This window comes from Anser cygnoides, chromosome 3, assembly GCF_040182565.1.
Source record: "Anser cygnoides isolate HZ-2024a breed goose chromosome 3, Taihu_goose_T2T_genome, whole genome shotgun sequence".
In the NCBI taxonomy this organism is placed as follows: domain Eukaryota; kingdom Metazoa; phylum Chordata; class Aves; order Anseriformes; family Anatidae; genus Anser; species Anser cygnoides.
The window spans coordinates 24,405,309-24,528,696 of record NC_089875.1 but is presented as its reverse complement, the minus strand read 5'-3'; the positions used below and the strand labels follow the sequence as shown (position 1 = coordinate 24,528,696).

General features: G+C 39.1%; 2 protein-coding genes and 1 long non-coding RNA gene across 5 annotated transcripts; 2 read left to right on the top strand and 1 right to left on the bottom strand.

Annotated features, from left to right (window-relative positions):
- Positions 1-6,564: 6,564 nt before the first annotated feature.
- On the bottom strand, positions 6,565-57,095 carry CNIH3 (cornichon family AMPA receptor auxiliary protein 3). Its single transcript, XM_048057704.2, has 6 exons — positions 56,676-57,095; positions 32,584-32,652; positions 29,851-29,898; positions 15,299-15,411; positions 13,000-13,143; positions 6,565-10,803 (listed from the first exon to the last, which is right to left on the bottom strand). The coding sequence occupies exons 1-6, from the start codon at positions 56,754-56,756 to the stop codon at positions 10,776-10,778; spliced, it is 483 nt and encodes a 160-aa protein (XP_047913661.1). The 5' UTR covers positions 56,757-57,095; the 3' UTR covers positions 6,565-10,775.
- A 101-nt stretch (positions 57,096-57,196) lies between these two features.
- On the top strand, positions 57,197-60,677 carry LOC125182042 (uncharacterized). The gene is made up of 3 exons (XR_007160936.2): positions 57,197-57,386; positions 57,484-57,696; positions 60,027-60,677. It is a non-coding gene; the product is annotated as an uncharacterized lncRNA (long non-coding RNA).
- Positions 60,678-90,563: 29,886 nt separating this feature from the next.
- Positions 90,564-122,055, top strand: WDR26 (WD repeat domain 26). 3 transcript variants are annotated; one of them, XM_066993698.1, is made up of 15 exons: positions 91,592-91,859; positions 92,885-92,984; positions 93,117-93,173; positions 99,910-100,046; positions 100,652-100,749; positions 101,557-101,713; positions 103,254-103,310; positions 105,948-106,086; positions 110,152-110,292; positions 111,670-111,789; positions 112,613-112,758; positions 113,295-113,373; positions 113,956-114,085; positions 117,871-118,056; positions 118,648-119,423. In XM_066993698.1, exons 2-15 carry the CDS (start codon positions 92,904-92,906, stop codon positions 118,722-118,724), a joined length of 1,605 nt encoding a protein of 534 aa, XP_066849799.1. In that variant the 5' UTR covers positions 91,592-91,859; positions 92,885-92,903; the 3' UTR covers positions 118,725-119,423. The 3 variants fall into 3 exon arrangements, with proteins under 3 accessions (XP_047913663.2, XP_066849797.1, XP_066849799.1); XM_048057706.2 differs by lacking the exons at positions 91,592-91,859; positions 103,254-103,310; positions 118,648-119,423 and adding exons at positions 90,564-91,435; positions 119,443-122,055; XM_066993696.1 differs by lacking the exons at positions 91,592-91,859; positions 103,254-103,310 and adding an exon at positions 90,871-91,435 and having other exon boundaries at positions 118,648-119,422.
- Positions 122,056-123,388: the final 1,333 nt, after the last annotated feature.

Here is a 123,388-nt window from a genome sequence, read left to right as displayed (position 1 = left end):
GTAGAAGATCATTAGACCACACATTATTTTGAGCATGACACAACCTTTGTCTAACACGGGGAAGAAGAGCTCTGCACAGCAGCAGCACAGCCGCCGTGGTTTCTGCACTGTGCATGCCTTTCTGTTGAAAAGTTTCATCTCTTGTATGTCCCAAACTACATTTGGGCTATTGTTATAGATACAAAGCAACCAGTAAGAAGTCTCTCCTTCAACACTAATTACAGTCCATCCTTAGACAGCTGAACACAGATAACAATATTTACAGATAAAGAGTAGAAAAGATACACGAATAATATATAATTATAAAGAACCACCAAGAGTCAACTCTGTCCTTATTACCTGGCAAAGTGCCTTCTCCTCAATTTTTCACGAATCCCCTCTCAGTTTCAAGTTGTCAGTTATATCTGTATCTTTCTCTCAGGTGCTCTGATACAGCCTGTGGTTTATCTGAGAAGGTTCAGTCCCTGTAGTTGTGACAGTGGTTAACACAGTGGCAAAATGGTCTCCTAAAAGACAGACTATTCTCAACTTTTATTTATTTATTTATTTATTTTCTTCCTTAAAGTGAAAACTTAAGCACAGAATGCACAGCATTTATTAACTGTGTTTTTAAGCTTCTTCAGGTTAGGATATTAATGGAACTAATTCCCCATATGCTCTACCATACTCTATCAGTTTTTCTTGTCAGAAATGACTGACAACTTGAATTACTCTTCAATAGCTCACCGAAAGCTCTGCAAATATTTTTAAAGTAACTTAAATTCTGTTTTCTGTGCCTGGTAAAACAGTTGTATTCATCTAGCCCTGTGCCTTGAGCTATGTAGCTGTATTTTAATTAACCAATACTCATTTTTTCCCTGTACAGGGATAAATGTAGAGTCTCCAAATGCTCTTCCTTCACATTCCATAACATGCCCCATACCCTCAGGGAATGATCTCCTTCTCCATCTGCTGTTACATGGAGGTTAGCATTGTGCTTCATTTTGTCATTTGGTGCTACTGTTCACTGGAAATGATAGTTCTATCCAAAATCGTATCCTTTTTGTTTATAGTTATTTAATAAATATATAGTCAAAGCCCTTTATTTTATTGTTTTACTCAACTTTTCAAAGAACTACATTTTATCTCCTAAATAGGAAAATAATACATTACTACTACCATGCAACTTCAAAGAAGGTTAAAGTGGTGCAATATCACACTTCTTTAAAGTTACACCCAAGATATAACAAAGGTTTAGTTTTAGGAAGACTAGGAAAGCAAATACCATAGTAACTGAAATAATGCAGGCTTTTGGACTACTATCTTTTAGTCAACTGAAATTGATACCTCACTGCAGTTCAGTGCCAATTAAAATATGAACAGGAACATGCAGAGCAGCAGCAGAAGTATATAACTCTTGAATGGCCCTCATTAGAGCCACTGCTTTCTCATGTATCAATGAATGTAAAGACTAAAGGTCAGTTTTGCATAAAGGAACCTTTGTAGTTAAAAGCTGAATGTATCATATGAAATCCATAAAATATTCTAGACCAGTGTGTGCCTACTCTATTTCTCACAAATCATTGTACATTTTTTTCTCTTCTCATTAAGCTGCCTTTGATAATGACAGAACCAAACGCAGAGTAAGGGATTGCAGACCTGGGCTCAATATGAGGAAATATTTTTACAGCAGATGACCTAATTGGGGAACTAATTTTCAGCTTTAATGTTGATGGATCAGGATATATTTTCATGGTTTAAAAAAAAATAAATAGGAGCTTTATTAAGCCATATAAACATCAAGAATTGTTCATTTGCAATTTGTGTTAGGAATAAAGACACCAAACCTGTAAAAAGAATAAAGTAATTCTATGTCAGTCCAGGCAAAGAGGAAATAATAGGAGAAAAGCATATGAATCCTTTTGAACAATAAATGTTGGCTCAGTGGTACTCATAAGGACCTAATTAGAGATAATTAAAAAAAAGGAAATTTGCAATGTCAAGGCTCCTGCTCAAGAAACCAATAAATGGTAACATCAGATAGCCATGGCTGCACAGAAGCATGAAATCCCCATAGAGGCAACTACTTCCACTGCTCAGTACCTTCAATTCTCTAAAATTCAGGATACATTGAAGTCAATGTCAAAAAATAAAATAAAAATAAAAAGTCCCCAGTGCACATTTGTGGCAGAGATGGGCCTCATTCTCTTATCTGAGTTGTTTTTTTCCCGAAGTTGTTTCCATGTACAGATTTCTCCCTGCTAGGGGAAGACCTTGTAAACTCGTTGTGCCTGCACATTTTCTGTAGTGCTTCTGAGCTGTTAAATCTGAAATCAGAAATGCACTCCTGAAAGGCTGGGAATTCTGTTATAATTTTTGTGTTATTTCAGGTATTCAGAAGCTATGCAACATCAGCTACTTCCATAGAGAGCTAATGAGACTCATTAAGCTTAATAAAAACAAGTCAAATGTTAAGTCACTGTAGAATACTCATCCATTTGCTTCAGTTTATGAATAAGTCTGAAAGGAACAGGCTGCTACAATAAAAATAATAAATATAACTACCAGCAGTTTTCCAGAGAAGAAAACATAGCAAAGCAGGCTAGGCTTAGAAACTTTGATTAAAAGGTGAAAGGAAACCAACTGAAGAACAACTTTACATCTTATCTTTAACATCATATAGTGTGGAATTTATAAGTAAACTTAATTAAAGAACAGATACAGAATGATCAGACTTCAGTCATGACAGCAACAAGTTCCTGTGGTGCTTATAAATTCAGGTGTTTTTTTGTTTGTTTTGTTTGTTTTTTGTTTTTGTTTGTTTGTTTTCCTATCAAAACAGAAACTCCTGTAAGGCTTCAGCTAGGGAGAGAAAATGATTTATTTCCTTTTTTAATGCCCAAGCAATTTGTGTAAGGTGAAACAGTCACAGTGAGAGCATTTTACACCATGTAGATAATTAACCCATATCAAACCCTGACAAGATGGTACAAGGTATTATCTTACATAGATATCAGCCAAAAAACCTTAGCCAAATAGGCCTGCACGCATGTATGTGTTTGTTTCCATAAAACGTTACACAGCGGCATTTTACCTCATTTTACCATTGATCCGACTCTGAGACAAACCAATGCATATAATTCCTATTTTGACTCACCAGTACCTGGCAGGGGTCCTACCTACTTATGCTATATGAGGTGGTGACCTTTATCTCTTCCCTCATCTTCGAAAAGCATTGCACACCAGAGGTCACGGCAGCAGATGCTACTTGAGTGGCATGCCCTACTCATGAGGTCTCATAAAGTGATAACGAGACAGATGTCCCCTCTGGCTGCCCATCTCCACCAGTCCAGCACCATACCCAGTCTAGTCCACATGAATATACATGTTGCTTGCATTCGCTGTCTGCAGAGCAGGGTGGGGCTAATCTTTCTGTCCAACTTCCACATGAAAGATCCTTCAAATAGCCCCCTTAAAATGCCCTCAGCACTGCACAAAATGAAACCAGCTTCACGATGAAATTTGAGCTGCAAGAAACACCAATTTCCTTTTCCATGAACAAGCAGATTTAAGGTCCTGCTGCAGCAAGTGAAAATGACGGTCTTTCTTGTGCATACAAGCAAGCTTACTGTAACATGGCTTCAAACATTGGCCAAAATTTTACTTGCCTACTTTTTAACATAGTTTATATAATACAAGGAAAAATGATACTGAAGAAAGAGGTGATTACTAAAGCCGCAGGGACCTTAAAATTTCTCTCCCTCTCTTAACTCAGAAAGTTCTGCAGTCTTCTCTGTTTGGACGATATCCACAGAGACAGCTTCACTGAACCTAGATCGGCCACTGAATGTCACGTTAAAAACAGGGCACAGGAAAAATATGAGAAAAAAGCTATGATCATAAGTATACATTATTTAAAATGCTGTGTAGCTATGCTGTACATCTAATTAAAGCACAATATATCAAGACAGTGATATCTACTAATCATAAGAGAAAGTGTGAGAGAAAGATTTCTCAGCTGTCTCTTACGAGTTTTTTTTTTAACTCTTCTGGATGACAGTGAAAAAAGAATATTGTGGTTTCTACATACATGAGATTACTTATTTATATGCTAACAGTTTCTTCCAAGAATAAGGGCAGGGAATCTCTTACCACTTTTATTGAAGGGAATATCATCATAAATTTATGACCAATTTTTTTTTTTTATGACCTGCAATAAGACCTAGAAATTACCTTTAAATAGCAAGGCAATCTAGATATTTGCTTAAGAATCTATGCTTGCTGTATTTTGTATTTGCATTTGTATTTGTGTGTATGATACATTCATATTGGTTATATATTGAGAGTCAGGTAAGGTCTGAAAATGTGTTAAATATCTTTTAGAAAGAAACGTGGATTTAAAATTCTTATTTCAAAAGAAATGAACATACATATTGCTAAAGCTGCTATTAACAGCACAATTTGCACCTCCAATAACTTTACATTGTCAATAACTGAAAGAAACGGAGCAACTGCTTAAAAAAACTAGGGTCAAACTTTGCATTCCTATTAACTGCAGCACCCTGGTTATTTTCTGTCTTGTAATTTATATTGTTTTATACACCAAGCAAAATAAAAGTACTACATTACAGGTGGAGCAGAAATTCTGGTTTGTTTGGTACTATATATTGCTTTGCACAGGTGAGAGCACAGCAGGACAGTCAGATTTCTTCAGATCTGTCAGGACACTGGTGATATTAGGGATACTTCATGGGAAGAAAAGGAGCAACATCTATTCAGGTTTTGGATAAAATTAGTGGGTTTGGTTCTTAATTCTTCATTCAATTTCCATAATGTATGACCTATATATGTTACTAGAAAAATGATTTTTAAAATATTTGATTTGCCCCAGAGCTTCACTGAGAGTTTGACTACCTAGAAACTCACAAAACTGAGCCACAAAAGTACATTTTCTGTTACATGAGACCACCAATTTAAAGGTAAGAATATAACTACTTTAATTGTCTAAGCACAAAATATTTCTAGAACTGTGGTTTATTAAATTGCAGTACAATATCATCTGCAGCAAAGAGCTTCATTCTTAGGTTGAGATGTACCAGTGAAATAAGTCATTTATAGCATGCTCCCAGGTTATCTGGGAGAAGAAAAGAAAATGCTGTATTTTAGAGCAGAATTTTTCCTCCTTCCCACCTACAACAGCATTCCTGTGATGAATAAAAATAAATCAGAACAATGTGTTCATGAGTAATGAATGATCAAAAAACTCACCAGAGCAGGAATATGGATTGAGATCACTGATGTAAAGCTCAGTGCTACATGGATGGGAGTCTAATATTCGTTGCTTCCTTTTGGTGTGTTATTTCAACCTTCTGATCTCCTGTTCTGTTTATAGTAATCCAAGCCTTATCTAAAAAATAGCATTTTTTTCTATCCAATTATTTCTATCCAATAGCATTTTTGATTAACTAAGCTTATTGTTGCTTTCTTTTTTCTTCTTCAATTTTTCATTTCCATTGTCATCTTGGTGGGAATTGCACAGTGTTAAGTGGGACTCAAATGAAGAGGCAAAATTTCCATTAACTTCTGTGAAGCCAGATTTTCACTAAATTGGTCTAACTTTCTGTGACAGTCTGGCACTGAAACATTACACTTCTCCCTCTGATGTGTATGTTCCTCTTTCATTAATGTAATTTAGGTAAATTAATGTGATGTCAAGATCTAAAGGACAGGTTCTCTACTGGCAAAACTCTAGAGACTTTCTAGTGTGGATGTATTTCCCATGTAGCTCTAGAGCAATTTATGGGCATTATCCGAAGTCCATTAGAAGCAATGGAAAATCTCCAGTAAATTTAAGGATTTTGGACCATGCCCTGTACAATTATTCTTATTATTACAAAAATACCTGTATGGAGAAAGGAAAACAATAGAGTGCTAATACTTATACCAATGAATGAGAGATCATGACCCAACAGCAGTGTCAGATCATAACAACCTCCATGCAGTTTCTGTAGAAAGGTGTAGGTTGAAGAATTTTTTATTCCACTTCCAGTGCCTTGGTGTAAAATTAAGAGTATGGTCCAAGGAAACAGATGGAAAAACATTTATGACAGCTTAAGTGCTGTTAATTATTTGTAGGCGAAGCGTTCTGCTATCAGCATTGACTTGCTCTATTTGAAACCAAAACAGTCACAGCAGCAGTGGTTTTATCCAGCATCGCTGTAACTATCTGACTATAAATAGGACAGGTAGAAGCACAGATCAACACTTCACCAACAGGGCTGCCTTTCAAGCATCTACCCTTTGGCAAGCAGCTCGTTCAGATTTCATCCACTCACATTTTGTTTTTCCCCTACCCTTTTCCTTTACATGTATTCAAAAGTCATGGAAAAAAATAGAGTATTATATGTATGGAAAGATTTCACAAGCTAGGTGTTCTACAGATGGTACAAATGAAGACAGTGAGTAATCATTTAAATGTGCACTTAACCGCACACCTGTTCAAGGGAGCACAGGGAAATGACATGTTTTCTTATGATCTTTGTGTGGTTTGCCTGTATCACCAGAGCATGTGAGAGAAGAAAATTGCTGCTCCTAAGCAATGGCATTTACCTTTCCAGGAGAAGAGACGGGAAGTGATCAGGCTTGGGAAGGAAATCCGTAGCCTCCACCCACCAAGAAGGAGGAACTGGAGACAAGAGGGATAGCAGAGATTATTTCTCCCCTAAAAGCATGACGCTGGGAAGAGACCACTTTGTGTATGAAAATTGCAACATTTTTTTCTGTTGTTTGCTACTGTCTCCACTTCCCTGCAGCTCTACTTCCCTGGTTTTGGTCAAAGTGCGCTCAGCTTGTGTTTAGCCAGCAAGATAGCCAGGTATTAAGAGGGCAACCCATATCTTTTCTCTCTTAATTTTCCTTCCTCTATTCATGCTTATCTTATAATACATATGGCAAGCCTATCAGCTAAAATGACAAATCTGGTCTTGAAAATATCTACTACACATGGATATAACTGTTGAGAGGCGAGACCCCACAGAAGCAACACAGAAGAATATAGGGTAAATTTCTGGACGTTTTACAACACTTCCTATTACAGAAAAGAGCTATTTAATTTAAAAACAAACACTTTTTTTTTTTTTTTGTACCTGTTGATAAATCCAGGGAGACAGTCCTGTCATTGTAAGAAAATGATTAATCTAGATACCACTGTGAATACAATATTGAAGTTACCTGTCACAACAGCAGCACCGCCACATACTGATTTCGTGCCGTACTGCAGCCAAGTGCTGTTGGTCTGTTGGGGTAATCCAGCAAGATACTGCAACCTGTCTGGGCAACAACACCGAGCAACGAACACACTGAGGGCTGTATCTTACTCTGTTGTCTATGAGGCCCACAGTATTAGCAACTTCTTGATACTGTCAGACACCTTGGACACTTACTATTCTGGAGTTCTGGGTTGGAGATAACTGCTTTACATTGACCACATACTCTAATTAATGTTTTTGCCACTTTCATATGTTATCTCTACTCAGGAGGAGCTTCACTAAATTCCAGGAAAGGGAAAGTATCCTCATATCAGACAATTTTTCCATTGATTTAAATTAAAATTTTTCTTTAAGAGAAACAAAATGTTATTAAGATCAGGGGGATTACTTTTTTTGAATAAGGATTTTTGGTAAAAAATGAGAAAGTTAGCTTTCATTGTCTTTTCATAGTAAGGACGAGATGGGGTAAGATATTCAGAATTCTCTGAACAGCTTTCATTATCCACTCTCAAGAAAAATTAATTTGACTGGAGAGACAGCAGAGAAATCTTATAAAGAAGACAGGGAGAATGGAGAGCTTTTCTATGGGAGGATGGAAGAAGAGACAGCTCACTTCTAACCAGAGGCTGAAAAGGACTGCTCTCCCTGCGTATCAGAGTGTTAAATGTCATGAGATAAGGGGTATTTAGACTAATGTTGGCTCAAAAGCAAATGGAATGAATTATGCAAGAAGAAGTGTCAATCTGGAAATGAAGAAAAACTTGCTATTATGAGAGCAGGCGAGATCCTGGAATCGCTGACAGCAGTAGTGGGATCAAACCAACTGTTCTGCTTTCAAGTGGTGTTTGAGAAGTACATTGATGAGGTTGCCTGAAACAGAGAACTTGTTCTGAGTGACCTAGCACGTCCATTCAAGCAGCATGTCTTTGCAGTCACCTGAAGCCACATTCAGAAGACCTGTGAATGTAAGTGCCTCTTTGTGTACAAAGTCAAGGATTAGATGGCAATGCCAGTTGCAAAAACTCACAGAGCCCTGTAGACAATCAACTGATCTGCTAGTGATCTAGTTCACGCCTAAAGCTCAGGTTTTGAAAATTGTCTTTTCCTGCAAAACTGGATCATAATTTCACCCATTCAGCCTCACAAAAACATACCAGGACTTTTCATGAAACTGACTTTAAAGCATATATCTAGAATGTAGAAAACCTGAATTCATTTTTTTCTACCTCTGATGCATTCTGGAAAGATTCAGTCACCTACTCAGATTTGAGAGCTTTATAAGGTAGCAAGGTGCTTAGAAGTTATCACTGTGATGCTGATTTTCTCTTGTGAAGTTAGCTCCTATACTTCTGCAGAACGAGGTGCTTTAAGTTATAGTATGTACAAAAGAAATTCAGTTAAAGACAAACTACAGCTTTTGATCAGTTTTGCATTAATTATATCATGGCGACAGAACTTTATCAGAGTTAGCTCTGTAATGACCCAGCAAAGTTTCTTAGATCAAGCACACTCCAAGCAAACACAGCCATACTGATTGCAAGGTCAATGTGATTTCAAGAGCATACTTAGCCACTTCTGTAGTGTGTGCAATCCAAACTTATGAACCATCAAGCCCAAATTAGCTTCCTAAGTAACCTGAATTGGCAGCCTTGTTGTGTGCTTCCCAGAAGTGGGAATAGTAAGTTGTAGGAAGTTAAACTGCATACAGAAAGATTTATTGGCTATGTCTGTACTGATAAATTAAAGAATGTCTGTGCTTGGAACAACTTGATCTTCTAAATATTGTTAGAATAACCCCAGTATACTTTTTGCACAAGCCAGTTAGCACTATTCCAAGCAATGCCCAGGAGTTGGCATGGGCCACAAGCAGACAGTTTTAATTCACCAACTGTACTTTGCAGGCTGAAAGGATTTAATTTTGTTAACATAGTCTGATCACACCAACAAAAACCTTGTCACTGTATGCATGCAGTAGCTCCAGCTCTGTTTTGACCTTGCCAGACATGAGATTACTGCATTCAGCTACTGCTTCTCCACCATGCTCTAAAACAGGGTTTGTTAGCACAGGGATGGCGCTGAATGTGGGACTGGACCTCTCCTTCTGAAATCTCATGCCCAAAGTCCAAAAGAACAATCTGTTGGCTCTCAATAGGCAGAACAAATTTGGGAGGGTGAACAATGAGCTAGTGCTAACAAGACCGTCTGTAACCAAGCTGTTTCCATACAGATGGGCCTCTTCGCACACTCTGCATCTCTGCTAGTAACGTCTTATTACCTCATTGACAATGCAAGACCCAAGTTGTTTCTGTGCGTGTAGTGGTACTAGTCTTACTAGTCTTAGCAGCAGTTCTGGACATATAATGCTTCTGACCTGTTAAATTAAACAGATAAACCTAAAATATGAATAGATTGTGTTTATATAGATGTGCATTTGTATATACATATATATGAAGATATACAGCACATATACAGACAATTAAACAGAAATTATATGGTAAAATAATGAAAAAAACTTTTAAATTATAAAAAAGAACAACTTCCAATACCCACCTAATATGAGATAAAAACATTTTGTGCCTTAGTTTTAGCTTAAATTTGACAGCAGAAATAAAGCTGCACAATAGAATTACAGCCCATGATCGCCTGGTCCAGCATTTTGTTATCCAGCGTTCTAAAGAAGATAACGTTTATGTTACAATCCTCTTTAACATATGCAGCTTTTACCAGTCTTTTTTGCAGTCAGAGGAATACTACTCTGGTAAGTGCTTGATGTGCTTAGGTCAATCCCAATGTATTTACACGTATTACTGTGCTATTGATGCATCATAAATGAAATACAGAAATATACTGGACATTTATCTACAGGAATAGCATAACATTAAAAAACAGAACACTGTAATTTCTAAACTCTTCTGTTATTTTTGTTATGGGTGAAAAAAAAAGAACACCTGAAAACAATTTCCCAAGATCCAATATCCCTGTTTGACTAATGTCACAAGAACCTCCCTGCAGAATGGTCACACATCTTATCTGAACTCGTCAATGCTCATTTTCAGAACGTATTGTGTAGCTGTTCTTGCTGTGTATGATGATCTTGCCCTCTGCTTCCTCAGAACAGAAAAGTCATTAAAAGCAAAAACAATAACAACAAAAAAACTTTGCTTCCTGGAAGACAATAGGGGCTACAGTTTATGATGACTGCATTTAGCTGAGTAGCATTATCCCTGAAGAGGCGAATAGTTCTGTAACTCAGCCCACCTTGTTGCATTTTTTGGTTTTGCTTGGGTTTTGAAAGCCATTTACTGCAACACACTGAGAAACAAAAGATAAACACAGTTAACTCAGCCATTCTTCATGGTACTCTGCTTCTGCTGGATCTCTCTTTCACATACTTTGTTTACTTCTTGGGTTCAAAGTCTTCCTCTCTTTACTTTTTTTTCCTTTTTTTTTCTCATGCATCACTTGGCTCACTCACCCTTGTACCTTCACAGCCTTTGTTGTTTTCAGTCTTCAACGATGATGTTTCAGTTAAGAGCTCACCAAAGTGTAGATCATGCTGAATGTAAAAGAAAGACACAATATGAAAGTATCCTTTTGAGGCATACAGAGCACTTTGATTTTTATAACTCTTTACTGTCTGTTCCTCAGGTCTGACTGTAATGGCCTATGCCTTCCTTTGCATTACTTCCATCTCTCTAAAGCATCTTAATTATGGTGCATTCAAGATGGGTATCAAAAAGCACTCAAGAAATAACAAATTCATTAGTGACATCCTACTGCACCACCAGCTGTGTTTGAGCTTATTAAAGTGTGGTCTGATGTCTGAATTTGAACAGTGGAGAAACAAAACCATTTTGCTTTAGCACATTTGATCTTTAAAACTTCAACCAGCAACTCTCAGCAGGGCAGGTATGGTTTCCCATGAAACTAGACTGTTTTCTTTCCTTTGGAAAAATTCTACGCAGTAGAACAAACAAAATGCAGACAGTAACTGGAGTGGATCTGTATCTATTAAGGGCAACTTTGAAAAGTGAAGAAATCATATTGTTTTTACTGCAGTTCTAATTTTCATAATACTCAGGAAAGCACAGCAAAAGTGATTATAATTAATACTATTTTATTTAGGACCAGGCGGTGAACTTTGGCTTACGTGGCCACATTTTAGAATGAAGGGAAGCACGTCTCAGTACAACAATTTAGTCCCAGCAGAAATGCTAGATGACACCACACAGCTGTCTTTGATAGAGTCTTTTAGCCTACAGAACATGGGGTTAAAATGTTTCTTTCTCTATTTGTGCCTCGCCATCTCCTCTTGCCTCTGCAATGAAGTCTGGCAGGTGAAGACACTCAGCCCAAACACACAGAGCTCCTGGATGCAAAGTTCCTGCTTAGATTCTAATGCCCCATCCACCTCAGTTAGGCACCTACCAGATTCTGTGGGTCTGGTCCCTTCTACCTCCTTTTTTCCCCTCCCAGATATGCACACACACACACATACATGTGCACATGTGGCCAGAAAACTTTGTTGTCAGTGGTATTTAGAAGTAACATTGAGAAACATCAACCTGCAGCAATGACTCCTGAAGGTAAGATGAACAACAAAACAAATAACATACCAGTGATCAAAGGAGAAGTGACATTTATCTTTTTCTACCAGTGTACAAACCTACCTTATAGAAGGACTACTGCATGCAGTTCCGGCTTGAAGAGGTGTTCTATGCAAATACATTATTAAAGGAGTAGAAAAAAGGCATCTTAAAAACAACACCTCCATCTAAACTGTGTTATCCTTTGTTGTCAAGTAGTTTTATGGTGTGATTACAGGGGTGACTAAAAGCACAGGAATTCTGCCAAAGGTCTTAAATATGTTCCTCACATATTCTTCCACTGGACATTTGCAACTGTGCATTAAGGACATCTGACAACTAAAAGGGGCAGTGGAATGACTGGGGTGCAAATCTCCAAGAATGTCCTTCATAGAGGGTTTTGTAGCACACACAGGCTTAACCTCATCATGAAAGGGAGGTCTGTAGGAATGACTGCAAGCATGGTGCATCCAGCATGCCTACTCACCATCTACCTACTCATTTGCTTACTGTCTTGAGCATCACTACGCAGGCAGCCTGTGAACTGCCTGTGAGAATATGCCTGGTGAACCTCTCCTGTCAGACTCAGCGCAGTCTGGAAGGCATGCTTCCAGCCTGAACAGCCTGTGATGCTGCAATGGGAGATAGTTTTCAGGTACTGCATTCAGACTGGCTTATAGAGACTGTGGGAAACACATCAGTAAATGCTCTGTAATGTGCTAAATTCTATGCTAGCAAGTTGTGCCAGTGCACTGGTTAGCACCGGGGGACATCATACTCTTTTGAAGCATAAGAAAAAGAAAAATCACAACAGAGAAATTGATCCTAAAACTGTACATTATAATATTTATTTGATATAATGTCATATCACAACACGTATTCTTTCACACATCCTAAGAGACTATGCAGAAGAGCAAATTTTTTTTCCCTTGGGTTGGTCCTTGGGCCTGGCTCAGGCTTGAGATAAATGCTTAATATTCTGTACTGAACTGTTCACAGATTTAAGTATGTGTTGCTGTAAGCGGGTATGCTTTCCTGAATCAAGATCAGAAGCAGTTTTGTAGAACTAAGGAAACAAGCCCATTTTTTTCATCCATTCCTAAATGCAATTTCACATGTCAAATGAAAAGCAGCCGCTATTTCCTTAGCGAAATGACCAGACTTACCAGTAAAGATAGTAGAAGAAAGAAAGGAGATAGAAAGCTAGCTTACACCAGGCCTCTTTCTGACAGTAACTCAAGGTATCTGCATTCATGACTGCGGGTGGATCATACGCTAGTTCTGAACTATCTGCTGGGCAACGAAAATACCTGAAAGAGAAGGAGAAGACATCTGAAATGACTCTGTAACATGCTGAATTAAATATGTCCTGAATTAAATATGTCACTGTTCTGATCACCATCTCAGAAGAAAACAGTCTTCCAAGATACAGGAGGAATTTTCCTCTCTTTTTCAAGCCCCTGTTTCTGGACAGTGTTAAAATCAGGATGCTAGTCTAAGCAGGCTGTTCTTGCAGAACAAGTGATTCATGAATGCAGACTTTCTATACTCTGTTAATTTTTTAGATTGAAACATTCCCCCTGCCTATATAGTTCTTTCTAGCTTACTCACTAAAAACTTACATATTGAGTGACAATATGTAGCAGTCTGTGATCACAGCATGGAGGAAGAATTACTGGGCTTTAACTGCATCTACACAACTGATTTCAGATATGATGAAAGGTGACAACCTCAACCAATTTACAGCTCAGTTTCTCCAAATCTGAAAAGGAAAAAGGCAATGTGGAGTAACATAAGAGTTGGCTGACTAGTGTTTTCTACACATAGCACTGCTTAAAAATATATTATCTAAATAAATTTTATTGCAAAATGTTTTACTTCTTACATAGGAGACACTTTTAGTTATTCTCAGTAATGACTGGATGATTGAGAAAATCATGAAATCATGATGAAAGGGTTTTGTTGTTGTTGTTGCTTTTTTTTTTTTTTTTTTTTTTGCAAGGGAGCTTCTGTCTCAGTTACCTTGCAGCAAAAAGCAAAAGCAAACCACAAAAAGAAAAGCCTGAACACAGTAAATGAACTGCTTTAAGATTTGCACAAATCAGATGAAATATTGTTATTTCTATTGCTTTGAAATGGTAATTAACTACTGAAAATTTCTGGGATTGCTTACAGATGGATAAACAGATATATGAACAGATAGATATAAAATCCCCATACAAGTCACCAGCTGCAAATTTTGAAATCAAAAGTTCTCCTAATAATCTTGCCTTCCTCCTTTCTTCCTTTCTAATATTTGTCTCATCCACTTACAGTCTCTAATAACACTGCAAAGCTTTTACACCACAGGTGAAATCTTTACTTAATTATCTTCATTGGAATGAAGGTATTACACAATTATCTTCCCACGGTTTTGTGTAGAAATTTACACAATGAACCCAAAACTGTCTGTGGCTAAAACAGCAAAAAAATGATGTGGTAATTATAGCAATACATATGGAGAACCACAGAAGTATATCCAAAGAAGCATATCCATTATTTCAAGTCTGACCATTTCCAGCTTGTACATAACTCTTTTTTTTTAATTTTCAAAACAATATTATTGTCACACTTCTATTGTTAACCTTTGAAAAACACCATAAAACACTATTATTGCACCTAACAAAACAGCATTCATAGCTTCCCCCCATTAAACTTCCTGAGAACTTATGCTGTCACTCTAACTTCAGGATGATACACTCTACCATATGATGGTGTATTACTACCAAGTTTTGCAGAAAACAATGTAAAAAAGCTACTACTTTTCAGTTCCTAGCTAAGGTACTAGTACTGGCTTCTTTACAAAATTATTCTTCAAGCTACTTCACAACAGTAGTTGCTTCAAGAGTCTCTTAGCAAGACTTCTCATGCAGAACATACATTCTCTACTGTAGAGCAAGAAGCAACTTACTTTACAACGCAAAAACATGTAAGGGTATCAGAGAAGATGAGAAGCAAAATTCTCTCAACTTTCCCAGTCTCTGTACCATGAACCCAGTGGAAAGGTTTCCTTGCCAGGGCTGAATGAATAGGTACAAGATCTTTTGGACATGAACTGTCTTACAGCTCCTAGCCTGTGAAGCATTTAGTGCCTCACTGAGTTCAACTTCCAGACTCCAGCTCATTTCAGGTCAAGTTTTTATTTGGTTGTGGTGATGGCATCCTGACACCACTGAGATCATCTAAGTGGCTATTTAAATGTGGCTATTTAAAGCCACATTAATGTATTACGACTTTTCCCATCTAATCATGCACAAAAAAGTATATATTATTTTTTTTCCCTGGAAACTTAAATTTTAGCTGCTTTTAGACAAACACTTTTAGGCCTTTCTCTTATCACTGCAATTCATAGTTCATACAACCTTCATGGGGGATGAATTGGCAAATAAGGCTAACAAGCAGTCAGCATATAAAGGGTGGGCTTACCTCCAGAAGTGATAAAAAAGCAGAGGAACATTTAACCCCAGTGTGAGCCATTCTTGGGCACATAAAAACATTATGCAGAAAAGGCTATGGATAGAGTATTCCGGCAACACCAGCTAAAAGGAACAGAAATAACAGATGTCAGTAAAACATCTTTGTGATTTTAGTCGTTAGTTTTGCGGAAGACAAACCATCTCTGCAAACCTCCAGCGTGTCTGTCCCCAGACATACCTCAGTTGACAGACAGCGTAGCTAAGAGCAATAAGCATGAGACACAGTGACAGGCTTGTCCTGGTTCTAATCCTGACTGTACACCAGGGGCTTGTTGAGAGGCACGGGACAAATCTTTTGCTGTCTTACTGGGTGCTCCACATTTCTGTTTACAAAATATACGTTATATTACTGCCTACCTCACAGAAGCATTGTGAGACTAAGTGAGAACATTTCTATAAAAAAGGTCTTAAAGATATAAGTTTTATTACTGATGCATTTGAAAAGAAAATAATTAACCCATTATTGAAGCTTCACATCTACATTGCAGGAGTATCCTTGGTAAAATAGAAGGCTACTTCTACCTTTCTGATGTGTTATATACACCTTAAAGATATAAAATCCATTACGAGGTTAGGGTTGTGAGCTAAAACTCACTAAGACAGGAAACTCACTTCCTTGGTAAATCCATGGCTCCCCACAATACTTGTTTCAAACCAAGATGATTCTTTCTATTAAAAGAGAAAGTGAGTGGGCAGCTGGCAGAAACAGAAATTCATGTGATGTTGATTCAGAGTAGTTATTTCTAAAGGCATCTTACTTTTTTCACTCTTTTCCCCTTTCTTAGCTGGCTTTCTTCTATAGTTTTCTTCCAATGCCTTTTCTCAGAAACCTGTTCTTTTATGTCTTTGTTCAAGTCATGAAAGAGACTAACTTCCAGCATTATATATTTCTCAAAGCTAGACAATCCCATACACAGTTCTTCTGCATCCCTTGATGTGTCTTGAAGCCACATCAGCCAAAGTTACACCACAAAAAGCATTTGAAAGACTTCTTTTGATGTCAATGCATTTTTGTCTGTCAAATGGGTAAAGTAAGCCCTGCTACTAAAAACAACGAAAAGCCCGCTCTACAGCTAGTCCCAGCTCCTACCTACTCCTGTACAGCTGTGCTGCAATTAATTCAATAGTTTTATGACTTCTTCTACCTCACATGGAACAAAATTTTTTCACTTTCATTTACCTTCACTGCTTGAAGTAGTTAACACATTTGGATATCTCTATGTCTATGTCTATGCCTTCCACTTAAGCATTCTCAAAAGCTTATCTTATGGGCATGACAAATCGTGATACAATTACATAGTGTAGATTCCAGATGGCGGTTATTTATCACTGCTGCATTTTTTTTTTCATTTTCAGAATGTGATTTACAACATGACTATAACCTTTACCAAGACAATGATTCATCCTTGCCACAAATTGCAGATAAGAAAGGTCTTAATGTTGGATGTCTACCCACTAAGCATCACAGCACCTAAGAGCCTGTTACATTCGTTATCACACACTTGATTTCTGATTCCAGTACAGCCCACAAACTTAGCAAAAACACAACGCTGGTGTTTGATCGGGGGCTCGCTGGTAATAACAGGGAAGGAAACCCATGGTGGAAATTTATGAGGAGCTTAAAAAACAATGCAAAACAAAACAAAAATTCAGCTGTGAAGCTAGAAAGGAAAGACAGGAAGCAGTGGAGAACAGACTCACTTTCCAGTAACAGTTTCCAGTGTCTATTAAATCTACCTGTACTTTTGACAGAATAACAAATTGGTCATTTTGTCACCCTTGTCTTGGAGTGATATTTTTGCGTGGACATAAATAAATACAGGATCAATGCTGATCACAGTTTCTGAAGAGAAATCATGGAAAAAAACAATCAAACACCAGCCTGCAAGCCAATTATAGTTTATATTCAAGTGATTTAGCCAAGAGACTAAATCTAAAAGTGAGAGAAAGTGAAAGCATAAAGCTTATAAAGACACTAACAGCAAGGCTTGTGAGGAATAGTAAACCGAATAGATGAATAACTACAAAATCAAAAAACACCCAAACCAACAGTGCCTCAGTTCTTGGCTGGAAGGATTATCCTGCAGTTTGACCCAAATGTCCTCTGAAACCAATGGAAACTTTCAGTGAACTTTAGCAAAAACAAGATTTGGCTCCTGGAGGGAAGGAAGTTGGTTTAGAAATAAGCAACAGTCAATCCTTATCATTTCTGCTGAGGTGGTCCATTACAATAGAAATTTATGTGATATGCAGAGCCGTGCAACAGGAATCAAGATTTTTTTATTCATTTCTGGGACAGCATATGAAATTGTCAGATGGTAAATATGTTAGGATATAAACAGTATGATTCTATTTTGAACCAGGAACACTCTGATTCAGATAACAAACTTCTTTCTGACACAGGTCAAGATAAAGTCTGCAGACAGCTACAGAATACAGAGTTGGAGGGGAAACTGGCAAAGAAGCCCAGTTCTCTAAAGCTGCAATTTGGTCACCTTGAGCCCCAAGCTAATGAATGGCTTTACAAATTACAAATTTACAATTACAAATTTATCACTAGAAATTCTGCTGGCTGACATTTACCTGTGGGAAAGCATGGAAAAGCCTGAAAAGGCAGTCAGTTTCCAGACCAAAATTCTGCTACTCACAAACATCTTTCACTATATATAATGTAAGCAAGGAAAAAAAACTACTATACATTTCTATGTATGCTCTGATGTGTATAATTAAGTAAATATTTATATCAGGAAACATTAAAAATCCTTATTCATAATCCATAATTTGCATTTCAAATGTAAAGTCTTAGGTAGATACCATATCATTATCATCCCACCATTAATTGGGGATAAATGTTTTCTCCCTTATTGCTTTCTGGAATTCAGGTGTTCTTCATCCAGCACAATCCTATGATGTGCAATTGAATTAAGAACCATATGGCATATTTGAGGAAAATGGTCTGAAAAAAAACCTGCCATTTAAGGGGAGATGTTTGTAGGAGATGAATGCTTTCTCCAGCCTCAGTTACCTTCAAAACTAAGTTAAAGGCAGTCATATCAAATACAAGCAAACTTTACTGAGTAACTACCAGCATGCCAGTGGTCTTGTTGCCCCTACAGGCAGGACTCAGCCTTGCCCGCCATGCTTCAGGGATTGTCTGGCTTGATTTAGTCATGATTTTTCTTTCCTTCATTTTACTTAGAAGTGTTGGGGAAATGCTTTAATCTACAAGTGCTCTAGTGCTGTAAATCAGCAGCCTTGGCACTAGTTCTGCTTAAAGGATCTTTTCAACGGGTAGTGGTACAGTTCTGGTCTTCTTCCTTCTTGCATTGTAATAGAAATGATAAAATTGGGACAATAAATGAAAGAAAAGTTAATTCACACTGTGAATTGTGGAGAAGTATATTATTATTCACTCGCTTCACTAGTAAATTTCAATTTGCAGCTCTGGAAGAAGGAGGGGTGGGAGCTGCCCAAGTATCTTTAACTAATACCTGCTTGTGTTAGAGGTTAACTGCCAAGTTGCCGTAAAATATCTGCAATTTATAATGTTTATTAAAGGAGAATGAGGCTCTGGGTTCCTATTTTAGATGTGATTATCTACGGAAATTCTTTATTTTGTGTACCTAGTACTAATAATTAAGCCATGAGCTTTATCAAACATGTACTTTCTTACTAGATTTACCAAGATGATCAAGGGACTGGAGCACCTCTCCTGTGAGGAGAGGCTGAGAAAGCTGGGACTGTTCAGCCTGGAGAAGAGGAGACGCAGGGGGAAACTTACCTATGTGTGTAAATACCTGGAGGAAGGGTGCAAAGAAGATAGAGCAAGGCTCTTTTCTGTGGTGCCAGGAATGCCAGGACAAGAGGGAATGGGCACAAACTGGAACACAAGAGGTTCCATCTAAACATCAGGAAGCACTTCTCTACTGTGCAAGTGACAGAGCACTGGCACAGGTTGCCCAGAGAGGCTGTGAGCAATGTTCAAAAGCTGTCTGGACATAGTCCTTGGCAGCCTGCTCTAGGTGTTCCTGCTAGTGCAGGGTGGGGTGGACCAGATGACCTCCAGAGGTCCCTTCTAACCTAAACCATTCTGTGATTCTGTGATTAAAATTCAATATATCCTCATACACAGTAGTACACACATACGTGCACATGTAGGTAGTTTCTAATTCCAAAGAAAATAAGTCAGGCTTTGCTGTGTGTAGACACCAAGGTTTGGCTGAACTAAAGCATGGGAAAATGAAAGCTGAAGCTAACACCTCTCGGCAGCTGCTTTGTGTTTATCGGACTACAGCGTCATCTGAAGATCTCAACTGCATAAGAACATCTCTCAGGAAGCTCAGTCCAAAATCATTTTGTTCAGTTTCCTATTCCCTGAATATATTCTGTTGCTCTTCTACAAAAAAACAATCACATCTTTTCCTGTAAGTACTCTTTCTCCTTATTCTGTTTATTACATATGACTACCTTCTTCCCAAATGCAATTTGCTCTTACAGAACACTATATATCATTTTCTCATGGAATGACTCCTACAGCTTGGCTCACCAGTGAATACGGCACATAAAATACCTCTCAGAAACCAAAACTGGGAAGATATAGCAGCATGAATAGTAATCAGTGCCCTTCACCAGTGCAATTACATTCTCACACTACATAAATTGTAACAAGTGAATCAAACTGCTTTCTCAGTCACTGTTAAGTAACTAAAACATCAAGAACTCATACTCCTGTCAAGCATTTTGTTTAGGTCCAATACCCCTGAATGCAAAACAATAATAATAATTCTCACAGAATCACATTTTTTTTCTCCAAGAACTCTCCATCTATGTAGCCTAGCCTCCATCCTGTGTCCATACATGTACCATTGTACCCATAGATTGGCAACCATTAGACAAAGTAATGCTGCCTTATCACAGTAGTTAGTGCTGCTGCAACCTGCTTCTGCCCAAAGATGCAGCTTCTACAGCTTGTCTCTAGGGTCGTCAGCCTATCATCTTTATCATCAATCTGTTCACTGGAACAAGTTTCCCAGAGAAGCTGTGGATGCCCCCTCTCTGGAAATGTTTAAGGCCAGGTTGGATGAGGCTTTGAGAAAATTTGTCTAGTGGGAGGTGTCCCTGCCCATAGCAGGGGGGTTGGAACTAGAGGATCCTGAAGGGTTCCTTCCAAGTCAAATCATTCTATGAAGTGGATGAAAGAAAAAAGTTTTTCCACTGCGGGGCATGAAGAGCATCAAGGAGTACCAGTCAGTAAGGCAGATCTGCTGTGATCTTAGATGTGATATCTTCACAAACTTTTTTTTTTTTTTTTTAAAGTTAATTCAGAACCTGTAACAGAAGCTGGGTTAGCAATCCTGGATTGTGAATCTCAAATTCTGACAACACTGACATGGAACAGGGTAACAAATTCTTTCTTGCCCTAACTCACTCCTGTGTTTCAGATATAACCACAGAGTAAAGTCCACAACTGGGTTATTCAAGAGCTCATTCCATCTTTACCTGTTCTCCTGAGACTGGTGAGAATAACAATTAGTACCACAGCTGCTCATTAGGATCTAGAAAACCAGCACCTCGTTTCACAGATAGGTCAATGAATGCAGAAATCTCAGTGATCATTAAAATGAAGCTCAGCCACCTGCATAGTACAGGAAGGGCCCTCAGGCTTTCTCCTTGGGGTCTGCCTAAAATTGACAGTTTTGTAAATACTGAAAACTTGCTGTTCACTAAAAGGCTGTTTCCATATCTGGATTTTAAAGGCTGTCAATCTGAGGAAGTAGATTTGATACAGTGCAGAGCTGGTAAAGAAGATTCCTGCCCTGCTATCCTAACAGTTTTATTGGAAACTTCAGCATTTGAATGCAAGGTAGGACATTTAACTCCCACCTGAAACAGTTTCCATTCATATAACAGATGAGACGTAAAATAATTTCACTCTATTTTTAGCTATTGTAGTGTGTGGTTTTTCTTTTGGTAATTGCAAGGAGGCTTTATAGGGTCTGAACCTGACTTAAGTACACAATGAACATTCTGCTAAACATAAATGAATTTTGATTTAACCCCAATTCCTTTAGTTTCATTAAAATGTAAGTATTTATTTTATTGCATACCAAATTAAAGAAAATATGGTCCATTAGGAAGTCAAATTTTGCCAGTATCTTCACCACAGCTCTGAGAGGCAGATACCCTCAGCAGCTGATAATTCTCTTTTAGGCGTACATTACAGACAACTGTTATTCATATACATTTTTGCTGCATCTTCAGTCTTATTCTACCGTTTCTTGTGATGTTCTGATACTGTAAGGGCATATGCTTACATATCCTCCAAAGCAGTACTGGAAAGAAGTTGAATTTTAATGGTTGTCTATTACAGGGTAATACTTTTTTACCACTTTGATGATTAACTAAACTTTTAAGATATGAAATTAACAGCAAAATACAGTTGGTTAATCTGAAGTAGTTTTATATGTAAATATTTTCTTGAGCAATAACATTAAGAGTAAACATGCGTATGGATATATCCAAAGGATATATCAGTTTTCATCAGGCATTGCACTGGCAAATCTTACTTCCTCCCTGGAATAAAAAGGGACTAAAGGCCAAACTATGACTGAGGCTTGCAGTAGGCTTACAACTTTCCTTATCATCCAGTGCTGCTTTGAACACCTGTGCAGGCACAGCAGGATATAGCTTTTCATTATCCCCCATTGAGTGCACAGACATTCTTAGGTAATGATTACTAAAAATACAATTACTATGTTCTAACATTTGAAAAATGCTGAATTCAGGAACTTTAAATTTGACTAAAAATAGTGCTGGCAAAATTCACATAATAAATGAATGACACAATGCACATAATAAATGAATGTCAGTAGTGAATGAATTGCCTGCCAGAAATACTATACTTCCTCTAAGTTCTTAAGTCCTATATATTTCCTTTTCCCAAGTATCACTCTCTATTCTAGTCCTTTAAGATGTCATAAGTGGGATACTTCAACCGAGATTGCAGCAAATAAGTTTATTCATCAAGCTAAAAGCACAAACAAAAAGGAGCCATTCCTACCATGGTATTGCATGCTGACTAGTATTCATACAACAGGAAAAAAACAAAAACAACAAATAAAAACAAACAAACAAAAAAATAGGGGACAATTCTGTGTATGCTGCAAATTTATTGCAAGTTTCTGGGAAAATCATTTGTCCCTCGTATTTCAGGATGCAAACAAAACTCCACCCAGGCTTGCTGATACAAATGTGAATCTCTGTCAACATGTAAACTCCATCCTCTTTTAGGCAAGCTGCAGAAAACAATTAAACCAACATAGAGCTAGTGAATGTGTGTGATATTTCAGTTCAAAGTATTTTATTTGCTTTTCCTATATCGCTACTTCCCCTGCCAAGCTGCATTATTCTTTCCTTTGCCTTTGGAACCTGAGAACAGCCCCACTATTTAATAAACAGTAAATTTTAAGTTTATCTCATGCCTCTTCTAACAAGAGATGCTGTAGCAAAATTGTTTAAAAATAAATCATCCATAAGCCATGATTTCCATAAACTAAAATCTGTTTACTAATACATTTTTAGCTAACTTGAAATTTTGTTTAGAGTGTAAAAAGTTACTCGTTCCTAATGTAAAAATACCTTGTCAATGACTCTGAAGGCCAGAAGAAATCTAACTTTAACATGTAACAGCAATGCAGCACTATCTTCCAAATAAGTACTGAGCACTGAAGTGCACACTTAGCAATTTTCCATCTCTTACACAGATTCTAATGTACTTAAAATATTCCTAGGTCACTTCAAACAAAAGAGATCTTAAGTGAACTTAGTTTTATGAAAGTCGCTGGACTGACAGTCCAAGTCCTCACTGACAGAATCTGCGCAGCATGGCAATCCTACATCCTAACCAATCTGCAGATCTAAATAATGCTTTAGAAGCAACAATAACCTTTATTCCAATGCCTGTGTGCAATCTCTAGAATTTCTTCTGAGGCAGTTTATGAGCTAATAAATAGTAAGCAACAAACATGAAGTCAAACCCTTCCTAAATCCAGAGATATTCACTTTCTGATATAAACCAAATCTGTTTTGAACCACTGGATTGCAGTTCAAGGAAGAGAGAGAGAGAGAGGGGAGATGATGATGATAAAATAATTTTAAGAATACACAGTTTTTACTTAAATCACTTCATATACAGCAATGCCCTCTTGGATACAAGTACAAGCTTCTACATTGCACTGAGTCATAGGGAGACAAAGTATTGAGTATGTATCTGGTCAGTGCAAAATGTTTGCTACATACATAATTCTATATTCATTCTTCAGAAGTTACCCACACTATCTCTTGATTAGGAGATTAGCTCCCAGTCACTCAGTAAGAAGGGTCTCCTAAAAGTTTTCATACTGCCTAGATAATTAATCAAACTCAGCAGTTCCATTGTATTGATGTGGTAAGAAAAGAGAAAGCATTAGATACATCAAGAAATACAATATGCATTCAGAAGACAGTAACAATGATGAAGTCCTTGGTCTCTAATGAAAGCAGACAAAGTTCATGTGCTCCATCACTGCAACAGTCACTGTTAATGGACAAAATGTCACGTGGTGCCATTTTTTGTTCCCTTTGTGATCTTTGTTACAGCAGCAATCATCAGAACTCTGGACACATGAGCCTCTTTGTCCTGTGAGGCACCATACCAGTACTATTTCCACAGCCAAAATACCTTTTGACTAGACAAGTCTGTTTTCCTCTCAGATAACACATGCACATAGTCTTCAAAGACAAAATGCTCACTATTGGTTGGGAGGTGCTGAATATAATGCATAATGTATGCCACAAACCTGGTGTGTAGCTACCCTGCAGAGGCCGTGCAAGTATCTTTTGCTTAAACTGAGTTAATCCTCTAGTGTGGCTATACTAAAATGTTTTTGGTGATTTTTTTCCATCAAGTCTAACCAAATGAGGCATTAAAACATCTTTACTGAAGTTGTTAAAAAAAGAAAAAAAAAAAAAAAGAATACATATATATATATAGTACTATGAAAGGCACAACTATTGCTGCTATTCCCCCCCAAATTTATTTTGTAACAAATTGGCCTATTGCTGTAGCCTCTCATAGATGGATTTGTTGTTTCAAATCCATGAAGGAAGTATGATTCCTTCTTACATACAGATGGTTACACACCACTTTAAAAATCCCATCAAATTTGCTGAATTTATTTATACAGCCTTACATTAAGCATTTTAATGAACCATGCAATAGGCTTACTGAAGTACCCTGCTAATAGCTATCAGCATGGTGACTGGCTAAAAGAATGTAACAGATCTATAAAACCCTAAATCCATGATGAAACAATCAATCAACATATGCAGAAATACACACTATAAATCTGAGACATTATCTCAGGCTTGTTAGTGACCACAAAGCAAAACAATGGAAGAAATGATTAATGTAATAACCAACAAATTTACCAAGAAGAACAGAATATGAACAGTCAATTGAAATCAGCTACTGTGACACCTGACACCCTTCCAAGGGCTACGTCCACTACAGCTCCTGCATGCAAAGAATGTTATGAGCTACTGGTTGGTGAAGGTCTGGAACCTAACAAAGTTCAAGTACAAAAATTATTTCATATAACAATTACTCTAGTGCACATTGGCCAATCTCCTTCGTCCAAACTATGCAGGAAAGATGCCAGCTGAGTAAGGATAAACAAGAAAAGATAGGGCTACTTACTAAAAATGCTGACTTGCCATAATATTTATCTACATGTGAAGCAGAACCTCCATACTCAGAAAATTATGTTTTCACTCATTAAGAAAATACTAAAACCAGATACAAATCTTGTTTCCTCTTAACTGCTCCAGAGAACTCAAAGATTCACAGAACAATTTATTTTTATTTCTTCAAGATCTGAGTATGTGCATTCAATACTGACAAACAGGCATGACACAGACACAGCATCAAGTTTTGTCTTTTTTGACATGCTCCAAGTACAGTTGAATCTATGTCAAGCTCAAGAATCTGATTACTTATGCCTCTGAGTTACTTTTATTTTCATACATATAAGTTATTTGACTTTTTCTTTTAAACAGAATACTTACATATGAAAACATACCTAAATAAATTGTACACAGAGACTCAACTGTTTGGAATTATACATTATGCTCACTAAGTTTTACTTTTTACTTACTGTATCTCAGTCTGAATTGAATGCCTTCTGTAATTGCTCTTTAAGGTAACATTGGTTTGATAAATAACCAAAACCTCTAAATACAGTGAAAGATGATTTTGATATGTACTAGGGAGTATACTATGGAATATAAATTGAAAAAACAGATGCTGGTTGACAGCCAGCTGAACATGAGCCAGCAGTGGGCCCAGGAGGCCAAGAAGGCCAATGGCATCCAGGCCTGCATCAGAAATAGTGTGGTCAGCAGAACAATGGGAATGACCGTCCTCTTGTACGTGGTGCCGGTGAGACTGTACGTCAGTTACTGTGTTCAGTTTTGGGCCCCTCACTGCATGAAGGATATTGGTCTTTTTATGTATAATATTGGTGAAGGATATAGGTCTTTTCCATCCTAAATGATTCTATAATTTTATTTTTGCAGAGCTGTAAAAAACAGAATTGCATCTGGTAAACACCACAACTACTGAGTACACGATACATTTCCACCACTAGTACCCTAGATCCGGCTCTACTGGAAATCATAGTGACAGAGGTACTAGAAGAGACCAAGCATTGGCAGTCATCAGCCTCCTGACTAAAATAGTAGAACTTGCTTCAAAAGGCATTAGGTGAAGAAATTTTTATTTTTAAACACCCAGCTACTGATTTACATTCCACTCTTGTTGTTGCTCATGCTAGTAATGGAGTACTGAACAAGCTGTAAGTTTGGTTATTCAAAAGTTGTTCTTGCATATTTTTTCATCTGCCTATTTTTTTTTATTTATTTTTAGACAGTTCAAGTTCATCGGAAACATCTTTGAGATTAATATCAGCTTGTCTGTCATTAGATTTCTTGATGAATTTGCTCCCTTCCAATCATTCGTTCAGGATGTGTCCACCCCCCCCCCCACAAATGAACTAACAAAGAAAAAAAAACACACCACCACAAAAATAAATATATATAAAAAAAATAAAGGACTGAGCTCTAATACAATATTTTCTTACACTTGCAATTTTACGGATTTCATGATTAACTTAACTAAAATGTTTCCACTACAGTAGGAAAATGAATGAGTCTTTTTTCTACCTCAGTTCCCTCTCAGGTTAGTGCCAGTTTTACTGTTCATAAATCACTTTTATTTTAGTTAATGGTGTTTAAAAAACAAATATTTGCTAATAGTTTGAGAAGGATCAACTACATTGTTCAACAGGGTTTGGCATGAGCAAAGTGAAGTCTGAAATACATTTGCTGGGAATGAAGCAAGTTTAAACTCCTTTGTAAGGATTTATCAGCTTAAGCCAAACATTACCGATGCTGTTGCATATAAGCATAACACTAACCAAAAGTCAATTAAATTTCCCCACAGGTAAAGCAATGCTATTACAATGGTCGATTAATGAAATAGCATTTTAAATATACAAAATTTCTAATTGTCTTTAGTGCTAGAATAAGTACTTCCACCAGAAATCAACCAGGTAGGTAGATCTCTTGAAATACACCTGCAATTACAAGTATATAAGACTGCTGTCTTCATTAATCAAATATGTTTTGATTAATCAAATATGTTTACCTCACCAAAGTGTTTAATCACAAAAATCATGGCACAATATGTCACACCTCAATTATCACACTATTCAGAAGTGCTAATGAGCCCAGGAAGCCTGTACTGATGGCTGGACTTGATGATCTTGAAGGTTTTTCCAACCTAGATGATTCTATGATTCTGTGCTGTTCACTGTACTGCTTCCATTAAACCAAGACAGCTCATTCACAACGAGTTTGCATATCTCTGCAAAGCATTGTAGTGCATCATGTAATCACATCCTTAGAGAAACAAAAGCAATTCAGCAAATTCAGCAAAAAAGATAGCACAGAGTCCACAGCATTGACCAATACTAACTTCATTCACATGGGACATATGCAACACTTGTATGACACACCAATGTCTACACAATCAAATATTCTACAACTTACAGCACATGCACATGAAGACTAATATATACTCTAAAGATATATCACTGTACGAAATGAGCTATCTCTATCCTCCTCGTGTGGTGCTGGCTTCAGAAAACAAGTCCTTCCTGTCATTTACTTCAGAACAGACGAGACTTAGCCATGGCTATACAAGCTTCATGGCTTCTTTATATATAAAATCAATCATTCTCCAATGACCAGAAGACTTACACTGATCTAATTCTCATTCTGTAGCACCATAAAAACATGGACCTGTTTGTACATGCACGTATATATGCCAGCACTATATTATATATATATATATGCTTCACGTGCTCCCTAAATTGTTTCCATGACATGGAAATATTTTCCTCAAACCAAAAGTCTGTAAGCACCTACCTGCTGAGAGATTACATCCTCCATTCCATTTTGGAAAACTTAACTAAATTATACTGTATCTGGTAACATACCAAGTACCTGGTCACACTTTGTTAATAATCTTCTCTGAGTATTTTGGAGATAAAATGAAAAATCCATCCTTAAACTCATTAGTATCATTTGTATGGCATATTGTACCCCTATTTAGTAATTCCCATGAGCCCCTTCTAAAACCAGGCTGTAATGGAAACTGAACATATTTTTATAATCTACTTATAGCCTCTTTTTTTTAGATTTACCACAGATCTTCATCATTAAGTTATAATGTCATAAATAGCAATATAACACTATTTTCAAAGCCATTTAAAAGAATTATCTTACTTTATGACAGGGGCAAAAAGATATGCTGCTTTTTCATAGAAGGAGAAACAAACCTAAAGACACAATTTTATAATGAGGGATATATTTAGTGCTTGCAGATAGCATCTTAACTGCTGTCTTCCTGTATCTATACACCGTTTTTGCCAGCATTTATCCCCAACAGTGAATACTTTATGCTCTATAGTCTAAAGCTATTTTTAGTGACTGTCAGTTTTAAAGACTACAAATCTCTGTAGTTATTCCACCACCTTCTTCTTGCATATCATCTCTCAATTAAAACAAATGTGTCCCCAAAGAACTTTGAAGACACTGAATTAACAAACTATTTACGAGAACCAGAAGCAAGCCAATCCCTTTTGAATACAGAATCTGTAATTAGCCAAAACGCTCCATTTTGCTGTTGACAAGAAGGCTGAGGCTCAATAATAATTAAATACTGATGAAGGCAAGGCACTCTCATGGGCTCACATATATTAATACATTACCACTCACCAGTTGCTTTATGTCAGATACACTGTGACACAGCTTGAAATTGGCTGGCTGCCAATTTGACAAAATGGAAAGCTATTGGTGATAAGTGTATTTTCTATTATTTTCACACCCCTAGTGCCTTAACCATGCTAAGTTCCCAAATGTGGCTTCTAAGAGTCACATGCTCATAATGGTGCCAAATAGATCTGTCTCAAGTTCTGACCGATCTCAGTCATTTCATACGTTCTGAGTGTGGTTACAACTAGATCTTTGGATCATCCTAAGTGAACAATTCCTAGCACTGGTTTTCCCAAAACTTCTAAGGATGGGGCCTTCAGCTTATTAAAAACATATCTGAATTTAGTTCTTAGCTTGATTAGGATGCAATCAGCAGTCCATACTTCAGTGATGACCTTTGTTAAGCAAAAATGCTGAATTATTTAGGTGGCTCCATTACTATTCTGGTGAAGGCAATTTATAGAAACTTGAATATATAAAGAGAAATATATTGGAACTATGACTATTTGAACTTCATTGGTACAGAATCAGGAGAACAATGAGTGTTTATGAAAGCCCTCTTTCAAGCTACAGAGGAAAGATGTAACCTGACCATATCAATCCTACAATTTATCAGCTCCTTCAACTCTCTCAGAAACTGAGGCACTCATCATCTCTGGTCAAATTAAAATAAATGGTGTATCAACTTTTCAATTCAGCCAAATAAAAACTTAATTATTAAATATGTAGTTAATAAAATATTTAATTTATCAAATAGCAAGCCCCTGTTAAAAAAAAAAGAAAAGATATTTCTAAAGCCTGTATTACAACACTATGATCAAATGATAGGGCTATAAGCACCTCAAGCTGCAACTGCAAAATGATTCACCGCCATCCAAAAGCATGTTCCAAAACTAATGGGAAGATGTTCTCAGGATTCAGTTCTTATCTAGGAATCCTCTATTATGTTAACTTTTTATAATTTGTCTTACTCTATTCTGACAAGGTCATCATCACTTCCACTTCTGCAGTAGAACGGAACCTTTCAATAGAGAATGAGGATTATTCAAAGAGAAAATGAATGCAGATAACCACTCATTGGCTTTAATTCTCATGCAGTTCACAAATCCTGGACTAGTTTACACTCACCTTTCGCAGAAGGAAGCAAATACGCTCAATATTTCTCAGTCGCTCTCTCTGTCAAGAAAAAGTGGGGAAAAAGGTGGGAGATTAGGTAGTGTTATAAATTAAAGACAATGTATTACAAGTACAACGGGTCAAAATCATATTTTTTGGTTGCAGGGAAGCAACATGTTATTAATCTCAACCAACAATATTCACTTCTAATGTACTGCTTGCAAGTCAAAGGATCTACTCATTTCTAAGTTCCAATGTTATTTTTTCATCTGTTACTGGGAATAACAGTAACAGTAACTGGGAATAACAGTGTAAAAAGGAGGTTCATGTCTATGTTAGCCTTGAGTCAGAGGCTCCAACTTTTTTTTAAAGTCAACATTTGTGGCTGGAGCCAATCTACAACACAGAGACTCGGCCTTGCATTTTCACGTATCCAACCTCTAGCTTTAAGATAAGTCTGAATGAAAAAAAAATAACTGAAAAGCTGGTATAGCTGCACTTCCACTACAATAGTGGGTCTGAGCAACATGTGATATTACAATTTAACCCATTAGTGAATAATATCCATAATGTCCTAGAAATATCACTTTAAACAACAGATACATTCATAAATGCATTCAGTTCATTCAGTAACTGTAATTAAGCACTTTGACTCAAAAGATGCTCTAAGCTTGATCCACAGAAAGAAAACAAGTCAAAGTCAGGTCTCCTTTAAATGGCTTATAATGAGAAATTCACTAGTAAAATCAGATTTCACTCTGTGTAACTGGTGTTAATCATAAGGGTATGTAGAAGGACAGTGTCCAATCCTTTAAGGGTCAAGGGCCCTTTTCCAAGGCAACAAGATAGTAAGGAAGGGAGGAAATTGTGGGAACCAAGTTCAGTCAGTCACACTAATTTATGAGAGCATGTGAAAATGTAGGAATGTTTATTCCAGCAGGGTTATCTGATGGAGGACTTCTAAGGTGGGAGATAATTACAAGAAACAGAACACTAATTGGTAGGCTAAAAAGCCACTTCCAGGAAGGATGAACCTTGCAGCTGATAAGATTGTGAACAAAGGGACCCTGGACTGGGAGGGTACAGAAACTGCAGAACTCTGTAAACCCATGTGAGGTGTGCAGGGGGAAAGGGGAACAGGAGGAACAACAAGGGGGAAATAGGCAGTAAAGGGTATAAAAGGGCAAGTCACCTGTAAAACGGGGCTGGTCATTACACTTGTCTGACTGAGCCCTGTGCCTTAAAGGAATGTGCCCATGAATGACCATGCATAGGGTAAGAGGAAAAGATACTTGGCCACAGATATAAGAAATACCTGATCATTATAAAAGTCTTCCTTTTATATCACTATAACAGGCAAAACCAAGTTTACTGTGCACAATAAATAAATAAATAAATAAATAAATGAAAAATCTGAGCTCATTGCTTAAATTATCACAGGAGGTTTCATACAAGATAGATAAAACATTGCAACTGATCACAGAATACCTTGTTGTGTTTTACTGGAAATGTCAGGATTAACTTTATGATTACCCACTAACATGATTAAAACAGGGATTATAAGCATTAACTTTCTCATTCTGGAGACCAGTTCCATTACCATTCTAAACTAAAAGGAAATTATCTCCATGAAGCATCTTACAAATTTTAGGAAAAGAATAAATGACTGGAATCTGGTACATATAAATACACAATTCTTGTGTGCAGTTCTCAAGATGGGAAGTAAAACCAAATAAAGTGAATTTAAAACCAGATTACTTCCATTGAAGTCCCCTATAGGATTTCATGGACATAATTTCTTTCTTTAGCTCTTTTTTTTTTTTTTTGCTTTTGTTTTAGTAAACAGTAAACAAGTCATCATCTTTGAAAATTTATGTAAAGACTACACTTCAAATCAGTGGTCTAAATGGTACCATAAATCTTCTGCTGAGTTACGAAACAAGGTTAAATGGCAACTACTGAATATGGTATCATGTCATTTGTTGTTAACTCAATAGCTCAATACATTTAATCTCTACAAATCCAGCACCTCTTGAAAGCATTATAATTCGCATTGAGATGATGGGGCCAATATGTGCTCTCAGTTATGGTGGTACAAATCTGATGCGTGTTTAACTGTGGTTAGCTAAATCACTCTAGATTACAGCTTTCATTGAAATAAGAATTTTCATATGCTTAAATCTGGGTTGCATTTTGGTTCACTAGGTACAACTGAGCTTACAGTCGTATGGTGATATTTCACCTTTCCCATAGCAGATGCAACAAAGTGTGTTATTTACTGTTCAAGCACAGGAAAATTTAGGGCCCTGATAGGGTACAGGGAGATCTAGGATCTAGGAATGCACCTCTTATCAAATCCCTTCAAAGCTTTTGACTGGTCAATATGGACAGTATTGGAGAAGAACATTAACCCATACTTGAAAGCAGAGAAAGCAAATGATTTTAAAAAGGAAAAGTGGTGCCACAGAATCAAAAAAAAAAAAAAAGCTTTAGCATCACATTATATATCCTTCAATTTTTGAACTTCCAAATATTTTTTTTTCTGCCTTCGTCAGCAAAAAGGAAAGCTATTAGCATAAAAAGCATCTGTTTTCCTAAAACTAGCCCAATAAATCAATTTTCCAAACTACAACTGTCTTAACAACAGGCTTTACATTCCCTTCCACACTCACACTTTCACTGATAGCTCAGTGCACCTACCCATCTTTAGTAGCTGTTGCTTAGCACATCATTGGTTGTACTTACTGCATGGACTGGGTTGCATTGATCTATAGGGCTTTTGAAGTCTGTCCGTAGCTCATCAAAGGCAATTATCTGAAAAACAAATTTTTCAAACATTGTAATGAATGTTAATACAAATGCTAGAGTCTAGTTAGATGTGTTGCCTCCCTTCCTTCCATTTCCTGAGAAAATTAGGGAACCTAACTTCCTAATACACTCCTTTCAGAAACAGTTAAAACAAAACATGGGATACTTCTAAATATGAAACCTGGAATCCGTTAATCCTTCTGTCTTTCTGTAAAAACACATCTGTAGCCCTTTCAGCATTGTTGTTTTCCAAGTTTCTTCCTTCCCATCAGCTGGAATTCTTTCTCGAACTTTCAGAGGATGTAAAACTATTTCACAAATACATCTCCAGGCTTGATGGAAATCGTCACTAGCTGCCTAATACACAGAGATGCATCAGATGCACTGCTCCAGGTTTAATGCATGCACAACAGATTCTTTTTTAAAAGTTATTAAACCTACTTCAGATATTAATTCAGAATTAAGCTGCTATTTGTTTTCAAGTGTACTCCTCAAAAGGTAAATTACTCTAGAGCAAAACATGCCTTTCCTAAATTCCAGCGGGTCTTAGAACATTTGCCTCAGATATCATTAACGGAGACAGATCTTTTGCTCAGGTCCTTTAGTTTCATTCATCAGCTGATGGATTTAGATACACTGGTAATTACTGCCTGCTTTTAAAGCACAGCAGATAAAATTGCCCATAAAAATAATAAAGTTTGATGATGTTTTCTTGGAAATAAAACAGCCGTAATATCTCTCAGCATATTTCATTCAAAGATCTCAAAGCGTGTTCTTAACTTCATTTTATGTTTGTATTCTAGCAATACCTTTGATTCTGATGGCTTCACTCAAGGAATGAAAGCTCATTGTGATAGGGACCACATAAACACACAATGAAAGTGATTCCTCATCAGACAATTTACAACCCAGGAAAGTATATGTACCCAATAAAAATATGAGGGGAGCACAAGGTAGTAGTCGGGTAATTAGTATATGAGTGCAACAGCCATTCTGTGACGTATTACAGCATACCTGCTGCCTCGCTGTTCAAACAATAACCAAGTCGGTATCAACACAGACCTGCTGTATAGTTAAAACACATTCATTTTACAGGTATGAAATGCATACAAAACAGGAAGTCTAAAAATGATTCAGCTAATAATCTGCTGAGAGATTTGAGGATAAAACCTAGAGCTTCAATCCACAAATGTAACCACTACTCTGCATCGCACTCTACTGCTGCATTCATCATGCTGAAGCACATTTAAAATCAAGAGTGTGGCATTTTCTAAGAGCACACTACAAAATTCAATTTATTCAACCATGACAAGTCAAAGTGCCAGAATAAACCAATGGAACTATAAAGACATGATTAGAAGTGAAGTGTTTCTCCCCATGGATGCAGTATCTCCACAAGTTAGGGATTAGGTCTGCAATGAGCTGTTTAGACAAAGGTGAAAGAGCAAATAACAGATTGTGAGAGGGTTACAGTACAACTGTGAGGGATAAGGTCGGGAATAAGGGAATAAGGAATGGGTCAATTGTTAAGAGGGTAAAGACCATGCAAGTCAAACACATGGTTGTGTTCATAATTGGATATCAATGTCAGCACTGGCTGCATCAATATAAAGGAAGAAGGATGTTCTTGTAACAGGTAAGAGAGCTGACTCTGTTCACTGATTTACCTTGGGATCCTGCGCATCTCCCTTAAATTCTCTTTGTCTAACTGCACCAGTACTTACAGATGTGGCTTAAAGATAGAAAACTGTTAGGAGCTTTGAGTGACAACTTTTTTTTAATAATGTACAATAATAGCAGGTGTTACAAACAGAGAAACGAGCTGAAATTTCCTTGAAATAAAAATAATAATAAAAAAATGAGTGAATTTGATGTGCTATTCCTTTTGGTAGTCAGTAACAGCAATAAGGAGTTTGAGACAATAATGAAACAACAGCCAGTATGGAGCCAGCTCATGACATAGTGAAGACTGGTATGAGACAATAACTTGGAGAACTGGAAATTTTGGAATCATGAGAAGGACCCTATTCCACGGGAAGACCAGGAAAGCCTTTAAAGATTCACCGAACACAAACGTTTGAGGATAACACTGGAACACATTTAGATGGAGAAGAATTAGGTCACCTTGAAAAACTGAACCATTAAGGTAGGGCTCTGTTGAGCCAGCTAATGCAGCTAAGAGAAGCCTTGGAGAAATCCTAAACAACAGTTTCGAAAAGAGATTAGCCTCAAATATACTACACATTTAGATTTCCTCCTCTCTCTCTTTCCCCATCCTTCTCTCCCCCAGCATCCCCAGCTCTGTAGACAAAAATAACCTACTCTTTATTTCATAGAATATCTTGAGTTGGAAGGGACCCACAAAGATCATCAAGTCCAACTTCTGGCTCCACATAGGACCACCCAAATATCAGACAATATGTCTGAGAGCATTGTCCAAATGCTTCTTGAATTCTGTCAGGCTCATTGCCATGACTGCTTCCCTGGGGAGCCTGTTCCAGTGCCCAACCACCCTCTCAGTGAAGAACTTTTTCCTAACATCCAGCCTCAATCTCCCCTGTTGCAGCTTCATGCCCTTATTTGCTACCAAGCAGTTAATTTTGTGTTGTGTTTGTGTTGTTTGTTGTTGATGGCATAATATCTAGGTGCACTGAAATGAATCTGAAACAATTAAGCACATTGTTTTCATGGAAACAGCGGATCTAAATACAATAGTCTCACAGGCATCCTCTTGGGATGACTACCAGTTACAACAATTTTAAGATAGATTTCTGTTACACTGCAAGAAATAGACTGAGGACTTGTATCAAACACACAGGATGGGAGGAAAGTTCCTTCAGCAAAAGTTTCAGCATCTCTCTGGAAGGAGGTGACAGAAATAAATCCTCACCAACTCTTAATATTTCATCTCAATAAAGGTTCCATAATAGCTTGCATTTTGTTAAATCCAAAGGACTGGAAATCCAGTGCTTACATGAAAATATCTCCTTCCATTCATGAGAAAGTGAATTTCTGTTTCTCAGTAGCAGTGAAAAGCTTGGACGTGTAATATTATGAAGGCTCCAACTAGAATGAATATAAAGAAACTCCCCAGTTTTTTTGTTGGTGGTGGTTGGTTGGGTTTTTCAATTTCCCTCTTGTGCTGGAATTCTAAAAGTGGAGATAAGACATGATGGAAACAAAGCTGTAGAGTATTAAGATTGGTGGTTGCTCACTGTACAGTACTGAGCAACAACTGAGCAAAAAACAGTATTGTATTACTGCAGATAAGGGTGGGCTGTGCTGCTGAGTGCTTTACATAATCTGTGAGGAAACGTCTTCCTCTTTCAATTGTAACTAACCTTGTGTAGCAGTTTAATGCTCTAGGGAATTGTGTGGCTGGAGTTGCCATTTTTTCTTACAGAGAAAAACAAAAACAAAAAGTATACTATTAAGTATTTCACAGTGCTTTCACAGGAAGTGCAGATTTTTGGCCATACTCCAAAGAAACAATCTGCTGTCCACTTACATTTCCTCTGGATACAGTATAGCTACCTGCTTCCCATACATCAGCCCATCAGAGATGCTGAATGCTCTGGAACAGCATTCAAGTGTGTTCAAGGTCCATTTCACTCCAGAAAACGTCACTCATCGGTATCTTTACAGAACAGTTCATTCCAAGGCAAACAATGTAAGAGGTCCCAGTCAGGGACAGCCAATCATTAAGCCTTTGTAAATAAATGCATTTTATAAACCATTCAGCATCTTTTTGTTATCCAAACTAATTTGATCCAGTGTGGCAATAAAGACTGCAAAACATACATACATGTGGACATCAGTGACCCCATCTCTCCAAAGGCCAGACAACGAGCAGACTGTTCCAAAGAAAAATGACTAGCCTCTAGTCACAGTTCTAAGCAGAAAGCCAAATGGATAGCACTTCAGAAACACATACCAGGGACTGATATCACACAAAAGAGAAATTTACTTATATTAGTAAATAGTAATGTTGTACACAGCTTGCTAGAAAGAGAGTAAGGACCATTTGATTTTTTTTATTTTTATTTTTTGGATGGATGGCTGGTTGGTTTTGTTTTTTTCCCCCTTGGGGTTCCTAAATAAAACAACCCCCCCAAACTGGTTATCTGTTTATTTGCAGACCTACATCACATAACAAATTGTATCATGTTTACCAACAGTTTTTATCATTACTGTAAAAAGGGGACAAGGATTGAATGAGCAATGGATGCTGATTTACCTTTTGACTTGTATAATTTTCTCTATGATCCCACACTTCAAAACATCACAGGAAGTTTGTTCTACCACTGCCTAGCTGCACTTCTTTCTGTTGATAGAAATGTACTTGTGGGTGTTACCCAGCTAATAGAACCAAAGGTTAATAAAATTAATGGTCGCATTCTCTGGTGATTCACACCATCTGGAAATCTCATAGCTACAAGTGTAAATCAACAAGGAGTTTGCCCAGTTTAAGTACACACTCAACAGATGAGATTGTGATGACATCGTATGTTTCAGTATACCTACAACTGCAGTGATATTTATAAAAATGTGCCTCCATTACTTGCACTCTCTGTTCTCATCTCTCCAGACAACAGTTTTGAACGATGAAGTACTCACATACAATTGAACCTGAATTTTGTTATCTTTCTATATTTATACACACGTCAGACTGAAAATGTTCACCTATTAATGGCAGGAATGGATTTATGACCTCTCAATTTGAAATCACTGAGCTCTTACAGAAATACATTTTAATTTAGAATGCAATATTTGGGGCTAGTGGGTAGGGTTGCTGTGTGTTTCAATTCAGTGACAGCAAAGAAGTGGGAAATTATTGCTTATTGGTATCTTAGAAAAGTTAAAATAAAACAGAACTTGATGACAACCACTCTAACCACAGAACAGAACAGTAACACTTAACATATGCTTCCTTGCTACCACCCTGCCAATCCTATCCTGAAGAAACTGTCTTTAATGGCTTATTCAAATCGTTTGTCTACCCCTCTGCTCTGCTTTCACAGCACCCATACAGGCAGTTCCCAGGCTGTCTGTGAGTCAGCACATGGACAGCAAACAGACAGGTTTAGGAGCATGCTGTGCTTATATTCACTTCATGCCTGCCCATCAACTGCTGTACAGACATATTTACTGTGTTGAACCTTAATCATGTTTAAACTAAAACTATGTTGGTACAAGCTGGGTGAGCTACTTTGTTGGATTTTGTTGACCAAAAGCAGCAACAGACAAAATGTATGAGTGTCAGACAGTTAACAATTCAGAAAGAGATGAAATTGTCACTGTCTTGATCTCATGGAGCATGGGAGACCATAGGGAGATGCACAGAGTGGTAACATTGACAAAGTTATAAACAGAGAGAACAATGCTTGCCACCCAATTCTTATCATGACATTAAATGAATCTGAACAAGAATTTCAGCTTTTTGGCAAGCGTCAGAATTGCATTGTGTTCAGGTTCACAAGTTCAGTCTATGACCCACCGGAAGAGCACAGAATTATTCACCATTCATACAGTTTTACCTATAGTAAACTCTATTTCAGCAAGCCAGACACTAAAGCATATTGACTTTAAAATGCTGGAGTTGTGCAGTGTTACACATTAGAAAGCTGTTCTCATACATTCCCTCCAGTAGACATCTTTTTGGGAGTCAGAAGATCTACAATAAATCAACAGTTCTTTGCAAACAAAAATTTCAATATACTGGATATCCAAAACATATTATAGCACAGGTTAACTAATTACTAGTTACACACTCAGGGGCTGGGGAGCATACAGCTGCATGTGACAATGAATATCAGTATAATATAAACAGTTTAGAGAACAAACTGCAGGACTGGAGGATTTAAGGCAGCAGAAAGTAAAACATAACCTAGTTTGACCAAGACATGGAAGTCAGAAACCACACAAACTTCCAGGGAAATGTTTTAGGCCTATTTTAATCTCCTATTTCATAAAGAAAGAGCATCTATCAATGATCTTGCACAGTTGCATTTTATTAACTAGCACAAGCAACGGGATCCTCATTTTTAGTAAAAAGATGTCTAAGTGTATATATCTGAGTTTTCAAAATTACATATTTTCTCACGGTCAGAAGAACAAGCGTTTCCAATATTTCCAATAAACTAATCCTCAAAGAAATTCCAGATGTAAGACAAAAAGAAAAATCTTGTTCCAAAATTACATATTTGCTTTGAAATTTATTTTGGTTTTAGAAAGAATAGATTATATGGCATAGTTCAATTTTCTATTGTATTTATTTTAAAGCAAGCACACTACTTAGTAGAGACTGAAATCTTTTATCTTATTTTCTAGATCAACGTATCTTGTTTGTACTACACTGAAACAGCAATGATTGTAAATATTATTAATTTATTACTACTTAATTCTCAAAACAGAATCCAGGAAAAAGTACTGGAGTGGACATCCTGGGCCATCAAGTTCAACCCCCTACTTCTGCAGACACCACAATAAAATACAAGTGATAAATACACCAATTTTATTTTAAAAACAGGGAGGAGGCATATGGTTTCCTACTTCACTGTTCCTTTTGGAAGACCATTTCCAAATCTGCTGTGAAAGCTGGGAACCTTCTCCTAAATTAAATTTGTTCACAAATAACACAAACAGTTGCCAAGACTGCTTCATTACAACAGCTACTTAGTAAAATGAGAAAGTTTTATTTTTGAAGGAACTTACATCAAAACTGGCATGATTCCAAAGACACTGCTCTTCAATTCAGGAGAAAACTCCATCCCAGCTCATGCTAGCTGACATTCATACAAACCCACTCATATGCATGCAAATCTTGTGCATTACAGTACTTGCACAAGAATAAGAATTAATAACAGAGCTAAGTGACATTGGCACTGTATCTCTACTTCAAGTTTCTCCTTAAATGAATGAATTAACTCTTGGATACCTGGAGCTTTTTGTCCTGACACCTGCCTGATAGAAACTAAATCTAATCAATCGCTTTTTTTTGGATAAGTCAAAACCTCTTTCTTGACAAATTTCCGTAAGAGCCTTTATACAAAAGTTACATGTCTAATTATCCCCGTATTATTAACCCCTCACTTCTAAGAGCAATGATAAGAAGGAAGGTCCTTATGAACAACAGAAAAGGGCCATGAACTGTGTGGTAGCACAATAACAAGTGGCAGAGAAATTAAAAATGTTGAAATAAAGTTCCTTTTTCAGGCTTCACATGGCTATCCAGTAGGCTAAGCACTCTCTGGGTGAAGGGACATCCCACTCTCCCATTGCTGATGTAAGCAGGGACTGACTCCAAAAATAACTGTGTGTCTATGGCTGAATCCCAAGAGGAAGAGGTGTCCCTAACAGAGAAGCACAGCAGGAATTTAATCTGAAGATGCCTCATAAGGCAGAGAAATCCACCTTGCAAGTCAGTCTGTGGCAAAAAAAAGACAAGAAAAGCTGCTCATTGATACACATATGACTGCATCTTAGAATCATAGAATCATACAGGTTTGATTCTCTAGAGGTCCTAGAAAAAGACCTCTAGGATCAAGTCCAACCACTAACCTAGCACTGCCAGGTCTACCACTAAACCATGCCTCTTAGCACTGCATCTACATGTCGTTTGAATACTACCAGGGATGGTGACTCAGCTACTTCCCTGGGCAGCCTGTTCCAATGTCTCACAACCCCTTCAGTGAAGAAATTTTTCCTGATATCCAACCTAAACCTCCCCTGGAGCATCTTGAGGCCATTTCCTCCAGTCCTATCACTTGTTGCTTGGGAGAAGAGACCAACCCCCGACTTGATACAACCTCCTTTCAGGTAGTTGTAGAGAGCAATGGGGTCTCCCCTGAGCCTCCTTCTCTCCAGGCTAAATAACCCCGGTTCCCTCAGCCACTCCTCATAAGACTTGTTCTTGAGACCCTTCACCAGCTTCGTAGCCCTTCTCTGAGCATGCTCCAGGGCCTCGATGTCCTTCTTGTAATGAGGGGACCAGAACTGAACACAGATCTCGAGGTGCAGCCTCACCAGAGCCAAATACAGGAGGACAATCACCTCCCTGGTCCTGTTGCCCACACTATTTCTGAAACAAGCCAGGATGCTGTTGGCCTTCTTGGCCACCTGGGCACACTGCCGGCTCATGTTCAGGCGAGCATCAATCAGCACCCCCAGATCCTTTTCCTCTGCACAGCTTTCCAGCCACTCTGCCCCAAGCCTGTAGTGCTGCATGGGGTTGGTGTGCCCCAAGTGCACAACCCAGTACTTAGCCCTGTTAAAGGTCATACAGTTGGTCTCGGCCCATCGGTCCAGCCTATCCAGATCCCTCTGCAGAGCCCTCCTGCCCTTGAGCAGATCAACACTCCTGCCCAACTTGGTGTTGATTTTAACAGCTTTAGTTTGATTAGAAACTGCTTGAGCGGAGAGACCTGATGCAGCCCTGCTTTCTATTCCTTCATCAAAACCACATTGCAGGAATTTATATATGGCAGGTGCAGGAACAGTCTCAAAAGTCAGTGTAGCTTTTGAATTAGTAACAGAATTGAATACACCATTTAGAAATTGGAAAGAGTTTTATATTGACATATAACACCACTGCTATTTATGGACGTCGGTATCCCTTATTTAAGGATAAAGACACCCAAAGATATGCTGAAGTATGATTCTTTAGACAGCAGCTCAGATTCAGGAGAACAGGGAAAGCCCCACAGGCCCAATGCCTATGCTATTTGTACTTCAGAGTTTGTACTTCAGACAAGGAATCTAGTAATGAAGTTAATAAATATTGCCTTCCTAGTTTGTAGAACAAGCTTTCAGAGTACAGCTTTAGCTGCCAGTGACAGGCACAAACAACGCATCACCTGTGTCTTTTTGTAGTAGGCAGAATTCTACAAAATCTGTGTAAGTTTAAACATGTACACCTTTAAAATGTACTGGATAAATTCAGAAAAAAAATTGTTAAGCTTAGATATTACTAATGTTGTAATTTTACATGGATATATTATTCAAATAGGTGATATATAACTCCACATTGCATGTTAGTACCAAAGAATAAACCTTTAATACTTGCTTATCCATGACAACCTTTCCTTTATTTGACTGTTTTTAACTGCTTATCTCTGAAGCACAGCAAGAGCTCTCATATTTGTAACAGCACTTCCCCATTAGCCAGATGGGCATTTCAGTCAAAGTCTCAATATTATCTCATATGATTTAGTTCCCTGCCATTCTCTGTATGATCTCAGCTACAAACCCACCTGCTATTTTAAGTCGCCATATTGGCACACATCTGCATCTTAATTTTATTTAAAGTGAGTCTTATATCTCTCTGGAAGTTGCAATTACATAATCAATGAAGCAAGGACAGGACATAAAGCAAAATAACTTGTAGTGATCTTTGCATTGTCAAGTATAATTTTAGTGGAAACCACCTTCCTGACTTTCAGTTATTATGAAGAGCTCTTCTCACCTTCAATAGAGAGTGACAGAATGCAGCTTCTTAAAATGATTATTCAAAATTGTGTGAACGGATGGGTAACGTGCCTCAAAAGTCAAATAATTTTATCTTTTTTTTTCCTTCATATTTTATTCTTTGCTTGTTAAAGAATTTGCTTGCTTTATTCTTTTCTTGTTTCTTTTGTTAAATATCAATATCTTTAAAAAAAAATAAAAGCTCAAGTCTTCGTTTTCATTGTATCTGCCCATGTAGCTCAGTAGCTTCCCAGACCACTCCACCTGAAATGTTGGTTTTGATGAGAATCTTAATGCTCCAGCCAAGCAAAGTGCAGAGAGGAAAGTGAGATGAAAGGCAATCCTTTCTTCCTATACCTCTCCCCAAAAGTATTTATTTTTCTGAATGTTACACTTATTGATTCACCACATTTATCAGTAAAAATAAATGATAATAATAATCCTTTGCAGTTATAAATCTTCCTGCAAGGCGGTGAAGGCCTTAACAAATGCTAGGAAAGTATCATTTCCATTTTTAATACAAGGGGAAAAATGAAACTTGGAAGTTACGTCATTTACAGAAACGATGGCAGAAGAAACAGCCTTCAGATTTCTGCACCACATCAAATGATTGGGGAAACAAAGAATACTGTCAGTGGACTAATAACATATGAGAAGTGAAACTATGCATTTCTGGCTGATTATTATACTGTCATTCATCTCTATAGCGCTGCATTGCTTTAAGCAGTGCCTTTCTAGATTAAGATTGCAAAGGGTTTTAAATCACTCAAGGGTAGAAAATTGTTCTATTCGTCAGATTTAGCAGTAATAATCGTATGGCATTTCTTTGCTCTACTTAACTTGAATTTCATATGCTGCTACTATTAAACAGCTCTCCATGCAGAAATCTGAACACATTGCTAATGCAAACAAAGCTCTTGTGGCTCCATCCAGGGCTGCACAAATATAAACTGAGCAACCAGTTTTCATCTTTTTATTGAAATTTCATTAGTAAGGCAGTATTACATTTAGGCCAATACAACTTAAACTATTTAAGGTCTAACTGGATGTTTAAGATAACTTAACAGTCATTAAAATCTTACTGCAACTTCTGAAGTATTTAAGCCAGATCCTAAGTCTTTTCCAATAGAAATTTCTTATGTAAAATTAAAAACATGCAGTCTCTATTCCACAAACACAATTCAAAAGGCTTTCCCATCTACCTATGGAAATATAGAGATATGATTATACTATTGTAGTGGGTTTATGTGGCAAGGTTTTGGTAGCAGGGGGCTTCAGGGGTGGCTTCAGTGAGAAGAATCCAGAAGCTGCCCTATGGTAGATAAGAGCCAGTTTCAGCTGGCTCCAAAGGGACCCACTGCTGCCCAGAGGTGAGCCAATATGGGATGTTGTTTGCACCTCTGTGAGAACATATTTAAGAAAGGGAAAAAAACTGCTGCACAACAGCAGCTGGGAGAGAGAGGAGTGAGAAGCAGCCCTGCAGCCCCCCAGGTCAGTGCAGCAGGAGGGCAGGGGGTGCTCCAGGCAGGCAGCAGCAGTTCCCCTGCGGCCTGTGCAGAGGCCCCTGGTGGAGCAGGCTGTCCCCCTGCAGCCCGTGGGTCCCACACGGAGCAGATCTCCACGCTGCAGCCCGTGGAGGAGCCCCCGGTGGAGCAGGTGGATGTGGCCTGGAGGAGGCTGCGGCCCATGGAGAGCCCCCGCAGGAGCAGTCACACCACTGTATTCGCCTGCACAAACAAAAACTGTGTGGATGGACAAAAACTAAAAACCATATAGATGGACAAAAGTAGTAGTATTGTTTCAGTTATGCCAGGTCAGATCTCCAAGCATGCAGAGAGGTGCAGAGAAACCACTAAGAATAATCATTTGGCAGTCACTCGGAAGTCCACGTATTAGTAAAAGAAAGAAAAACTCCAACCATGTTGTGAAAAAGACGGAAATTTATCTTCAGGAATACAAGCATACTGTGCAGAGTTTTGAGTACTTTGAATGGAAAGTTACTATCTCAGTGCATTACTGGCTATTATAATGGCAACCCTGCAGACAACAATTTGAAAAAGTAAACCTCATTTCTGAATGTTAAGAATACAGTTGTTATTAGTTTTGACAAAACCACCGGGGAAAAAAAAAAAAAAAAGAAAAAAAAAACACCTCAGCAGCTGCAAAATTCTGTTGGGAACATGATGTTCCCAGAAGGATGATTTGATAAGCATCTATTGACAGATTTCTACAACTGCTATGAAATGGGTGTTTTAAAATCACCTCATTCAACTGCAAGGAGAAACAGTTTTACTGTCTAACAACAGGATTCTGGACACAGATTTCACTTTCTCATCACAATCACTGAAATATGTTCCCCTGCTATCCTGAAACTGAGATGTGCCAACCCTCTCACATTCACGAAAGAGGAAGAAGTTCCACCTATTACCCACTTACAGAGTTCAGAGATCACCTGTTCTTGTATCACAACTGTACATCCACTCCCTGACTTTCAGTCTAGACCAGCTGAAATTCAGACAGGAAAAAAAAAAAAAAAGCTTTGTGCAGATAAACTGCAGTTCGTTAAGAGGAGAAAGACAAGCAAGCAAGCTGTACAGGAGAGATGATGCTAATACAGCTGTACAGAGCCTGTTTCTGAATAGGCTAATAGTTTTGCTCCCTGCAGCTAGAACACGTTTCAAAACAGACCTCAAGTGGAGGAGGAATTTTTAAGGTGAAAAGTGCCATGTTTCCCCCACCCCCTCTAAGATTTCATTATTTTGTCACAATTCATTCCTTTTAAAACTTTGGTACTGCTTTTAGTACAGTGAAACAGAAAGCAGAAGAAAAAAAACAGTTCAGAAAGCAGCAGTATTCTGTGAATGAAATGCAACTCTTGATATTTTTTAAGGGACAAAAAATATTGTTAATAATATTAAGCAAAAATGAACAAACAAAAATTTTCAATTAATTTCAAAACTGATGAATACACCACATTGTTCTGAGAAAAAAAAAAAAAAAGAAAAAAAAAAGCTTACATGTATTTGTACCTGGAAATGTATTACTTAAGTTAAATTACATTCTCCATGGTTGAAAAAAATCTGCCTGAATTGACTTAAAATTCATGTCTTCTATCTCTCACAAGAGCACCTGAATCATCAGTCTTTTTTTGAAACTTTTTTTTTTTTTTTGAAACAGTGTTAATTCCACTGCTGGTATCTTGCTACAGTGCATAAATACACATTTCGTTGAAGGGATTATTGAGGCAAGAGACATACTCTCACTTTTCCATACAAGAGTTTTATACAGTGCAAGACCACTGCACCTAGCAGGACACCTGTCTCTGGAGACTTTATGGGTCTGTCAGGAAGCTAATGTCAGGGTCTGAATAGCACATCTGATGTTGGCATTTCCAAATGGTTGTATGCATTGTCTTCTACCAACAAAAAGTTAAAGGAGAATCCTATCATCAGGACAATCTTTCCCCCACCAGCCCAAAGAGCCCAAAATGTGAGCACCTTTGTAGGCTCTGGGAAACACAGGTTGACTCTCTGCGGCAAAGGGAACTGAATACTAATCTTCCACACTCCTTGTGCTTTCAATGCAAGCAGGCCGCTAATATTCTGCTCTGCGTATGTTCTCCTCCTCCTACACGCAATGGAGTATTTCACGTGGACTTTCTAAAACAATCATTTTTTTCCATTTAGGTAACAAGATCAAAACCCCTTAAACACATTAGAATCTAACCATTCTGATTCTTCAGTTCAGCACCAAAAATCCAAAGATCCGTTAGCATCACCAACAACAAATTGACATGTCATGTCAGGAGTGTTGTCACTTGTTAGTTTGGCACTAAGTCGATATGTTAGATTGGCCTATCTTGAAAAACAATCTGTTACAGAGTGGATTCCCAGACCTCTCAAACAACCAAGGTGAGAAGAAAACAGCATAATTTTATATCCAGGCTCTGGAGAAACTGGAGAACTCATCTTTCAACACAAGAGACAGAGGTCTACTTTGCCCTTGCTTCTCTTTATGCTAAACGCCACACCAGCTAAGGAAGTGCAATAAAAAATGAAACAACTAAGATGTATTGCTCATTACCTCTATGTCACTGGTTCAATACTAGAGCTTTGTACATCTTGTACATGTATAGGCTAAATTCTGCACTACCCAGCTTTCTCCACACCAAACCAGGAACAGGCTAGACATGGGTTGGTGAAAGGCTTGATACACAAGGTTGGCCAGAAAGGTAAGCTAAAAGGAAGGTTGGTAGCCTGGTCACATTGGACCGACAGTGTGTTAATTCTGGCTGGAGACAGTATAACTGGCTAACTATAGATACGAGAGGAAGTATTCTTCTGTCCCTGTTTTTCCTCAAAATTACAAATCGCTTGTCATCTACCCCATCTTAAATGTAATGTGCTCCCATGCGATATGTTTTCACTTGCCTTTTTATTCTTATCAAACGTACAGCATGGGGAAAATGGAAGTAAAAAGACACAGAAATGTTAAAGTCACAAAGCTCTGCTTCATAAATTATTCTTGAAAGGAACTGAAGCACATTTTCTATTAGTTAACAGCACAAAGCTGATAATCATAAAGCTAGGAATAAACAGGATATTTCTGCAGAATAATTTTAGGGAAAGGGTAGTAATACACCAGAATAGATACAACTAGAAAAAATATCTGCTCCAAAGAAGGAGGTAAGAGAATGAGATCAAAAGACAAGATTTTTGTTTCAATATGAGTAAGATAAAAGTAATAAATGAGAGACTTGTGAGTCGGCTACTGCTGTCTCTAGCAAGTTTCCAATCTTATCATCCCACCCCAATGTATTGTATTACTTAATTTTCAAAGATTCATATATATAGTTAGAAATCATCATTTTGAGATTTTTGTTTTGTTACATGCACTCTTTTTCAGGTCAATTTTCTCCTCAGTGGTGTCAATTTATTGTACAAAAATTGTTGTTTGAGAGAAGTATCTTCCCCCACTCCTTATGTTGAGTTCTCTTGCATTTCCTCACAGGTTTCACATTGCTGCTGCTACCTCTTTTCCCTCTGTCATGTTCTCCATTCTCACTAGCAGTGGTTTATGTACATTCACCAAAACCCACAAAATGCATAAGCACACCTGGGTTCTGTTGCTAATAAATCTGTTCAAGCATGTCATGTATTACACCATACCCACACAGAAGACTCATTACACAGGCTGCCCAAAAATGTCCACCGTCTGAATTCAACCATACCTTCTGGATTCAGCCAGCCTTCTCTTCTCAAATAATTGTTCCCCAAGCAAGAATTTTGTATTTTCAATCATCCTTCTTTTTGTCTATTACTCATACATATACCCTCTTTTGATCTTTCGTTCATATTTTTCTCCCTTGAGTCCTACTTCCCTTAGTCCCACTTTCCTTCTTCCCACACCATTTTTCTTAACCATTACCTACTCAACCATGGGGTCCTACCAATGCTGTCTCAGAAAGGAGCCTATTATGGGGTAGCAGGCAGAAATGCTGATGATCTGCATTTTCTGCCTGCAAATGGCACAGCAGAAGCCCAGCTAGACCACCAAGAGGCAGGACAAGAGAATAAGAGGTTTTCAAGCAGGTGGCATCAGGCAGGAATGACCAGGTTCAAAATCTCCCCAGATTTTCTTTCCCATAAAGAGGCCAGGCAGAACCTAAAGGAAGTAACTCTGAAGCTCAGACACACACACCAGGCACGTGTCTGTGATTGCAGAAATAAGGCATGGGGAAGGGATGCAGTAGTAATGCAGTTGTTTTTGCAGAAATAAGGTGAGGGGAAGGGATACAGCAGTAATGAAGTTGTGTTTGCAGAAATAAGGCAAGGGGAAGGGATACAGCAGCCAGTAAGAAGGATCAAGCATTTAGAGTAAAATAATCAAACAGCAACACTATTATCTTGCCTCATCTGTTCACATACCTTGCTACGAAACTGACTAGTTTAATTATAAGAGCATGACTAAGGATAAGGACAGATTTCAGCATAGATCCAAACACACCTGCCATTTAAAAAAAATCAACAAATCAATTTTCTAAAGGATCTAATAGTGTTTAGGTAATAGCAGACCAACTCTGAAGCACATGTTTTTGATTAATTTTTGGTCGAATTGATCTTCATGGAGCCTTCATTATGCTTGGTTATAAATACCCATTCTGTGAATGTACAAAACAGTTTATATTTACATGGTGATACAAATAACTTTAGCAAGAGCTCTTAACAGGATAAAATAATAATGCAACAGAAGATTGACTAAACAATCAAACACTTGAAACAGTGACTCATAGCATAAAGATGGCTGGCATTTAAATGCATTCAAAAATCAAATGTCATTACAACAAAAAAATGGCGCTTTATCAACAATGCCTGGCACTTGCACAGCAACTGTTATCAGATAATTACAAAGACTATAACTTACTAATTCTCACCATTTTACTGTAGATCTTCCCAGTTATTGGACTCCAGTTACTCCCATGATGTGCTTAGTTTTCCAGCTCTATTAAAAAAATAAAATAAAATCTAGCTCTGATAGCTAGAATATGACACAGCCTCCAAAAGCTTAGAAATACGAAAGGACGCACAACCAATCCAAAAGTACTTTATGATCTATTGCATACGTGAGGAGCTCCAGGCAATGTTCTATGGAACAACTCCTTGAAGGCATCATTTTTTCATCTCCTCTATGTTCTGCTTCATGTGCTCACTTTATCAAAACGGTAGGTGCAAGTTCAGCAGTCCTTCAGTATCTTAAAGAGAAAACCTGCTTCCATTATAAATGTTTTGTGATTTTCCAGCGCCTTTTAATATAAATTTTTACAACATTCCTAAAATAAATCCTTGCTTTATACAGTAACATTTTTTTTTCAATGGGAAGTGAAGAAAAATATACAGACCCTTGTCCTGCTATGACAAGGTGCATTGATGTTCCTTTGAGTTTTCATGGGCACACAGTGAAACACTAAGCAAGATGGAGATGCTGTGTCCCAGCAGAAAAATTTTGTACCCAGACAGGGGAGATAGGGAAAAGATAGGCAGATTACAAGGTGAAAACTGGCTACACCATCAGGCTGAAACGGTAGTGGTCACTGGTTTAACGTCTGCCATTAGGGCTGCCCAGCTACGATTGGAGCTACTCAGGGATCAATACTGCGTCAAGTCTTGTTTGGCATCTTCATTGATGACTTGGAAGATGAGAGACAGATGGAGCAAATTTGCAGGGGACACCATGCTGGGGAGGATCAGTTGACACACTGGAGGCTACAGCTGCCACTCAGAGTGGCCTTGACAAGCTGGACGAATGGGCCAGTGAAAGCCTCATGATGGTCAACCAAGGCAACTGCAAAGTCCTGTTCGTGGGACACACTATCCACACATAACATAATAGCCTGCCAGCAACCCAGCAGAAAAGGATCTGGCCATTCTGGTGGACAAAAGAGGGTTGCGTGCACAAGGAGAGACTGAGGGAAGTGGTTTTGGCTGTGGGGTAGGAGATCAAATTACTGTGTTCATTTTCCCGGGGTGGGTTTGACAGAAGTCAGCACAAAGGTTTTCTCAGGGGTGTGCACCATGAGACCGAGAGACAAAAGTCAGAAGTTGCACCCACAGAAGTTGCAACTGTGTGTAATAAAATACATGTTCACAGTGAGAGTGGTCAAGTACTGGAACAGGCTCCTGGAAAAGCTGTGGAGTCTCTGTCTGCAGAGGAATTCACAACTCAACCGGGCAAGGACTTGAGCAGCCTGGCCCAACTTTGAAATTAGGCCTGCCTTGAAGAAGAGATGTGACTAGGTGATTTCCTAAGTCTCTCCCAATCTAAATCTTTTTATGAGTTGATATTGTTTCTTTGAACACGAAGGGGACATTTCTGAAGGTGTAATTATTACCCAAGGAACACAGGAACCATCCTGTTAATAAAATTGCACCTTGCTCTCTGAATAGCATCATGGCCAGGAATCAAAAAAAAAAAAAAAAAAAAAAAAAAAAAGGAATTTCCAACTGTAAAACACTGGAACATGTTAATCTTGTAAATAAAATACTATTTGACATTTGTCTGCTTTTACCTCATGAACAGACTCTGTCCTGTGACGTTAGGTGACTATCCCTTTGAAGAATGGCAATAACAACAACAGTATTTACTTGTTTCATATTGGAAAGACTCTTTGTTTCCACAGAAAGCGGATGTGTTCTCAAAACCACCAACCTACAAACCAGTAAGTCCCTCAGTATCCCCTGCTTTTAATTCCTGTGAGACACAGTTTGCTTGCCCGGTGGAGTCACCGCTAGCTGTCAGCAACAACACTGATTATAAATGAACTGCATGTCAGAGACACTGAGGAAGAGGAACGGGTCAAAGAGATATCTAGATTCTCATTCTCTGCTCAGCTTCCTCCTCTTCTTTCTGAAAAACATTCTGATAGAAGGACATTCATGCTGGGAGGGGTGAAGGGGGCAAGGGAAGCAACTCAGCCAGAAGTCTGAGTGTTGAATTTTAAGGGTGATTGAACATAGTATTTGGTGACTGAATATACAAATGTATGTAATAAGAGCTAAAACCTCATGCCTCAGACTCAATCAAGAGAGTGGCACTCACAGTCTGATGAAATACGACAGCTATATTGCCATGCTTATCAACAAGCATAGCAATTGAAAAAAGCACTACAAATATATTATTTGCCAATTTTGAGATAAAATCCCTTTAGTAAGTAGATTTTCCAACTAACCTTATGATTAACAACAAATAAAAACAAACAAACAAAATGGATATGTGACAATCAAATAACATTGAAACAGTCCTCTGCACATTTTTGAAGGAGGGAAGCACAAGACTCCACAGAGTAATTCATTGTATGTAGATAAGGGAGTCACTGTGACTTGTGAAGCATCTGGAGTTACGACCAGTGCCAACCATTTACAATATAAAACCTTTCTCCAAATAAATCTCATCATGACAATTCCAGTATATAGAGAGATCCTTTTTAATCTTTTTACAGCTTTTAAATCTGTGGTAGAGCCAAAGACTTATACCATTTTTTAATTAATACTTAAGTATGACAAGGCGACTAAACTGAAATATATTTACTTTTCAATACATATTTTGTTAAGTAGCCTAAGCTGCCTGGCCTGGTATCTGTCTGTCAGCATTAATGTGACTAACTTCTGAAAGCAACGTGTAAGGGAGCTGTCAAGCTATGTTATAGCCAGACACATCAGACTTATTCCTTAAGCTGTCGTGACTATGAAACCTTCAGGGACAATGTGCTCAGTCGCTTAGATAGAGAAGAAAAATTCTTCAAGAAATATGTATAACGTAACAACAGTGTTTGTGTTCCTGCTCCTCAAACCTTAATTTCATTCTATTTTTAATCACGTAATTATCCGATATTCTCAGAAAACTGAATTAATGACTCATTAAAGTACAGAACTGAACTTCAATGACTGAAAGAATATTCAAGCTCAACCAAGTCTGTAAGGAAATTACTTTCTTTTCAAGGCAGGATCTAAAGTATTGTAAGGAGGTTAAAATGAGCTGACCAGCAGCCTTTGCTGAAGAGAAGTACAGGTTCAAGTGAGCTTACAGCTCTTTTACTGGACTCTGATAGAACAGCCAGCTATCCTCCAAACCACAGTTACAGATAAAATAAGCTACTGATACACAGAGAAAACTGATATACTAGCCACCAGTTTGTGGCCAAAGTGCTTTGCTCAAGTGAATTTGCCATCAGCACAAGCTTTAAATAATTATCTTGTGTGCTTTTTACTTATCTTTAGAAATAAGGTTAAACAATTTATCAAAAATTAAGCTAACAATTTTATGAGGAAGCCTAAGTGAGATAGATACTGAATATTCACCAAATTCCATTTATGTAACTCTTGGAGAGCTTTCAAATTTTTCTACCTACACTACTGCAAATTGAGTACTGATAAAATACAGTCCACATCAGCAGGACCATAAAGTGAAAAATAACAGAAGTGGCAACGTCTTCTACGTACATAGCACCTTCTGTTGGAAAGCAAAGACATTTTATGGATATATGTGAAAAGATGTCATGCAGTACTTGGAGTTCAGTTCTATTATCCACACTTAGTAAATGAGAAACAATGAACAGAAAATTTAAGCCATCTGCTAAACATAACAAACAAAGCCAATAGAGGAAACAGCACACCACATAGTTTCCAATGGTTTCCTTCCTTGATATTCTCAAAAAAAAATGGAACTAATTAAAAACTAAAAGTCCATCTTAGCCTACAATACTTTTTTCAGTCACTGCCTCCCACTGGTTTTAAATATAACTGTGATCTGGTAACTGTTAATTCAGGACAGAGTCATATGAAGGTAGTTTATCAGCATTAACACTGTCCTCAAACTCCAAAAGGATAAATAAACAAAGCAAAAAATATATACTCTGCTATTTTATTCTTCTTATTATTACATTTAAGTAACTATCACAGATTTCAGCACACGTTACTCTTGCCATGACACAATTGTTTCTAGACTCAATTGAATTCACAATTATATTGAAGAACTGCATAAGCCCAGCTGATGTGGTACAACTCCTTAGGCCAGCACCATTCATTTTTTCACTGGCCTAATACTCCTAATACTTTCTGGCAGTCCTTAAGTACTACTGGTTATTAAGCAATTGCACACATTCACAGATACACTAGTATTAGTTCAAAGAGATGGCCCACCATTTGAATTCATTTTTCAAACAGTAATGTCCTTACTACTTTGTTTTGTTGTGGTGTTATGAAATGGAACACTTTGAAAAGCTCTTTTCATAAAGCTTTCCTTAAAATAACAAATCTCAAAACAGATAATTTCATCTTAAAATATGAAGAAAGGGAAGGACTCTCTTACATGTAGTCAGATTACCCCAAAACAATGTATTTGTAGAGAATAATAGTACTGCAGGACTTTGTACAAGTACGTCCTATATTAAGTGACAACACATAAACCAGAATTTGGTCACTTTCAGTCAACTTCAATTCAGACATAACTGACATCAATGGAGCTATACTAGAAAAGAACGTGGTATGTCAAATCTTACTGGGAGTTCAAAAAGACCTGACGTGGCTCGCTTAAATGTTAACAGGATGCTAAATCTTAGTTAAAATAGTTTAGGAATGGAGTAAAACTACTTATGTAATTAAAATGCTGTTTATAAAGAGCAACAAGAATAGCTGAAGATAGCAAAACAAAGTGTCTGTGATGTTTAGTAAGAAGGCCATACGTTCTGTTCTTGAGTTTACAGCACAATCAGGTGCAGATATGTCATTATGCAGCTGACAGACCAAATCCTGCTGTTAGCTGTACCACACGACCCCACCAAAATACGCTCAGCTGTATTAGTCTAACAGAGAGGACACCTTGGTCAATATACATGTAAATGATACCACAGCTAGTAATGCAAATAAAGTGCTATCGAAACTTCATTTCTGAAACAGCTTACAGTCACATGCAGTATCTCTATGCGTGTATATCTTTTTTTTTCCCCTCACAAGATATTTGCTCACTGAAGTTTTCTTAGCATTTTGACGCTAACTTCTTTTGAAGACAATTTCATTTAACTGATACACATTTGGCGAATATTGCTTCAAGTACAATCAACTTTACTAAACTGTGTAGCTATGAGAACTCAAACACAACACATTTAGACCTCAGACGAAAAAGTTTTATTAAATTTTGAAACATCTAATTCATAAAGTTATGCAAAGTTTACTCCAAACAACAGAAACAGCCTATATAATGTTTGAAACAGCCTATATAATTCTGTAATGGGAATGTAAGGCTTTATTAAATTCCACAGGATTGTTAGAAGAAACCAAGCAGAAAGATCACCATTCTCTACTAAATTCTCTAGCACTTTTCCACAACAGTGACACAAAAGTATAGATTTCTACATGATTTTTTAGTATTGTGTCATTACAGATGGAGGTAATGTGATCACTGAACAATCTATACGTTTGAGAAATTCCCACACCACAGAAGCTTTTATTGAACCTATTACATCTATAGTAATAAAAACTATCACTCTTATAAAATCCATCTGACTACTGAGTAGGAAGAAAATGAGATTTTATTTGAGCCACTGTTAATTCATTCCAAATAACTGCCCAAATTTCAGTCAGATTCTGGTCTGAACAACATGAAGTCCAAATGTTGCATTTTATACTTGTCCTTTAAAATAACATACAAAATAAAACAACATACAAAATGTAAATGCAGGTTCAGTCTTAGAACCCTGTAATCTTTCAATGTGATGAGATGCTCAGATTAATCAGCACTTTGTTCTTAGTAACAAAACATTAAAAAGAAAAAAAAAGCATTTTAACAGAAAAATGTAATATTTTAAATCCTCCGCTGCCGTTATGAGAAACTATTTAAAATATGTCAACTGTCCCTTGCAAATATATTACAGAAAAAAATAAAGATGAAAATCTGGTTGCAGGGAAAGAGTAGGAGTTTTGTTTCCTGGGAAGATTTTCACAATGAGATGTTTAAGGTAAAAGAAACTCCTATGACTCAATACATAAGCTACATGTCAGACTACATTTAAGAAGAAATCAGGAACCAAATTATAACAGTTCTTATAGAAAGGACAATAGAAATTGTTTTGTAATAGGTATGCTTGAAAATTTGTTCTAGCAGGGTGTTCTATCTGTTATTCTATGACCTTCACACAAACCACGCACTTCAATAGGATTATCTATTTATAACAGGAGTACCAATGCTTGCTCTATTACAGTAGAATGGTGTTTCCAGCCATTTTCAATTTCAGTCCCTCAATAATTTTACAATGGATGTGAGAAACATGCGCCATACACATAAGCCTATTGACAAAGGGTTTCTTTTCTTCTTTACTTCTTACAGATCTCTGTAAATAATGGATTGCTCTCCATGGGTTTACAGACTGAAAGTTGAAAAATGTTTCACTAAATTTGCAGTGACTACACTGACTTATGTATGGAAAAATAATTTGCACCATTTGCTAGACATACCGTATGTCTTCAGCCAACAACAACTTCAGTCCAGGAAAAAGACAACTGCTGAAACATAGTAACAGACTTCAAATATATAAAAAATATTAAAATTGTGTTAGCAATTACAGAAATAACAGTGCAATTTGTAGAAAGAGATTCAGCAAACACTTAGAAAACACTTTTTAACTCTAACTGGTTTGAAGAATCTGCAGAATTATCCCTTTGGGAGACATTATGGTTTGTGGAAAAGCAAAGAAGGAAACATGAGTAATCATCTAAATTGTACTACCCCTTTTTTTCCAAAGAGTGGGAGTACAGTAGCTGACTCCTAGAGATCCTTTTCAGTCTTTGCAGTACACGACATCACCATCGCATTTTTTGTCATTTCATTAATAAGAAAAATTTTGTAACTGCACCATTAACTGTTCAGAACAATTAGATTTCAAAGAATCCTCTCAGGGGACTGCTTCCTACCTCTAACGTGCTTACATATAGCTAAGCTAGCAGCTTTACTCATGTTATAATAAAAATAAATTCTCTTTCTTCCTTGTTTGTTAGTTAAAGGAGTTTTTGTTGTTGCTTTTTCTTTTTTTTTTTTTCTTTTTCTTTTTTTTTTTTAAATCTTATTCCATCAGGATATGCAAAGCCATTCACAGAATCGTAGAAAGGTTTGGGTTGGAAGGGACCTTAAAGATCATCCAGCTCCAAGCCCCCTGCAACGGGCAGGGATGACGCCCACTAGATCATGTTGCTCAAAGTGCCATCCAACCTGGATCGGTTGAGCTCTGTTTCAGCTTATCCTGCTCCCCCCTGAATGTTTACAGCACAAAGTTCTTTGTGTGATATACAAAGACGTACAAGACATAGTGTAAATAATTCCACACTATGTAACCACATAAGAGAACTTTAAATCGTGCATATGGATAATTTCATCATTGTGGAAACGAACATATATTAAGTTACACACTTCTATCATAGCCACCCCTGCATACAGCAGGGAATGAACACCACCGCTTTCAAGTGAAATTGGTGAAGAAGGAATCGAAACACCAGTTCACGCATCACAAAGGCTGACAAAGTTTCAACTTCAAACACGACTTTTAAGAAAGTTGTCGGCGTGGTACTTATTGAAGGAAAGATCTGCTTCGCCTCTAGATACGTGGAGGCTTCTCCTTGACAGCGCTCTGTTCCTGGGCAACAAAAGCCACGTCCCTCGAAGAGCTCCGGCGTTAGCAGGGTTGATGCTGGGTGCACGGGCACCTTTATGCCAAGGGAAGTCAGCGGCGGCCAAGTTCTCCACACGCACGACGCTACCACGGCGCTCAGGGTGCGAGCACTTCCCAGAAGCACAAACAAGCGTATTCTTCATAAGCTATCACGGAAGCGCTTCCCTTGACGTACGTTTGTAAAAACTTAACTAGACACAGATATACGTGTATATATCCCCACGGCGGTCTCAGGGGCCCTGCCCGCCCTGCCCACGCCGGAGACCCCCGCCCCTGCTCCCGCTCCGCCTGCCCCCCGACGGCCCCCCCCCGGGGCTGGGGCCGCTGCTGAGGGCCCCCGCGGGGTACTCACATGCCAGATGGCGAAGAAGATGAGGGCGGCGCAGAGGACCAGCGACAGCATGTAGCAGAAGGCGGCGAAGGTGAAGGCCATGGCGGGGAGAGCCCCCCGGGGTGCCCTGGCGGGCACGGGAGAGCCGCGACCCCCGAGCCCCCGGGGGGGAGACGGGCGTCCGCGCCTCCGCCGCCGGCAGGGCGGAGTTCGTCGCCCTCGGACAGCACAAGGGAGGGGATGCTCGGCCCCAGGACAAAGAGCCGGCCGGGCCCGCCGTCGCTCCGGGAGGAGGCACGACGCGGGGGTGCGGAGCCCCTCCGCGCCGCCCCGGCCCCGAGGTCTCACCCACGGCCCCTCCGGCCGGGCGCTCCCCGCGCCCCTCGCAGCGGCTCCCTCCGCTCCTCCGAGCCCGTCCCGCCTCCCGCAGCGCCGTGCCCGGCCTCCGCCCACCCTTTCCCCGCCGGCGGCGGCGAGCCCTCCACCTGCTGCTGGCGGCGGAGCGAGCTGCGAGCGGCCGGGCTTGCCGCCGCCCTCCCCTCCCCTCCCTTCCCTTCCCTCCTGCCCTCGCGTGTGAGGCGCGGGGCTGGCTGGCGACGGCGATGGAGGCGGCCGGGGGGGCTTCGCCGCAGGATGTGTGTGTGGGGGGGGGGTCCTGTCACCTGTAAGGCGGTGTCTTCCGTCACGACCGCGTGTTTCTGACGGAAACCGTGTCACGACAGCGTGAGCGCGGTAATGAGCGTGGGCTATGAGCTGAGGTCGACTTGGGCCGGATCTTGAAAAAATAATGACTTGCCCAAACTTGCCTTTTTTTTTTTTTTATTTTTAGTATGAGGTAAATCCGTGACGAGGAGGGCAGGAGGGGTAAGGCGCCCCTCTGAGGAGGACAGCATGGCCACAAGAAGGCTGAGGCGCTGCCGGGGGTCACCCATGGCGCTGGAGCAGCCGTCCTCTCAGGAAGACAGGCAGAAACTGCCCAGGGGTGAATTAACTGCAACTGAGTCCCTCAGCAAAATACTACCCTAAGATTCTTCTCCACAAGGTAAAAGGGTATTTGCGGTTAGAGTAAATAAAAGACAAAGCCGTTTTAAACGACAATTTGGGAGATCGCGCTTTGTGACTTCTGGGTATTCACAATATCCAAACTGCTAAAGTACGTATTTAAAATCAGGAATGAAGGGTAAGCCTCTTCCTTCTTACCTGGTCTTTGACAGCTCCCGCAGTGTCTCCAGACATGCCTTAACCATTTCTGCAGGGAGTTTATTTAAGATTTACAACCAGTTCTTCTGTCTTTTTACCACAGCAGCTGGCAATACAGCAGGTTTGCAGACAAACAAACAAAAAAATCAGTAGAAAATACCACAGAACTACCAGAGGACTAATTAAAAAATATTCTGAAAACCATGGATGAAAGCTATAAGTTTGAAAAGTCTTTACAAAACCTGAAAGAATTTCAGTTCATAGCATTTTTTTCTATCTATGGATGGAAGGGACTAACTTGGTTAAAATTATGGTATAGTATTTTAAACATAATGTGCACTTCTATCATGAGGGAAGAGTGCTGACTTGAACTGAGTGTCAAGGCCTGTAATTAATAAACCAATCAGGAATAAACTGATGGAAATAACCTTTTATAACTGCGCTGCTCTGGAATGTACATGTGATTTGATGATTTAATTAAGAAGGACAGAACACAGCAAATAATGAGCTTTGCTGTCATACAAAGATGCAGTAAGTGTATTGTAATACTTTGACCTTTTTAATTGCTTTGTGTCTGAAATTCTGCAGAGCATACACTTGAGAAAGTAAAGGGTTTATTCATAACCACACATTTTGAAAAGAGCTGAAAATGAGCTATAGAAGCAGCTTTGGATTTTATGTAGTTTTTGTTTTATTTTGTCCTGGTTGCTTTAAAACCTGGATATACATTACCTATGCTAAGATTCATCACAGAGCACCCAGTGCTTCCAAGAAAACAAAAATAAAATGTTTTCTTCTGGAGCACTTACGAGCATGTATGTATACACACACATATATGTTTATAAATAAAAATATACTATAGGTATCATTAAAGACAGACATGGAAGCAACGATTAAGTATCAATTCAGACTATAAGGTAAATATTCTCCTGTTTTCCACTGCCTCTTATCCTCATTTACATTTCAGTTATGTATTTGGAGCTGTCTGATGAACACACAGGTGAAATATGTTTCTCGTTTTGCAAAGCGACAGTTCCACAGCCAAATGCTTCCAATATTGCACAGTCTTTCCTTTCCTGATATTGATTTCAAAACATGTATTTCCCATTGGCCCTACTTCTAGTCATTAATCATTGTTAATGACTGACTAATTACAGAAATTCCTGATAAAAAGTTAAAGAAAAAGCTATCAAGATGATTTTACTATGTTTTTGTCCTATCACCTTCTTACGTTATACCATAAAGATATCTTACGTATCCTTAGATATTTAACTGATGGAAAACAGTGGAAAGATTTTGGCTTCACTTAGTACATCTCTGAGATTTGTCTAGGCTACACAGTAATCACTAAAAATGTCTTCCTTATCTCCATCTCATTAGAAACTCATTGCAACTTTGTGTGTGATGAGGACATCACAGCAGGGAGCCATTCCTATGTCATTTCTGAACTAGATTACTGCACATCATGGTAACTGAGGCAAAAGGTGAAAATAATTTAGATGTGCCTGCCCCGTATTTCACTGGCTTAAGCCCTGTGAACACAGCAGGAACATAAGACTGTCTATTAGCTCTACGTTCACTTTTAAGGTCTTGGTCCTTCAAATAAACTAATGGTTCTGATCCTAACTGCATGAGAAGTTACAGTCCAGGATCCAGCTGTGCTCCTTCGAAGTAATGCACATCACAGAGACCAGAAGGGATGGTTTGAGAGCTGAGGGTGCTGCATTATCAACTGAAGGGATCTGGAACAAGCACAGCGGATGTACAGAATATGATCAAAAAATATTTTCAAAACTGTTATTTTTACACTTCCCAAAATAAACAAAATGACATCCACACATCAAGACACACTATGTACACTTCTAAGGGACTGTGGCCAATGGACACGCCCAGGCTGGAGCAGGGGCAAGGAGAGGAGTTCATTGCAATGTTAAACCCTATGGCTTGGTCCAAATGGGTTGGAGATTGTAACAGATACGACTTTAAAATTTTGTGATTCATTATTTAAACTGCATGTTATAGGAAGTCCTAGAGCAGGAACCCCTTGCTGCTTGCCAGGCCAGGGGAGGGGGAGGAATTAGGATGTTAAACGATACAGCCTGGTCCAAGGGTGGAGATTGTGACGGATGTACCTTTAAATTGTTGTAAACCATGATCTTATTTACATGTTAGAAGACATCCTGTAGCAGGAACCATTCAAACCAACAGAGCACGAGCATCACAAGAAGCAGCGCAAGTGCAGCAGTGACACGACCTGAGCTGACTGTGATGTCCATCTACTGCACACAACACACTGCCTCTGCTGTGCTGAGTGACCACCACAACAGAGAATAAAAGAATCTAAGTCATGGACTAAAAGAACTCAGTGGACATTTTGTGGACTTTTTATGGACATCTCACTGGGGTGGTCCATAGACTACTGGAATTATATTTGTGTATTCATTGAAAGGTGGTGATTAATTAGAATGTGTTGGAAAGTGTGGAACCTGAGCATGACAAAAGAGGCATGGAATAAGTGGCGGATATAGTCATGGTTTTGGCTAGGATAGAGTTCATTTTCATCTTAGAGGCTTGTATGATGCTATGCTTTCAATTTTAATGAAAACAGTGGTGATAACACACCCGTGTTTTCAGTTGTCATGGAGCAGTGCTTGCACAGAGTCAAGAACTTTTCAGCTTCTCTTGCTGTCCTGCCAGTAAGCAGGCTAGGAGTGCACAAGGAGCCAGGAGGGGACACAGCCAGGACAGCTGACCCAAACTGACCCATGACCTATACCATACCACATGACAGCATGCTCAGCAACAAAAGCTGGGGAAAAGAAGGAGGAAGGGGGAGATGTATGGAGTGATGGCACTTGTCTTCCCAATAAATTGTTATGCATGATGAGCCTGCTTTCCTGGCAGTGGCTGAACATCTTCCTGCCAATAGGAAGCACCAAATTAATTCTTGTTTTGCAAGGAATCTCCAGCTTTATCACTTCTGACTAACTGAATTCCTTCAGAGCTGAAAACGGAATAATAAATTTTGTGAATAAATAAGCTATGAGAAACTCTTCACCCGTCACTGAAGATCTGGCAGAGCCTTGCTGGTTGCTCCTACCTACTGCAGATGCTATTAAATTCCACTTCATGTCTCCATCATTCTAAAGAAAGAAGCCAGAACTAAGTCAAACATGTGATGTCCTTCTTCTGAGCTCTTCTCAGAAGGAAATGAAATTCTGTCACATTAAATGAAATTTTCCTCTTCTTTCTCTCTTTATTCAGAGACTGCTATTGCTAATGCATGCTCATCCCTATTATCCAGAAAACAGCAGTCTGATGCAGTAAAACAAAGAGCTGGTGTCTTTGCTGTAGTTTTGAGAATTTTCAGTATTTCACCAAACTGACATATGTGTTCTATCTGAATTCATGGTCTTAGTCATTTTTAACTTGCACGCATAAATGAGTAGCTTCAATATGGTGTTCATGAATAACAGTGTTGACTAATGAATACATAAACATTAGTTTATGTCTATATTTATTTATGTTTAATTTTTTTTTAAAGTGTGTTGCCACAGGTTTATGAGGGGTGGGTACATCCACAATGTGAAAGGAAGGAGAGGCTATACAGACATTACCAGCACATACTGCAATGCCAGTACAAACGGACTGGTTGCCGTCTCCTCAGGACCTTGTAGCTTTGCCTTGTTGTCCTCTCCATCTGATAAATTAATATCAGTTTTTACTTATCTCATTTTAAAGAAGAAAAAAAATCAATAGCTCAAGTCCCAAGAGTTGTACTATTAGCATAACAATACCAGAAGTGATTATCAAATGCTGAATTTAGTTAAAGATTGTCCAAACTGATCCCCTAAGCTCCTGCAACTTTGAAACATATTCATCATGTTTTGCCAGCAAGAAAACTAAAAGCCCATAAATAGGGATTTTTTTATTTTAAATTTTTAAATTCAAAAATTTTTATTTTAGGAGTTAAACTAATGATGTAGCACTGTATCACTTTGAATTTCAGTTCTGTCAAAGTCCCTCATAAAAATTATTTTAGTACTTGACATGAGCCAAAGAATTGATTCGTAAATTGGGAAAATACCAGAAGAAAAGGTTGGAGGTGGCAATGGAGGAGTGGGAACATGTTTAATAAGAAGTCTCATGAGAATGGCAGTGCTGAAATATCATTCCTATTCTAAATATAAATCTTCAATACACTAACCGTCCTGTTTTTAACAACATATGAAATATTCCTAGTCTGAAGCAGAAGCAGCAAGACTAAATGATTCTTTGTGATTTATCCATCTCTTACAAGGAAGAGAAAGAAAAGGTTGGAAATCCTGGCTGGAGGTTCTCGTACCATTTATACCATAAATATATCCTCTTCATTTGGATTCTCTACTTTTTCTTTCTGTTATACTGACAAGTCTAAATAAATTTGCCTAGACCATAAGGTCAGATAATGAATGTTTGGGTCTAGCTTTATATTTGCTAGATCTTTAGCAAATATTCAGAATGCTATCAGGAATACTCATTTTTATGGTAGAAATAGCTACAAGAAACAGTGATTGTGGTACAGGCAATAAAGACAATTCTTCCCTCTTTTGATTTATTTTTGGAAATTATAAAATCTATGTTATTCTGAGATGCCTTTTGCCAAGTTCTATATATTCTGTACCTATTTCATGACTGATGAAATTAATCAAAAAGGACAAGGTACACTTAATTTTGTTAAACCAATTGTCACTTTTATTTCAGAGACAAAAGTAGCTGAGCAGTAACAGGTGTCAGTGCTAGTCATCCATTCTTTCCAAATGGAGCTATCTTGTGTTATTTCTTGAAGACTTTACTTGTCACTCAGTACTCTGAAGCAGTTGTTCACCGGAAGATCAATGAAGCACAAGCCTAAGAGAAATGGAAGAGATAAATGTGATCTTAACTAATCATTACCTGGGAAGAGAACAATGACTCATGTCAACTACATAAAGTTAAACAGCCTTTAAGAAACTATAATGACTCACAAGTATTGCATACACACACACAAAATAATTCTTAGTTCAAGGTACTTAATTCTTCTATAGAGAAACTAAGTCATCTTCTACATGAACCTTTAGCAGCTTCACATTAATGTAACTGCCCTGGCATCAGCCAGATAAGTGATTCAGAGTAGTAGATGCTATCACTATGTTTCTTGCTGACCAGGTTACATAAATTATTGACCTAATGTGTGTGGGGTTTTGTTTTCTTTGTTTTGTTTTTTTACCTAACAGATGTAAGAGTTTCCTTTAATTGCAGTTCAAGCAACATTCAAGATCAAATTGACTTCAAGCAAGTTTTCCTTATGGACTTTCACATAGTTATCTAAAAATTTTTTTTCCAGTAAATATCTAGGTGGGAGGTTATTTGGTTTTCTGAAGCATTCATTTTAGTGACAGTAGTTCTGTATCTATTGAAACAATTATCATAAGCAATATTATTAAGTTAACCAAAACTAATGAAGTCAACAGACTTGGGCTTGAAGCAGAAGCAAAGATGACAAAACCTTTGACATATTCTTCTACAGTATTCTCCTGGAGAAGATGGCAGCCCATGGCTTGGAAAGGTACACTCTTTTCTGGGTTAAAAACTGGCTGGATAGCCGGGCCCAGAGAGTGGTGGTGAACAGAGTGAAATTCAGCTGGTGACCAGTCACCAGTGGTGTTCCCCAGGGGTTGGTATTGGGGCCCATCCTCTTTAATATTAAATATTGATGATTTGGATGAGGGAATTGACTGCACCCCCAAAAAGTTTGCAGACGACACCAAGTTGGGGGGAAGTGTCGATCTGCCGGAGGGTAGGAAGGCCCTGCAGAGGGACCTGGACAGGTTGGGTCGATGGGCAGAGGCCAATGGGATGAGGTTCAACATGGCCAAGTGCCGGGTCCTGCACTTTGGCCACACCAACCCCACACAGCACTACAGGCTTGGGGCAGAGTGGCTGGAAAGCTGTGCAGAGGAAAAGGATCTGGGGGTGCTGACTGATGCTCGCCTCAACATGAGCCGGCAGTGTGCCCAGGTGGCCCAGAAGGCCAACGGCATCCTGGCTTGTGTCAGGGACAGTGCAGCCAGCAGGAGCAGGGAGGTGATCGTCCCCCTGTACTCGGCTCTGGTGAGGCCGCACCTCGAGTGCTGTGCTCAGCTTTGGGCCCCTCACTACAAGAAGGACATCGAGGCCCTGGAGCGTGTCCAGAGAAGGGCTACGAAGCTGGTGAGGGGTCTGGAGCACAAGTCCTGTGAGGAGCAGCTGAGGGAACTGGGGTTGTTTGGTAGGGAGAAGAGGAGGCTCAGGGGAGACCTCATTGCTCTCTGCAACTGCCTGAAAGGAAGGTGTGGGGAGCTGGGGGTCGGCCTCTTCTCACAGGTAACTAGTGACAGGACTAGAGGGAATGGCCTCGAGTTGCACCAGGGGAGGTTCAGGTTGGAAATGAGGAGACATTTCTTCTAAGAAAGAGCAGTCAGGCACTGGAACGGGTTGCCCAGGGAGGTGGTGGAGTCACCGTCCCTGAGGGTGTTTAAGAGAAGGTTGGATGTGGTGCTTAGGGACATGATTTAGTGGGTGACATTGGTGGTAGGGGGATGGTTGGACCAGATGATCTTGGAGGTCTTTTCTAACCTTAATGATTCAGTGATTTTATCAGTACTGGAATTTATAACTCCTGTTAATGACCTATAAGTTACTATTGTCACTAATGTGCATATGGATGCTGCCTTCTGAAAGGTGCTTTGAGCAGATTCAAAGTACCTTTGAGCTGAAAATCAGAGTGCATTTTTGCTGATTTGAGCTGCTGAAGAGTCTTCCACTGCAATCATCTGCATACAACTAGACAGAATACAGATACTCAGTGGAAATCACACTGCAGCAAAAGGTAATATACTGGACAGTCTCCTGGTTGTTTTTCATATAGTTGCTCTGGCCCAGATGGAGAACGCAATTTGTGATAATTAGTGTGCAAATTTCTAAATGTTGCAGCTTAGCTGCCCTAATTCCCACCAAGGCCACTTTCTCTTAGGAAGAGAAAGTATGGTAGACTATTTTGCACTTAGCACTGAAGTGTCTCCAGCAAGAATAGCAAACTGCAAATTCACACTTGAAATCTTATTAACTTCCTTTTGCTAAAATTCAGATATTCAGGGGAGGTGGTTTGGAGCTAACTAGCAGAGTAATAGATTCCCAGATAAAAAGTCTATCATAAAAGTGACAAAATTCAATACAACGAATTGAGATGATCTATGTCCACAAAGACATAGATCATAGAACTCAGCATTACTGAGTTTATTTTTCCCTTGAAGAGGAGAAACTTCTTCTAGTGCATCCCAAAGAAGCAGGTAGAATTACTGAAAATGAGCTTAAGTAGCTGAGTAAAGAGTTTGATATGCAAAGCAACTAACTTCTAATCCAAGCAACTAGGAGAGCTAAATGGGTTGGCAAGGTGTGCACACACTGCATTGAGTCTGGAGTCTTCCTCTGATGTTTTTTTCACTTGACTGTCTGACATAAGAAAACTCAGTTCTTATCAGAAAAGTGTCTGACTTGCAAAATTAAGTGTACCAAGCCCAAATATTCCCCACAATCTCGGTGTAAGTGACGAGGAACAAAGGCTTAATTACAGTTCTGCTCCAGCAAATGGTACGTCCACATTAATATCCAGAAACTGCACTGGGGATATTCTACTGTCTACCCATTCCAACATTATCCTACATGGATTATTTTATCCTGAAGGGATGCCGGGTCTGAATTAAACCCAAGTGCATTACTTTGTTTCCAACTCTTTGTTTGCATTTACAAATATTGCTTGTTAACAAGGGTGAGACTTTGTTTCAAGTTAATAAAAACATGCATATAAAACATTGATCATTTGTCCAGAGGGTAGTTCTGTCTTTTCTGAAGGCATAATTTAACAGTGCTCTGTAAAATGCACAGAAGACTGAGAGCTGCTTTAAGTTAAGTATATTTACTTAAATGTTTAGCAACATTTTTTCACTTTCATTTCTTAGAAACCAGATGTAGAGAGTTAAAAATGAATAAAAGAGACTTGTTGACTTATAAGACGCAAAACTGAAAATGTTGCCTCTGTTAGCTATGAAATTACATGAACAATGGATGCCATCTTCTATTTTCCACTACGGGAAGAGTCTTCTTTAAGATGACAACTTTCCGTTTAGAAACTCAAGTCACAGAAGCCTTATTTTTGATTTATATTGCAAGGTAAATGAATATTCAGTTTGTTCAAATTTCTAGGCAAAATATGAAACCAAACCAGAGGGAATCTCCAGACAAGTTAAGAACAACTGCCTAACTGCATTTCAGTCCAAAGTTGCACCAGCCATTGTTGCATCAACACATTTAATGCACAGTCTCTTTTGTTAACTTATTTAGTGTCTTCTGCTTCTGCACAACAGGTACGAATTCCAGACCCTACAATTTTCTGATCCCAAATCTAAGGCATCTGAATTTGCTGCCATAGCCTCTTATGAAAGCAGGTCATTGCATAACTTCGTATCTCCAATATCTGTCAAATTCATAGGGGTAACAGCAGATATTCACCCATCTCTCTATATTTCTTAAGTGAGTTTCTGCTTCAATATGCAAGTTTTGTGGTATCTGTATGTATTGTGAAAATGTGCTTTACCTAGGTAACTGATATTTTACTAACTTTGACAGAAATAAAAGTGTTTACTAAATACTACAAAACACTATGAGACAGTGAGATATCCAGAAAATGTCCCTGCAAGCAAGCCAGTTTACCTAAGTTTACCTACTCAAACACATTTCCAGTATGATGTATATTTAAAAAGTTGCTATGATCTCAGAGCAACTACGTATCTGAGAAATTCTGAAAGACAGCTGAGGTTCCAAAAGTCTGGTAAACACCATCTTCAGAAATGGACAAAAGGAAAAGTCAAGGAATTATAAACATCTTAGTATATTTATTTATTCCATAAGTGATCTGTTAATTTGAATTAAGCAAGTACCTAGAAGTGAGAAAAAATATAAAAGTTAGTAAGGATGAATGACAAATTAAAGGTAAATTTGTATTAAATGAAACAAACTTCTTCCTGTAACAAAGTAACTTGGGTAATAGAATATAATAGAATATAATGTTATAGAATATAATAGAATATAATAGAATATAATAGAATATAATGTTCTTCGTTCACTACAGATAGAATAACATGTAATTGTCTCAAATTACAAAAAGGAATGTAAATTAGAAATTAGGAAGAGTTTTCTGTTGGTAAAAACAATGAATTAATGGGATAGATTTCACCACAGAGGCCGATTCCATGAATTGGAATATTCCAAGAGCAGTTTACACAGAGTTTTTCAAGAAATATATGGAAATACTTCATCTTGTTTTTTGTTAGGTGATTAACTCAGTAGCATTTTGGTGTACCTTCCAACTGTATTACATATGATATAAAAATATTTTAAGCCAGAGAGAGAATGTTCTAATTTGTTTTAATTAAGTTAAGTAAGTAAGGGAAAAACCTACTGGCTCATTTCACAAAGACTTCACTGGAGCAGTCTCCAACAAAAGAAGCGTCAATGCCATTAACCAACGACATGCAGCAACCACATTACAGCAGGGATCGTGCTCAGGTTGAACAGCAGGCTATGAGACTTCTACGAAGCAGTTTTTGAAAAGCTATTAACCCCTTCATGGGTGGTTATAAGTATTTTTCTGTTCCCTGTGAATATAGATTCCTAATAGTCATATAGGAAAACTTTTTTGTTGTTTTTGTTTTTCTCAAATCAAATAACACTTAAAATAGATGAGCATATGGACATGATATTATAATAGATTCAGATTATTGTGTAGGCTTTAAACCAGAACGTGCCTAGAAAAATCAACCCTTTGTTTGCATCTGCAAAATAAAAGCAGGTATAGGAGGAGAACACATCATCTCACTTCCGTTTCAGAGCTGCTTAACAACCAAGTTGCACAACTAAGAAAAGGCAACAGGTGGTAGTAGTAGGTAAGTCTCTTCGAGAGGTGTGGAGGCACCCACTTCCTGACCTGACACACTCTCTAGAGAAGTGTGCTGCTTAGCAGGGGCTCTTATCAGGGATGTCACCAAGAGACTACCAAGCCTTGTCCAGCCCACTGACTTTTATCTGTTGCTGTTGTTTCATGTGGGAATCAACGATAAGACAGGAGCAGCCTAAGGAGTATCAAGAAAGATTACAGACCTTTGGGAGCAGTGGTAAGGGACTCAGGAGTGCAGGTAGTTTTTTCATCAGTCCTCTCAGTTAAAGGGATGGGGTTTGAAAGGGCCATTCAAATCTGGGAAATCAACAAATGGCTACAGGACTAGTGCCACAGCCAAGGCTTTGATTACTTAGACCATGGGACTCACACTGAGAAACCCAGTCTGCTGGGGGCTGACGGGGCCTGCCTGTCAGAGAAGGGGAAGAGCATCTTCAGTCACAGGCTTGCCAAGCTGGTGAACACAGCTTTACAGTAAAGATTCCAGGGGAAATTCAATCCATCCCACTCCTCCCAGTTTGAAGCCAGTATCAGCAATAGATGCCCAGGCCTGGAGGAGGGTCACAGGTCAGCAGGAGAGCACCTGAAGACCAGCACAAAGGAGTTCCAGCCACTGCAGCCAGTAAGGCAGCTTCACTGGGGGCCCAACTAAAATGCCTCTATGCTAACACACGTGGCATGGGCAACAAACAAGAGGAGTTATAGGTGTATGCACGCCTGCAGGGCTATGACCGCATTGGCATCACAGACGTGGTGGGATGGCTCCCATGACTGGAGTGTTGGAAAGAAGGATACAGGCTCTTCAGGAAGGACAGGCAGGGAAAAAGAGGAGGAGGTGCCGTCCTCTATGTCAGTGAGCAGCTGGAGTGCATGGAGCTCTGCATGGGGATGGATGAGGAGCTGACAGAGAGCTTATGGGTCAGGACTGAAGGGAGGGCAGAAACAGGTAACATTATAGTGGGGGTCTGCTACAAGACACATGGCCAAGAAGACCAGGCTGATGAGACCCTCTATAGACTGGTAGAAGCAGTCTCACGTTCACAAACTCTGGTCCTCATATAGGACTTCAACCACCCCAGCATCTGTTGGAGGGACAGCACAGCAGGGCATAGGCGATCCAGGAGATTCCTGGAATGCACTGATGATACCTTCCTTCTTCAAGTGATAGAGGAACCAACGAGGAGAGACGCTATGCTGGACCTCATTCTCACCAATAAGGAGGGGCTGGTGGGGAATGTGAAGCTCAAGGGCAGCCTTGGTTGCAGTGAAAAGTGCAAGAACTCATGCATTGAGGTAAGGACACTTTGAAAAGAAAGAAGTAAAAAAAAAAAAAAAAGTGAAAACAAAAGAAAAAGGAGAAAAAAAAAAAAAACAAGAAAAAGAATAAACAACACAATTTGATGCACAGTGCAATTGCTCACCACCAGTTGAATAAGTGGCCAGTCCCTGAGCAGTGGCCCCCATGGCCAACTCCCCTCAGTTTTATTGTTCAGCATGATGCCATATGGTATGGAATATCCCTTTGGGATCCCTTTGGGAGGGTTGTCCTGGTTCTGTCCCCTCCCAGCTTCTTGTGCACCCCCAGCCTCCTCGCTCGCAGTGCAACAATAGAAGTAGAAAAGTTCTTGACTCTGTGTAGGCACTGCTCTGCAACAACTAAACCATCAGTGTGTTATCAACATTAATCTCCTCCTAAATCCAAAGCATAGCACCATACTAGCTACTAGGAGGAAATTTAATTCTGTCAGACAAAATCAGGACAAAGCTGATGGGGTTGAGGGTCCCAGTCTCTGAGCTGTGGTGGCAGAAGAAATCCAGCGACCCTCCAGATGATAAAGGAACAACACAGATGTTTTCTATTTTTCAAGTTTTGATCATCTGACAAGAAGAAAATATTTTTGTGCTGTCTGAAACAATAGCAATTACCTGTAAGAACATCCTGTTCTGGAAGGGTTAGAAGGTATGCAGTTAGAATTTACCTATTTTATCCAATGAGTGATTACATTTAAAGTAGGTAAACAGGCCTGGAAGCAAAAATCTACTTACTTAGGCATGAACCTAACCAGCTGAACTTAGACTTCAGATAAGTAAATGGTTCCATGAGTAGTTCCCAATTAATAGATTTCTCAAATTGCCTGCCAAACTGCAATGTTACTTGCCATTGCATGTTTTCAAATAAAAATCCAATCCTGAAGCACTTCTAAATACAAAGAATACGTATATATTACATACACAAATAATAGATCTACTTTTCAGAATATTCCCACAGATACTCTGTGTGAACCACTCACATAAAGAAGGATTTTGAAGCGGATCCATTACTCACAGTACACATTTAAATCAAATACTCAAAGAACCATGCAGGAATATATTTTCCATTTCATTTTTATTTTGTAGAGGATTTTAAACTAAAAAAATAAGTTGTAAGAAATGCCTTCCTAAATTTAGTATTAGAGATATCATCTTTCTGGGTGTGAGCTCTGAAGCCTATATCACCAAAGTGGGGAAGGGAAATGGGTGGTACAAATAGAGTGACAATCGACAAGAAAAAGGCCTTCTACTAGCCAGAATTCTACATTTGTAGAAATTCAAACCCCCTTTCATCACTGTAGCTCCTGAGAAGAACAGAGGTGTCTTAAAAAATATCAGTGTTGTAAAGAAATTCTAGGTATTAAGCTGTCAGTCCGCGTAATCATGTCAGTGTTATCAGCACGGCCCCGAATGCTGTCGTTTTAACAGAATTACGCAGAGTTAGTGCCCCCTGCTGTCTCTTCTTTTCCTGTCAGAGTGACTGATTAAAAGTCTTCACGCTGAACTGCACAAAACGTCCCCAAAGGGCAAATTAAGGATGCTGCACAAAAAGACACATTTAAGACGGAGTGTGAGCCCATATGCTGTTTGGGTGAGGTATCCTGGAGCTATGAAGAGCAGAGTTCTGTAGCAGCAGAATAACGAAGAGAGCAGCACGGAAACTTGAGCTTCAGCCCTGGCACACCATTGCTCCCAGCAGGCACAGAAACGACCGAGTCTCTTGTGGTGATAAAAACAAGTGAAATCTCGGCGGTCTGTCTTTCCTCACTCAGCACTGCATCTGCCACAGTCCTACCTCTTACTCCCAAATGGAAAGTTTAAAAAGATTCCAAATACTTCTGTGTTATGCTAGTGCCTAGAGGTCTCAAGAAATATTAGCGCCAGGGTATCCCCCGCTACCTGCTGGCACATCTGCGTAAACTTTCTAATGAACTAAACTGGAAGACATGCCCTAGATGCCTACCCAACACACCCGCTTCCTGCACGGGACAAACCTAGAGCCAACCCAAAATAAAACCCCTCCGATGCACACCACGTGGCTCTCAGAATGGCAGCACAACTTGTTTCTCTCTACAGACCCAATCCTCTTGGGCCACACTGGGTGGTAGAGTAGATCGATGACCATTCCCCCACTGAATGTCACTGCTGCCAGGGGCGGTTGTCTAACCTTTCCTTCTGCTAGCTGCTCATTCCCAGTCCATCCATTTTCCTAGCACCACCAACCATCTGTCAACACACATGGCTTGTTTAAGTTACCGACTCCATTAAATACTAATTTTTAGCTAGATCAATTTTACTGTGTGATTAAGAAGGGGGAGGGGGAGGAATGTCCCTTTTCGCAGCATTATTGCATGTCCTAGATTGGCTTCAACTAATCTGAAACTTCTGCCCTAAATCAAATAAAGGTGTGAGGTGCCAACAGATGCAATGGCATGTTCAGAGTTATACAGCACATTCCTAGCACAGCTGGGCTGAAATCCCTGAGTGATCAATGGCTTTGATTTTATTTACCTAACTTTTTTAATTTCTCCATTGGTATCTTTCCTCCTTCCCTGTACTTCCCCAGGAACAGTACACAATCTAAGTGATGATGAAGCAAAGCTACAGTACCCCATCGGAGCAGAGCAGCAGACAACACTTTTTGAAGAAGAATGTCTGTTTATATGATTTTCTATTGTCAATCAGCAACCAATAACTGCGTGCTTTTTCTCAAAGATTTCTCTTTAAACAGGACTGTTCAGTAGTCATAGCAATGAATTGGTCAGTTAATTACTTCTTCCCTTTGATATCTATGCTTAAAGAGAAAAGAGAAAAGCAAAACAAACAAACAAACAAACAAAAACACCACACACAAAAATAGCAAAGAGAAGGGACAGTCCTGCCTTGCTGACACAGAGGTGTTTCAGTAACGGAGAAGAGCACCTGTTTTCCCTGGCAGCTTCCACTCTAGCACTATTTACAATTCACAAGATCCTTCTTTGATTACAAATGAGTTGATCATTCCAAAATTCTGTCAAAAACATTTGTGTTTTCTCAGTTGTGTTTTCTAAGCTCATAAATTGCAAGTCCTCCATGTAACAAAACTGTTTTCAAAGCTTCCTGAACCAAATGCTGCACTTGCTCCAGCCAAGTTTGTTTACAACTTTGAATTAATATTTGCTCTCATACATGGCACAGTGACCAAGACTTGTTCTGAGTATGCGAGGTGCCTTTTGGCAAAATAATTGCACAGAAAACACTGGTGGTAGAAGGCACTGCACTGTGCTTCAGGTGGATGTGTGGCAGAGAATACATCACGATTTCACATTCAACTCAGGATGGAAAGCTTTTCAGACTGACATCAACACTACAAGTCACAGCATGTTCTGGAAGGGTTTTCTGGGGAGCAAGATGAAATTTCTGTCATTTGGGGTCTGAGAAGGTCCTTCAGCCTCAAGAAAAAAGAATTTATCCATCTTCTCTGACATTTATTTATATACAGCAACCCTAAAAAGCCATTTTCAACTTTTGAACTCCTGTGACTTAGTAAGATGGCACGATCTGTATTACATCTGCTGTAGCAGTATTTAAACAAACATACTTTAAAAATCTTGCTCACACCTAGCGTCCAGAAATCCTATTTTGCATGTATTATTTTTATACCTCAATATTCAAAACACAAGAAGGCAGGAGTTTGACCTGGTAATTATTAAATGTTGCATCCTGATACAGAATCAGCTTGCTTGCTCTGTACTCTATACTTGTTATTTTATTCTGTGTACCATCTGCAGGAGCCAAGTCTAACATTCACGTCTATCTCCTCTGACTGCTGTGTAAGTCAGCAGCCTGTCCTCTTTTCACCCCTTTTCACATTCACATGCAGCCCTGTCAGGGGTTGTGCAAGAAGCAGATTATGAGGGTGGACCCACTTGTTTTGATCTCCTGACAGAGCACTCCAGCTCACCCTGCTCTCAGCTCTGGGGCTGCTCCCACAGTCACCTTATGGCTTTCTTTTTCCAGTCCTAAGCTCTCATCTTCTTTCACCTTTTTTTTTTTTTTTCCCTCCCTGAAATACATTAATAAATGAATATGTGCATCTAGCAGCCATCAGCTGCAAAGCGCTGGTTTGTCACAGAAGTGTAGTGTGGAAGAGGGATGTGTCTAGAAGTTTAAGGCAGAAGGCTGCACTATCACTAGGTCTCAGGGCACTAGCTAATCAGTAGGGGTGCAGCTTTATTGAAAGAAGTGTATTTTATGATATTTTTGCATGTAACTGAAACATTTTGTTTCAGTGAAACATCAGAGAGCCTTCATCAACCACTGGCCTGCTACATCGTAGTAAGTAATAAAAATTAACCAGAGATTCTTTTCCTGAGCATGCCAGGCCTGGTATGCAGGAAGGAATAAAATACAACAACACTCATGCTCTTCCAAACATGCTCTTCCCAACACATAAACTAAGGTAAATACCTACATACATGTCAGACTTCATTATTCTTTCAGCATACTCTTTTTCCTATAAGTCAAGTATTGGAACATGACTCTTCCAGCTAGCACATATCCGTATCTTCTTTTATCTGAAAATGCAAATTTGCACAATGTGAGTTGTAGTTTCTTATTCACAGGATAAGAAAACACTTTTGAAATAAAGAATACAAAGCCATGCAGATTAAAAAAAAATAGAAAAGAAAAAGAAACAAACAAATAAAAAAGAAAAAACCCACTTCCCAAACAACCCACTTCATAATATAAACAAAAAATCTTGACCTTACTGCACTTATTAAAATCCTGTCTAGAATAGGATGGCAAGATGCCCGAGACTTTGTTTATGCTGGTTAGCAAAAAATTCTGTAAATAAAGTAAAAGGCAAACTGTTTTCTAACATGATTTGTCCATTCTGTGTGGACTAAAGTCAAGCTTTTTAAGGTGAAAAAGCAATGATAACAAACACAAAAACCACAAGTGAGGTTGAACCAAGCTACCTGTAACATGAAAGAAACAAGAGCAGGCATTATCGATGACCCCGAGCCAGCATTCAAGTCATTTAAATATGGAATAAACAGTGAAGGAACACGAAGCAAAAACAAATTTTGGTAGCAAATATCCCTGCTTCAGGATTTATCTCAAGAGCAAAAGATCCATTCACCATCTGCTTCTGAAGACTAAACCAGAATTGCACCAACTGCAGCCATACATTGTACATCAGTAAGCATCAGTATATATTCTTGTTCGATCATTATGTCGTGTTCCTTTATTCTTATCAGAAGGTGGAAGACAACCACTCTGCTTTTTCTTTGTAGTGCAGTTCAGAACACCATGTGAGAATCTTAGTTGGTGTAGTAAACAATGCATTTTAAGAAGTACTATTTCATTTTCTTGAGGTGCTCTCTTCTAGCCATTTCCATCTGCTGTTGCTTATGGTATCTTTAGACTGTAAGCTTTTGGGAGTAAGGACAAACTTTTCTTTGTGTCCTTGTAAAGATTACGACAACAGGGTCTGAAACCAGGGCAACTGGCGTTTACAGGAATCCAAATAATGACATGCAAAAAAAAAAAAAAAAAAAGCTGTGTTTTTCCTTTTAAACTGGTTTAGCTCCAACATGTGCAGTTGTTTTAAAGTATTCTTACCTTGAGTTCAGTATTTAAGCATTTTGGTTACAATTAAATCTTTTCTGTCATATGCTCCCATTAAATGTGAAACATTTATGGTCATCAATGACTAAAAAAATGGTGTGAAAAATGTAATATTGTCAGACCGTCTTACTGCTCCTTTTCTGGCTGCGGTTTCCCTGCATGGAAACCAGGTAGGGTAGAGATGAATAACTGGTGGGAATTCAGATGTCACCCCAATTCTGGGTGTAGAAAAGGCACACACACTCAGGGAGCTGAAAAGCACTCCTAAGGCACACAATATAGACATAGCTAACACAGCCAAGAAGAGGGCTCTAGGCAATAACTGACTTTGCAGCCCTGTCTAATCTCCAGTTTTTTAACTGGGTACCTTTTGATGTTGATCCTCTTGCTGTGTAACTCTTTCTGCCTGCAAGGAGAGGCTTCTTTAGTTCCATGAGACATTCCCAAACAACAGATGGAACAATATATATAACAAGCATGTGATGCTTGGTCCACTGCAATTAGATGTTGTGAATTTTGATGGTATTCTCTTATTGAAAACATCACCAAGAATAAATGTTTTATGTTCAGTGATCCATAAACAAAATAGAATTGAATCTCTCATTTACTGGATATATGGGACTAAAGCTGTATCCAGTGCTCTGCAATAAAACACAGCACATAAATTAATGTTATGGTTTGTAGTATATATACGATGTATTCTACACAGAATAAATGGCATAAATAGTTGGAAGTGAATAGCTGCCAGACTAATATTAATTACACCTCACACCTTTATGAACATGCTGACTGAAGTACTTATCAACCATTCACACAAGCAATTTGCTCTAAGTCACATAATGAGTCAATGGCAAACAAAGGAGGGGAAAGAAGGTCCTATTATCCTGCAGGGTTCTGCACTTGCCAACAAGAATTAAAAGCCATTTCGTACTTTGCAGTGATAAAGTAATTATTTAAAGTCATCATACATCTGAGCTGTAAACTCAGCATCACAAGATATAAAAAAAGCTTTGTATGAGTAAATACAAATATATATATACGTTAAACATAGTAAAGCATAAACTAAATGGATGAAAAATTTATGACTCCTAAAACAAAACTAAATGGATGAAAAATTTATGACTCCTAAAACAGTTTATTTTTACTATATGTACACATTATCGAAGAAAAGAGTAGTACTCTTAGTAGCACACATTTATTGTGCAAACCTCAGTATTTTGTGCAGCCTTTAGGTGCACTGCACTCATTCTGCACTACATTTTCATCGTTCTTCCAATGACCACTGGGTGTCACAGTTATCAACAGGAAACTGCACTTGGCGGTTTTCTGAAGGTTTCTTTCAAAACACAGTCATATTATCAGAGATAATACCAGTTCCTGCATCTGTAATATTCATAACTAGACCCATCCCAACACTAGAAGGTGGTTTCCTCAATAAAAATAAAAATCAGTTAGCGTTAATACAGTGTTCTTCTAGAAATTACAGTGGAATGGAAATTTGTCTTTTAAATTTAGTCTAGCTGTAAGATCCTATCATACTGTATATTTGTGAAGTATTTTCTCTACTGGAGTGGAATGAGACAATTCTAGACTTCGTTGGCTGGAGGAGTGATTTCCATTTCAGAAATTCTGTGATAGGAGAATCACTTCTTTCTTCTACATTTAAGAAACCCACTCACTCAAAGAAAGACTAACCATTTTGGCAGTATATATAACAGTCCAGCCTTATGGTTCGTATCCCAGCTCTTAGAATCATGCAACTAGCTGAGCTCATATTTTTAAATTTACAAGTAAGTTTGTGGTCACAGAAAAGAAAATGGGACCCCAGTATAATCAGTGCCTACTCAAGGTTACAGACTGCAACTTCAAATCCTATGAACTGCTTCATGTCTTTGTACAGTTGTCAGCTCCAAAGGGCCCAGCCAGTGTTATCCCCACCAAGGATCCTGCTGGATGAGGAGATGTGCTGGTTTCACCCACCCACATGTAGACCTTGTATCTGGAGTACTGGAGAGCTGCTCCCTGCATCCGAAGTGTAGAGAACACCATGTGCAACATTTAAAGTAAATTATTTGCCATCATACAGACTAACATACTTCAAATTTTAAACCGTGTAACCATTAAGCTTCAGTGCAGACTCCACACACCCTCGAGAAACACCATCAAGAAGGGCTCACATGGCTATGGACACTTGGGAGCAGGCACACAAGATGGCCGAAGTGTGTCAGGACAAGCAGGCCAGTGCTCCTAATTGCCCAGGGCCACTGTGGTGTCTGCAGGATGCCCGAGAAGTACCTGCAGTATGTGTGCTGAGGAACAGCAACTTGGAGTGCGTGATGAGATCCGTCAGGGACTCATGGTGGGGATCATCCTGGACAACAGAGTATTGGGGATCTTTGCTAGGACCTGTAAGAGGTGAAGAAGGAAGGAGGAAGGCATTTCCTGGCACATGCTGGAGTTCAACATTTGAGGGCCGAATGAAGGAGCTTGGGACTAATTCTGACCCTTCAGTCTCTGTCTCCACCAGCTGGGCTACTTGTAGCTGCTGCAACATTCCAAGATTTCTCATTTCCTACTTTTTCTTACCCATCTCCTATTTCAGAAAATGAGAGAACTAAAAAAGGAAGTACAGAAATAACTTAATCCCTAAAAATCAGGCTCAACAGAAGCAGCTGGCCTCAGTTCAGGTGACACTTTCAAGATACAGGCTGAGACATGGGCAGGTGAGACAGAAATGCCAAACAAGCTCTGTCATAACAGATGTGTAACACATGGCAGGCATCAGCCTCTCTCATATGCAATGTGTTTGGGGCCCTAGATTGCCTTAAGCAAATCTCTGTGCCCTGCCCAGTATTTCCAACTGGCAGCTACATAATGCTCCATCTCAGACACTTGCTTCCTAATTGGCTAAAAAGACTCTCAGCTAGAAACATATTTTTCTTACTTTTTTCCTTTAACCTATTTTCCTCTGAGCCTAAATGTACACAAAAAGGCCTACACTATATTCACTTAAAAGAATGTAAGTGTTATCTAATACATAAAAGATGGATGCAGAAAGGAAGAAAATTAAGCTGTTCGTGCCCAGCATGGCACAATGAGAAGTAATGGGTGTAAACTGCAGGTGGGAGGTTTAGATTAGATATTAGAAATGGCTTTTTAACAGTAGGCATAGTTAAGGACTTGAATAGATTGCTGGAGGAATTTGTGAAGGATTTAAAAAACGGGTTGGGCAACCATCTATCAGGAATCGTATTGATATACTTGCCCTCAGACTGGTGCAAGGAATAGATTGCTCAAAGTCTCTTCTAGTCCTGTTATCCTGTGATTTTATTATCCAAGGAAGGATGATGGTGTATATTCTGCCAGTGATCAGACTTAAACAAATCTCACAGCAAAAATATAGGCAGCTTTTTTTTTTTTTACTTAACATAATCCCAATTCCCTTTCTCCTTACTCAGAAAAGCCCTCCTACTCTTTAACACGTTCAAGTGCACAGTTGAATACAGCCATTAAAATACTTAAAGCTTTGTACTAGCAGCACTGATAACTTTGCAGCAATAAAACAGCAAGTGATCTGAAATCTGTATTTCTTTTGACCAAGTTCTAGCCCCTTATACCCTTGTCTCCTCCTCCTTGTCCTCCTCCCCACCCCAACACAATACCTAATTTTCTAAATTACTGGAGCTATTATGCACACTTTCATTAACATAGCAGGTGCAGTTATTTAGACCATTAATGTCCTAGCAATAGTGTAAGTTGTGAGTGACCCCACTGCACATTAACAGTTCAGACACAAGAGGTGAATTGTGTTTTAAAATACAGCTGGAAATCTTCCACTGTACGCAAACAGGACTCGGTCCAGGGTCCTTGTCTGAAAGCTGCTCCCTTACTATCAGTCACTTGAGTTGGAGGAGGAAAGTGTTATGGATTAATTGTTTTTTCTCCCCTCCTCCCCCTCTTTTTTTTCTTTTTTTTTTCTTTCTTTTTTTTCTTTCTTTTTTTTGGGGGGGGTTAAGAGGCTCTTTTCTTTCAGCTGAAGTTAAAAGCTGCCAGCGAGCCTTAACAATGTATTTGGAAATTTTGGACTGACTCCTCATGATTTACCTATGGACTTCTTCTCCCCTTGCTATTGTATTACTTCTATACAGTCAGTTACCAAAAGCTTCTCTGACTCAAAATTATTCTTTCTGCCGTTTCCGTTCACACTAATGTGACACTATTTCACCTCTTCCCCCTTCCCATCCCTCCTCGATAATAGCTTCCTATCCCATAGCTTGAAAGACTGATGCCAATGTTGTACTAAATATCTATGAAAATAGGGTTCATCTTGCCTTGTCCTATAGGGATTACTGGCGCACAGATATTATACGCATTGTGTTTACATACTGTAGGTAATGGGATGAAATGTCAATTTGTGGTTACTACTACATACCTTACAAAGAGAATTGAAAAAACAAACAAAACAAAACAAAACAAAAAAACCCTCCAGGAATTCTTCCTGAAAATTACAAAACAACTGTGAAAAACTAGATACAAAAAGCACGGTATGATACATCATATTGGGAATGCTCCTGTGTTGCTTACAACCACACGTCAAACCACGCTGACAATTACTGAACACAGGACTGGCCACAAAGCGGGGTCCCATGGCACCTGTTTGGTATTTGCGTCACTTGTGCTACATATTCTGAATTAATTTGGTTTAGCTACCTGACCAATTACTCATTTAAACCTACAGTTAAATGTAGGATATGACAGCACACCTCAGCGCAGCACTCCTACCAAGCTAACTCCAAAACAAGATGCTGTATAGGTGTGTCATCAGGGCACTCCACCCGACTAATGAGCATGGCCAGCAGCTGGGAAGGCAGACAAGTGCCAGGGATCTGCTGCTCCCACTGCCCCAGGAGACTATAGGAGACTGGCTGTTTCCACTGCCTAGCCAACAGGCCAGTGTCTGCAGGAACTGGAGTGAGGAAAATGCCAAAGGTTAAACCCACCTCACTTCAAAGACTCTAGGAAATAGCCTTCTGATGTCTGTGTCGGACATACAGAAAGATCTGTCTCTGTTTTGGATGAGGGACCTCTTTAGGTAAGATTCCAGTCCAGCTAGGCATAGCCATCCTTCTTCTTCCCAGCAGAGTTACAAGGATGGCAATGTGATTAAAAGTTGCAGTAGGTTGGGTCTCGTGTTGTTATTGCTTCACTACATCATTCAAGAAAATGGTCACTTATTTCAATGGACTCTACTGTGGCTTAATTCCACTAAGAAATAAAAAAACAACACAACTGCAATGAAGCCAGAAGAATTACACAGGTTTAAGCCAGTGTTACACTGGAATTCAGAGTGAAATGAATGTAAATCTAATTTAAGTAAACAAACAACAGGTCCAATATACCATATATATAAACTTACTGAAATAGAAAACTATGCAAAGTATCATTTGGGTTAACCACCATAGGTCACACCCAGTGAACCTCGCTCTGATTTTATTTATTCTTCCTCACATAAGACTTCCATACTGTAAGAAAAGCAGGATTAAGCCAAATGATTCCATGAAATCATTAGCTTCTCACCACAAAAACAAATCAGACACGCGTAAGAATAAAAAGCCAGTTTGGCGAGATACCATAGTGCCAAGCCAGGTCAGTCAGGTTATAATAATTTCTAATTAACACTCTTCCAAGTTTCAGTGTTATTTATTTCCATGTCAGTGTCGCTCAGAACAATATAATTCTCTTCCCTGCCTTTGAAAACCTCTAAAACAACTGAAAGAAATATTTGCAGCCTGATCTGTACACATAGAATATAATGACAAATAAAAGTGATGGTTGAATTTGACAGCTCTTGATGAAAATATCCTAGGAAATGAAAAGACTGATACAAGTCCACTGATTAAGAAAATAAAAGCATAGATCAGCATAGGTCAAATACCACAGGAGAGATGATTTCTACGTCTTATTTTGATTATGTTTACAGAAGCAGCAAAACTTCCCCCACTTCAGAGGTTTTACTGTGCCTTGCCCCTGAAAACGCTCCCTTTTGAAAACTGGAGCTGTGCTGTTCTCTAACGATTACAATGGCCCAATATAAAATTGTGCAGGTTGAACCTGCTAGAAGGCTTCAATAAAAAACGAAATATTTTAATTATGTTTGGGAATTGCCTGATGGTACAATAGCCACCTATGCAATATTATTCAAAAGGATTTGTTTCAAAAGTGAAGTCATGAAGGCAGTTCTGCTGACAATCTGAATCTGCCTCTACTAACTGTATTCAAAATACCTGGGTTTTGTTTCATACATTAAAGTATTTATAATTTAAATTCATGTTTATAGATATATTTGTTACACAGGTAAAATGATAAAAGACATTAGATGTTGGGAGGCATGGATAAAATTGTAATTCCTATGACAAACTTTAAAGAATATGTAAAATAGCATGGTCTATATTTCATGTAATAGTTGCCATACATTTTTGTTAACAATATTATTTTTTTGTTAATGATATTAAAATATTAGTATTTAATCAATGATGAAAGTAAGTAGTAGAGTAATATATTAGTTCTGTACGAAAAGACAGATTAAGATGTTTTAGCAATAAATATCCCACAAGATTTCTACAAAGTCATAATGTGTTGATACCAGACATTTTAAGGTATATGTATGGTCAGGCATTTATAACAATGAAGTAGATTTCTCTAAGTCTTTTCTCAATATTGAAATAATGCCACCAAAATGTTGCTGAAGAAGGCTTTTTAAGCATCTCTTGTGGGGTAAGTGACCTTATTAAATTTAAAAATGAATATGAAAAAAGAGAATTGTTTTAGGGACCAAATAGGCATATTTTGGAGTTTTGTTACGAAAGCTTAGCCCAGAAGACCAACTGCATCCTGTGCTGCATTAAAAGAGGAGTGACCAGCAGGGTGAGGGAGATGACTGTCCCCCTCTGCTCTGCCCTTGTGAGGCCCTACCTGGAGTGCTGCATCCAGGTCTGGGGCACCCAGCACAAGAAGGATGTGGGGCTAGAGAATGTGGATGTTAGAGAACATCCGCAGGAGGGCCACGAAGATGATCAGAGGGCTGGAGCACCTCTTCTATGAAGACAGGCTGAGAGAGCTGGGGCTCTTCAGCCTGGAGAAGAGAAGGCTCTGGGGTGACCTCATTGCAAAATTTCAGAACTTGAAGGGGACTTATAAAAAAGATGGAGAGCAACTCTTCACTCGATCAGATATTGACAGGATGAGGAGGAATGGTTTTAAACTAAAAGAGGGGAGATTTAGATGTTAGGAGGAAATTTTTCACTCAGAGGGTGGTGAGGCACTGGAACAGGTTGCCCAGAGAGGTTGCGGATGCCCCATCCCCGGAGGTGTTCAGGTTAGACGAGGCCAGGTTAGGTGAGGCCCTGAGCAACCTGATCTAGTGGGTGGCATCCCTGCCTATGGCAGGGGGGTTGGAACTAGATGATCTTTGAGGTCCCTTCCAACCCAGGCCATTCTATGACAGGATACCTGATATCTGTCACTGTTCTTATTTCTACCAAGGAAAAGAGAAATGAGATAGACAATGACAGATCACCAAGAAGTGATGTGTCAGTATGGCTCCAACACAGAAATCAACTCTGAACAGCTTGTGAACTGCATGCAGTTCATGAGCCACAGGTTGGCCTCCCAGTAATATGGGAGTAGGTGCTCAACTGTCATACCTTACTGTGACTGTCAGTGTCATATTGGCATCTTTGACCCATGATGACAGTCTTTGCAAATTCAAACGTACCATTAAAGTGATTGAACTTATGCCAGAATTTACCTCTTTTAACTTTACTCACCAAGAAGATAGTGATGTAGTCTAATATAGTTGGACTAGGCTCCCCCTAATGTCAATGGAGAGAGGCACCAGAAGGTGATTCATCCCCTCCTAAAATAAGTATCTAGGATGAATCACCTCTGTAAGTGACTCCATCTCTCCAGAGGATACCTAGAAAAATAGCTTGGGCTAGTTGCTTAATTGACAGATATATAGAGTCAGATGAGATGAATATCACAATGTACGTTTTTTTTTGTTTGTTTTAAAAAAAAAGTTCTGTCAAAATTTTCCTGCTAATATTGCTATTACAACAATAACAGCAAAGCAGATTTCTCAAACTACCTACTTTGTATTTCTGTCAATGCTCCTGGCAAAATGGAACTCATCCTGTTCAGCTGTGTCATTGGCACTACATATCTTTGGCACCACGCTTCTAACAGCACATAGGGATTCTCTTAGCTTCAGGGACAGGAGCCTTTGTTTTCAGGAAAGAAAGTCAGAGCTCATTTCAGAATGTACTGTCAAGTTTCAAGTGGCTATAGTGTGCAATACAGCAGTAGTTAAGACTTACAGAATCACAGAATCATCTAGGTTGGAAGAGACCTCCAAGATCACTGAGTCCAACCTCTGGCCTAACACTAACAAGTACTCCACTAAGCCATATCCCTAAGCTGTACATCTAAACGTCTTTTAAAGACCTCCAGGGATGGTGACTCCACCACTTCTCTGGGCAGCCCATTCCAATGCCTAACAACCCTTTTGGTAAAGAAGTTCTTCCTAATATCCAACCTAAACCTCCCTTGGCGCAACTTTAGCCCATTCCCCCTCGTCCTGTCACCGGGCACGTGGGAGAATAGACCAACCCCCACCTCGCTACAGCCTCCTTTAAGGTACTCATGGAGCGCAATAAGGTCACCCCTGAGCCTCCTCTTCTCCAGACTGAACAATCCCAGCTCCCTCAGCTGCTCCTCGTAAGACTTGTTCTCCAGACCCCTCACCAGCTTCGTTGCCCTTCTCTGGACATGCTCCAGGGCCTCGATGTCCTTCTTATAGAGAGGGGCCCAAAGCTGAACAGTGCTCAAGGTGCGGCCTCACCAGAGCTGAGTACAGGGGGACATCTTTCAGATGATAGATCTGTTATAATTCATAACACTAGGTTCCAACTGTGACAACGTGGCAAATAGTACTACACATGGAAGCATGTCTATGTATGCACTGGAATATGCCTTTGGGACCAAGCCTTTGGTCCCAGTTTTGAAAATCTTACCTTTCCCCCTTCCAGCTGGAACTAATCCCCACCATGCCTCTCAGCGCTGTGTGGATCCAGCAGGACATGCTCCACTCTCAGATGTGGCATTCGGAAGAAGTGCTATTAAATAGGAGGTGCTTAAATAAAAGACATTGGTATTTATAGAGAACTGGGAATGAATTCAGAAATTGTATAGGCCTAACTGACTATCTTGTATTAACATGCAGTGACAGATAAAAATAGAAATGGCAATATATAGCGTGTCCTTCCTATTAGTCAAACTGATAATGCCAAATGAATGTTAGTAAAGCCCTCCTATCATGCCATGCTTCAAAAACTCTCTTGGCATTCTTCTTTAAGAGAGAAGCCACAAAAGCATAAAGGTTTAATTTGCATGTATTTGAAATGACTATATTATTTACGAGGCAAAGATTCAAATAACTTATATTAGTCACCTCAAACGTCAGTAAAAAATATGTCCACCTATATTCCACAGACTGTATCCTCTTGAAAAACGAACAAACAAAAACCAGCCAAGTTAGAAAATTTGGGGAACATAACCTTTCCTATTTGAGAAACCAGGTTGTTTTATTACCTAAAGCCCAAATATTTTTGTCAAAGACAAAAATAAAAATAAAAAATAAAAAAATAGCAGGTATTTGAAACATTACAAGGTCTTAAGTATGAGTAGTAGTGTCAGAGCTGATGCACTGTGAAACTTACAAATTCGGTGAAGTGGTGAAGATTTTTTACCATGTAAATGTATGGAGCCACGTGAGTGCATTTTTTCTCTAACTTCATGGCTTTTTATTTCTAATGTAAATAATATGCAACAACAAGGATGGAGAAGTTTGTGCAGGAAGTTGTACTTTAAGCAAACAAACAGTTGCAGCAAAAACTAGTGACTTCACCTTAAAATAAGGAGCACTTAAATAGTAGTGCAATGACACTGTGATAATAACCTTTAATCTCTTGTCCAAAACATGTAAGGAGGGTCTGGTGGTTCGCATGCTTTTTTAAACATAGAATTTGGAAAACCATATATTCCTGATTAAGAAGGAAAAAAAGATTACTAAGTAATCCCTGGGCTCCAAGGAGCTATTCACAATCTCAACATTAAGATATAATCTGCTGGTGATTACGTAATAACTTCCCCTCTCTGCCCATTTCAGAGTGGATATGCGATACTACAGCCAACATGCCTGGTCTTGAATTTTTAGTTCCAGGTGCAAGAGCTCATTGCAATATAACCCTCTAGAGAAAACAGAAAAAGGAGAGAGAAAGGACTACCATACATGTCACTCTGGGAGAGGCAGGGCACAATTCAATGGCTAGGCAACAGAAAGCGCGGTGTTACCCCACTCAGGGTTAAGCTCTAGGAGCTACGTAGGAGTTGGCAGACACAATTACCAAGCCTGAAATAACAATTGCCTTGAGAGCCAGCACAAAGTAAAAGGCAGGGGAGCAACCCGCAAGTAAGAAAAGTAAAATAACTGCAACAATAGAATGATAAATCTAGTCTTGCACATAAACACCAATAACCCATCTGAGTTCTGGACACAAACTCTACACACTAATATTAAGGACTACACAGACTACAGGAGGCATTCTAAACAATGGGCCTGGAAAACCCCACAGAACAAAATCAGCTCCTACTGCACACAAAGTCAGAGTGCAATTCAGTAAGTGTTAGAATTAACATTTACGCATATCAAGGTGTCAAGAAAAAAAAAAAGTGCAAGCATGCTGCTATTCTGCCTGTTGCAAGTGTGGAAACATCTCTTGGTGACCTACCATCTTTCCAAATCCAGGCTACAAATAACTTTCTAGTGCATCTCAATGTGACTAATATACCACAGTACACACAGACAGATTTTGCAGGCTGATATCTAGGGTAGTCCCAGACAGATAAATCATGCATGCAAAGCAAGCCTGACATGTAAGAGTCACAGCATATGCGATATTGTCTTGCTGTACATGCTCAGAGAAGTTGCACAGTAAGTACAAGCCTAGCTTCAGACCTCTTGCACATGCATGCTTTATCTGCCCATGAAGATAAATTCAACTTGTCCCAATACATGGCATCCTGGGCATCCAGAAAGACATAGGAAAATGCATGTCATGTATGTTCTTTATATGAGAAGTTGTACTGACCACACATCAGATCGTCTTAAACAAGATATTCCATACTACATGGAATCTTCAGCACTTTCTGATATTTTTGTTACCATGTCATGTTGTGATTGCCTAGGAGAGTGCAGAGGTCATCATCAGTCTAATGCACATGACTTTGGTGGACAGAAGACATAGTGTGATTACCTAATATTTAATTAAGTTGCAACAATAGCTCTAATGCCCTTATCTTTGCCAACAGTGTCCTTACTGAAGCTTTGGGGCATAGTATCAGTAACCCCTGAGACATGACACTTATTGAGTCACCAATATTGCTCCCCCATACCACAGGGATTCTTCCAGGAAGTATATTTAGAATCGTAGCAAAAAATAAAGTGGGGAGAGATCCTCTGCAGGTCACTTATTCAACCTCTAGCTGTTTTCAAAGCTAGACAAGGTTGCTCAGAGTTTTGACCAGGGCCTTGTCCAGTCCAGTTTTTAGTATGTCCATGGATGGAAAGTCCACAGTCTCTCTGGGAACCTGTTCCAGTATATGACCACTTTCACTTTGAAATTTTTTCCTATGCACAGTTGGAATTTCTCCGGGTGCAACTTCTGATTTTTGTCTCTTGTCCTCTTAGTGCGCACCCTGAAGAGAAGCCTTGTGCTGTCTTCTCTGTGATTCCCCTGGGGAAGCCGACCACTGCAGTTAGATCCTGCTGCAGTCAAACCCACTTCCTCAGCTTCTCCTTGTACACCACCTGCTCTAGCCCCTACCACCCTAGCAGCCTCTCCTGAACTTGCTCTAGGCCGCTCTATGTCTCTTGTACCGGAAGACCCCAAACTGGACACTGGATATCAAATGTGGACTCACCAGTGACGCACAGAGAGCATACACCTGCTGGGTACACTGGTAATGCAGCCCTGTAGGTGTTGAAATTCCCGTGCTGAACTTCCTTCGTCCACCAGGACGGGCAGTCTCCTAGTCTCCTTCTCTGCACTCTGCTACTGGCCACAGAAGCTAGGGAGATGCAGAAGGATTTTCTTCCTGTAAAGGTCAAAGGAGGCATTGAGAATCTCAGCCTTCTCCTCACTCTTTACCACTAGGTCAGTGACTAATTCTACAGCAAATTTTCGTTCCCACATTTTTCTTCACCTTCCTTCTGCTGCTGTTCCTGTAAAAGCCCTTTTTGTTGCACCTCGCATTTATTCTTTTTCTGTTTCAACTCCAGCCAAGCTTTGGCTTTCCAGACTCTGCTCCTTCACTAAAATACTGCCCATCTTCTGCATAAGGTGATGGCCCAGTGTGGTTTGCTTACAAATCCTCTATCTACTGACTGCTTTCTAGGAATGCTGTGTAAGAAAGGTGGTTGTTTTTCATCTGTCTCATCTTTTGAAAGTTACAAGCATAGGCAGGTGTCTGTTCAAGCATTTATTTAGTTGGTACTATGAAAAAATGCCCTTATTCTAAACCATTCTTTCTTCCTTTTTTGTTTTTAGTCGTTTTGCTTCCAGTAACCTCAAATTCAGTGCAGAAGAAAAGGAAAAGGAAACTGTGTGTACAGTGGTGGTGGTAAAGGCACAGGGGGTTGAAACTAGGTGATCTTTAAGGTAGGTGCCTTCCAACCCAATCCATTCTATGATCCTAAGTATACACACATGCATCTGACAAGAGGAGTCAAATGGTTCCTTACGCTCACAGTGCAGCTTTGACTACTAATCCATCTCCCCATGACTTTCTCTATTTTGTAGTATTTCAGCTCTGCCTAAGCAGCTTCATACGATTACCATCAAAAAACCAGCCCCTTAATGAAAGAGTTCCTTCCTATTATTCAGATCTGGACTTCCTGCCCCATCCTCTAAAGCAAAACGTACTGTACTTCAGTAACATGTTTGATATCATCACAGCTGTATTTAAGGTTGCCTTTTTTTTTCTTGTGGGTGTTTACAAATTTGTCAATTTTCATTGGTGAACTGTTACATCTCTTCTCTACTTTTGGGAAACTTTGAAGTTGTCTGAGTACAATGAATGCATACGTCTATTATAATAAAGTCTTTGACACAAGAGAGATGTATTGTATTTAACTGCTGATTTGCCAAATTGCTCAATAGAAGCATGTTTATTTGGACTTCCATTAAATTGGCTGTCTCTCATGAGAGTGTGAAATAGAAGGTTCCAAATCGGTGCTCAACTACTGAAACATTTCCCAAGCATGGTGTCATTGTCCCTTTCCCATTTCTCCTTTTCCTTTCTGCATTATAAGGAGGAAGGTCTGCTAAGCCACAGACCTGTCTCAGGATCCCCTCTTGGTGATGAAGAGGAAAGAAAGGAGCAGGAACTGCTCCAGGAACTTTCCACACATGGGCTAGGATCTGGCTGAGGCACACTCTCCACACCAGGGGCTCTGAATCATTCTCCTACACTTTCATGTCAGCTGGGATCCTGAGAAACTTTCAAATGTCGTGTCCCAGCTTCCCCTGGCACGGAAGCCAAGGGCCTGTGCCATTCCAACACCGAGCTTCTTCCTCCAGTTCTTTGTGTTTCTACTGGGATATTTCCTCCCCCAGGGAAGGAAATGAGGTAGGGAGGGGGGTGTAAGAACTTTAACCGTGATTAATGCAGCAATATGTACCTCTTAAAAGCGATATTTTAGGTTCAACTCCAAACACTGCTCTTACTCCCTTAGAATATTTAATTGGAATGAGTGGGATATATTGCTACTCTGCAGGGGCCTTTCCCACCACAGATAGGTATATAGAGCTGTTTATCCATATATCACCCAGCTACAGTAAAGGGATTCTTCTTCTTTCATCACAGATATGCTCTTCACAGACTCATCAGCATCGTTCCTCCTTCCAACTCCTCCAACGTGACTGACACAGCACAGGAGTTGGTGTGTGGGAGCAGCAGGCTACATGCAGGTGATCAAAGCAGTGACTGATGAGGGAAGGCCAGGCTCTCCAGGCACTGCAAGAGGAGCACGGCAGATTAAAGCAGCTGGAGGAGCAGTGTCACAAACTGGTAATGTTGGTAAAGGGCTTTCATCCCCCGGACGCTGAGCAGGAAGGAATAACGGGCAACTTTACCTTCTTGAAAAAAAATGCATATTGCTCCTTAGTTTGCTTTGTAAGGCATCTCCACAGGCTCTGTGTTGCTCTGGGTGCTGTTCCTGCAACCTTACCCCGAATCATTGGATTATAAACTCAATCATGGCAACTGGAGAGTGAGAGGAATGAGGAAGATGACCTCAAGAATGAAGAAGAGACAGAGCAATGGAGACGAGAAGAGATAACAGCTGCGCTGAAGTGGCTAAAACACAAGCAATGCATTCTCCAGTAGTGGCTGGTGAACTAAGGAACACAAAACCAAAACGGTCCTCTCTCTCTGGAAGACCAATGTTGAATTTAATCCTACAGCCACACCTGGGCAGAACTCTGTGTGACAAAGCTTTTTCCAGCCTCTCCCTCTGATTTAAGTGTGCTTCAGCTGTTACCAGTCAAATAGCTTTTGAGACCTATGAACAGGGGTAAGCTATGGAATCTACTTCAACTGTCTCCATGCAGTCTTGTTTTCTCTAGTTTCATCCTTTTGAAGTATTTTGTCTCTTCACAAACTTCTACACTGGTCTTGAGGCGTTTTCCCTCAGTCTGACTTCTTCAAAGTTGTACTCCAAAGAAAGCACTATTGTCCAAACTTATCTTTTTATCATTAATTGGAAATATTCAGTGTTCTTTAAACCTTGGCTTCTGAAAGCAGATGATTAGATGTTAATCTCTGCTTCCATTAATGAAAACACTTATTTTGCTCTGCATTTCGGAGGAAAGTTTGAAAGTATCAAAGATGAAAATTCCAGGCTCTAAAACCAAACAACACACAACATATTCAAGAGATTGTTTTCAAACAGGATTTTACTTGTCTCATGACTTTTGACCAGAGGCTTGGCTATGGATTTCAGTTTCCATCACACAGGAGGCATACAGAAAGACACCTCTGAGCAGAGACTGGAAACCCCGAAACGCCCAATGTCTTCTGACAGACTATCCTGGCAAACACGCCCCACGCCTCAACACTTCTGTACCGTAAAACGTCAGATCCCGTGCAGAAACACCATGTCCTCCCTCTTTGGTGCTAACACACATCACGACTGCAGAAGCCATGCCTGGGTCCGAGCCCCACCAGTGACCAACCTCGGCAACGAGAGGCCGCTACGTCGCCGGGTATTTCTCCTTTTTAAAACCAACCAGACAAAAACAACCCCAAAACCCCTCCTGATTGCTTCAGGAAACTTCCTTAAGCCCCCTCCACCCTGGGGACGACCAGCTCCCAGCGAGGCGCCCCCGGCACACGCCTTCACACCTCCCAGCCCCGGGCCCTACGTGCACCAGGCGGTGCCAGGCGGTACCCCCGGGCCGGGCCGGGACGGGCCGGGCACCTCCAGCCGCACCCCCGACCCCTCACCCCGCCGCCGGCCAGCAGCGGCCCGGCAGGCGGCCGTACCCCCCTGCCCCTATAGCGCCCGCACCCCACCCCCAGCCCCGGGCGGCGGAAGTGTGTGTAGGGGGCAGTATAGGAATTTCCTGTGACGTCCCGGCCCGGACTCCATTAGGCTGCAGCTGGGCTGTGAGGAGACAAACCCGGCGGGCAGCGAGCGGAGCGGGCCGGGCGCCTGGGGCTGCCGGGCGGGGGCTCAGGGCAGCGGCGGCCGCCATCGCCAGAGGGAGCCCCGAGCGGGCGGCGGCGCTGCCTCCGGGACCCCCGGGGGCACAGGGCCCCGCTCCGCCTCCCCTCACCCCCGCCGCCCCCCGCCTCCCCCCTCCTCGCCCCCCCGGCTTCCCACCACGGCCGCTCTCGGCGAGGAAACTCTGGCCTCCGCTTCCTCCTCCTCCGACTCGGACACCGGCGGAGCCTCCCCGCCCCCGCGGAAGAAAGCCCGGGCCTCCCCGGCGGCGGCGGCGGCGGAGGGAGCAGGAGAGCCCGGGGCTTCCGCGGGCAGAGCAGGCCTCACCTCGTCCCAGTCCCCCTCGCTCCCCGCCGGGCTCGCCCCCGCCGCCGCCCCGCTCAGAGGCAGCAGCAGCAGCAGCAGCGGCGGCAGCGCTAGCAGCGGCGGCAGCGCCATGCAGGCCAACGGGGCAGGAGGGGGCCAGCAGCAGCAGCAGCAGCAGCCGCAGCCGCCGCAGGGCCCGGAGCTGGGCTGCCTGGGCGCCCAGAACGGCGAGGCCTCGGCGGGCACGACCGCCGGCGACCAGCTGGCGCACGCCAACGGGCTGCTGCCCTCGGCCAACAGCGGCGGCGGCAGCCCCGGCGGCCTCAGCGTCAACAACGGGGTGCCCGCCGCCGGGGGGCCCGGCCCGGCCGCCGCAGAGCTGGGGGGCGGCGGCGGCGGCGGCGGCAGCGCCCTGAAGAAGAAGAAGCGGCTCTCGCAGTCCGACGAGGACGTGATCCGGCTGATCGGGCAGCACCTCCACGGCCTGGGCCTCAAGTAAGTGGCCGCGGAGGCGGGGAAGGGCGAGGGGGAGCGCAGCTGGGGGCCGGGAGGGACCCCCCGCGCCGGGGCTGGGGCCGGGGGACCCCCCCCCCGTCGCGTGTCGCCGTCCTGCGAGGGGAGGGCACGGAGAGAGCTGGGCCGGTAGGAGGGCTGCCGGGCCCTTCGGCGGCCAGGAAGGGGCCTCCGGGGGCTAAAGCTGCGCTGTCGCTCCCCCGCGAGGGGGGAGCGGTGCGGGGGCAGCTCCTCCGCGGGGCAGGGCCCCTGCCAAAATGGAGCTGGAGGCGCCTTCCCCTCGGCCGTGCCCGTCGCCTCTCGGAAGGGACAGGCCGGGAGCTTCCTGGGCCGGGGCCGGCAATATGGAAGTCGGGCGCGATAAGGCGGATCGATAGCGGTGTGTTAGCGGGGGAGAAGTTAGCTGGTAAGCGTAATGGTGCCCGCACGGCTGGGCGGAGGGGGTGGCTTTCTGCAGATGAGCTCCAAGGTTTCGCTCGTCAGCTGGCAGAAATTAAACTGTCACCGAAATAGGCGGTTTTGTTCCTGCGTGAAACCCTGCATCCCTGCAGACGGTGAAGGCCTTTGCAGATTTGTTCCGGCCACATGTTTTTGATAATAATCTTATCTGGGGACCGGGAGCGAGCGTGTTGGCTGTTGAAATCGGAATAAGGAAAATAATTTTACAGTGGAGTAAGGGAGGCCTAAGAATTTAATCACAACACTTGTGTGTGTGTGTGTGTGTGCGTGAGTAAAGCTAAAGGCAACACGTCGTCATTTTGGAGCAGGAATCCAAAGTCTTCACGTAGCTACCACAAAACAAGTCTTCAAAACACTGCGGGATGGGTCAATTATAAAGAACTTAGTACATAAAATAAATTGCCCCTGACACAAGAAGCAAGTTTACAGCAGCAGACAACTCGTGACTGTTCATAGACGACACCACAGTAAATAAGCTATTTTTAGTGTAAAAGGGGGAGGGCTTACAGGTTCACGAGTTTGTTTATTTTATTTTAAGGAGCCAGTCTTCTGATACGTGATGAAGAAAAAATTAGGCCTGTTGTAGATGCGGTAGCTCTCTGTGTTGTTTTATGGGAGGTGGGGAGGGGGGCAGGGGTTAGTAGCCAGTAGCTAACAGGTTTATGGTCTGTCTCTTCCTTCATGAAGCCTATCTTCTATGCAGGGCTGGCTGTTTGTGGTGGCTGGTAAGTCACATACTTCATGGTACTTCAGTAAAGCTCTCAAACTAATTGATGACTTGTTTTAGACATAGGCAGCTGTTTACATGTCTCAGGCAACTGAGATAATCTTTTGGACAAGTGTCTGAATCTGGTCATAGTGTTCTTACTTTATTAAACTTACGTTTGAATGTGGCTAACTGTTATCATAGCAGGCGGTGTATTTGTGAGGGTAAAACTGGTCGGGTTTTTTTACACTGTATCTCTCCTGCAGCCAGACTGTTGATCTTCTCATGCAAGAGTCAGGATGTCGTTTAGAACATCCTTCTGCTACCAAATTCCGCAATCATGTCATGGAAGGAGAATGGGATAAGGTAACGTAGGGATTATAGGACTGTATTAACCACTGTTTAAATTCATAGTATCTGTGAGAGTATTCAAAATTCACCCTTCTTATATACTTTTTGTTTTGTTTTGTTTTGTTTTTCTTATGCCAATTTCTGCAGGCTGAGAACGACCTGAATGAACTTAAGGCCTTAGTGCATTCTCCGCATGCAATTGTGGTAAGAGACACACTTGAACTCTTTCAGAGCTGAATAGCTGGACTAGCTGTAGTAATATAATCTTGTACTATGGAGCTAGTTGTCCATAGTTCTTGTTTTCTTTTTTAAGTGGCTTGCATGCTGTCTCAAACATGACAATAATTTTAACTTTTAATTCATTTTTGGAATGTGAGATAGGAGGTCCAAAAGTATTAAGACTTGTATTTGGTGTACAGAATGTTTAAATGTTGTTAGGCATAGTTAACAGATAAAATATAAACCCTCTAACAGTCCTAAAATAAGTCAGTTTCCATAGAAATTGCTTATGTTGAATACTAATTTCAAATTTGAAATAATTCTCACAATTGCTGTGTTTATTGGAGTTAGGTTTTCATAAGGAAAGAGAAAAATTTGGAAGTAAAAGTAATACAAACGTGGAGTTGGCATTGTAATAGCACATCCCCTGTATATAGAGGCTGCTATAGAACATGAACAATACTGTTGCTTTTCCAGATGGCTTCTAAAGAGCAAATGTATTGCTGTTTGGGATTTTATTTAGAGCTTTTTCTCTTTGGGTGGCTTTTTTCAAAGATGAACCTAGAAATAGACATTTGCAGGTCCCGTGACTTGACAATTACAACAGCTGTTACAATTTCTGTTACTTTGAGGAAAGTGTTTCTTGGTTTGTTTTTTTTCTGTCTTGAAATCAAAAATGACTGCTTAGCTCTGTGGACTGCTTGTTCTGCTGTCTTTATTTGTTGATTTTAATGATGTGAAGTTAGGACAACCAGGGTTACTTAGGACGAAAAAAAGCGGCAATGTTTTTTGAAGTGTCTGTGCCTGTAAACAATGAAGAATCAGCTGATGGCTGCTTAGTTCTACTTCTAGCTGATTCATTTGTTGTCAAGACTATTTCCTGTCTGGTGGGGGAGGGAGAGAAAGAGAGAGAACAGGAAGTGAAGTAGGAAAAACAGATGTTTAACAAAACATCAGAGAAGTTCTACATGAGAAGTTTACATTCTGTTCTGTTAATCTGACCAAAACTTAACACTTCTTAATTAGACCAGTTGTACACTTTTTCCTATCTCAAAGACTTGATGAAAGTAAGATTTACTGTTCAAATAGTTCAGAATATCACATGCAGCTTTTGATAGCTTATGAAGACTGAAAGTATAAAACCACTGTGCATGAATATGAATGTGGTCATTTGAAGCAAATTTTCTCATGTTTTTAACTTCGGAAGTTACCAAGTTTCTTCATAGTATTCAAGTGCTTTATGTCTCTGAGAGTTGAGAGGGTTTAACTGTATCACCACTGTACTCTTCAGAAAAACTTATTGGGGGGGAAGGGACACTTGTCATCTGCTATCTTGGACAGCTTTGAAAGCATGCTCCTGTTCTTTAATGTTGATGTTTAGCTGCTTGAATAAAACTTGGTACAATACAGATACTTGATTTAAACTGAATTTTACCTAAGGCAAATATTAACTATTTAAGTCATTCTCTTTTATCTAAATTTTATCTGATTGAAGACAGATAAGTTTTAAACACTCTGTGTCTTCTTTAGTATGGCAATGATAATTTGCAATGATAAGTACAGTTCTCTCTATCCTCACCCCCCTTCTTCCCTGTTTTCTTGTATGCGATTTGAGACGATGGGTGGGAATTATTGTAGTCAGCAACTGGAAAACTAGCACAAGACCATTACAGGTAAGAAGGGATGCTTTATACTCTGTAGGTAATCCAGACTGCAGTGAAGACAGAGCTAATGAAGATGACATGTCCAAACAAGATGCTGCTGCTCATTTTCAAAAACAGAAAATGAGATTTTTTGGTTTTGTTTGACTCCTGACCTGTTACTCATACTGTATGACTGGATGTCTTAAAAATGTGTGCATACAAGAAGAATGGGTACCTAGAAGCTTAGATGACGCAGTGTTTAACAAAGTAGGGTGTGTGTGGTTTGTATGATTTTTTTTTTCTTAATGTGACCTGGTCAAAATAACCAGGATATATAACTTCTTTTGAAATGTCTATTCAGTGAAGGGGTGATAGATGTACTTTGAAAACTCTACTTCTGTTTTAGTTCCTGTGTTTCTGCAAGGTGCTATAAGTTCTACAGTTGATAACACTGATGATGAAATGTCTGCTCTCAATTTGTAAACTTTTGATGCGTTTTAAAAAGTGGTGTGTGGATGTATGTGTGGGAAGTCTACTATTTCTGTTTGCATCAACACAACTGACGGCTGTATACTATCAGTGTAGTCTGATTAGTCATGTTTATTTTTCCAGCATATAAGATACAGCTGTCTTGAGACAAACTGTAGGAAAACCTCTGAGTTGGTTCAAGTATGATAATTACAATTTTTCCTTTGGTTACAGGTAGGAAATATAATCTGTAAGCCAGCCCAATGTTTTGCTTAGTGTAGGGCTACTCAGACATACTATAACATCTCTCTTGGGTAACTAATTGGCCGTGGGAAGGAATCTGGGGATCACACGTGTAATCATAGTCTAGAATATACTTTTCAGTTGTCTGGGCTTTACTTCTTTTCACTTATTTGGGTTTTCTCCAAGTTCTGGAAGTATACAACCTGCAGCAGGCAATACAACATAGGCTACCTGTCTTGTCATGTGAGTGAAGTGCTCCACCTGCCTGTAGGGTGCCTCTCTTGCTACCAGCATTAGGGGCAGTTCCCCATTGGAATGAATTACTTTTTAAGTGACAAGACTTGGTATGGTTGAAGCCTTGTTAAATTCTATAGGGCAGAAAATAGTCTGGCATTATTTCTATTTTTTTATTTCTATTTTCATCAGTTGTTATTCTTACATTACCAAATCTTACATTTAAGTTTGGGATGGTTTTAAGTGTTTTTATTTATCTGTGTTGTACTCCTACAAGACTATCAAAGTACTAAAGATACAAGTAGTGGAAACCGGAGTTCTAGTGCTGCAGGTCTATAAGCAGATAACTACTGTGTTGAGTGTGTGTCTTGAAACATCAGGTGATGATTTGAGCATGTCTTTTGGTAATATTTTTCATTTCAAAGAAGAATTGTTTCAGCAGCATTTGTGTTTATTTTGAACTATCGACTCTTAGTACAGTAATGAAATTGTTTTGGAACTTGTCAAGATATGGAGGTCATAAATAACAAAATCTAATCCTTAAAATTAGGTTCTTATGCGTCTTAGTCTTTAAACTCCTGAAGATTCGCTACTGTAACCAGCGATCAGAATGGCTTATTTTCTTGACTATGGTGGGATTCTTGTCCTGTCATTTTTTACAGTTATTTTGCTGAGGCTTTTACCTTTAGTTAGTACTGGTGAATAGTGCTTCAGTTAGTGCTGGCCTATATAAAACTTTCTAGAACTTAGGCTCTGCAAGGGGCTTTATTACAAATAGTAAAGAACTAAACATGTGTTAGTAATTGAAGGCTGTAGTTTGGAGAAAGCAAAATGCTAATAGTATATACACTTAAACCGGACCAAAACCACAACTCTAGTTCTATTAATTCTGTCTTCATTTTGTCCCAGGATGACCAGAGGCTCAGCTTACACTTCTATAATAGCTTCTGGAAACAGTGAAGTGATGCGCTTTATCCTCTTCCGCTCTATAGAGTTGAAAGACAGGATGAAGTGGTACTAACTGAACAAGAATAGTCACACTGCTATGATGATACTGTTGTATTGGGATTCTTCCATGGCTTCTGTAGATTGAAGAATTTTGCTATAAGCTAAGTGATGGTAGTATCTGGATTTAAGTTGTTCAACAGTGAAGAGTGTAATGATGTTGAATTTCCATTGCAAACGCTGAAATGAGAACAACAAATCCCAGGCACTTGTGTTTTATTGTACGTGGTCTAATTTGGATTATAATAATTCTCATTTCCGTTTTTCAGAAGTCAGCTAACGAATCTGGATAATGAGTAAGCTGTATTTGTGCGTGCATTGCATCTGATCAGTTTTATGCTCCTTGTGTTCCACTTAAATAGTGGGGCTTCTGCTTTTACTCCACAGTTGTTAACATTATAACTGATTCTTTTTCATCCTAGAAGAAATTCCTTGGGCTCTAGAAAAGATGTTGTACTCCAAGTGAAGTACTTCTATCCTGAGAAGATGCAAGTAGCTAGCAGCACTATTACTAGGGTATATAGAAGTAGTTGAGAGAAAATGAAGGCAAAAGTAATACTCAGTGAAATGTTTGTTAGACAAGAGAAGGTAGTTGCACAAAAATCAGTGGTAGGAGGGAAGGAGTGTCCTGATATCAAAAATAGTTTGAAATACAAGGTCACTGAAGCCTGACTCTTTGCTTTAAGGAGGCTGTATTCATAGTGTTGTTTGAGCATGCTGTAGGGTAAGTTTTGGAGCACTTATCAAAATAGTATAGGAAATCAATTTAGTTTCCCTATCAACACTTTCGATAGCATAAAGGCAGGGGCTGCATTCTACAATTTAAAGCTGATTATCTTTTATTCTCATTCTCCATTATGTTAACAGTAGACTTTTACATGAAGTGTATGGTACTACGTTGTTTTGGATGCTTTTGTATTCTTAATATGCCAAAGTTGCACATGGCACTGTGATTTTTCTTACTTCAGTTTTGGTTTAGAAAATATGTTTCTCTGGATGACTTGGCAACAGCATTCTGCTTGGTAGAGTTCCTGTAATGGTTCCACACAATTGGAATTGGGATTGTCAATGCAAAAAATGTTTTGTAGGTTTTTCTTGTGTGTTTTCTTTAACTTTCCTCTAAAGAAATGAAATTGACATGTTAAGCTCTAAAAGTATAAGAGGGAGTAATTAGTAACCATATATGTATCTACCTTTAAGGAAAAAGACAATATAAATTTAGTAAGCACTATATGTAGAGACTAGAGAAGAAGAGTTGGAGGAGTTATAGTTTCTGTTACAAGCTGGAAATATGAGGCAACTTTTACGTGGTTATCATCGATGTCAGGTGACAAAGAGGAAAGAAAAATGGTATGTGACTACTGTCTGAGCACCTTCATGCATCCTTCTGAGCTTGTACACAGCTAGGAAAGAAAGCTCTTATCCCTCCTGCTGCTGCTATATAAGCAAACAGCATGAGGTCTGCTGGCCTAGTGCATGGAATCAACCACTGAGGTCAGTGTGGTTTTTTGGTTTTGTTTGTTTTTAGTTCTCTACATATCTCCAAAACACTATAAAGCTGCTGTTTTACCTGGAGGAGGGAAAGAAACAAACAAACAAAGAAAAAAAAACTGTGCAGTGATGCTCTGTTTTCACATACAGTTCTAACAATTCCAAATAAACTGAAGAGATGGATAGGGGATGTAATATAGGAATGCCTATCACACAGGACAACAGAGTGCTACAGACATGTTTGAACATAAATCACCTTTTCTCTGCAATGTTTTATGCTTCACAAAGTGGTGAGGTAATTTAATAGCATTGTATATAGAAATACTGTTCTTTTGAAGAACTGAATATCTCTGGAAGTTGAAATTGCTTTGTTTTTTAACTTTATTTTTTACAGCTTTGAAGCCTTAAACTTTCATGTAAATGTTAATAGGACAGGGACATCTTAAACTTCGATTAGCCCTTTATTTAAGGAGGCTAGCAGTGTGTTTGAAACTAACAAGTAAACATTGACCAAATATGAGCATGAAAATAGTGAGGTACTTGAGATCTGACGAAGCAAAGGAAACTGGTAATTGAAATGGTCGTGTATTCATTAGAAAAGCAGATGTGATTTGCTGCATTTGATATTTTTTGTTTCTCACCGGTATGTTTAAGAATGTACATTTTCCTCTAACTTGGTGAGTCTTCTTGTAAGAGGAAAAAGACATCTCTAGTCAACTGCTAGCAGTAATGCAAACTACGACTAGGTTGCAAACACTGCAATGCAATATATATATGAATATATAAATATAATATATAAAATATATGATTATATAAAAATATGAAAACACTGACTAGTTGGTTTTGTTCAGAAACAGTCAAACTATCTAAGAACTTAGTATAAATAAAAATTTCTAGGACTTTGGCTTTTTGACCATTATAAATTAATGCCTGCTTTTTATCCATAGATATTAGTTGTTAGAGTAGCAGGCTTGATTATTCTTTTTTTTAAAGAATCAAAAATTGTACAAGATGAAAAGAAAACTATGAAACAACAGTGATTACTTCTGATAACTGAAAAGTGAAGTGATTCCTAAGTGTAGGAAACTATTTTTTTTCCTTTGTACTCCTGAAAAATGATAAAACACCCAAGGAAAACAAATTAACATGTAATTATAAAGCATGACAATAAAAAAAAAAAATTGACACTGCCTGAGGTCTTATGTTATACAGCTATGCAAACGATCCATGTCAGCTTTGGTGTAAGCAGTTTGAGAACTTGTTGAGTTGGCCTGCTGTGTTCTGTGCTGTCATGCAGTCTTAAATATGGGGTTAGTTGCTTCTTTCTTGTTAGAATCTAAGATTGGGAAGCCTATCTAATTCCATGTTTGGAAAACAGTGAAAAGGGTGTGAATATGAAATTGAGACAACTTGAAGGGGGGATCTGAGAAATGAGGTAGGAGGATACCTACATCAATAACTTAATTGCTGTAGTGTTGTTGAAATCCAACAAAAAGAAATTGAGTGATGAAACATTACATATAGCTTGATTTCTGAAGGGCATAGTAGAATGGTTTCTACTGTTCTGTTTAGGCTCAAACGTTTTCTGAAACTTCAGTCAACCTTTTTCCCCTGACTGCTGCTTTCTGTCATGTCAGAGGATGAAGTTTTTGCTGCTGCAGCAGAAGTACCTGGAATACCTGGAGGATGGCAAGGTCCTGGAGGCACTTCAAGTTCTACGCTGTGAACTGACACCTCTGAAATATAATACAGAACGCATTCATGTCCTCAGTGGGTAAGTGTTCGGACTTTGAGAGCTCTTTCTATGGAATTTTCGAAGAAATGCTGTAGCTTTTGTTTTTGTCTCTTTTTGTCTCTTTAAAAAAAACTCACAGTTTTAAAGCTATTACCCTTTTGATAAATAAGCAGTAGTGAGATGTGCTAGCTAAAGTGGTAAGTAAAGAAAAGTGTTCAGTAGATAATATGCTGTCTTATATGCATCAAAATAACGATGTGATTTATGTATTGGAACCAAAGTGAATACATGTGTGCTCATCTGATCTTGAGAATTATTAGTTTGTCATCTTACAACTGAATAAGCATGCTTAAGTAGGTGAAAATAGCCTGGATTGTTCTTAGATGAAACTACTACGTTTTTAACTTTCCAAAAACCTCTTTGGGGCTCTCTTTTTCTATTGACAGTTTGTAGCTATCTGTTTTGAAATGTGTGTATGTGTTCCATGCCTCTGTTCCTGTCAGTCTAAGTTTAAGTGATTTCAAAATACATGAACTGGAATCAAATTGAGAGCATTATTTATCATGTGGAAAGTGGGAAGAATGTTTCCAAAAAGACTTGGTTTGTTGGTGTGTGTATGCTTTTTATTTTCTTTATTTTAACAGGTATCTGATGTGTAGCCATGCAGAAGACTTGCGTGCAAAAGCAGAGTGGGAAGGGAAAGGAACAGCTTCCAGATCTAAACTTTTGGACAAACTCCAGAGTAAGATGTTCTGGTGTTTAGAATTTATTCCTGCCTCTGTAAATCCAGTACACATTACATAATAATGTATTCCAGGGAATTGATTCTAATTGCATTTACTAGTTGTTTCTTTATAGTTCTTGGTTAAGGCACCCCCATTAACACTTTGTTCTTCTATATCTAATCTTCAGCTCTCATTTCTTAGCTCTGTTGCATGCATTAATAATACAAGTTGATGATTAAATGCCTGTTTTGGGGTTGGGGGAAGGTTGTTTTGTAAATGCCAGCTATATTGAAAGGTTGAAATTAAGTGTGTCCTGGAACCACTGTGAATACTAGTACTGATTAATAGCGGTCTGAGACTGTAGTCTCTGGATTTTGATTTCTCCTCTAATTTCTTGTGACTGGTGTAAAACCATGGATTTTGCAACTAGAATACTATGTTGTAAAATAAATTGTTCATTTTGATAGTAATAATTGAGAATTCCTCAAATGAACACAACTGATACTGTTTTATAATTTGACAGATTTTTGTTAAATACTGTGTTGCAAGTGAGTTTGTGTAAATGATGCTTGTTTGCCAGGACGGTATATACTGTAACTACAAATAACTTGCATATAGCTCTGCTTACCAGAAGTTCTTGCTGGTAATTCTGGATGTATACATCTTACAAGTATACATGTAAATATGATAAGCTGTGTGGGCTCTTTTCTTGTAGCTTTTAAGCTTTATTTACTAAAATTTCTTTGAAAAACTTTCAAATCAAGAAATGCTTTTACTTTTAACTTGATTTTGATAAATGTATTTTTCCATAACTTTTTTTAAAGCATACCTACCCCCATCAGTGATGCTTCCTCCAAGGCGTTTACAGAACCTGCTACGTCAGGCTGTGGAACTACAACGGGACCGGTGCCTATATCATAATACCAAACTAGATAGCAATCTAGACTCTGTCTCGCTGCTTATAGATCATGTTTGTAGTAGGTAAGAAGCCCTTGCTACTTTTAAGTTGGACAACAATGTCTTTTTTTCTTAAAGTAATTTAATTTTACCTAATGTTTACACAAGCGTGAAAAATATTGTTTTGGTTTAACTGGGAAAAGGCAGTTCTTGATAAATGAGTGAAGGGGGGGATGGAGTAGAAACTGCATATGAAAGACTTTGGTAGCTGATTATGGGGTAACAGGGTCAGACTGGAGCTTTAAAAATTTTAATCAGGTGGGTATGAATAGAATATATTGCTATTCTAAGCCTTAACTGCTTGTTGCTTATTACTTTGGGTAGTCAGTCTGTTTATACATCAGTACATGATTTCTGTTTTGACTGGGGAATCACTTTTACGTTACTTGTTCAGAATCTGCTTTCAAGCTTACTGGAATGTAGAAAGACTACTGAAGCACACTTTGTGAAGTCAACTTTCAGCTTTTGATAGTGGACAGCAAGGTGCTTTTAGACACAAGTTTGAACAGTAGAAATGTGCAGAAAACACTTGTGTTTAATATATACTATGAATGATAAAAAAAAACTTGAGAAAGTAGTGCTTTATAAGGTAGTAAGAACTGAATGTATCTACATATATATCAATGTTGCTTCTGAACCTTAGAAATATCGTACTCTAGATATAAGCAAGATGATGTTGGGGTGGTGTGTTTGTTTCCTTATTTTTTTTTTAACAAATACCTGACTTGAACAGTTTTCTTCATCCATTGAAAACTTGGCCAAGGATCTTAAAAACTACATGTAGCTTTTATAGAATACTGCTGAGCGTGGTGTAATACAGGAATAAGGGCTAGGACACCTAGAAAACGGGGGTTGTATATGATAGATACCCTTGCATGTTTTTTCATGTAGTAGGATAACATTTGGGCTTACAGAGGACTCTTTGAGTTAAGGTTAGTTCATCTGAGGAAGTTAAGTACTGTCTGATAAACTTTGTTTATAGAAACTTTCTGAACTCAGCTACTTTGACTATTTGGAATAATGTTTTTAAAGATGCAGTCCTCACTGAAGCTGTCTTAAGGCTTTAAAATTGTTATAGTTGGTTTCATTCAGGAAACTTTTTTTAGACTAACTTAAATTTGGCTACATCACATTAGTCAAGTGTCCACATGCAAGAAACTGCTAGAATATTTCCCAATTTAAGAGCTATTGGAAATGATTAGGTACAGGAATTGTGGCTTCCCTATTTCTGAAGCAAGTCTTAAAATCAGACCAACAGAAAGTGGTTTAGTCTTTCCACAAGTCCATAAATAACACTGGATATTCTGTAGGGGGTTTAAAGTGATCAATCAAACCTTAAAGAGAATTCAAGTCAACTGTAAAGAGCGTGGTATACTGAAAATGGACTAAATAGATTTGGATATAAAAGATGCCATATGTGACAAAGCTGGACTTAATTTCTGCATATATGAATCTATTTGCCAACTTAAAAGTTTGGCCAAACTAATACCAAACAAACAAAACATTTCAAAATAAAGGCTTCCATTCTGTCCTCAACTCAACCTATTGTACCTACCTATTGCAGGGGTCTGAGATCAGTATGTGGTGTGCTGTACATGCTGCAATGCTTGGGCATAATGAGGTGAGTTAAAGACAGTGGAAGCCAAAACTTGATTAAACTGACAGAAGTAACAGTAGTCTAATAGTTTAGACAATTTAAGTTCTGTAATATCGTAATGATGGAACACTGACAACTTTCCCTTGTTAGTTAGAATCAATATGTTTTGGATTTCTGGCACTATTTTGAGCAAGCATGCTCGAATTGCACTAATGGGTAAAACATTTAACTAACTCTTCACTAATCACTTCATAAGAGTGGGAGGTAGAAGGGAGAAGCTGCTGGGAGTGAAGGTGAGACATTCAATCTTGCTGTGCATCAGATTTTGGTAACAATTGATGCTCTTGGGGGTGACCATTTATATTTATTTATATATATATATGTATGTATACATATATGCACATACTTTATATATATAAATTTTATTTTTTACCTTGAGAGTCTTTAGGCTATGTGGTTTGTTTTCGTTCCCCCCTCCCCCTTGGAATTCTCTCTTCTAGCTTTCATGTAAATATACTGCAGTCTGAATTTACAAACAAATAACGAAACCCAAATGAGAAGTGAATGCTGTTGCATTCATGCATGCTTCTACTAGGTCAGTGTAGCATTTTTGAAAAACAACTGTTGTAGAAATTGAAACATCAGTCTTCCATTCTACATAAAGGGAATAGAAAAGCATCCATTTGGTGTTAAATTTAGAATTTTGAACTTCTTTATATACAATAGTAGATAACTTTATTAGATATTTTGAGTATGTGAACAACATGACTCAACTGTGTTGTGCTGAACAGAACAATTGGAAATAAAGCAGAACGAAAAAAATCCCAAAACTTTGAGCTACGATAGCATCTAATTACCTAGACAAGAAACTGTTGAATGACTGCAGCATTATTTAATGTATTTTTTGCTGTTTGTGAAGCCAAACATGCTGGATTATTTCATTAGTTAGATCATAGCTCCCACAGAAAGTTCTAACTGGATTGTGAATAGCATGGCTCAGCATGGGATATATATGCACCAGCTATATCAACTGTGCTTGCTACCCTTTCAAGGAACCTAAATGCCACCTTACTCTGAAAATTATGTGCTCCAGCATTACACTGCTTTTTTTCCCATGTCTTTAAGAAAAGCAGCCAAGGTTTTAACCTTTACAATACAAGCACTTCTTTTCTATAGAGTATTTCTTTTAATGAACTATGCTGAAAAGACTTTCCTGAGACACAGTGTGCCCCTTGTACTTTGTATGAGTTATGGAAAAGAATCGTACTTTCCAGAAGGAATTGCTGCTCTGAGGAGAAACATTAACTTATTGTAATATGGCTAAATAATAATAAAACCTGTAGGTACATGTGTCTGTGTGAGGACTTGTCTAACCTCCCTCTAGGCTTCAAGGCAGACAAATTTTCTTTTATGCCTGGGGCTTTTTACCTAGGGCTCAGGGTTGTTCTAGCGACAATCAGCTCCTGGTCAGCTTAAGGCAGAATAAGGCAAAATAGAAGTCTGTCTACTCACTTTTTGTAGAAAAACATACCCAAGGAAGCCAAACACAAACATGTATATATACAATGTGGTTATCCTCATCTGTCATAAGACAGGGAGTGAGGAACAGCATGGTGGCTTAATGTTGCTCAATGGTCTTTAAGCATACACTAGAAAACACCTTCTAGTAAAAGAAAATAGACTAAGAGAATGTAGTCACTATATTTAGCAGAAGTTACTGGTTTAAAAAGTATTTTCCAGGTGTCTATCAGCCTTGCAACCACCAAATTGCATTTTAAAACACAAATGTAGAAGTAATTTTTTTTAGGCTGGCTATCTCCAGTGATAAATGAAACCATATGTTCACATAGGTTATTGTTGTTACAATAACCTGTGTGAACATATGGTTCACATGGTTCCCTTCATGTCCCTGTAGAGTTGTGTTGCTTTGTGGTGGGCAACATAAAAACTCATCGTAAGACTGAACCCCTCTAGGATCCCTGCAGGTCAGAAAAAAGTGTCAATGATTAGGCAATTAACTTCTAGCCCATCTGAATGGGGGGGGGCTGGAACTAGATGATATTAAGATCCCTTCCAACCCAAATTGTTCTATGGTTCTAGGTTCTATTTTGTTATGTTTAAAGTTGTATGTGGTATTCTGCAAATAAAGTATAAAAAACAACTTACTGCAAGATGACATTCAAGAAAAAGTTTCATTTTATTCAACTTTTATCTACAATTGTTTCTAAGGATTTTGCAAGATATAGCTCGAATACATAAAAAAAGTTTACATGTAAATAAAATACTTCGTGTATGATTCAATGAGTATGTGGCTCTAGTATATTCTGTATGTCACAAAACTTTATATTAACAAGCTGTTACTGCCATAATGAGGTCAGTTTTATTCCAAGTCATATGAAGCAAAATGAATTATGTGAGGGGAAGAAGAGTAGCTCTAAGCTCTTAAGATTTGTTATGATTGCTCGGTGATAGGAGGTTTTTACCAGATAAGACGCTTCGTTCCGTGCTTATTTGAAGCAGCTGTTAATTGAGGACTTTCTAAGTGGTCTGGCTTCTAAATACATTTTTGGCTTGTTGTGTTTTTTCTAATCTAGCTAGTAAGAACTCTCTTTTACTGCTTTTCTTATTAACCTGTTTAATGTGTCCTTTTCTTTTTCCTAGGAAACAGTTCCCATGCTACACACAGCAGATACTAACGGAGCACTGTAATGAAGTGTGGTTCTGTAAATTCTCCAATGATGGCACTAAACTAGCAACAGGATCTAAGGACACAACTGTTATTATATGGCAGGTTGATCCAGTAAGTGTGCAGCATGTGTTAAAATGTGTATGACTTTGTGTCCCGTCCCGCCCCCCCCCCCCCCCCATCCCCTCCAATCTCAGCTTTCTCATGCTAGGATGGCTTGAATTTTGTAGGACAGGCTAATATGTAGCCTACTGACTAGCATATTTTTCTGGGATGTGCAAAACAGAAGATCACAGTCAATGTAAGTTAGTGAAGACATTTGAATACCTGATGCCCGAATGTACTAGGCATTATAGTGCCTGAAACATTGGCTGCCCTGGAACAGGAGATCCCTGTGCCCCTAACCAGCACTGCTACGTAGAGCTTGCTGGTGCCTTCCAGGGGAGCTTCTCAGCTTGAAGGCCATGAGAAGCGTTGGGTGAGAGTGGAAGGAGCATGGCAGTGATGAGAAATGATCTCTTTTAGAACTTCCAAGTCACTCACTAAGAGTACTTCAAATACGTGACTAAACCTCTTCAGTTATCCTGTTATTGCTAGAGTATTTGAGTTTAAATATCTATTTCACCATTTGTTACGTTATTTGAGTAATAAATTGTATGTGCTTAAGGTTGCATTGTTATACTACTTCGTGCTAGTTGCTATTGTATGATTTGCTTTGTTTTGAGATGAAGATTCAAACACTTTTCAGAATTCACTGACACACAAAGGTATACCCAGCCACTTCCATACAGACCGTGTTTTTAGTTTTTGATACTAACATGTGGCGCTATTCCTCTTATATTAAATATCTATACTGATACAAGATTTATATTTCCTACCTGTATCTATACTTTTGTAAATAAAAGCTTAAGCAGTGAATCTAAGACTGTTTTAAATTGTTTTAGAAATATCTTAGAGTATTTCCGTATATTTCGTGACAACTGTGAATAAACTAGAACGTATGCATACAATATTTGAAGTTGTTAATACTTGTAAAACACTATCAGAAATAAGATTCTTAGTTCTTAGTTATACATCTGCAGACTGGTATGCTAAGTGGAAGACGAAAGGCTTTTGCCGTCCCACACTAGCTTTCAGTAGGATTTGAGAGCAGAAGTTGGTTCTTTTCTCCCACTCTGGGTTAGGAAGCTATATAATTTTGAGTCCTTTCTTCTTCTGTGAAGATAGGAGAACTTAAAACCTTTTTGCTTGTATATAATTGTTATATAGCTCTTAAAAATTAACAAGTGTTAATTTTCAGGAGTAGAACTGTTGGGGATTGTTTATTACTGGAGACAGTGTGCTCTGAGCCAAGAGATACGCAACAGCGTAATCTGACTTCTGTACTTTGATTTTTACTGATTTTTATTAATAAACAGATCAATATTAAGTAAATTAAGGATCAAATGATTTTGCTGTTGACTGTTACTTGACTGTAGATGCACATCTTCCTTTTATATCGGTGGGTTTTAATACACAACAGCTTGGTAGTATGTTTCATAGTGACTTCCTAGCTACCATCTAGTTAATTGAGCCAAATAAATGTTTTGTGAGTGTTTAGATTATTTTAACACTTTGGCCCATGGGTTTTTATGGGAACAAAATCAGTAGTAAATAATAGGAAAGCTGTATAGTGTTCGATCTTCTGTATTTGAGTGCTTTGAAAAAACAAACAAACACCAAAAACCCAACAACTTTGAAACCATTTCAAAGAGGTAGACTTATAAGTAACATCAAGCCAGATAACTCTAATTGATTCCATATTTGCCAGAGCAAATTTCCTGTAGCAGTTGTTGACAATGTCTTTTGAACAGTTTAGTTTAATTGGGTTTTCAAGGCTTTTAGGCATTTAGAATTATTTTAATCTTTATATAAAGGATATAAGGAAGCATCCATCCAACTCTAGGCCAGAGGGAGGAGCGTACTATTTTAAAAAAAGTATTCTTTCACACATTAATTACCATACTGTGAAAAGAATCCTTTTTTCCCCCTTTTTTTCCATCACCCCTTCCTAAGCATAACCACCTTGCTTCCTTGTTTTTTCTTCATTTCATGTCACTGACTTCTTATTTCTTTTTAAGACCTGTCTACATCCCTTATAAACTCTCTTATCCTGTGCTTCTGTTTTCATTTTCATTTGTTCATTTCACTGTTCTTATGCAGATTCAGCAGCATTAAATAATATCTTGAGTGAGCTAGGTTTGTGTGTGGAATGCGTTATTTGACTTACAAAGTGCAGTAGAATCTCTAGAGCACAAAGGATGGGCACAGCAGGCATATCTAGCATGCATCTTCTTCGATAGATCTCTCCTTTAACTTGTTTCCTACAGAAACTTTTCTTCTTCACTGCTCTAAAAGCTATTGACGGGTGTCTTGCTTTTCAGCCAAGGACTTGCTCAACTACTGTGGACTTAAATTGATAGGCTGAATAGTTTTTTGTTCTGCATAACAAAAATCTGGCAAGCTGTGTGTAAGGGTTAGAACTGCTGAGATTTCTTCTGGTGGTGGGTGGGAAGCAAAGTGACTAAATTTGGGGACGTTTGTCTGAAATACCATTGACTGCTGTTTTAGTGAGAGCAAAACAGGGTATAGCAGTTCTGCTGTATCTGGAGAAAAGTATGAGAGCAGCATGAGAGAGGGATAGTCCCAAGTCCTATTATTAGAAGAGAAATATGGTATGCATCCTGTTCCTCTTGCCTCTCCAATGAGGTGCAGTAGAAGTGGCAGTCTACCCTTGCACTGGGATTAATTTAAAGGAATGCAGCAGTTGCAGGCAAGCTCCGGGATGTGGGATGAAGTCAGATGTGACTCAGTTTCTTTGCAGATCAGTGCAGCAAGAGACACAGCAGTATCTAATGCAGACCAGGAATAATAGAATGAGAAAGGGGTTTTGAGGAGGTCCATGCATTTGCTTATTTCCTCTGTTCTTTGAAGATTATTCTTAGCCTACTTTCTATTGAGGAATTTAGTTTTCTCGCTAGCAGAACTATCAAAGCTGCAGGCTGACTGAGAATCACTGAATCCCTCGCAGCTGGTCCTAGGAAACAGACCTTTGTGTCAGACTGTTTCTCTGTTGATAATGTTCTTCCTATAGAATCCCAAGTCAAGAGGTGCTCTGCTGATTAATGCTAAAACAAAAGAAAGAAGAGAATTTGAGAAATCAAGCTACATTTTCAAATGAGTCGGACTCCTTTTTGGAGAAGTATGAGGTATAAGCAACATCCCCCCCTCCAATCAAAAAAAAAAAAAAAAAAAACAACACCACAACCACCTTTTCCAAGCAACTTCACAAAAATTATTGTAAGCAGTTTAACAAGATCTGTTCTATGCAGCATGTTTCTGTATTTTGGAAGCTAATGTATGGTTGTTTCACAGTATATAACTGTATTACGTTCATAAGAAGCTGCTTGAAAGTCAAGTTCCTTTGACAAGTCATCAGTAGAACAGTTGTAGTGTAAAGGTCATGTAAGATACTCAGTGTGAGAAAAGTATGCTTCATTCACTAAGTCTGGCAGAATGAAAGCACAGCTTGCTGTAGTCAGCATTTTAAAAAAAACACCTCAAGTGTGCTTTTAAAAATATTTTTCTGTAAAACCTTTTTCTTGAGCAGCACACACAAGATACTCCCAAGATACAGTTTATAAAAGCATTAGTACTTAAAAGTTTTCCCTTCTCAGCAGCTGTGAAGGTTTTGGTTAATTCTGTTTAGCCATAACAATTTTCCAGCATGATTATGCTTTACGTTTAAGAACTAACTCAATTCCATACAATATGGGTAACAGTACTTTTATAGTCCAGTAGATGTATAGACTTGTTTTAGCATATGAGGTTTCTGTATTAACAAGTATAATTTAATGTACAACTCTGTACAGAATGACATTTTGCAAGTTCCACGTTCAGAATCATGTAGGTATTTTGTTCTGATCTTTCAAATATTCTTGTTTTGCACATCAGATTTTATCAGCTTTCACTTTATGGTCCTACTCTGTAAACAAGCAGCTGCTTTTTCAGTGAGGACTTGTTCATGTGATTGACAAAATGCAAAAAGCCAAGTGTCCATGCGGTACTCGGACACACTGTATATGTGAAGTTAGTAGGAGCTCGTTTCTATTGTCTCAGCAGAATCTCTCTATTTTTCAGGATACTCACCAGCTAAAACTACTTAAGACGTTAGAAGGTCACGCATATGGTGTCTCTTATATTGCTTGGAGTCCAGATGACAACTATCTTGTTGCCTGTGGCCCAGATGATTGTTCTGAGCTTTGGCTCTGGAATGTACAAGTAAGTGGTGACTAAGAGTTAAAAAATAAAACTTTGTGGTCAGCCTACTGCCTTTTTTTTTTTTAATAAATATATATGTGTATATAAAAAGCATGAAGGAAGTCACTTCCACAAAACTTGCTGTGCAAAGGTGTAAGCGTAAAGAAAAGAGACTGATGTTCCTCTCTCCCTAATTTGAGAAAAACTGTATCAGTCTACAAATTCTGTACTTGCTTTGTACAGATATTGAAAATAGGGTTCAAGTCTGATTGCATGGGACTCTGCAGCAATTAAACGCATCTCTTCTAGTTAAATCATTTCTAAGAAGGGATTGCAGAAATTCCAAGGCTGATAGAGAACTGCTGAAGAGAAAAACAGGAAATCAAGAGAAAGAGATAGCAGAATTATCATCTAAGGGGAGAAATTTATTGCTGAAGATTTTAACAAGTAGCAAAGTAAAAGATACTATTTTTATTTTGTGTATCCTTCCCAGTGGTACTAGTGAAAGGTTCACAGAGGATTAGATTTCAGAAGTTTGTCTTTCAGTCAAATACTAGGGCATTTGGCTAGTTCTTCTGACTTCCTCTATGACTTTGGAAACCTTTTCCCGCTGTTGATTTTTATGGGCAGCTGGGCTGATATAAAAGCATCCTCTGCCTCAATTGCAGGCTATATAGTCTTGTGCTGTCTTGGACTCTGAACTAATTTAGAAACGTAGAAACAAAAAGTTTCCTTTTTTCATCCTTTGAATGCCTTTTTTTTTCTGTTTTAATTAATTAAATTGGCTTAGTGAAATAAATTGGCTTAGTGGGGAGAACTCAAGCTGGCACAAGGGAATAGAGAGAAGCCCTTACTGTTTTGGCAATGGTAAGCCATTTGTTGGCTCTGTGTATTGTGAAGCAGCAACGTTATGAGCTGGAGTGAAAGTTAAATTTTGGCATGGAGAGCTTCAGCTCAGGGAGCAAAATGTTGTAAATATCCTTTTTACTAAATTGTATTTTTGTCGCCTCTGTTTTCTTTTGGTCTACTCCTGCCTTCTCACTTTCCATATTTTATTTTTTTACTTGTCTCTTCTTATACTTATGTTTTCTCCCAACTTTTTTGAATTCCCCTCTTTAAATTATAATCTTACAGTTGTCTGACATACCGACTACTTCATCTGTCCTGATCTGAGGGGCAAAAAATAATCCCTAAATCAAATCTGAGGTCACTGGAAATACTGTGGTAGCTCTTGCCCTTTTATTGCATTATCCATAGATTTTGTGCTGCTTTTTAACAAAACTGTTTAAATTTGTGTACCTATAAAGCCTGTGTATGTTAGATAAAGTTATCAATGTCTTTTGGGGAGAGGGTTCTCCTGGCTGGTATAAGACCTTGCTGCCTCTGTTTATTTTCTAGACTGGGGAGCTGAGGACAAAGATGAGCCAATCTCATGAAGACAGTTTAACAAGCGTGGCCTGGAATCCTGATGGGAAGCGTTTTGTAACAGGAGGTCAGCGTGGACAGTTCTATCAGTGTGTAAGTTCTCTGTATCTGTCCCATTGAAAATAAAGCTAGAAAGAAACATTTTGTCACAGTCAAGTCTGAGGTTCTATTCTTTCTTGTGTGTGTACACTAAAAATTAACTTGATCTTCAGAGATAAGTTTATTTTTAAAACAAAAACAATCTGATCCTTTATAATTCATAGAAGCAATACATGAATGCTAGTGTTTGAGCAGTGCTTCTGTTTCTGTGTAATAGTTAGAAGGGTTCAAGAATTTTTTGCAAAGAGATTCCTCTGCTGAAAGGAGCATTTGTAAGCTGGAATTTGGTCATAACTGCTCTAGAAAATATGCTAATGAAAACGTTTCATGTTTATTCCTTTGCCCACAGGTGTTGTTTATTCCACAGAATTTTGACTATGTCATTCTTAGTTTTTTGCATGCTGTCTTTGCTTAGTGCTTAGAAATCGGAAATCCTCAATACATTAATAGAGTTGATTTTAGATAGTGATTTGAAGCCTCACCCATAATCTTGAGTATTTGTCATCTGAATTGGTGTTCAGAATGATGCGGCAGTATGCAAACCTCACACATTGCACGAATGAGCTTGTGGATCTGCTCCCTGACACGAAGTAGGTTTTTTTCCTGTCTGATAGTGCAAGGAAAGGCATTCAGAGCTCTCCAGAACTGATACCTACAAGAGTTAACACAAATCATGTTTTAATTCATTAAGCCCTCTCTGTTAAAGGTTAAGATTGCTTTCTGTAGCAGCCATGTGAACACAAGGTAAAAAAGATACTTGTCAGAGAACTCCTCAGAAACCTGACCCTAACAGTTCAATTTATTTTTTTCTAATCAGGATTTAGATGGTAATCTCCTTGACTCCTGGGAAGGGGTGAGAGTACAATGCCTTTGGTGCTTAAGTGATGGCAAAACTGTTCTAGCATCAGACACACACCAGCGAATTCGGGGTTATAACTTTGAAGATCTTACAGACAGGAACATGTAAGTACCTCTTTCTTTGCTTTTGAATTCCTAGTTTAGTGTGAGAAAGGGTTTGTGGGGCAGGATGAGAAATAAGTTCTTAAAAATGCTCTCAGTATTAAAAGAAGAGGAGAATAATATGGGACAAGAATTAAGTGATTTTCCAGTTGCAGCTAGAAGCGTTAGATCAAATATTAGAAATAACTTTCTATGCACTGGCATAAGTTTCTTCTCAATGTTTTGGCACCTCCACCATTAAGAGATATCTTTACCTCACAATTCCTGACATATTTTAGTAGGTCGTGTTTTACAGTTAGGAGCTGTATTTGAGCCTTCAGGTCCCTTTTGGTCTTGGGGTTCAACATAAGTATTAGCAAACTAGCAAACTGTTGCAGTCCTGGCTTGTATTGACATTGAGACATACCTAATTTCAAATTCAACACTGTCTCTACCTGATAATAATATTGCAGAGACAGGACATACCTTTTGTCTTGGTGTACGTTATTCTTTGATTAAGTGTACTCTTAACTTAACATTGATGTGTCTTACGATTTCAGAGTACAAGAAGATCACCCTATAATGTCGTTTACTATTTCAAAAAATGGCCGCTTAGCTTTGTTAAATGTAGCAACTCAGGTGAGTTGGTGATAATAAATGGAAATGCAAATAAATCTGCTTGCAACTACTAACTGTTTTTAAATATTTTGATGGAAGTTGGAATATTTGCTATTATCCAGTTGTATTTATGTAATATGAGGCCTTAATGTTCATAAATGTAGTGTGACGTTCTCTGACAAGAAGGCAACCTTACTCTTAAGACTGGGTTTTTGACTTTTATGGTAAAGGTTTTGATACTATGAAAAATGTACTATTAAATCTTAGTATCTGGCAATAACATTGAGAAGCCAGGTGCAGCAAGAATTGTGGCAGGTTATGTTGGGGGGTGGGGGGTAGAATTAGTGGGGGGGGGGTCATTTGTTTTTAGTTTTATTTCTACTATGGGAATCTTCTGTGAGAATAGGAGTTTTCAAAATGGAAGGGACCATAGACTGGAAGTTAAAGCTAGTAATTTGGTATATGTTCACTTTCTTGATCTAGTAAAAATACTGAAGTCAGCTGAAGTAGTATGTTTTCATTGTGTTTAAACTCTTCTAATGTTTCAAAAGAATGCAATGGATAATATTTAATTAAAAAATCATCTGTACTTCTTATTCCCAGGGAGTTCACTTATGGGACTTACAAGACAGAGTTTTAGTGAGGAAGTATCAAGGTGTTACACAAGGATTTTACACAATTCACTCGTGTTTTGGAGGTCATAATGAAGACTTCATCGCAAGTGGCAGCGAAGGTAACATCATCCCTTTCTGTGCAGAAAACTAGAACACTTTATCCTTCCTTCCTATACCTTAGTTTTATAATGTTGTTGCTTGCTTTTAGAGATGACAGCTACTAACTGGTTCATTAAATAAGTTTGAGGATCACTGAGATTGTAGCATACTTCAAGGAATAACTGTGTGTAAGCAGAAAGAATCATTTGAGAGAATGGTGCTAGTAGAAAGCACAAACAAATCTTTTGTGTACTCCTGTAAAGCATCTGAACTGTTTTAATTAAAAGTGGGTGGGGTGTTCTTGAGGGCTTTTTTATTTTTGTGGTATGACTCCTAGGCTTATGGTTTGAATCAGAAATACTTCTGGGGAGTAACATCTTCATTTGCCCTGTTGAAGATACAGGTGTGGCGAGATGATTTTAATTTCAGTAGATTCAGCTTCATTACAAAGTAGTTATCTCAAATTAGGCAGTTGTTGACGCTGTCTAGTAGGTTTTCTTGGCTATCAAAGGCTTTATGGTGTGTTTTTATTCAACTGTCTGTGGCAAGAAAAGAAATTAGTTAACAGGTCATGTCTGGAATTGATTTGGTTCTGTCACTGTAGTGCCATCACCAACCATGGAGGTCACTTAATTTTCAAGCCTATGCAGGGCTAAGAATTACACTTGAAATATGTATGTAATCACTGTTAGTACTTTGTAACTCACAGCTGTTAGGAAATAGTGTTGCCCAGGTTGTTACTACTATCCTTTTTTTCCTTTCCGTTTTTTTAAATAGCAAATATGTCCAAAATTAAATTTCACTCTTTACCACTGGAAGATAATGACTGAAGGACAGCACTTCCAATTCGGTGTGAACCTCTTCATGGTTGAACAAAATTCTTGGTTCGGGGCCTTAGAACCAGAAAGTTCAGGATTTGTTTAGAATCATAAAGATGTTGTGAATGTGTAGGTGTGAATAGTACAGTGCACCTATCTTTTTTTCTATTTATTTATTTAGATGTTTGGTGTTTAAAACCACCCAGCACTGGTAGAAGCTGAGGGTACCTTACTTAGATTTGGACTACCTGAGGCTGTTGCCTCTGTGACAATTTGTAACTGCTGAAAATGTGGCTACTCAAAAAACCCCTCTCTATGTTTAAACAAACAAAATAAAGCAATGAAAGAAACAAACAAGAACATAACAGATTACATTGTCACGACCTCTTAAATTTAGGAAGATGACTTGTCAGCTACCTAGTTTTTTTTCCTAACGCTTTCATCAATAGGAAGAAAATGGAGGTCTCTTTCTGAGAAGGAAGTTGACCACTGCCTTAATCTAGTTAACTGTTTTGTGTTTTTTTCCAAAACAAAATACAGGCATTCTGACAAGCACCAAAATACTGGTTTGTGTTTAGGCTTTGATTCTCCCAGGCAGCAGAGGCTTGCGTGTCCAGTGTTAAAGCAGAGAGTGAATTGTGTTGTTTGATGAATAGCATGGATATTTAGTCTCTTGAAATCGTAAGTGGAATGTAAACTCAACCAAAATGTTTGCATACATGTGTATATAAAGGTGTTGTACTCAAATGAGCTGACTCAGCAGAAGACAATTAAGTTATCACATGATTCCATGATGCTATTCAAGCAGGTAGGTCAGAGAGCAAGTTTGTTTTGTAAGGGGTCGGGAGGAGGAATAGAGAAAGATTGACTTGTTTGCTAAGTCTTCAGAATGACTTTCTGCATTAAAACCATCCAAGTAGATGAAAATACTTTAATTCAATATGTTAGTACTAAATACTAAGGTTTTGTGTAATGCTAGTGGCACATACTTGTTCAGTTTATAAAGATATGTTTGGAATATTCCAAAGACATTCCTAGAGAGATCAATCCACAGGTTTGTTAAAGGCTGGTAATCTACAGTTGGAAAAAAAATCTTTACTTAGTCATTTATTCTTAAACGTGGTTGGTTATAAAATGCTTAAAAAACAAACAAACAAATGCAATGGAGTGTTTGACTCCACTATTCTAATTCTAGTATTTTGCTAGAAAATGATTAAAAGCTTCCTATCACAAAATAAGATCTGTGGGATTGTTTATTGCATCTACTTTAAGTACAAATCAGTATCTTGAATACAACACAAGAATTAATTGTCAGACAGTAATAACTTGCGATTTCAGACATTGAGCTTTGTTGTCATCACTCGCTTGCTCAGTTTGCATTTGCAGTGGAATATTTTCAGGTATTCAGTACCAAGATGCATTTCATTAACTGTAGAGCTGTGAACTTCATAGAATATTAGAATGGCATGGGTTGGAAAGGACCTTGAAGAACATCTAGTTCTACTCCCCTGCCGTAGGGAGGGATGCCATCCACTAGATCAGGTTGACCAGGGCCCCATCCAATCTGACCCTGAACACCTCCAGGGATGGGGCATCCACAACTTCTATGGGCAACCTGTGCCAGTGCCTCACCACACTCCGAGTGAAGAATTTCCTCCTAACATCTAAATCTCCCCTCTTTTAGTTTAAAACCATTCCCCCTTGTCCTGTCGTTCTGTCTGAGTACAAAGTCACTCTCCGTCTTTTTTATAAGCCTCTTTTTAAGTATTGAAAGGCTGCAGTGAGGTCTCCCCGGAGCCGCCGCCTCTTCAGGCTGAACACCCCCAGCTCTCAGTCTTTCTTCATAGGAGAGGTGCTCCAGCCCTCTGATGGTCTTCGTGGCCCTCCTTGGGACCTGCTCCAACAGGTCCATATCCGTCTTGGGGGGGGGGGTGGGCCAGACTTGGATGCAGCACTCCAAGTGGGGCCTCACAAAGGCAGAACAGAGGGGAACAATCACCTCCCTCACCCTGCTGTCCACTCCTCTGTTGATGGATGCAGCCCAGGATGCAGTTGGCCTACTGGGCTGCAAGCTCACACCGCTGGCTCATGTCAAGCTTTTCCTTCCCTGCAGGGCTGCTCTCAGTGAGTTCTTCTCCCAGCCTGTGCTGAGGTCTGGCATTGCCTTGACCCAGATGCAGCACCTTGCACTTGAACTTGTTGAACCTGATTAGGTTCCCGTAAGCCCACTTCTCAAACTTGTCCAGGTCCCGTTTGATGGCATCCCTTCCTTCTGTTATATCAACTGCACCACTCAGCTTGGTGTCACCCACAAACTTGCTGAGGGTGCACTTGTTCCCATTGCCTATGTCACTTTGATACTAAATAGCACTGATCCTAATACTGATACTTGAGGGATACCACTCATTACTGGTCTCCACCTGGATGTAGAGCCATTGACTGCAACACTGGGTGCAGCCATCCAGCTAATTCCTAATCCACTGAATAGTCTACCCTTCAAATCCCTCTCTCTAATTTAGAGATGATTCAGGATGTCCTGTGGGATACTTAGGTATTACTCATCAGCACTTAGTGGTTGTCAATATCCTGCCTTAATACTTGTGACTTTATAATGCGTGTACTAATCTGTAAATATGATTGTTTAAAAAAAATAAATCTGCAAGCGTTCCTTTTGAATAAGGTTACTACCCCATGTCCTTAATTTAAGAATAGCTCAGTTTGTCTTTTTAGGTTATTTGCATTGCAGTCGAATGTTTTTATTGCAAGTTTTTGAAAGGAAGCATGCCCCTTTGTGGTAGAACCTTGCCCATATTCTTTTAATCATTTTTAGAAGAAAAGTTTTTAGTGCTGTTGCACATTCAACAGATGTGGGTTTTAGAACCGACAACATTAATGTTTTTTTACGTGTGGAAGTGCTATTTGATATGACAAATTGGTTTGTGCGGAGCAATGTTTCTCATGTTTTTTAAAATGCATATTTTGTTTAGATCACAAAGTATATATTTGGCACAAGCGCAGCGAGCTGCCAATTGCGGAGCTGACAGGGCACACGCGTACTGTTAATTGTGTGAGCTGGAACCCGCAGATTCCATCCATGATGGCCAGTGCCTCTGATGATGGTACTGTTAGAATATGGGGACCAGCGCCATTCGTAGACAACCAGGATATTGAAGGTAAGAGTGTGTGTGCGCATGCGTGTATGTTTTCTAATCACTAAAAATGTATGTCAAAGGCAGCTGGTTCAGTGGATTTTCTTTGTCATAAATAGAATAGAAAACTGCTTGCAAGTCTTGGGTTAGAATCATTGCCTTTACAAAAAGGCCATATAGAAAACTGTGGTGTCAACTGAGGCCATAGTATTTTGTTAACTAACTTAGGTAGGCTTCTTAGAAATGCTGCCTTAGATGCTTTAAGTGCATGCAGTGTTACTAAAATTTGAGTAGTGCATTCTGACCACACTGGAAACCAAATAGTGGTGTTACAGTGTTTATAAAAGTAATCTCCAAAATGTGGAGAGACTGAAATTTTTCCACCCTAAAATCTGTACGCCACTGATTCTTTCCTAACCATCTGATGTTATCTGTGTCCAGGAGAGCGATGCTTCTTAAATAAGTGCAACTTTTTTCCCTGTCAAAATGCACACTTTTTCCCAGCCCTTCTTACCTACCCCCCTAGAACTATTAACAAGATGACGACGAGGGGATTGTTCTGCAGCTTATAGGCTTTTGTAATTACACATCCAATCTCATGCTAAAAACTTACAGTGAATACTAAGCATGGACGTGAGTTCAAGGGGAGCCTGAACAAAATAATCAAGGAGAAATCCATGAAGTGTGAGTAGACGAGTAAACACCTCTAGTTTAGAATGTCCGCTAGATGGAAGTGGCTGAAAGTTGGAAGGATGTTAAGAAGGATTACTTCCTTTTTCTGTTCCTGTGCTTTCTGACACATCTGCTTCTAGTATTGGACTAGGTGGACCAGCCTTGCCAGTCCTGCTTGTAACATCTTGAATATACATGTAGGGACTCAGAGCCTATCCTCCAGAAGGCTTTACTTGTGTTTGTGTTTTTGCTTTTGTTTTCTCCCAATTACTTGCCTGCTTATTCTTTCTCATTTTCTCCAGAAAATGAGCTAGTAAACTTCATAAAAATAAAAATGATAAAAACTGAATTTCTCACAGCAGTGCATCTACGAGAAGTATAGGTGCACAGAATAATGTCCAGCAACTTAGGAATTTTAAATGGATGACAGCTTTGTAATTAGCAGGAGCCCCAGGAACTTGAATGCAAATGTATGTAATTTATTGATATCTTCTGCAAAAGATGATTTCTGTGTACCGACAGATAACATGCTAAATTAATCTTTAAATTAATATGAATAATTATACCTAAAATTGCTAATTTTTAATGTAGGATTTAGTTATAGTATAAGTTCCATTAAGTAATGCATGCTCACTAAAACTTATGTAAATACACTGTATTAGAGACCTTATAATAGGAATATTAATTACTGATAAAATCTTCAAGGTGTGATTTTTTTTCTCTTTTGTTTTTGCTCAGAGGAATGCAGTAGCATGGATAGTTGATGGCGAATTTGGAGCAGACGACTTCAGTTTAACTTAATTAGTCGTATTTTAAATGGCTTGGGATTTGGTGCAAACAAACATGATTGATAGCTGGACAGACATGCTCGTCATGAAAAAGAACCATTTCTGAAGCCCGATTGGGGCCAAACATTTACCACCTTGCTTCATAGTAACCAGTCGAGATGAAGCACGTCGTTAGAACGTTGTTGGACACCGTGTTGAAATTACCCCCCCATCGGTTGTGAAGAACTGTGCTACATTCAGGCTAACCATTGAACTCTATATATTTTTCCCTCCTGCCTTTTTGTCTGGCAGGCTACTGTTCTTGTTGCTCTTCTGTGTAATGAAGTTTAAATGCTTGTTTGGAACACTTTATTTAACAGTTTAGAAGGCTTGATAGAAAGAGTGCTTTAGTCTGAAGAGTATACATTGGATAGGAAAGTATTTCCTTCTCTTGTTTCTCGAATCTCTCCGCCTTACTTAGCTTGAGATCTTTGCAGCTTGGTTCATGGATTCTAGCCTTGCCCGTTGCGCATATAAATTGAGATAAACCAATGAACTATGTCAAAAGCACTCTGAATATCACATTTGACAAAAAGTTTTGTACTTTTCACATAGCTCGTTGCCCTGCAAAGGGGTTAACAGCACAATTTTTTAAAAATAAATTATTTATAGGATTAAAATGACTTCATTTGTATACATTTGGAACTAAAACGATGCAAGAAGTGTTGTAAAATGTGGTATCACTGATGCTCTTCCAGAGTGTCTTGAGACCCGATCAAAAGCAGTGGCTGGAAGGAACTTTATGTAGTCAGTAAAGGTTGTTTTAGAAAGAGAAACTCACTGTCCATATTAACAGATAAATCGTATTATTTAGCGAAAAAAAGAAGTGTTCAGAGTACACCACCAGACTAAGAGTTTAAACAAGACAAGGTCTTCTTTTTAATTACATAAATATATGCAACAATACGGATTAAAGGTAGGCTACACCTCAACAAAAGAATGTTTTGAATACTTTCTTCACAAAGTCAACATTTTGTAAAAGTAATTAACATTCAAATCATAAGTAACACTTGTGTTATGAAGGAAAACTTTATTTGATAAACAAAGATGTATAGATTTTCTTTCTGAAAATATACTTTTAAGTTTGCAAATTTAAATGTCTCTCCTAGACCTTGTTGCAAGCTGGTGCTGTGAACATCTTGACGCATTTAGGAACAGTTCCACTAATATGCCATGTTTAGAAAAGAGAAAGACATCACGTGTGGTTTTTGTCTTCAATAAACAGATGGCCTGGCATCTCAATGCTTCTGCACTACACACAAATTCATTGTGGGATGGCGCTGGAGTCCATTTTCTACCACGGGTGGAAAGGTAGTGTTGGTAGTGCTGTGAAGTAAAGAGGGAGCAGGAAAGGGCGTGTCGCCAAGAATGATGTGAATGGAAGTGTGGACTTCATCCTTTAATGAGACGGTAATCTAGTGACCTTATTAGTCATGTATGGAAGAAGGGTGGGGGAAGGTTTGCCAGAGTTCCTGGGAAGAGCAGTGTAGCTGCTTTGAGTGGGAATGTGGTGTTTAACATAAACAGTCCCTTTTTCTTTCCCAAAGAAACAACATTTAATGGGTTGGATTCTTTTAGATTCCAGCAATCGGGTGGTGGTGTTTTTCCTTGCCATGTGTGTCATCTGAAACATGATTGAAGATTCCAATCTTCGTGTTGAAACCAGCCCTGAATCTGATATACTCATTTCTGGTTTAGTACCTCCAAAATGAAGTAGGAACTTAACATTCTTATCTTCAACCTAGTTCATTTTTTCTTCAGGGGAATTGCGCTGACAGCAATTATGGGAGTTACAGCATACTGGGAGTATGTAATGTAAACTGAAGACTACAAATCAGTTCCTCCTTCCATTAGCTAGTTTTAGAAGCAGCTGTTTGTTTCTGTTGCTAGTTCAGACAGCATAAGATTGGTCAGTCTTGTCTGTGGCATCGGTGTTGCAGAGAAGCAGACAACTTTCCTAAGGTTAATTTTTAGTAAAATAAACCTCCGGGTTTTAAATAAATATTGAATACCTAAATTGCAAACAGTATTTTCTATCTTCAAAACATGGTATAATTCTTAAACGATGCTAGTATGTGAATCTGTGGAAGTTACCCCTGTGTTGTCTTACTCTGGAACTCGTGTTTTTAAACGAAGCGTTATTTAGGGAGAGCAGGGGGGAGGAGAATAATGCTGGTTTTGGTGTCTCTTAACAAAGATATTGCGTACAACTGTCTCGCACTATTTGCTTACCTCATACTCACGGGACTTAGTGGGAAATTTAGGCAGGTGTTGAAGGCTGGATCAAGTCTCAAGTTTAGATTTAAAGTCTCACATCCACTTCAACAGGCATTTTTAATATGGCTGGCCATACCTGGCCAAGACTCCTTACCTGGTACAAGCTATCTGGGGGTATGTATGACCTGATGCCTATTTTCTACTGCAACGCATTGTAATTAAAAATTTAAACTTACTACTACCAAAACCTGACCTCCATTCTGGGTTTTCTCTTCTGGACTTGGTATGTACCTCTAAAAAAACAAAACACATCAGGGATTTAGAAGCAAGTTAAGGAGAAACGTACGTTCTTGGTGTATCTGCTTTAATTTAGTTTTGTGGTGAAACTATGCAACATAAGGGAAAGCTCCTTTATCATATAGATGGCATTCTTTCTAGTGTCTAAATAACACCATATTGCATAGATCTCTGCTTATCACAGATGATGTGTGGAGATCAGAGAAAGTGAGAGTAATCTTTATTTTACCACAGTACCTGGTCCCACAATAAGCTTACGCTATAGGTCTAGTGGTAGTGAGAACCATTCTAAATGTCGATTAAAGAGGAACCAAGACTATTCCTAACATGTCACATATTCACACTACGTGAATTGAAAAGTACCAATACTTTTTGTGCACAGACTATAAAATGAGATGGGGGGTGGGGGATGGGGTAATAAGCTTGCTCACTTGCGATGTGTTGATTTCCATGTGCTTAAAAATGTTCATAGGCTGGAGTCTAAGGCTGGAACAACTGCACACCTGCAATAAATTACTGTATTTCTGGTGAACAGACCTATGATTTTAGAGAGGAAAATACTGTAAGTGTGTACTACTCTTTTGTAACTTTGGTAAGCTGTTAGCTTAAAATACGGTAGCTGCAGGTTATTGTTAAAGGCAGATCTCTTTTTTTTTTTTTCCTTTTTAATAAATAAAAATGCTAAAGCATTTTATTATCTGAATGCTCTGTAGCTGTTCAGGTAAGTAATTTTCAAGGCACAATGGAGCACAGAAGGGAAGATAAGCAGTCATGCTAAATTTGTCCTTCTTTGGGTATGGGGGGAGGTAGTAGGGGGCAATTACACCTTTGTTTAAATTCCCTGTTTTTTCTCAAGTTCTCCAACTTTAAAGTTGACTTCTTTTTTATGATTAGAGCAAAGATGCAAGCTAGAAATCTATCCAGATCTTGCCAGTTACTTCTCAAGTTGGCTTCGAACAGGTAATGTTTAATAAAATTCAGTATGCTCTTGGAGGTTGGGTCTAGGTTGTATCTCCTTACACTGATAAGCAATGCTCCCACCCAAAATCAGTTAGCAAGGCTTCCTTAGTACAAAACAAGGACTCATATAATCAGCTATAGTTTGAAGGGGAGATGTTGTAGACCCACTTGGGGAGGTAGAGAAAGAAGAAAGAACATGAAAAGCTGGATTTACTGACAAACTACTGTAACTCAAGGGGGAGGAGGAAAAATGCACTTTCAATAGTTTGTCCATATTGTTAGCTACAAAAGACACCTGTATTTGCTAAATGGTTTTCATTGTTGTTGGCTTTGTTTTATTTTTGAGACAATTAAGAGGAACATTCATCCCATAAACGGCTAAC

Bases quoted from the DNA above. Each gene is read 5' to 3' on its own strand.
- WDR26 (XM_066993696.1), top strand. From the start codon at position 91,071: ATGCAGGCCAACGGGGCAGGAGGGGGCCAGCAGCAGCAGCAGCAGCAG. The intron at 91,436-92,884 runs GTAAGTGGCCGC...TCTCTCCTGCAG, and splicing joins CTCCACGGCCTGGGCCTCAA to CCAGACTGTTGATCTTCTCA. The intron at 100,047-100,651 runs GTAAGTGTTCGG...TTATTTTAACAG, and splicing joins CGCATTCATGTCCTCAGTGG to GTATCTGATGTGTAGCCATG.
- CNIH3 (XM_048057704.2), bottom strand. From the start codon at position 56,756: ATGGCCTTCACCTTCGCCGCCTTCTGCTACATGCTGTCGCTGGTCCTC. The intron at 29,899-32,583 runs GTAAGTACAACC...TTTTCTTGACAG, and splicing joins AATGCAACCCAGTCCATGCA to AGAGAGCGACTGAGAAATAT. The intron at 15,412-29,850 runs GTGAGTGTAAAC...TGTTCCTTTTAG, and splicing joins TTTGCTTCCTTCTGCGAAAG to CTGGTGTTGCCGGAATACTC.